This window comes from Lates calcarifer, linkage group LG23 (genome assembly GCF_001640805.2).
Source record: "Lates calcarifer isolate ASB-BC8 linkage group LG23, TLL_Latcal_v3, whole genome shotgun sequence".
NCBI lineage: Eukaryota > Metazoa > Chordata > Actinopteri > Centropomidae > Lates > Lates calcarifer.
In genome coordinates, this window is record NC_066855.1 from 112,180 (window position 1) to 256,358 (window position 144,179).

Consider the following 144,179-nt stretch of genomic DNA (forward strand, 5'->3'; position numbering starts at 1 on the left):
AAAACCAGGAAGTCAGTTAGCATGTTAGCATGTTAGCACTTCCTGTCTCCTCGTCCCAAAGTCAGTGTGTTTCTGGTTAAATGTCTGAAATAAGGTCTGTGGTTTTAACACAAGCTCAAGACATTTTCAGGTTTTATTCTCCGACATAAAATGGGTCAGTAAATCCCCCACTCCTGATGTCTGAAGCTTTTACGTGTCTTAAAAAAGGCGGTTGCTAACGAGTGTCTAAATGAGACTACAGAGGTTGTCGGGGACGTTAACATGAAAACCCATCTACTCACCAGTCCACCTTTACAGCCTCGTTGTGTTTCTACTCACGCTCTTTCAAACTCTCACTAACTTTCTAAGAAGAAAGGCTTTTGTAGAAGAGCTCAGAGCTAAATGAAATGACCAGTTGGAAGCTTAGTGGTGGAGACGTTGACGTCATGTGACCTGTGGTGTAGTTGGTTTATAGCCTAACATTAGCTTCTTACTTCTGGAGGTTGGATTTAGGCTTCAAACATCAGAACAGTGGTGTTCATCTGAGAAGATTATCTGATCAACTAAACCTGAAGAATCAGAAACTTTAGCTGCTCACTGTTTATTTTCTGGAATAATCCAAAACATTATGAAACAATCCCATTGGCTTTTTGTGGAGGAACCAGGCTGATGCTAACTTCAGGACTCAGATCTGTTCTGAATTTGGACCTGGCCCTATTTTCGTTGGCCGTGATGAGCACATTGGTTTTCGTGTTGTTTCATCAATCATTTGTCCACAAAGAACCTACAGTGAAACTTCCAGAGAGAGAGCTGATACTGTACACCCAGCCCTTGTTTTGTGGGTCAGTTTTTTTCTAGCACAGTGTAAACAGTACCATGCTCATGTAACCCCAGTGTCAGCATCGTTCCTACAATGGTCTTTCACCATTAAAAGGTTGAAATTATTGATTTACATAACCAAAGCTGGCCTGAATGAGCTCAGTTAGAGCGCTGACCTCCTGGTACCTCTTAAGACTCACCACTGCCAGCCAAGACCTATTTTCAAAAAAACAAGCCAATTAATCAGGCCGCTCGTCACAAAGAACTTCGATAAAGGATGTGCATCTGGAATCATTTTGGATTGTCTGTTAAACTCATCATCAATAGGACCTTGTTAAGCAGGCCAATAACTGATGAGCTGTGATCTGTTTGGGCTGAACTCACTAATCCAATCCCAGGCAGAGTTGTTGATGCACTCTGTGACCTTTGAGTTCTCCAGGTTGAATGAAAGAAAAGAGGCTTTACAGGTTGTGTAACTTCTCTAGCTGATTTGGTCATAAACTGTTCAGACACAAGAGAGAGCAGGACGTGAACAGATGATCTCACACCTGCAGCGAAAGCTCCCAATGATCTGTAAACATCTCACCGTCTTTCCCTCAGGACAATTATCACGACTCTTTATCTGAACAATATGAAGATGATGAGTCCCTGATTTAAAACACTCGGAAATATTCTACATGATCCTTCATTTTCATCAAGCACAGGACATGTCTGATGAACTACAGTGTTTCTGCATTTAATTATGTGGTGCATTGTCACAGGGGAATCATTTTGACACATGATTGCATTAGATAGGTTCCTGAATCAGATCTTCACATCTTGTCAGACCTACGCGATACATAACAAAGGCTTCAAGTTCATCTTTTATCAGCAGGTTTGTTGAGGAGATGCAGGGCTTTTATTTTGAAGGACACAACTCACAGGCTCATTTCTGCTGGAAAACCAAAAATATGAATTATATATGAGAAAAATTCAAAACATACAATTAGTCAATTTAATGAGAATGTGAAGGGAAACTGACAAGAAACAAAAAAAACCAGAAACATAACTGTTTATCAATACTACACTCCACTAACAAATATAGGACTTTTATCAAGGAGAACGCAGGGAATTTGACCTTTGACCTTGATCTGTTTGTGTTACTGTGGTACTTATACTTCAGTAAAGTATCTGATTACTTCTTCCACCACTGAAAGTCACACAGTAACACAGACACAGTAACAGATGGAGGCAGTGGTACATCACCAAGAGGTCGGCATGTTGTTGCTCCATCTGAAATGTCTCTAATATTAAAGAAATGTCACAAAGTCACGACTGTAGATGGGGTCTGAACATCCAGTCTGAACAATGCATGCACTCAGGTTTGTGTTTAGGTGTTTATGAGTGTGTGTGTGTGTATTTGTGTGTGTGTGTGTGTGTGATTTCATTAGTGTTTCCAAGCTGCAGCAGACATTTATAGCTGTGCTTGCTAGCGAGAGGGGAAATCAATACTCAGAGCCCCGGGCAGGAGGAATATTGGCTCGGCCCTTCCACCTCCAGCCCTCGCACACACACTATAAATACTACCATTCACATCACACACCAACACACACACATTCACACATTCCAAAAGCTTCAAAAACACTTGCCAGTACTTAATAAATGCTTCCCTGGATGACCTCTTCAGGTACAGTGAGGTAATCTCATTATTACAGACTTTTATTTTGTTACTTTTGAAGGCAGACGTCAGCGACAGAACAAAACAAAACAGAGAGGAGCTGCTGTAAAATCCCACATGAAATGGAAAGACTCTATATTGATCCACCTCTGTGACATAACACATGTTGCAGTCCAATAATAACACTGATATGTGGTACAGTACGACTTCTGAGGACAGGCAGGCGGCAGATCATTATAGGGATTTTACTCACTTCCATTTCAGCTGATCTTAAATGTGGTCTGGGTGGAGGACTGACCAGGTGCAGACACTTAGACTAATACAGTCTCCACCCACCATGAGAGGCAAACCCACAGGTCGTCCCAGCTGCAACTGGTTTCCAAATCACTGTAGATCTAAGCTCATAATTCACAATAAGTACACATGCAGCTCTGACTGATCCATGACTCACCTGAGGTTTTATAGAATTCATCTTAATGTTTATCACACCTGTTTATTTCTGATTTATTTTCTGTAATAATGTAACATATATATACATATATAACAATAATGAGTTTCTAGAAATGGAAGATGTTTTAAATCTGACTATTACACTGACAGGTTTACAGACTATTAAAATCAAATAATTAGTTTTATATCACTTCATAAACACCAAGTTACTGTTGCTGTAAATATAAAGATGAGAGAGCTGACATGTTGCTGCAGGGAAGAAAAACACATCTTGTTAGTTTGTACAAGTCTGTGGCAGCAAACTTCAGGCTCCATTGTGGCTCTTAAGAACAATTCAGAGCGAGGAATGTCGACCTTCTCAGAATAGCTTCATGCACTGAAACAGCCTTCCTGTCTCTGGGAATAAAAACACTCTGACTGGTCTGTGTACCGGCGGACTGCGAGGCTGTCGACGGTCCTGAGCAGAGGCTGAGGACTGAGGAGAGACAAAGAGAGGAGGCAGAGCAATGCTGAGAGAGTCCAGACAGACTGAAGAGGTACTCAAGACCTAAAAGGAACATCTTTACTCCAGGGTTTCTGTTGCATGAAGATGTGACAGAAATGGTGTGTTTGATTATGTAACGTCCATACAACACAATAAAGAGCCCAAGGTGTTGACCTGGCCTCCAAGCTACCAAGATCCCAGCCTGAACAGATAAACCTGCAGTCCGGACTCAGGGCTGAACGGATAAACTTGCAGACCGGATTCAGGGCTGAACAGATAACGCATCTGCTTTGTTTTCCAGGTGATACTTACACAGCATTTGCAGTTAATATTTTCTAAAAAGGATCTGAACATCTTTCAAAGACAAGACATAAAAGCACAGCAGGAAACTCAAGATCGACTAAATGATCAAACACTCTGTGATGCTGACTTTCCCACTCATTAATGAATAAATTCAGATGCACGTTTATAAAGGATCAATAATTCAGTTTAATAAATCACATGAACATGTTATTTTTGAAGGTTATGTCACACTTTACATGATGCTACAGTAACTTCCTCTCTACATACAGTGATTGATTAAGTGAAGTTTTAACTATTAAAGTAATTTCTTACGTTTTGCTGCAGCAACCGGATTTAGTGAAACTAGAACTCCAGGATTTTAGAAAGAAACATAAACTTGGAAAGATGTTGTGGGACAACTGGAAAACCTGTACAGATAAATACATATTACTACAGAGAGGACAGGAGGGAGAATCTGGTCTCTGCTGGTCTACATCTCCGTCTCTATGGACGGGCTAGGTCTTCTGGTCTGTCGCCTCTCCATCCTGCTCTCCCTCTGGCTCAGAGGTCTCCTGAGGTGACGGAGGCCCCATGGTGCTGCTGATGCTCGTCACAGGGAGGCTCCACGATGTGGTCTGGGTCACGTGACTGTCATGGGTTAGAACAAGAAGCACAAGACAAATACGCTGGCTGAGTGTTAGACGACAGGTTCCTGATCCTCTGTGGAGGTTGAGCTCAGAGTTTCTGTGGTCAACGGCGTCATGGGTGAAAGTTTATGAAAAGATCTCCTTCGAGGCAGGTCATGACCGTCAATCAGCTGACTGCTCTCTCTTCTATTTCACAATCATTCCTTCAGTTTAGCCTCATTTTGCTTTATTCAATAATTTGTTCTGTCAAATCACCACATTTTCCACTCAAATCTCTCACAGCACTGTAGCATGTTGGAAACAGGAGAGTTTTGGTGGAGTTGGACCCAGAAACAGTATCTATATCGCTCATGATATTCATATATTAACAATGGATCCAACCATTAAAGAGCAACTTGCAGGTCGGAGATCCCAGTGAATCATTGTGTACGGAAATGTATAAGCTAGTTTTTCAAAAAAATATCTGCATATGTACACCACAGTGACTTCTGTTTTTGTAAGAGAATTTTGGTTCAACAACTGAAAACGATTAACAGGAAGTGGCATAACATCGGAGAGATGAGCCAAGTTAGAGCAAGTTTGATATGGTTCCTTCAATCCTCAGATCCTCAGATGAAGTTTCCTAACTAAGTTCGGGAACAAAGACCATGCCTAAAACTTATCCCATTTCCGCACCAAAATCAGTTAAGCACACCTCATCCTTCCTTTGACTTAGTTTTCTCCATACTCCTTTTTCTTTTTGTTCCTTTCTCTCTCTTGTCTGATCACAGGAACTGGAGGCTCTATTCATCCGAGCATGAAGCAATGGCTCTCCCACTCTGAGGCTCAACTCCCAGGTTCCTACCAGTCTCCATCAAACATGATCCATCAACCTCCACTCATTCCTCACCCTTTATCCCCTTCATCCCTCAACCCTCCCTTCAGACCCTCAATGCATCCTACTTCATCTTCTCACTTCCATTCATATCAAGCAATAAATTATGCTATGGTCTTTGTTAGTGAACCCATCTTAAACAATCATCTCCGCATGACCACGTTTTTAGTCACAGATGTAGCAGTGAAGTCCTGTCTTTTTTCCTGCTAGGAAAATGTTGAACTCGAGGCTGGAATTTCTACAACCTGCTCACATACAATCATTTGGCATAATGACAGAGGGAGATCACGATCTAAAACTACCAAGAAAACACCAACTTACTAAGAAATGGCTGCTCAAACAATTTTCAGACAATGTTAAGTATACATTTAAAGAAAAAAAAGGGGAACCTGCAAGTTGCTCTTTTAGCCCCTGACAGGTTGATCTCCCCTTGAGTCCTCTTACTTGATGTAGTATTTCACTCCGTCTGCAGTGTAGGCCTCCTCCCAGCCATAAGGAAGACCTGCAGGGGGGTGGAGAGAACCATTCAGTAGATGTCAGGTTTAATGTGTTAATTATTGTAGCTTTGCTTTTCCACATTGTTCCTGGTTTGAAACATCCAGACGTAATCAGGCCAAGGGATCAACACAAATATCACGTTTCCATCCAGCCTGAGAAGTTTCCACCACTGACTCCGTCACCCTGAGAGTAACTCTACTGTACTTTTCCACTCTGATCTCTCACTTACTGTACAAACTGGAAGACGAAAAGTCTCTTGACCCTGTTTCAGTGAACAAAAGGAGGCCAAGTTTCAAATGCTGTCCTGTGGGGAAACAGCCTGTAAACTGAAACCAAACACTTCACGTGTTCAGAGAAAAGAGTGATTCTGAATCAGTGCTCAGAGGCCCCCATGAGGGGTTTGACATGATATATGACAAACATGTTACGACATGTGCTAGATCCAAGAACAAGAAATCCAGAGATGTGGCCCACAGAGCTGCTGATACTGAGGGCACAGATGAAGAAGTCCAGACATAAAATCTACTCTTTGTGTTTGTCTGCAGCCTGAACCTCTCGCTCGTCTGCTCACATTATAAAATGATGGGAAATGGAGATTGTCAGGGTGTCTGGGCTCAGCCTAAGAGACAGGGTGAGAAGCCAGTTGAGGTGGTTCGAGCCTCATGGGTGCCACCTCCCTTTAGAGGTGTTCCTCCTAGACCCAGATCTCACTGGGGGATTACATATCCCATCTGGCCTGAAAAGCTGTAACTCACTGAGGAAAGGTGGATTTGCACCAAACTTCAGCACAACACTAGTTTTTGTCACTGATGGTGACTGTGTAGGTTGTAGAGGAAGTTGAAAAAACTTGTTCTGCAAAACATGAGATGGTCTTATGATAAACCTCAGATTGAACTGTATCCTCTGATTCCACGCTGAGATCCTCTTTCATCATCTACGACACCGATCTTGTCTCTCCTATAAGAAGTCGAACTCTCTGCTCATCATCATCATAATCTCCATGTATGAACATGGAAATGACAATGTGGGTCTCACTGCTGGAACAAAGACATCTGATAGGAGGCGGGTAGCCTCTTTGTCCACCCATGAATACAAACTGTGAAGCTCTGAGATAGATTTCACAGGCCTGGGTTTCACTCTGTCAGTCTGAGTGTTGACAGGAGGACAGAGGGGACAAGATGCAGGTGTCAGGTGGTGAAAACACTCGTCTGTCAAAGAGGAAGACGATGCTGAACCGTACAGTAAAGACCAGGTCACCAAGAGGACTCTCAAGGTTCCTGGAAAACCTGGAAATCTATCTTTAATGATTCAGCAGTGGTGAAACTGTGTAGATTCATGACTAAAACCCACAAAAACAAACCCATCAGTGTATTGAATCTGTGCTACACACACACCTCATGTCCACATCAACAGGTTCCTGTTAATGGATGGAAACAGGATCTTAAGTCATCTATTATATATCAATATTCAAATGTTCTCCATCACCAGTGACCGTTACACACAGCTGTGGTTATTTATAACATCTGGATAACTCACCCACAACTTTTCACAATAAAGGTTGAGGTGAGAGTTCACCTGAGAAATCCTCCCAAACCACTGTTAAAGGGAAATTATTTGCTTTCAGGCAAATGCAAGCAGAAGAATTCATGTCTTATTCCATTTCTGTACAATTTGGTCTAAATTCAATCTCACAGCAGTTTGTGTCCAGGTACACAAAATCTAATCTATTGATTTCATGTACGTGGACGTTCAGCACAACCTGCAGTTTATCAAACACTCACAACATTTAATGTGTTGATTCATTTCTCCTGCGTTGACAGGAACTGTGACTGCAGTGTTGTGTTTAGACTCTCTCAGCTCTTTGGTGAAGGTTAGTTTCAGTTCAGTTAGTTACAGAGACCCTCTGCTGACATTTGAAGGAAAAAAAAAATCTGTGGCCATGACATGTCTCTTGCTAATAATTATTCCATACCCAACAAGTGACTGATGTCACAGGGTTAAACTAAAATGAAATCAAGTCTGAATTGTCCATGTTTGCAAGTGGCTACTGATGACACCCCTGCCAGTCAATAATCAACTTATTTTTCTTCCTTCAGATGTCAGTAGAGGATTCTCTGTACAGGTCCGAGTTCTGGACTCCAAAGAGAAGTGATCTACTTCCTGCCAGCACCAAAATCTTTTCCTCCTGTGCACGAGTGTTTAACAACAACAAACCCACAGACTTCTGAAACATGATGCTGACTACAGGCGGCTGAAAGATGCCATCTTAAAAGTGACTGAAGCTGTCAAATAAAGGTAGTGGATTGACTTATAAAGTAGCATAGAATGGAAGTTTTACTAAAGTACAGTACTTTAGTAAATGTACTTAGTTACTTTCTACCACTGCCCATTTACTCACACACACACACACACACACACACACACACAGAGTTGTAAACCCACGTGTGTAGACATGCTCCAGCACGGATACACACTCAGCGACTCAGCGAGATTAACATCACACACACGCGTCCACCTGCACGGACAGAAGCACATGATGAAAATGTGATGATCTCCCTCTGCAGCAGAGTCACGCGCCCACTGCCTGCAGGACACACACACACACACACACACACACACACACACACACCACACACACGCTCCCTGCCTGAGTTTCCGTTTCCATTTTCAGGACTTGTTTCTGCTCCATCATTTCACTCGTTTCTTCTGCCTGAACTGAGTCTGTGATGGAGTCAGATACAGAGACATACAGAGCGATGACTGAAGATTACCAACAATCTACCTACCAAGACAGACACGTTTACACAGATCACATTTTCATACCAGGTGTAAACAATCATACACACAACACACACAAATAGCTGCAAAGCATTTTCTTCTTTCAGCTTGTATTTGCTTATATCAGCTGCTTAGAACAGAACCTGTGCAGTGTGTGATGCTTGGCATTCTCAAAGAAATGAGTCAGTCAGACGTTCTCTCTCCTTCCTGACCCATACTTTAATAACTTCTGATCTACCTGGATTGATTACAGAACACTCTGGTTCTTCTTTAAAATGACCTGACATACTAATTTACTTTTTAGGGGCAGTTTTGATATTTTACTGGATCTTAAAGAGGCAAATGAGACGTAGTTAAAGACTGATTAAACACCACCAGGACCAAAACTGGTCTGGAGCTTTTTAGATTTGCTTTGGTCAAATGGTCACAGGCCAGTGTTTTTCTATATTTTCCTTATTGTCAACAAAACTTTTACTTCCTGATTCCCCTCCTGTCTGTGGCTCTCAGCTGCTCACTGTGGTTTTTATCAAACAGTACATTTCTTGGGGACTATTTCCAGCGGCGGATTAATTCACATTTGGTGCTGTAGTGAAGACAGTTTTCTCTAATGAGGCTCCAGTGAAGCAGTGTTTGTGGTGTGGGTGTGTGTTGTGATGCAGCTCTCTGGTTTTTAATGATCCAGATACGTCGTTCAGGTTCCAGGACACCTTTGTCAGTTTGGTTGCCATGGCAACACAGACGCAGTAATGAGAGTCTAACTGTCGGTCCTCGTCCACAAACAGTGAGAGACTAAATCCAAATTTCATTCCTCAGTGAACAACAGCTTCTTCACATCAGTAACTGAATGCTGTAAACTCTCTAATCTTTGACTCCACATGCAAATGGACTCGATCTGTTGGGTCAAAGTCAAACTCACTGCAGGTGTTCTCCTTCTCCTGGAGTTCAGACAGTTATCTCATCAGAAACATCACAAACACATCTAAAAACATTAAACTGCTTTTCATAGTAAAGTTAAAAATAAACTCACTGGTTTTATTTGGGGCTGTGAAAACTCTAAATATAAATTCCCATGATGCCTTCCAGCCTGAGAAATGTTCATAAAGGCAGATATCATGTATATTTATGCTGACATCAGGTAACAGGCCTCCATCAGATGTTACTTCTTCTTTGGTCATAATGCTGCATCAGTTTTTCTGCAGCTCTGCTCAATTAGAATCCTTTATTATAACTAATAAAATGAATATTGGATCATGTTTCTGTGGGACTGTGGGACACAGTTAATGACCAGATGATGATTCTGTTTTTAATATCCAGGTGCCAGAGGCTCATTTCTTTCACCGTGTTTTGTCTTCATTAAGTTCAGTCTCAGATGACTCTGTTCATCTGCAGATTTTCTGCATTATTAATGTTCAGAGTTCACCTGGTTCAGACAGGTTACAGCCGAGGAGGAGTTTTATTATTTAGCTTCTGCTTTTTTCTCTGATATTATCCAAAATGTCAGGATCCATCCTTCCTGCTGACACCAAAAAGGACCTGTTCCCATTTTCTTAACAAAGGAAAAAAACAAGTTCTAGAAATTCAACTTAAAATACATCCTCTGTCCCTGAGCTTTGTAATGCTAATAGATGTGTTTTGTGATGGGACAGCCCAGTCAGCTGACGCCTGTTTCTCCTGCTGTGTGAATCTGAGCTGACTGCCTGATGGAGATAACGAATTGGAGGAGCTGATTCTCCGTTCACTGCCATTAAACCACAGAAGAAGAGGAGGACGCAGTGAGATGAGGTCATTAAACGAGACCTGATGGGTTTTTTTTGTGGAAGTGGAAACACATTTCGTCTCCAAAACTGTTAAAAATCACAGTCCACATGTGACAGGTTTGGGTTAAATAAGGTTGACGGACCTTCGTCATCATGGTTACAATAATAACGTGGTGAGGGTCAGCTGTTACCTGGACTTTGTGTCTCTATGATGTCAATTAATGTTCTTTTCTTGTTAGGAGGAGGCAGAATGTGTTTGTTTCCTCCTGACAGTTTCTTTTCATCTTTACTAAATCACTTCTCTGTCTAAACCTAAACCTCGGAGGAGTTGGAGCAGACTTTTATTTTTATGTTGTTGTGTCATTTCTCATTGGACAGCAACAACAAAGACAGACTTTGTCATTTAGTCTGAAGGACTGTTTGTTTTACAGGGACAAAAGCTTTTTCCACTTCTCCCCAACAGATGGTGAGAACAGATTCAGTTTGACTCTGGTCCATCTGCTCTCTGAGGTTTAAGGTTCAGATCTGAGGACAGCCTCAAGCTTTCACTTCACCTCATGCTCTTCCTCAATCAGCAGCTCGTTGTAACTGAGCTCAAACACCTGATGTCAATGACCTGTCGTCACTCAGCACCTCAGCCAAACGCTGCACTCACCCGTTCGAAACGTCCGTGAACCTTCCTCTGTTATTGTGTCTGTTCTTGGCTGCAGTGTTTATCATGTGTCAGTGTTAAATAGATCATTTATTTTTGTATAAACTTGATCTATGCATAAATTTGATTATTATTCTTGGTTTGTTTTTTAATTCACAGATTTAAAGGAGTTTTAATTAAGAGATGTTGAGTTTTATATATTTTTAAAGGAGTTTTAGCGCTTATCATCTAAAAACAGATTTTTCCAGGTAAAATTCAGCTTTGCTTTCCTGGTTTTGTTTGAATCTCTGTGGTCATGCACTCTGCAGCTTGATCCTAGTCTTCTTCTCTACATCTTACTCACACATGCAGACAGAAACAGCTCTGTTTCTACTTGGCGTAAAAACTTTTTAAAGGTCACGCTCTGCAGGTTTTACCTGCTTATTTCTAAATGTTACGTGCGATGAGTCATTCATCATAAATTATGTAAAGCTGTGACTTCAGAGGTTTTTGTTAAAAAATTATTGTGTAACATGAAGCAGCATCAGGTTGAAAAATGTTGGCAGTGAACGTGTTTTATGGAGATTAAAAAAAATAAACACACACAACTCAGATACTCTGAAATGTATTTTTGGTATTTGGATAGTCGCATATGAATGTAATTCATAGGAGGCATGGTTGTCATGGTAACGGTGTCAGAGCTGCTGCCTGCAAACAACGGATGAATGAACCGAGTGACTGCTCAGTCTGAAGCCTTCATACTGGTTATCATGCAGTGTGTGTGTGTGTGTGTGTGAGTGATTGTCCAGATGACATAAAAACTGTGTTACAACCTTTACAGTTTTAAAGCAGGACGTGCATGTACGAGTCCACGATGACAACGGGGGCAACAGGTGATTGTAACACAAACATACTCAAGCTGTGAGACCTGGATCTGGACTGACCTACTTTCCCTTCCCATCGCTGTGACTGTGGTTTTTGTTCCTCCCTCCTCATTATCTCTAACAGGACATTGTGAATGATGGAGGACGTCTCCGCTCGCTGCCTGTGATCCTGAATCACGGCTGTTAATTATGTAACTGTGCCCACATTCCTCCCACTGATGCTCTGATGGAGGGAAATTAGGTGACTGTGTCAAAAACCCACATCCTGCCTGCTGAATACAAACGGCTCTGGACAAGCTTCAACATGAAAAATAAATCTAATCAGTCGCGGCTCTTTGCACAAATTAACTAAAATACATGCGTGTCACAGACTACATCCTGGCTCTGAGTGTTTGCATTGAACTTCATCCTACCAAGGCCCCCAGGATTACCAACCGGCACAGTCTAATTTCTGGGGATACTCCCAAGACCCCTGCCTTGGATATTTATTGGAAACAGTATATACTTCTTGACCCATTGCTAAAAACCTCCAGAGCCCCAAAAACTAATAAAGAACTTCACAGGCTTACCCCTGGCTCTATGTATTTTCTGGAGAACTCCACTTTTTCCCCACACATTCTCATGGGACTTTGTGTATAGCCAAGTGTTGGCGAATAGAGGTTTCACAAATGTCCTTAAAGACATCCCAGGTCACTTAGCAGTTAGCTAATTAACTGTATAACTTTACATCACCTCTGCTAATTCTCCTGAACATGCTGAAAGCTGACATACTGATATGCTAACATGTATGCTCTTGAAGGGGCTACACTCACTTTAAAATCTCCTCCTGCTGGTGAATTCAAAGACAAAAGTTCTGAGAGTCAGCTGAACAGGAGGGTTTTTAATACAATAACTGACAAAATATCTGTTTCACAGTGTAAATATCATTTGTCTTCTGGATTTGATTCTTCGATCAACATTTGACATAAATGCAGTTTGGTTTGGGAAACACTGTGGCAGTTGTTTTCCTAACCAAAATAAATACATTTTTCATTTCATTATTTCGGTTACAACCCAAACTGGTCAAACAGACGATGTGACACAGTTTGCGCTGGGAATGGCTGCTCCTCTTAACAAAGAAGAACTCGTGATATGTCGACAGTTTGTTTCAGAATATTTACTCCAAAAAAGACAAAGGATTTACAACAAACAACTCCAAACGTGATAAAAGCATCTAAAGCGTCCAGTCAGGCTGGAACTGCCCTTTAATCACTAGCTGGCATCAGAACTCGAATGGCTGTAATTTCCTCTTAAACGTCACAGCTCCTCTACTGCATGCCTTCATCCCTCCTGACCTTGTCTTTGTAGGTTGTGAGGTTGTCGGGATTTCTCCTCCTGTACTGTCTGGTGATATTTCTAGGCTTTGTTTTGCTGGCTAATCTACTGCACAAACACAAGTATTCAGCCACTCAAACACAAAGCTACACATTGATCAGAAAACTGAGACGTGAGATAGAGAGGTACAGAAAGGTCTTTTCTAACTGTATTAACTCGCACTGGAAGAGAGTGTCTGCTACTGTATGATATTGTAACGTTTAAGTGTTTCATATTGCTTCTTAAATGAAGGTATTTACTAATGCTAGAGAGACAATTTACAGGTAGGTAAAGTAAGTCATATTTAAAAGACTACACCAACGTTTTGAGTTTTGTCCATTGCTCGTTTTACCCACAATGTGACGAGTGTTTATTATTGGTCCCCAAAACTGAATGAAGGTCCCTCCATGAATCAAATGATGATCCTGCGCCTAATTTGGCCAAATGAGCTTCATGAGATAAAGTTTCCTGTTTTTTGTTATTGTGTGGAGTTTGTGTTGGAGTATTTCTTGTGCTGGGGGCTGGTCATTTTGTAACGGTAGCAGACTCCATCCTGAAGCTAACAATAGTACACTGCTGGTGCTGTAGCAACGCAGAAGAGAGACTTTTATTGCGGCAAGGCACCCGGGAACAAGCATCCTGAAAACTCGACCTGAGTCCTTTACATAGACATCAGTCTACAGGGTGTTACAGGCAACGGAGAAAGTTGTGGAATTAAACAGACTTATTTTGACCACCTGGGGCAGATGGCTCAGCCAAACAGCAGCCTAAGGCCCTGGTCTTGCCAAAAAGCGACAAAGTGAATTTTATCTGTGAATGTGGTGCTAGAAGGCTCTTGACAGTGACTGAGGACTAGCTGGTGAACTAATGTAAAAGACAAAAGAAAAACTGTCTTAATCTTATGAGAATAAGAAGTTGTGGTGTTGGGAGAGAATTTTAAGAAACAGCAATATTAAGAACATCCTGAAAGCTGAGGATTTAGCAGGGGGATCTGATGGTTTTGGTGCCGTTACTCTGTTATTCTCATCACATTAAATACAATGTTCAATGGGCCAAACTCTAAAACGTTCATGTAGTCCATCAACATCACAGTGGTCTCCTTCCAGTGTATCAACCTCAAGAAAAGTATTGCAACTTTTACACATCATAAACACAGGACTGCTTTGGTGACAACGTGCAGATTTCTTCTCTATATGCAGGTTAAAACACTGGAGTTAAAGCCACAGCTGAGTGCGAATTGACTACTCAGCACATGTGCAGTGATAAATGCTGCTTCACAGAAACAAAACAGTGCTTCATGCAGAGTTAAGACATGAGTCCATTGCTAGCAGAGGTACGGAGGAGATGAGGAGTTGTCAGGGAGGAGAGTGTTCAGATTCACGGTTGGCTGTTGGTTTCCTGCTGACATCTCAGAGCATCGCTGACTTTGTTCTCCTACAGTCGGGTCGTCTAGAAGGTCAGCACTGAAACGGGGAGGACAGTCACTCACAGCGGCAGGTTGGCAGGATCAGTTTTGGTTTTTAGCTTCATCCCTTGGGAGTCACATGCAGGGCAGCACAGAGACAGAGGAGGAGGAGGAGGAGGAGGACATGCAGACCTGCATGCATGGAGGTGATCACTTACAGTCGACCTCCAGGATGGCTCTGACAGTCCGTGTGAGCTCCTTCGCCTCCTGGGCCAGCGTGGCCGCCGTCCAGGGACTCTTCTTGTAGCGAGGAGGGAGGCCTTGAGATGACACCCCGACTTTAACGTCTCCAGAACTGCAAAAAGACACAAGATGAGTCAGCAGTGAAAATCTACAAACAAGAGGAGCCTCACAGAGGAGAGTCAGTGGACCTACATGATGACCATGCAAGAGAAACAGAAGTTTGTTCTGGTTATGGGCGATATAAAATGCCCCGTTACTCCATGTCTCGTAGAATACTAATATATATTTGTTTACATACCTCTAATAAAAACTAGCAGTAATACAGTAATCTGTTTTTAAGTCCAACCATGAGATTTTCTTCTCAAGTAAAATATAAGCCCATAAGTTTTCTGTTTAGCAGCTTATTAAGTTTCAGTTGGAGTTATTGTTAGGCGACCTCTTGTGGCCAAAGTAATTATGACGAGATCAAAGGAGGAAGTCAGGTGACATTATCTAGTGACGAAGGAGGACGGGTTGATAAAGCACAGGATTTTCACGCTGAACCATACAATCACTTCTTTCAGCTCTCGATTTAGAACAGAATTTGTACGAAGTCGCACACTATTAACAGGTACATGGTTGAATCATCTGCATTAACTGAAACATATATGCATAACATATAAGCCTCCTTTTGTACAACTGGCCCCAGACAATTTTAATACGTTATTTTTTTTTGAAGATGCCTGACCAAGATCTTTGTTAAAGCTCTGAAAAATGATATCTGTTGGGAGTTATTGACTTTTTCCTTCAGCGTGTCTTTTGATCTGGCTCTTTTTGAAGTTTTCTAAATGTGCAACCTTGGGGTAACTTGTGATTTAAACTTTTTACCTGAATAACTTTGGTTGGCTTTTGCCTTTCTAAATAAATTTAGTTGTGTGTGTGTTTGAGAAAAACACATTCATCATTTTAACTACACTTACCGCCTGTCCACAAGAGCCTCTCCTGACAGTTTAGTGGTTTGGGGGAGCGACCCAACACTCTTGGAACCGAACGCTTAAAATAACACTTATGAAGTTGCTCGTTGATGTTGGTTTGTCACACCCTGTTGAATAAACTCACACCTCCAGTTGTTTGAATGGTCAAGCGAGTTAAAAACACCTTGTGAAGCTGCTGAAATGAAATCACCATGGTTGCAGCTGTTATTCAGAGATCTGAACCCGTTCACATTCATGACGCTCACTTGGAGTAAACACTGCGGTCGTTTGAAAAACACAGTCAGGATGAACAGAGCTTATTACCCCGACAATAAAGTTTCCCGCTCTTTTTCTCCTGATGGAAATTTTCTTTTCTCTGAACCTCTTTCTTTATTATGAAATGAGTTTAAAGAGAGTAATCATGAAAGAAGTCATTATCTGGGAGTGAAATGGCAGCAAAGAGACATTTATGCCTAACAAAGAAGAAGGTCACTTCATGCCTCCTACCCTCAATGAGCTGGTTGACTGGCCAGCCCACACTTCAGCTAAGTGGCCTAGATACACATGGTCAGGTGAATAAAAAGAAACAACGTGGCTGTGGTGGTCCTGTGGTTTTGAAAGATAAGTTGAGGTGTCCCACTGACCTGGACTGAAATAAAAGGAAGCGTGGCAGGAGGTGTCATAGCTGGGTGACTTAATAACATGACCAATTGACCTGATTCAGTCAGACTTACACAACTGGCCAGAAGGTGCTGATAACTCTGTGTCACCGTTCATAAGCTGCAGGATCAGAATTCAATACAGCAGGAGAATAGAGGAGGGAAGATGTTACAGGCAGAGGATCTGCTCCATTTAAGATGTACATTATAAATCAATGTCCTGCTTTATAGATATCTAACAATTATTCAGTTGGTAAATGTTTTCAAAAAAGGTACTGATGAAAGAAGAAGAAAAAACAAGAAGAATCTTCATTTCCTCTGGTTTTCAGATCCACTGAAAAATAAACTCATGGATAAAGGAAGGATATAGAGAATGGAAGGACAGAAGGAAGATAGGAAAGAAGAAATGACAGGAAGGAAAGAAGGATGGGAGGATGCAAAGAAAGAAAGAAGGATATGTAGTACGGGGAAGGAACAAGAAATGAAGAAAACAGAGAGAACGATAAAAGGAAAGAAAGAAAAGAATGGCATGAGACCAACATTAGAAAGAACTGAAAGAATAAAAAAGAAAGATAAAGGGAAAGAACAATGGAACAATAAAGAGCAAAGGAAGGAAAAGACAGAGGGAAGGAAAGATATAATGAAGAAAAAGGGAGCAAAAAAGAAAAATAAAGACATGAGGAACTGATAGAAAACAGAGGGAATAAACATAAAAAGAAAGGAGCCGGGAGCGACCGCTCGCTCCAGTGATGCTGAACATTAATATTCCAAGTAAAAGTCTCAGGACACTTGATTCTCTTCTCTTCTTCTTCTGTGGTGTCGAGGTCTGACCTCACACTCTCTCAGCAGGTCGAGATGTTTCATAACACCGCACGCTGCGGGCGGCCATTAACAGGAGCTAACTGCTGTCCTACCTGGGCTGAAGTGGGCCAACCTGGACCACTAAGTGTGTGTGTGTGTGTGTGTGTGTGTGTGTAATCCGGGCTAATGGGCTCTGCTCTCTGCAGGATCTCTCATTATGTGACTAACAAAGGTGTCGGGGTGGTGGAGGTTTCGACTCCTTCCTTTAGGTTCTGTCCAAAGGAAAAGTTGATACCACCTTTGTCAGGTCACGTTGAAAGGCACCGCAGTCAGAACCATTTCATCCTCAGGAAACTTCCCAGAGAAAAGACATGAAGACTTTATGAAGGAGAGTAAGCGCTGCTGGTGTTATAGCTCAGGGTTAGAGGACTGTTTGAGGTTGTGGGTTCGACCACTGTGAGGTGAAATCAAGCACAGAGAGTAAACTCTCAAAGGCTCTGGAGAGAAAGGGTCGAATGTCTGACCACAGAGCTCATGGTGTCAGATGACTGCCTGGAAGGTTTGAGGTTGCGAGTTTGAAAACCCAAAGTGAAGACTGAAAAGGACTCGGTGCAGACCCCCCCCACCCCACACACACACACACTGACACAGAGATGGAAGATGACAAACATTATGCTGCTACACGGACGAGAGAAGTGTGAGGTACTCTGTATGTAAAGTATAAATTACACTCAGATAAAGACACACACACAGACACACACACACACACACACACACACATTCACATACATAATATAACGTGAGATACAGAGCTGGTCGTTGCTAACGGCAACCAGTTTAGCAGCTCATATTCACCAATCTGACTCATTAACATAGCCACTGTGTTGCTAATGAACAGCAGGCTGTCAATTGAACACACACACTTTCTCTCTCTCTACCTGTAGCTCTTCGTTGGTCCGTGGCTTTCAAGCAGGAACTCCTGAACGTTCTGCAGAGACAGACAGAAATAAAACTCGACTGAAGTTTCTTTATTGTCACGTCTCTCTACTGTTTTTCTTTGATTGTTTTGAGAAAAGTGGAATCCAGCTGCACCAACAATCATTACACAATCCAGAATCATGCAGGAGGCGCCCTCTCAGGAAAAGTGTCTCTTCAACTGAAGGTAAAATTGGCTCTTTAAGTTCACATTTTCTATATTTTCAGGCAAAAAAAAGGTTCATGGCGAAGGAACAATGTGAATCACTGATGTGATTACTGGAAACAGAAGAGCTCTACAGAGTAAAGTTACCAGTTTACCTCAACAAAACTCAGCAGTTTTCCTGTCGACATCTCAAAGCCCTTTTTGGCCGCTTCGCTCTTCCGTAGCTGACACTCCAGGACGGCCACTCTCTTCTTCAGCTCGTCCATCTCCTCCTGCCGACAGAAAAAGAACAAGGACATTTTACTCTGTTAGTAGACAACCCTCTTCACCGGTGCACAACCAGTGATGAGTGGTTCCTGTCTCTGTGGTTTGAGAGTCACATAACTGCATGTGTTTTATAGCTAAAGCGACAACAGACAACGTTTTAAACCTATGGTGATGAAGTCAATGTTGACAGCACAGTGTAATGGCTGTGGAATGATGACACCATTGTTACTGGGACAGAAATCAGGATTAGTCTGGGGGAAAGAGGCGTCTCGTGATTTATTTACAGTGCAGCAGAGTGAGACTCTTTTCTTTCTACAGATTCAGAAAATCTCGTTCCTGCAGAGTCGACTCAGCTCGTCTGCTCGCCATCGACAGCCGCCCCCCACGAGCCTCTCGCTGCTGACCCGCAGGTTGCTAGCCAGATTTCTATAAAAATAACCTGTTGGAGAGCGGCGACGTCAGAGAGGAAGCAGTGCTGTCACTGAATAAGACTGACCCAGATTCACTGCTGGTGATGGAGGAGGGGGAGAGGAGCTGATGGAGTCAGAAGGGGATGCTGAGAAATCATGAGGGAGATAACAGAGACGGGCACTGCAAAAAATCTAAACTAGAGAAATTTGCTTGTGTCAGACAAAAAAATATCTGCCTGTGGAGGAAAAATGACTTTGCATTAGAGGGGAAGATTCTCTCTGTTTCTCTGCACTCCCTCTTGTACTGGAGTGCTTTCTGTAAAAATCCTGTCACGTTCGATCAGAGCTACATTATCATAAAAATCTCTCATAAAAAGTTTGAATGACAACAAAACATAACTTCAAGAGACATCAGTGTTATGTAACCTGAACAGGCCTTTAGAGACTAACTGGTGAAGGAAGTGGAACATGTAGCAGCTGAAGAGTTGGTGGAGACCAAACCAGAGCGCAGAGTCATTGAACCTGTCTCAATGTGTCTTTTTGCTGTGGAAGAAGAGGTGGTCAAGATATTGTAGCTTCATTATGTCGTCTCTCTTTATAAACAGTCACCTTGCCTCCTCCTTTTAACTGTATTTACACAAATGTGCATGATTCACATTATTTTTTACGAATACGTTTTTCCTGACCACAAGAGGGAGCATGTCAGCCTTGGTTCCGGCCGTGGATCTGACTGCATCTACCAGACAATCACGTCCATCACCTTATTGGTCGGTGCTGGCTGCTCCACTCTCTGGGCCTTCAGCTCGGCGATCTCGGCCTCCAGCAGGTGGATCACCTCCTCGTAGTCCATCTCCATCCCCCTCGCCTGCTTCTGGGCTGCCTCAGCCAGCTGGATCCGAGTCCTCAGAGCCCGACTCTCCTCGGCTCCGAGTTTTACTTCCTGCCGGGAGGTCGCAGAGGAAGGAGAGGAAGTGAGGGAGACAGACAGAGGAGGAAAAGAAGAAGAAGGATTCATCATCAGGACTCAACAAGTGAAGAGATTACTCAGCAGGGCCTCTGTGATGTCTTCAGGGCCGCCTCAAAGCTTCTATACCCTCATAAATCTTTCCAGGTGCAGGAGTCGTGATTTTGAATTCTTGACGTCAGGGTGAGTTAGTGTGATGAAGCTCTCTGCTTCGGCCTCAGGGACATTTGACTGAGTCAGCAGGACTCACCAAGACCTGCCACCTCTCAGCATATTTCTATCTTTGATAAGGTTACCAACACTGGGAAAGTCGCATCTACTGGGAAACCAAAACACGACTCAGTGATATGTTTCATCCTGTTGATCCCGCACAGTGAAAACTGTTCACCATGTTCACCATCTTAGTTTAGTGTGTTAGCATGTTAACAATTGCTAATTAGCGATAAACAAAGTGAAGCTGAGTCTGATGGGAACGTCATTAGTTCTGCAGGTATTTGGTCATAAACTAAAGTATCAGACTGAAGTGTCGACCTGATGAAAGGTCAGAGGATTAGTAAAGTTATGAAACAAATCCAATCACAATCCATCCAACAACATCTTTGGAAATGTTTGGATCTTTACCACCATCCTCAGTAAAAAGGTTATGTGCAAGTCATGAGTCCTTGTGCTCAGGTTATTGTTGTTTTCACCTCTGCAGACCACAGTGTGTCAGAGTAATGACCCACATACTCACAGCCATCACAACTGTATCTTTGTACTTTAAATCTTCTGTCAGGGCTGTGACTAACATTTATTTTCATTTCATCATCAGCTAATTTTGTTCCTGATATGAATTTTAATCAGTATAGACTCCAGATAACTGTGTTTAAGGAAATGTTTGGTCGGTCCATCTGGTTTCCACAGAGCTCCAGTTCATATATAGTCAGTGTGTTTGAGGCCAGGAGGGAAAACCAGCCTTCAGTGTGGACGTTACATAACTCTCAGGGCGGTGAAACAGACACCCACAACAATTAAGACGCTGTAACCCCTCTTGACTGGGAAGCAACCACTCCCAGTACTGTTGGCACACTGGCAGCCAGTAACTCTAATCCTCCAGCCCTGAAATAAACACTGGAGCTCCTGCCGAGCTGCTCTCACCAGACAGTAAAGTGATCCTCAGAGGCAGCAAAAGATAATCAGGCTTTACAAACAGAGTGAGTCGTGAATTTTGTCTCGGTGCCTCAGGCAACATGAACCCAGGAGGAAACGCTGAAGGAGAATGACTCGGCACTATTACACCACTGAAGACTCTGAGACACTACTTAGTCCTGTTACTTAGGATCCTTATTTCCAATATTTTAGACACAACACTTTGTCTCTGCTGTTTCCACATCAGTGTCTTTGTGCATAAAGAGATGATTTTCCCAGTTTGCTGTGGAAGAACCTGACAGGTCTGCTCAGAGTCCTGACGTCAGGACTCATTATTGTCCACTGACAATTAGCGTCACACATCACAACACAACAGAGTTCTGTATCTTGATGTTTCTTGCCCAAATGCACTTTGGGATTTGTAGTTAACTTCTCCCTCACAAGCTTGTTTATGTTCATGTCAAGTCACAGAGGTTCTTCAGCTTTCAGTCAGCAACACTGTCTACGAGGAAAATGACCACGACAGCTGCGAAACGCCATCTGCTGATGATGACCATAGAATACAACAGAAAGTTCTAAGTAGACCCTGTGGTGAGATTGTTCTCTTGACAGTAGATTACAGTTAGACTGTCGACTACTGTGTCCAAATATCTTCTGTAAAGTAGCAGATTGAGAGGATTGTTCAGCTCTGGTGGAGGTGGTTTGTATTGTTTATGCTGCTTTTAGAAACACAGAGAAGACGACAACGCAGAGAGGGAAGCAGACAGGAGGGATGCTGGCAGCCTGGACTCTCCTCCTGTGGTGCTGTCATATGTACTGAGAGCTAACAGGACACACACACACACACACAGTGAAATCCGTCCATCTGTCACCTTTACTTTTCTCAGCAGGTCTACATGCAGTTCTAAAATTCTGCAAATCACTATAACAGGAAAAAAGAAAAGTGTGTTTGTGTGTGTGAGCATGTTGGGTTGAACGTTGCTGTTGCTCTTAGCGAATAAAGGAAGTTTGATGCAGAAACAGCGTTTCCTCTAGACTGGTGAGTAAATAGCTTCTAATGCTAATGTTAGCTACACAGCAACAGCAAAAACTTACACATAACACCTTTAAGGGGGTGCATTACGTCAGCGGGTATACTATAGTAAGACCAGAGTGTGTGTGTGGCCAGGGTCTGGTGGTTGGGTAACTAATGGATCCCAGCGTGAGCTTTCTTCCCTCCAGCTGTGGCCTTGGGGGGGGGGGGGGGGACTGTCTTGAAGCCTGACCTCCAGCTCTAACGAGGGAGCATGTCAACCAGCCTCTCCTCTCCTCTCACCCTCCAGCTCTGCAGAAAAAGAGATGACTTAATGGAAGGAAAAAAGGCCCGGCTATGTACGAGCTGCATGACCCAACAGTCTGAACCAAAGCTCTTTCTGCTCATGATCTCACTGAGGAATGACAATCATGTTGTCATTTATGGCAGCTTCATGCTTTATTTGGTCGTTATGTAACAATAATGCAGTGTCTCCATCTCTAAGCAACTGATTTCACTGAAAGCCACGATGGCTGTGGTAAAATACCACCCTCAGAGGAAGGAATATTAAATGCACTTTAGGTTATTCAGCAGCGCGTATGAGGCCTCAGCTGCTTCTGACTAAAAGCATCAGAGGTCTTTCTGAAAACAGCTGTACCCTGACTGTGCAGAAATCAAAAAGTCTTACAGACAAGCAAGAACTCTGTTAAAGAGTTGACTTGTACTCACTTTAATTTATAATAATGAGAATGAGAGTTGGAGACCGTCCTCTTTTCAGCTGGAAAACAGCAAAACTGCTCATCACAGTCAACATCAAGTAAAGTTACACTGTCCACTTCATTAGGTACGCCTTGTTAGTACAGGGTTGGACCCCTTCTTGGTGGCATACATTCAACAAGGAGCTGGAAACAGTCCTCAGACATTTTAGTCCATGATAGAATCACACAGCTGCACATCCATGATGTGAATCTCCTGTTCCACCACATCCCAAACATGCAGATCTACTGGACTGAGATCTGGTGACCGTGGAGGCCGTTTGAGTACAGTGAACTCACTGTCATGTTAAAGAAACCAGTTTGAGATGCTTTGAGCTTTGTGACGTGGAGCGTTATCCTGCTGGAAGCAGCCATGGAGGAGGAGCAGTAACAACACTCAGGTGGACTGTGGTGTTTAAACGATGCTCAGTTGGTACTAAGGAGCCTAAAGTGAGCTACATACTGGAGTCTTTACTCTTTATACCTTTACTCGCCCTCTCCAACACTCCAGAGCCACAGATTTCAAAGTCGATCTTCAGCTGCTGAATTATTGGCCGTGAGACTTTACCTGGAGCAACTGTAGCCCGGCAGCCTGTAGAAATCCCTCTCAGAAGATTAAAGGTTGTCGGCTTAACTCGTCTGCACACACTCATTAAATATGCAGAGACTGAAGAACACTCAACACCACAGAGAGCGTCGAACCCAACAGTCAGGGAGCTGTAATCTGTGTCGTGATGTGTCGGCAGCCTGGCTGGTTTTGAGTGGTTAAAAGTCACTGTTCCTGTTCAGCTTCTGCAGTTTTATTTGTCTCTAACTTTTGTTAATCTCATGGTCCAAAGTGTCTTATTTAACCAGAGAACAGAAAAACTGAAATGAGTTCATTTGTAAATTTGTCCGTAGGTTTAGTTGTCAACTAAGGAGTTTTCTTCCCGTATCATTTCATTTAAATATTATTTACAGACCTGAGGAGGTCACCTATCCAGATTAGAGAAAACTTAATCCTAACCCATTGAGGAATTTTAAAACAGTTCATTAAAGTTGTTTGTACAAATGTTGCAGAGGAAACAGAGGATAGGTGTATCAAAGACTTCAACTCTTGCTGCTGCTGCTGCTGCCTGCAGGACGTGACAGTAAGAGCAGGAAATATATGAAATCAAAATAAAAGCCTGAATCCACAGCTCTGAATCCTCTCCACTCCTGCTCCTCAGGCCTGAATCACAGATGGGAAATGTCCTGGCGCAGTCTTTTGTTTTTGCAGTACCTCTGTTAGCTGCGTCTAAATGTAGGATATCGATCGGTTTATGCAACGGAATAAAAGTTAAGAGGCAGGAGAGTGGGAGCTAGAGAGGCTGAGACCCTTCAGCTATGAATCACAACAAATAAACACAGGGAGGAGGAAACTGTTTTACAGCCCGAAAAAAGACTCGATAGTGGCCTTACACTCCTCCCACTGTATGAGCCTGCCTCTGTGTGAGTCCACCTCAACCTCCCACACACACACACACACACACACACACACACACACACACACGATGACGGGAATAGAGCTGAGCTCAGAGTGAGTTTGGTTTGAAGCCCTTCAACGTAAAAACTGCAGGTTAAAGTGTGTGTGTGTGTGTGTGTGTGTGTGTGTGTGTGCAGGGCTCGACCTGCTGATCTATTTTAAAAGAAGCACCCCTTCAGAAGCCCACACACACACTCCCACCAGATAAAACCAACTATAGAAACACAACAGAGGAGCTACAGACTCACAACAGACGCACATGAATCACACTTTTTCAATGTTGTTGTTGTAAACTCCACGTTGGTTCTTAAGAAGGTGTTCTGTTCTTCAGCAGAGATTTAAATGTTGTACTCTTTTTTTCTGCAGAGTTGAGAGTCAGCCAGAAAATCTTTGACACATCTTGTTTAAGATTTAACCAATATAAAAAACTGAAATTAGTCCAGGTGTTGTGTTACATGTCCGTCACCACTGAGGACAACGTAAGACAGTCAGTGATCAAACACTGTAAAAACTACTACTGATATTCTTTAGCATAAATAACAGTTAGGAGCTGTTTGGTCTTAGAAACGTCAATCTTCAGCATTTAAAGTAAAACTTAAAATTAAGACAATGCAAACCATGAAGAAGACAGGATGTACTTCAGACACTTCCTTCTTCCTTGTTTTATAAAATTTCAAATGGGTGAAAAAATTAGAATAACCTCAACTTAAAGTAAATTAACAGAAGAAAAAAACTGAGTTGTGATCACCTGGACTTTTACATTTTCTGAACATTTTCAAAAATCTTTTGCAGTTCGACTTTTCTGAACATTTTTTCAGTGAATGAGCCGAACAGAAAACTCAAGGAACGCGACACCTGGCCTCCAAAATCCCTAGATCCCAGTCTGATCCAGCAACACGCCAGATCCATGGAGACCCCCCACCCCCACCAAGAGGTTCCATGTCCTCACTCACCTGTTTGACTTTACTGAGCTCATCCTCCATCTGATGGTGAACTCTCTGAGACTCGACCAGCTGCTCCTGAAGAAAAAAAATCAACAGACACGTCATCAGGAAACAGGTGATGGTCAAGTCAAGCAGACCTGTGTATGTGTGTGTGTGTGTGTGTGTGTGTGTGTGCATCATGTGTTTACCTGCAGCCTCTTGATCTCCCTCAGAGCCTCAATGTGCTCCTTCCTCAGCCTCTCCATCTCCTCCAGGTCCTCTGAGTCTGACAGTGATGGCTGAAGACAAAACAGGAAGACTGTATTACACTGGCCTTTCTCCTCATCTTATTTACTTCACTTTAATAATGTAGCATTTATTTATTTACTCCTTTAATTTTTTTTAATTATTGATGTTTCCTGCTGTATTATTTGTTCATTAGACTGTTAAATTACATCCTTTGTGTCTTCGTAGTACAGGCCTCTGGTTTTGGTGCAGACAAATGAAAACATTAAAGATAAACAGGAGGAAACTGTGCATTAGTTGGGGACTATTTTCAGCTGTGGATTAATCCACATTTGGTGCTGTAGTGAGTATGTGGGGCAGAAGGACGGTGTGTGGGTCTGAATGAAAACATTTAGAAAGAAAGGAGCTCTATGACTCAGAGGAATCAGATCAGGCTGTAGACACTCAGCAGATATTAGGGGTTGTGGAGCATAAACATGATGTTATGTTTTCAGTATATTCTGCAGTTCGCTGCTCTCAGGCTGTGATTGATTATTGCTCTGACACTGTGTGACCACAGCATGCAGGAAATCTTTGCACCCTGTTGAAAGGACAGTTAACACGCCCCCCCCTCCAACCAAGCGTCAACAGATCAAAGTCGGGAGCGTCCACGTCAATACGACTCTGGGCGGCGGCTCAGCGGTCAGGACCAGCGTACTAGCACATGAAACCAGCTGATCACCCAACACGACGATGACAGGGATCTGATGAGGCTCATGGTGTCGTCTCTAACCACCTGTTGCATGGACATACTCTACATACAGTTCTAATTACTGAATCCGTTTTTTTCTGAATCTTGAATCTGATTAAAAAGGCTTATGATTCTCTTTCAGCGTGATATCTGGAGACAGTCGGTCTGTGTGGTCTGTCCACAGTCTCTGCAGATAAATGGGGATCAGATCATCAGGATCAATACACCCAGCCTCACCCATTAAAGCACTTCACCACTGGGAAACAACATGTGCATTCGTGCATGTGTAACCTGCACTCAGCAGGTTCGTGTTCCACCACTGAAGAGTTATTTTCAGGAACTGAATGGAAAGTATGCCGTATCAATGCATATATGATCTATGTGTATCTACAGTCTGCTGAGGTTTATCAGCCCGCGGCCATGTTGCAGTGTGCTCCTACCCGCTGGTTGGTGGGTGACTCCAACAAACTGGACAGGTCATCGGAAGTGAACCTCGACCCCGGCTGAGTGACGGCCAGCTCCTCCAGCTGAGGCTTGAACAGCTCCCTGATCAGGCTCTCAAAATCTAGAAACACAGACACAGTGTTTGTCACACAATGCAGATCCTCACTTAGAAAACAAGGCATTTAAAGTCAAATTTGATGGAGAAATAGAAATAGAATAGAAAGTTAGTGATAGTTTGAAAGAGCGTGAGTAGAAACACAACGAGGCTGTAAAGGTGGACTGGTGAGTAGATGGGTTTTCATGTTAACGTCCCTGACAACCTCTGTAGTCTCATTTAGACACTCGTTAGCAACCGCCTTTTTTAAGACACATAAAAGCTTCAAACATCAGGAGTGGGGGATTTACTGACCCATTTTATGTCGGAGAATAAAACCTGAAAATGTCTTGAGCTTGTGTTAAAACCACAGACCTTATTTCAGACATTTAACCAGAAACACACTGACTCTGGGACGAGGGAACAGGAAGTGCTAACAAGCTAACTGACTTCCTGGTTTCAGACTTGTTCCTGCAGCTCTCTATTAATCAAATATTAATCTCCATCACAATTTTGGCTTCCCACAATTAAATGAACAGCCCAGCCAAATTCAATCAGTAACAGCTCCACAGCTGAACAACCATGAGAACACTTTGGAGAATTTTGAAATACAGTAAGTCTTTTGCTGTCCTACCTGTGAAGGCCACGGTTCCAGCTGGATCAGCTCGTAGTCTGGACCTGAGCGACTGCCTGCTGAGCTTCTGTGGGCTTCAGACCAATCAGATCTAGAGCCTGGACACACACACACACACACACACACACACAGATCAATACACACTCAGTGGTGACGCCCCTGAAACAAACACTGACAAACAACCACATGCATGTTGCTCTAAAATGAAAACCCTGTATCTCCTGATTTTCAGAACCTGCATTAAACTCAGTTTGTTTGTTGTGGATAGAAAACTCCTAGAGGAAGTTTCACATTTTCATGGTGAGTTTTAGAGCTGCCATGAATAAATATAGAGTCAGTGGAAAGATGTGAATTTGCCTTGAAGACAAAATGAAAAAGAGGAAGAGACTGGAGGGAAAACAGCAGAACGAACAGGTGGTGTAAAGTGTGACAGAAGCTAACCTGGCTGTGGGGCAGGACTTTGGCTCTTTGTTCGTGTGACAAAAAAATTTGAATAAATCACAAAAACAAGCACGTACCTGCTCCAACCTCTCCAGTTTGAGGCGACAGCTGGTGCTGAGGGAGCATTTCCTCTGAGGAGGCTGACTGCTGGAAGGTTCTGGAGACAAAGAGAAAGACAGCAAACAACAATAAGGTCACCTCGATCTGTTGGCTTGTTTGTGGTGTTGTGTGACTTTCAGTGGTGGAAGAAGTATTCAGATACTTTTCTGAAGTAAAAATACCACACAGTAACACAACTAACGAACAGATCGAGCTATAATTACTGTTTTTGTCAATGTGGTCTGGTAGTGATATAAGGCAAGTTTTTGACTTGGGAGTTCCTGATCCTGTCAATAAGACTTTATCGTTTACAAGAACTCCTTTGCAGTTGTGACCCTCTTCCCCTTCCCACGATGACTTTATGAATCCCAGACTTTGTTTAAATATTACACAGTCCTACAAACTGGTTTACTGGTTCCCTTTGCTCTGAACACTTCCATCTCCTGCCCTCAATGGATGGAACCACGTCAGTCTATAGTTGTGTATAATGTTTTAGATGTCAAACACAACAGTCCACAGAAACACACGTGGAGAAAGATCTCAGGATTCCTTTCACACACACAGAGATGGGATGATGCTCCACACCTCCTCAGCCAATTGTAAGCCAGACCACCTGCCCGCCTCACTTCCTCCGCGGATGGGCAGCCAACCACACGCCATCTGTCTCCCACTCAGCCTCCTCCCTCACCCGTCTCCATTAGAACTGCTGCCTGTCTGTCATTTACTATTGTTGTTACACTACATGTTTGTATATAAATCTGCATTTACAATCTTTACATACATGCAAACACACATACTCCATAGACGTAAATATGATTATAGAAACCTACCAGGGTTTGTATCTGGGATGCTGTCACTCTCCGGTGGAGAGGAGACACGTGTTGGCTCGTTTCTGGCTGGAGACACTCGCACCTGCAAATATTAACACAACATATTCATGATGGTTTGATAAGAGCATGTTCTCGTGTGTGTGTGTGTGTGTGTGGGTATGTGTGTGTGTGTGTGTGTCCTGACCTCAGTTCAGTGAGAGTGACGACTGATCATCATCATCATCATCACTCCTGGTCTGATGTTACACATTACAGAAGGTGCTTGTACAACACAAGACCTTTGTGGTCTTGGTGGGTTTTTTAGCCATGTTAGCATCATGGTTCTAACGATGGCTCATTATCTGTTACATGGATGTTTCACGAACTCTTGAACAGACTCTAATTCATAGTCTTCAGAGGATGATTTCTACTAATTTTGGTGATCCTGACTTTTAGTAAAGCACCAACATGAGTTTGATATTTGTGGTCTGGAGTGAAATATCTCTTCACCTACTGGATGGACTGCCATGAAATGTGGTTCAGATGCTCATGTTCCCCTCAGGATGAACTGTGAACTGCGCCATCATCAGGCCAACATTTTAATATGTCAAACACTTTGGTTTATGATGAAATACCAGCAGAACTAACAACGTTCCCATCAGCCTCAGCTGGACTTTGTGTTTACTGCTAATCAGCTAATGTTAGCATGCTAACATGCTAAACTACTACAGGTTTTATTCCAGGTGAAAGTTAATCCCAACCAGCATGACCCAGTCTAAAGCGTGTGTGTTGAATCTCACACCTGGCTGCTTGCTCATGGTGGATCTGTTGGGTCTCTCTCTGTAAATACCTATTTTAAAGAGTACGGTCTAGACCTGCTCTATATGAAAAGTGCCTTGAGATGACTTTTGTTGTGATATGGCGCTATATAAATAAAACTGAATTGAATTGAATTGAACCTGGCTGACGTTGACCGCTGGCAGGGTTTCACTGGCAGGGTTTGGGCTGGAGGTGATCTTGGTGACCATGCCCGACTGAGGAGGCGCGGCACCGAAGGACAGGTGCCCTCGCCTGGGGTCCACCTCCACCTCCGGGCCCCTGGAGGGAGATGGGGCTGTGAGGTCCGCTGCTGGAGCTGGAAGACGATCCTCCGCCTGATGAAGGCAATTTCCACCGTGGGGTCCGGTCTAAAACAAACAAGTAGCATTTTTTTATGTGATCAATGTAGAGCTTTACTAGCCAAGAACCTCATGCTGGATTCATGCAACCTGAATTAGTAAACTGCTAGAAAATAATCAGGAATGACTTAGAACTAAGATAAGATAATCCTTTATTAGTCCCTTACTAGCGGGGAAAGTTACAACTTGCAACACACATATTAAAGCTATCGTCACATTTATCCTAGTGGTATCTTATTTTGGGGCTAAACTCTTCTGTTCTTGTTTTCTTGTGCAAGATGTTGTCTTTTGAATAACTGATGTCCTTGAAAAAGTCCCCAGGTGCCAGGTGTGTTGGACCTGAGTTTTGTGCGTGTCAGGATGCTGCGAGCCTCCTCATACGTCACTCCGATCAGGGACTCTTTGTTAATGGACACCAGCTGGTCCCCGACCTGCAGCCTGCCGTCCTGAAACAGCACAAACACACAGAAACATTCACACCCTGGTGTTCAAAGGGCAAAATGGAGCAGCAGGAAAACACTTTCAATTTCACATATCAGAACACCTTGGATTTTGGATTTTGCTTTAATTCAAAGCATGTGGAGTTACAACAATGTGAACATGATGAAATCATGAGAGGTCTGTGGAACAGATACAAACATTGGATGAGAAATTGATTTTATTTCTGTTAAGTGGAGGATCACTTTCACTACATCTCAAATGGCAGATTAAATGTTAAATAATGCAAGTCATGTAACAGTGGTGGTAAGTTTAGTGTTTAAAGAAGACATTCTGTTGTGGAAGCATGTAGACAGAAACTAGAAGGGACCGAGGATGGAGCCCTGAGGAACACCACAAATTCATTTTTCAACAAAATCCAAAACAAATGTTAAATGTTTCCCACTTGTGGGTATTTCTACTGAAGAGTGACTTCTGGCAGTAACATAAACTTCTTCAAGAACTTCTTATCAGTGTCGACTTAAAAGAGACTAGAAGTCCGTTCTTGAACCTGGAACCAGCAGTTTAAAAAACAGTATCATCACAGGGTCTGTTTAGTAGCTGCTCTTGAGTTTTTTATGTACATTGAGTTATTAGAAATATGGAAAACTGAATCTACAGTTTCATGATATACTGAAAAAGACCAGGAGCTACGACGAACCACGGACCATGTACTGAGATGGATTTGTCAGGTGCTCTTTCCGAAGTCATCAATGAGTTGAACTTTTTAATCACACAAAAACACCTCCGTGTGTTGTGTGTTATTGTTATGGTGTTGTATAAAGTCTGGATGTTTAAAGCAGTTGTTATCTACACGTCATGCCTGAGTTAAGTCTAACCACTGTCATGAGGCTTTTGTTGTTTGGTTTTAATCCTGACCTCCACTTTGCTGTGGCAGTGGTTTCTATTCTGAATGGTTTTAAGACCAGTTTCACTTTGTTAATTGTTGTTTCCATGACATAAAATGATAAATAATCAACCTGCAAAGGTCCTGGGTTGGAATCAACAGAGAATCACAGACCCTGACCTTCTGGCAGTCTCCTCCAGGCACTATTTCCTGAATGAACACCATTGGTCCTTCGGCACGATTGGCTCCCCCCTTGATGACGATCCCCAGGCCTGTTCCCTTGGCAACGCATATCAACTGAATGACACTGTCACTGAGAAGAGAGAGAGAGAGAGAGAGTCGGGTCGACACTAAGCGTGATTAAAAACCACAAAGCCACGCTGCTGCTGCCTGCTGACAATCCCACCACCACATCATCTTCAGACCCCCCCCCCCCATCCTCCTCCTCTTCCTCTCTGGTCTTCCTACACTCCTCTGTGAAAATGCTGAAGATGCTTTTCACTATTTTTAGTCATTGCTGGTGTTCCCATCCTGCAAAATCACAAGTTAACAGTTTACGTAACGAAAAAGTAGAACCTACTGTATTTATCAACTGCTGAATATCATATATGACAAATGACACTACACTGCATGTGCAGATGCATGATTGTATTGTATGATTTGAGTAACTTTCACTTTTATTTCAATGTCCTTTTGTTGTGTTTTTGGACGAATGCAAAAGTATCCAGGAGTGTAGTTTACTCATGTTGTTGTTTGCAGTTTTAAAGTTATTTTTTTAGTCTAACATGAAGCTTTATAGGAGAGAGTCACGTATTATAACAGAGCAGTTCAATCAACACTTTTAATACATAAATCCATACGACGATATTCTGTCTTCACTTTTCCTGTCGGCGCTGAAACTGAATCAGGATTTTGCCTTTCTTGAGCTGATAACTGAGGTTTGCTCTGCCTGCATTTGTAGATGTAAGAATCATAAATATAATAAATTCATGAATATGTATATTTAACATTTGCATTTAAATGATGCATTTATGACCTCATGGTAAAAGATAATTAAATGCAGTGCAGGCCTCGCTTGTGAATCCACATTGACTGAGAGGAGATCTGCCGCCACCTGATTCTTACCTGAAGGCGTGCGTAGGCGTGTGCACGGTGTAGGGGGGGTTGGCAGCATAAGGGGGGGCGTGGGTGTAGGCGGTGACCCCCTCTTTAGGACTGAGGAGCTGGGGGCTCTCCGATCTGGAGGAGGAGGAAGAGGAGGCTGTGTCTGTCAGCTTCCCTGAACAGAGACAAGAGAAAGAGAAGAAGAAAGAAGAGAGGTGAGCAGGAAGAGGTGGGAGAGAGAGAGAAGAAAGAGGGAGAGAGAAATAGAAAGAGAGTGGGAGGGAGGTAAAGGGAGGAGGAGGGTGAGTGGGGAAGGATGGGACGAGGATAGTGATGTTAGAGAACAATGAGAACACAGGTTCAATCAGTTCAGTGTGATTATATTAGTGACCAGAAGGATTTATCACTGTGGCATTAAAAGTAGAATCAGGAGGTGCTGGACTCAGATCTGAGGAAATTAAACATATTCACAACAGTTTGTGTTGGAAGGGCAGAAATGTTTGGAAAGTCTGGGAATTTTAAGGAGAGTGAGATTTTTTTTAAAAGTTTTCATTTATGCAGAAAACATTTGCAGTGGGGTTTTTTTGGTCTTTGTAATGAAAATATTTTTTTTAGAAAGTGAGAAGAGAATAACTGAGAGAACTGAGAATAACAATCTGAGTCTGTCAGTGGTAAAAACAAGAACTTTAGTGGACGGACTTTGATGTGGACAACATCGCAGCAGCTGTTCGGGATAGCTGGGTACATTGTTGCTGCTTAAGGGTCATGGTCAGAATCAGGTTAGGGCGAGGGGCAGTGAATGTCCCAGGTCAACAGGTGTCCTCACACCTGTGGCACAGTAAATTTTACCTGTGGAGAGTTGAGTAGGAGAGATTCGTCCTGAGGCTGTGATGTTATTGGAGCCATATTTCTCCATCAGCTCAGCAAACTCCCTCCTGAGGAACAAACAAACACACACACACACACACACACACACACACAGAGAGAGAGCGAGAGAGAGTAAACTGGAGTAACTCTGGACAATCATATTTTACATTCAAAATTAGACAAATGAAAAACTGTAAACTCCCTGTATTCCATTGTTTACTTAATTTTATTCTTGATCTGAAAACATGAGAATCCATAAATCTGAGAGCAGGGCTGTTTTTCCAGGGTGGTGTTTGTGCTGAGGAGAGCAGGCAGATCTGTGAGTGTTTGTCTCCCTCACATGGACACAGAGGAAAAAAAAAATCCTGAGGTCACTGTTCACTTAGACCTTCAGGGTTTGATTGGATTGGCTGTTAATGCCTTTTAAACAGGATCTGGACGGCCATTGAGACAAACTGTGCAGAGATCAGAGGTCTCAGACTCTGATCACCTGTCTGACCTTTGCACCTGTCCAATGTAATGCAACATCAGCAACAGAAAGAACATCACTGAGATCAAAACATGATTTTATATTGTACTGAACTCACCTCCAAAGAAAATGGTTCAGAGCTTTCCCTGCTGAGACACAAATAATGTTTCTACACCTGTAGACCAGGAGAATGACTGCGACTGACTGGTCAAAATAACGGTAGAAAAACAAGAACGGAACAAAAAAAATGAATTTTCCTGTGTTATTATGGGATGTGGTCACTCATTTTATATTGATTAGCTTCACATATATATCAAAGGTTTAACTCCTTTTCACTTTCTGGTGTATCAGGTAGGACGACACATGGCGACACAGTTTTCTTGGCTACACATCATTTAATAAATAGAGATAATATATTTAATATTGGTTTCTTTAGGACGTCTTTTGAATTAGGGCTGAACCATTTTTCTGACAGATATTGCAATTTGATTTGCAATATAATTTTTGAAAGTTAAGCTTCAGTTAGCTTCAGCTTCATTATTCACTATATACATGTAACGAGTATTACTTTAACTGACTGAAAAAAAGCGGATCTTTTTTTCAGACTTTCGGGCATGTGGGGTCGACGTTGCTTGTAGGAGCTTTTCTTGCACTTAACATAGCAGGCTAACGTAAGCTAACGTCAGCTTCCTTTCACACTTTTTTGTTAGTGGGTGTTTACACAGTCCCTTTGACTTGGGCCACTTCTGATTGGTGAGCATGACTGTCTGTCACACAGAGACAATGATGAGACCTGATTAACCACTGGGTCAGTCAGGAGCTGGAAAAATAATCACAGCCTGTGTGATTTGCTAATCGTATTGGTTCAAGTCGTAATTATGTTTAAAATTCAATAAATTCTTCAGCCCAATTTTGAATTTATGCAAATTACATATCCCATATCCAGTGCTGTAGTACTCCAGTCCAGGACTCCAGGAGTCTGATTCGAGTCCTGAACTTGTAACTCAACTTGGACTCAACTGACCGCATTCAAACTCAACCTTGCAGCCACCTGAGCGTCTCTGTGAGGCTGTTATGTTTGTCACACACCAGAAAACTAAACTGCTGGATGAATAAAGAGTGACTGCTTTTCTCAGACGTCACCAGAGGAAAGATCACGCCACTTATTCTTAATGTTTTGTTTTTATCAAACAGACAAAACTTTTAATGAAAAGACACCAGTGAATTTAAACAGTTATTTCTACACACTCCTGAACAGGGATCCATTTATAACTGACTGTCCCTGAATTACCCCAGAGAATTCACCAAACTCCCTGACTTTTTATGTCTGGACAACAGCTTAAAAATAATCTTCTAGCCTCGATCCAATTCAGTCTCCTGAACTCACCAAACTCCATCAATAAGCTTAGGTCCCACATTTGTTTTTCTGTTTTTTATCCACTGAACCTGTGAGGACAGCGGAGTGAAATCCCTGCTGCATGATTGCATCATGGTGTCCTTGCCGTGACCTGCTGTACCGCTCAGGGAGCCAGCTGCAGATAATAATCATAATTTGTTTTAAGTGTGAAACAAATCACTGCAACAATCGAGGTCGAGCATTGAGGTGAGTATCTGACGTGTTGCCACAAAGCTGCTTTTACAAACACACACGCAAGCGCTCACTGCTGGTTTGGTTGCGTAATAATAAAAATGAAAGACTTCTCTCTCTGCCAGGGGTGGGATGACCTTTCCTCTGCAGTCACAACAACACGGTCACTTCCTATCAACCGCTGAAAGCTTTTATTTTTACCAGGCTACACCTCATATCACCTTCTGTCCTTCACTAAATCACCTCGCACCTCCACCTCCTCTGAGACAAAATCATAATCATTTATCTTTCTTAAATTATTAATGATGTAATGAACAAACAAACAGAGATCACACATGTACAGGTGTTTATCTCAGTTCACCAAACCAGGATTTTTTCATTGGGTTTTGACCAACTAAAGTTTCTGATTCTTCCAGGTTTAGTTCATCAGATCATCTTCACAGATGAACACCACTGTTCTGATGTTTGAAGTAAGAAGCTAATGTTAGGCTATAAACCAACTACACCACGGTCACATGACGTCAACGTCTCCACCACTAAGCTTCCAACTGGTCATTTCATTTAGCTCTGAGCTCTTCTACAAAAGCCTTTCTTCTTAGAAAGTTAGTGAGAGTTTGAAAGAGCGTGAGTAGAAACACAACGAGGCTGTAAAGGTGGACTGGTGAGTAGATGGGTTTTCATGTTAACGTCCCCGACAACCTCTGTAGTCTCATTTAGACACTCGTTAGCAACCGCCTTTTTTAAGACACGTAAAAGCTTCAAACATCAGGAGTGGGGGATTTACTGACCAATATTGTGCATCATGTATTTTGTGTCATTTGGTGGCAGGGTATTAACCAGCGAGTGATCAGTCACAGGTCAGAATATGAATAAATGAAAGGACTAGTTCCATTTGACGATTGGGACACAGACTTCCTGAACCTGAGTCACAACCTCAAATCAGAGATGAAAGCTGCAGCCTGGAAACAGAGCCTGCCTGCTGTTATTTCTGCTGATCTCTGTGCTGCTTTGCATCTGTGATCAGCTGGAGCTCGCTCTCCCCCGAGCAGAGACCCCATGGATAGACAGCGGAGCGTCCCTATTGTGTCAAGCCATGTTTGTGTCGACTTCGGCAGGCTGATGTAGAAAAGCACAGGGGACAGCAGAGTGCCAGGTCGGTTTGCCTCCTTCTGGCTGCCTGTCAGCAGCACACATTCGCTTCAGAGTTTACAGCAAGGACAGATCACACTACTGACGCACTTCATTTCTACAGGACAGTCAAAGCTTTAGGTCACATGTTCCTCCTCTGTAAAAACGTCAGTTGGTGTCAGGGAAGCATCTCACTGGAAATAAAAGGAGATTCCATCTTTACAAAGAACCTCACAATCTCTAAGTTTTTTCCCACAGAGAAACTCAAAAATCAAGAGAACAATGCCTTGCTGTGGTGGAAAAGTTGGTGTTTCGATAGACGTGATAAGAGACAACAAGTGATTAGGGGCAAAAAAAAGTATGGTTTTAGTGGTACAAAGCAACTTACAGACTAATATAAATCTGGATAAAGTTCTGTCTGCTGCTGTTATTTGTCATTGGTCAACAGCTGAAGCTCAAAGTCTGATGGAAGAGTTTTGTGAATGAAAACAGCAACACACACGGACAGTCAGAAAGTCTGTGCCACCAGCCACTGGATATTATTGCTAACCAAACCTCTGTTAAAAATAATCCGATTTAAGGTGGAGTGGTTCTCCAGGAAAACATGGCTGACTGCTGTCATGTCAAAGAAGTGTGTTAGTATCTGTTCAGTATCTCAGAATCAGCAGACTTGACAGCACCAGGAGTCTAAAGACCACAAGGTAAACTGCTCTCTGCAGAGCAAACACAGCGACACAAACTGACCTGAGATCACCTGGATTACAGTGTGTGGAAAATGTGAAACAGTGCATCATGTCAAACTGCAAAGTTACAAAGTTGTTGTTATCAGTATCTTTGTCCACCTAAAAACACCACTGAATGTGATGGATATGAATGAATGAGGCTGACTGGTATTTTGACTGAGCAGCTTTCCCTCAAACACCTTAATGTTCTTACTGTATCAGGACTAATTTTAGATTCATCAAAATACAGATAGTGACCGCCAGACAACAAGGCGTGTCCTCGATTCACCTTAGTTAAACATACACATCAGCACAAAGACAACAACACAACACAGCATGCAAATAAGGATAATTCTTTTTGATCTGCTGTAAAAATGCTGAGTTAAGCAGAACCCCCAGAAAGACAAAATGTTTTATGGACAAAAATAAATGATTAATTAATAAATGATTATTTCACAGTGATAGTGATACTTTTCTTTACCTGGATTCTTCATCTCTGGCGATTAGCAGGGACATGTGATTAGAGAGCGAGGCTGTCCTCAAGATCTCCACCGCCCTGTCAGGACACAGGACAGAGATGTAACCAGCTGTCACGTGACCTCTGATCAAATGTGAAAAAAATGAACAAATCACAACACTTCTTACCTTAAATTACTGTTGACACATCACACACAGTCGAACTCACCTCTCATTGGTCACCCCCATCAGACTGATGTTATTGACATCCAAAATCAGGTCACCTGACTTAAGCCGACCTGGAACAGAGAGTGACAATCAGACAGAGAGACAGACAGGTTAGGGAGGATAATAATAACTATTGGAGTCTTTAACCCTGTGCAGAACAAAATACCAAAAAACTACCGACCGTCCAGCGCTGCCAAACCACCGGCTATCACCCGCTTGATGTAGATACCAAACTCTTCTCCTGTCAGCTCTCGGTAACCTCCGATTATTTTCACACCTGTGAGCACGCGCAGATGAGCTCAGGTTAGGAAACATGAAAAAAACCAAACGGTCTGCTGTCCACTGCTACATTTTCACACACTGAGCTGCAGTTTAGAGAAAGGTTAGACAGTGACAATGAATCAGAGGTCAGAGAGGTCAGAGGAGGAAGAAGCTCACCCAGTCCCTTCTTGCAGTCACAGAACTCCAGCCTCTGTACAGCTCGGTTGATGCCGTGTGGGCCCATGATCATCCTGGCAACAAGCAAAAACACATCAGATTCAAAAACATATCAACATCCTGCCTCATCCAAAGCCCCTCTCGCTCTCTCTCTCCTCTGTGCTCTGCTGCGCAAAATAATCAAATCATCACAGGATTTTGTCATTGTCTCCCTCAATCCATCCTGCCTCCCTCACTCCCTCCTCCAGCAAGCCACATCCAAACCAATAAAATCTGTCGCTTCTTAAATGGCACAGCATTTGAACCATATTGTGACCTGGGCGTTAGGAAGCTCCAACAGACACAAAAAATGATTAAAAACAGTCAAAGGAACATTACAAAGAAATTATTACGTCCTCTACAGTCTGAGTCGAACCCAGTGTGTGTGTGTGCAGAGAGATTTGTGGATGAGAAGGTTCAGATTAAAGCTGAAGAGATTCCTTAGATGTGGTTAACATGATCCTGCTGTCTGCTGGTCCGCTCCCAAGGCTCAGCTCGACGACAGAGCAGAGTCGCTGCGAACAGAGGTTGTCTCGGCTGCTTACGTGTGAATGTGTGTGTGTCAACGTTTGTGTTTGTGTGAGATAGCAGCTGAATGACTTCACAGGGCCGGACCAAGAGGCTTTTGGTGCGTTTATTAAAATCTGATTCAACTATAAATGATGCTGGAAAACAAGTGGTAACACAGCTAACTACAGGAAACTTTTAAGGGTCCCTTCCAACCAGAGAAGTCAGGTGTGGGAGCTCACAGCTGCTCCCACAACAATCAATATGTGGACTCAATTCTGGTCTGCTACTTCTCTCACACTGAGGCTTCAGGCTGTTATTAGCTGCTGGAAGGCGTGGCAAGCCCCTGATTCCTGCATTAGCGGAGACAGCAATGGATGTAGGTAGAGGTCTGTCGGAACATTTCCAGATTTCCAGAACTTGCCTTTTGAAGCTTTACTGATATACACACAGGCATGATAAACATATTACTAGACATACTGCAGACGTGTTTGGTTTAATGCGAAGATGTTTTACGATCTTCTCTGTGGAGACTTTCCACTATTTGAGATTTGAAATCTGACTGAAATTTGACATTCTTTTTCATTATCATTCAGAGGGAAGCTGTGAGGCAGCACTGCTGCCACGAAACCAGGTTACATATACTGTGTGTTATGTAAGGGATAATATACAGTGAAGTCTGGGAATGAAGATTTTAAGGTGAAGTGAAGGTCGCTCTGATCCTCCTGGAGGCTTATTTTGAAATAATAACATTATCCATCTTAACACAGCCACCAACCAGGTATATTGTGAACATATATCATGACAAAACTGACAAACGGTTAAGCCAAGACATCCAGTGAACTGAGGCTGCAGCTTTCTGGATCAAATCAGAACACTGACTATTATCCACGTACGTCCTATCACATTTCATCCCTCTGTACGATGGGTTAGTCTGACTGTTCACAGCAGCTATAAACACCTCTGCCTTTAGACATGGTTGAACGCCACATTGTACAAATTAGCAACTACAACCTCGACCACTGCCATGGTAATCGATGTTCCACTCTGCATTCGAAGGCTTCATTTTGGTTTTTTTTTTAATTAGAAATACATTTCAACAAAAATTCCAAAGAACCCATGAAACAAGAGTCACATGTCTGGAATAATGTCCAAATTAGAGAAGAGAAGACAAACTCCAAGAAGTCAAGTTTCAGATATGATGAAGGAAACTGGCAAAGCAACTGAGAATTGTCAATAACAGCTGAACCATCTGCAACTGATAAAGTGTCAATGTTAGTGTGACCTGCAGGCTAATAAAGCTGCAAACTGTTCAATTCTCGCTGATGCTTCAAAACCTCAGAAATGACATTCAGGAAAGTCCTAACATACTGAGACCTTAAGAGATCACAAACCTCAACCTTTCAATTCATTACCATTTTATTATCTACATTGTTTATAACAACCCTGTAAAATATGCACAGTGGACATCAAAAAAGTCAAATACTGTGCCTCAGTTCAGAGAGTAAATATGAAACATTATAGGATCCAGACAAAATGCTCCAAACATGCTTTGAGCTTTGAGCTGGATTCAACCCTTTGATATAATAAGTACAGAAAATCTGTGATAAGTTGTTTCCTGACATAAAAATCTTGTTAAGTGCAGCTTTACATGTTTAAGCACTTTAAAGCTGTAATGCTCATTACCCCAATCTAATCTGAACGACAGACAACAAAACTGTTGACTAGACAAAAAACGTGGAGACACAACTTTGCTATTCCTTGCAAAAAGTATGAAGTTTGCTCTGGGGGTGATTATTTTATTTAAAATGAAAAGGAGTTATCATCTGTATGTGGACCATTTTAGGACATCTCAGAATCTCAGGTTCAGCTTTATAGTATCAGCCTGTGCAGCAATAAAACCCTACCAGACCTGATCAGTCTGAATATAACTTAGAACCAGCCCAACACAGGTCTCAGGTCTAGGGACTGAGTGGACCCATTAAGACTGATTAACTTGACTTGGTTTGAAGTCCAATAAAGTAACTGGCTTCAGCCTGATTCAAATTCCTCAGTGTCCTTTGTGATTTGATTCCCTGTCGTACCATAACCAAAACAAACAGATCTTTCCACATGAACAACCCGACAGCAGCAGCAGCTCCCTCAGCCTCACGAACAGATGACAACAGCGAACCCAACTGTTGGGACACGAGGGAGCAATTAAACTGATCACTTAATACCTGGTAATCGGCATTACCTGCTGCAAGTGATTACCATCAGACATGGGCCGGCTGCCAGGGGGAACACACAGTAACACCACCACAGAGCCACCAGGACAGAGTGAACCACCGCCCACTGCTTTCTGTGCTTTGTTTTCCATTAAAAGGCTCTAAATGACACATAAATACAGCTTATTACACAGACTGAAGTGATGAGTCCCAAAAATCATGATGTGGATGTGAATCAAATAAACACTTCATTATTTAGACAGAGCTGATGCTCTGACACAGGAACGCATGGCTAAAGTGGAAACTACCAAAGTTATGGTGAGTTAACACTGACTGACAACACTGTCAGCAGCCCGGCAGGAGAGACATTTTCAGTCCACCCATGTACTCGGTTTTTCTTTGTCTTGTTTGTGTTTCAGTTTCAGTTTTAGAGTCCTGAGCTTTGTATATGAGCTGCCTTCATACAGACAGACAGACAGACAGACAGACAGATACACTTTATATGTTTATATAAACACAATTAGTTTAAGTTACCTGGAGCTTTTACCTGCATCTCACTGTCTTCATCAGGGAATGCAGATGGTTCAGTGGCCTTGTGTGTCCAGAAAGTAAAATGTTTAGCTTAATGTGCAGGTTTTTTAAGGTCTTTACTCCACCTAACTGTTAATGATGAGGTTGTGTTCTGAGGTTTCCACCAAACTGTCACTTGCTGTCTGTAATTTCACTTTAAAATGTGTCTTTGTTAGGAGACAGTGAACAGCGTTTGGGTTGGGTATTTACATATTTAATCTTCCTCCTGTGTGTTTGCTGTCTCCTCCCGTATGTTCAAGTGTCATAAAAATGAAACAGGGAAGGAAAATAAAAGAGAGGAGACTCCCTGCGGTAAAGCACAGCAGATGTTTCCACAGAGATGAGTGATGCAGACAGATCCATATGCTGACAGGTTATTACCCGTCACAGGACGCTGTGCGGTAAACAGAAGCTGCCCCGGCTTCGGGTTAAACGGGATCACTCTGCGATCAGATCAGAAAAGATCAATCGTCAATGAGCTGATTCAGGTGTGGCTCACAGCTAAAGCTTGTTCATGTCGAATCTGCACAGTCACTGTATAGATCACATGCTACAAAATGCACATGTGCTCAGTATATAAGCAAAACTTAGTCGGTGTATCCACTTTAATGTTGCCATGGTATCTGAGGTGAAAACCTCCATTTTGGGAGAAATACAAGTATCTCAAAGTTGTACTGAAGTACTGAACTAACAAATGTACTTAGTTACTTTAACTACTTTTTAAAATGATGTATCCAATGGTTATTTTCTCAAATTAGTGGTTGATTGTTCAACAAAAATTCCTGTCGCAGTTTCTGACAGTCCAGGTTTACTTCTTCAAATGACTTGTTTTATTGGATTGGCAGTAAAGATGGTTTATTTAAAGCTTTAAACTACTATTTTGATAAGTGACTGATAGTTTTGAGAAAAAATAATAAAAATTTTTGGTTTCCATTGTGATTATTTGCATGTAAATATATAAATATTAGATATACTTTGGTTTGTAGGTTGGATAAAACGAGACATTTGAAGACTTTCTGAAATTGTGATGAACATTTAGACAAGACAATCTGTTTATCAAGAAATTAAACAGCAGATTGATCAACAGTGAAGGTACCATATAATCCAGGTCAGTGTCTCTGTATGTTGCCTTATAAGGTTTTAAATCTGGTGTCTGTGGCGACATTCCCGCGCTGCTGCACTGTTAGCGTTGCTTTTTACGTCAACCACCAATTATTGGTTTGCTAGAGCTGACGTGGAGCAAGCGTAGTGACGGAGACAGCGGCTACGAGCATGACGGAAATGTTCAAGAAGCGTCAAAGGAAAGTTTCTGATGCTCCAGATTTTTAAAAAGGCAATGGTGATGGAGGAAAGACTGACGGACTGAAAAAAGAAAGCGATTGGCGGCATTATGGACGCGTCGTCTGTGTTTGTGTAAAAACTGTCACGGCCAGAAGGGGGAGACAAAAGGTCCGCACTGCTAGTTCAAATTAAAATGACACGAGCAACAACTCCTCACCTGAAACCAGAGAACGACTAAATGTTTCAGCATTAACTGTGTGAGGTGAAACATTCACATTTTCACAAGTTTGTGAAAAGTTAACATTTTTGTCCTATTGATTTCATGTTGACTGTCAAACAGCCAGTAACTAAATATAAATGTAGGAGTCATCTAATGAAGAAAAACAGAAAGTCTCCAAAATGGACAGAAACCGGAGCTGCACTGGATCTGAAATGGTGCAAATGTTTTGTTGGTGTTGAAAATGTTGGTACGGTCCTTTAAACCATCTCTTACATACATGACCCAGAACAGCGTGCGAGCACGTGGACTTAACCTCCGAGACATCTGCCGGTAAACAGGCTGTAAACCTGTTTGACCTCTGAAGTCTGTGACCCACATGAACTACTGCAGCAGTCAGCGAAGAGAAAAACAAAAGCTGTAAACCACGTTAGGAGACAAGTTTCCCTCTTTTCAAAAAGAACGAAAGAAAGAAAGAAGGAAGGTAGGAAGGAGGGGAGGAGTGGAGGGGAATGAGCTTACCAGTAGAGTAGAGACAGCCCATCGAATCTCTCAGCGTCCTGAGGGAGTAATGGCATCGCACGACTGTCCAACACCAAAACAATTCACACACACACTCTCACACACAAACACGAGCCGCCATGAGACAGCAGCGGCAGCAGCGGGTGGTTCAGAGGGGGAGACGGGATGAGAAGAGACGGCGGCGGCGGCGGTTCAAACCAGGTCGGTGTGTGTGACCGGAGAGAGAGGAGGAGGAGGAGAGGGACGGAAATCCGCCTCGACAGGGAGAGACACACGCTTACCTTTACTCACTAATCCATGCTGATACCCGTCCGTCTCTCTCTCTCTCACACACACACACACACACACACACACACACACACACACTGCAGAGGATGAAACTTTAAAGCAAAGAAGTGCACTCACTGAAGACGCGTCCTTTCTCCAGCTGAAAGATTAGAGTTTTACAGTTAAAAACACTGGAAGGAGCTTAAACGCCTCATTCTGTCGCCTCTTTGCGTTTTAGTGAAGATAAGTCACCTGTAAACATCACAACCAGACAGTTCAGCTCAGTGCACAGAGGGACATTTACATTTTATTTGTCTGAGAACACAGCAGAGGATGACTCATCACTGGAAAATGTTTGTGGGATTAAAAAGACAGATGGAAAGAAAGGCAGGGAAAGAGGAGGAGAGGGAGAGCTGTGTCAGCTTCAGTAGTTAGAGACCCAGTGGTGAGGATCTGTATCAGGGCCGAACAGATACCATGGGACGGGGTATGAATAGCACAACACTGCAGCGCAATTCACATCTCACATCTATGTTTTTTAATCTTAATGTAAGTGTAGCTGAGCAGCAGCGCCCTCTGCTGACACCTCATCAATTCACAGGGTCCATATCTTAAAACAGCTAACGACTTCCTGTTTACATCTCCCAGAGCCCCCAGTACATAACCATCCATCCATTATCTGTACCCATTATATATAAATAAAGCACCAAGTCCCTGCTTTAATTTGAGTAGATTTACATCAGTACAGAGATACAGCCTTTAACACACAGTGTTCTGTTCTGCTGAACGTTTGATGAGCAGCTGTGTGTCGTTTCATCGTTGGTTCATCCACAGACGAGGCTCAGAGCTAAGCACAGCTGAGAGATAGGGTTTAGACTCAGGCAGAGTTTTCTGTGTAACTGTCTACATACTGTGTTCAGTGGTGGAAAATAACTGAGTACATTTCCTCAAGCACTTTACTTAAGTACAGTTTTGTGTAATTTGGGGTGTATAATGATCAATTATGTAAGAATGTATCATATTTTAAATTAGTTGTTGTTGAACTGTTTATATATCAGTACTATTAGAAATCTTGACAGTTAAAGCAACAGAACGTAACTTCAGTGAGCAGCAGCGCCCTCTGCAGCCTCCAGTGGAAATTCATTCTGTCTGGGATTTTTATGTACAGTAAGCAAAGACCGGAGTTCTGACTGTGTAGTCCCACCCACTGCACTGAAACACGGCCCAAGGCTTATATTACCCATGACCCCCTTGTCCTTCAGGAGCAGGAAGTGCTGTGGCTGTAACAAACACACCAAACTCTGTTTCTAATTCTTGATATTTTCAAAGTTAAACACTGGTTTTTAATGACTTCTAAGTGCACCATTACAATGATTCTGAAGCTGCTACTTTAAGGTCAGACAGTAGCATAGTTACTAAACCTTTTTGCTTTTCCCATCAAGATTTTCCTGTAACTGCTCATTAGGCCTTTTCTCCAGCCAGATTAGACTTTTCTAGACTTCGTATCCCTGCATTTTCTTTTTTCCTCTTTGTTAAGTCGCACACATTTTAACCTATGGTTGAAACAAGCCTCTGTTTGGAGTTCAGTACCAAAACGGATGAGCCTCAGTTTTCATATTTGATTTGTTCTTCAGGAAGTCTCATTTGAAGTTTCGCCATCCAAAAAATTACTTTCAAACTGATTTTTAAATAGTCTGCACTATATAAAGCCTAATATTCATCCAATTGTGAGTCAGAGGAATTCAGAAACTCAAGAAAAAGCAATGACTCATACAGAGATACATCAGTGTGACTTACAAAGAAAAATCCACCATCAGCTCTGGAAAATGGCAATATGTGTCACAGCAGCAACAACGTTAATCCTGTGATTTCAAAACTTCCTCAGTCAGACAAGCAACACATTTCAAAATCCTCCTGTCAGTCACAGTTTGTCCTGTACTAGCACAACACATGATGCATCAAAGAGGCCAGAAAAACAGGAAATGTGACTGCCTTTGACCCAGAGACACATATTGCACGGAGAAGAAGCAACGTAATTATTTTTGGAAGGATCTGCTGACCGTCCCCCCAACATCCTAACAGTATGTCCACAACTGGCTGTGGTGGGGCTTCAGCTTCTGGATATTCATGGCCAAGTATTTCGCACTTTTTCATTCTTTATTTCCATCTGCGACTGACTAAGTTACAGTGAATGCTGAATGTCACCGCTTTTTGTATGGGTTTCAAATTAAAAGCCGTCGAGCACACATTTCCTGGATTAACACAATGGTTTAATTTTTTTCTAGACTGCACCCTCCAAAGGTTCACACACACACATACACACACACACACACACACACACACCTCAGTTTTTTGTCAATCATTAACAGTAACAGGGGAAGCAATTAATAAAAAAGATCCAGGTTGACTATTAGTGAAATAACAACATCAGCAAACTCTTGTGTATTTATTTTCCTGTGTGATTGTATAACATCATGTTCTGTGAAAAAAGGAGAAGGAAAAAATTTGTAAGTAATGTAATCACAAAGTTAACCATGTGACAAACTCAACAATAAAATGTTGTTACTAGTCAAAACCATTGAAACCATTCAAAATCTCAATTAATTCCAGTGCTGCTGTTATTTTCCAGTACTGTGGTCATCTGAAGCTCATTTCATGTATTCATGTATTTTACCTTTTATTCTAAAAATAGCACTACACCACTTGTGAAATGTCTTGAGAAATTGGCTTTGTACAGGACTTCTGATCTTACACGTCACTTTATGTACCAGTAGTACCAGTAGTAGTGTGGTAACTATGTGACCAACAGACATCATGGCACCAACCCAGGGACATCCTCCTGTAAGAGACATAAATACAGGAAGGAAGGCCATACATCCCTCCAGTCCTTCCTCCAGCCGTTTATGAATGAAATCCTTTCATGCGTCTGACTGGTGAGTACTCAGTATTACTCTAATAGTATTACTCTAATTTACTGTACTAAGTTTAGAAAGTTACTTGTATGGATTTTTTTAATGTATCAGAAATGGATTGAAGTGATTATTTCTTCAATAAGAAACTGTTTAATGTACATGTCAAATAACAAATTTCAAAGAACATGTTTAGTAAAGTATTATTTTGTTGATTGGTTTTCTAATGTCAACTTTAAAATGGTTTCATTTGTTTGCTAAGGGTCGCTGTGAGGCATTTATATAACAAATAAATCAGTTTAAATAAAAATAAATTGATCTGTGTGTCATCATTAACCACTTTTATCATAACTTTATCCACCAATTTTATAGTTTAATTTCTCATTCTTAACATATTGGATATTACTGTGTTAATGTGTCAAGCCACTAATGCATGTTTTTCTTTTTATAAAATACATTATTATCTGTTCTCTTTGTTTCTTTTACACAGATTTCAAATCACAGAAAAAAGGGAAGGTGAAAAGGGGAAGTAATAAATTTCCTCAAACTTGAAACTTTCCTTGGTGTGGTCATCCAGCTTCTTCCTTCCGTTTCTTATCAACCACCAAACCCACAACAGTTTTTTATAGCTGCATATAAAAATAAAATATATCAAAAATGGTATTAGATCAAAATGAGAACTTCACCACCATAATTTCAAACCTCACAACCCCGGTCCCTGGTGGTGGGGGAGGTGGCGGCTGCCCACCGGTCGGTATCCAGCTGGAGGGTGTGATCCTGCCCCCAGTCCTCACCATTGATGTGATACTGGGACTGCTTGGAAACATCGTTGCCTTGTGGATCTTCTGCTTCAAACTGAAGACCTGGAACCCCAACAACCTGTTCCTCTTCAACCTGGTTATTGCTGACTTCTTTGCTCTGGTGAGTCTCCCACTGAGAATCGATGCCTTGCTCAGGGGCCACTGGGTATTTGGAGATGGCTTGTGTCGGATCAACCTCTTCCTGATGTTTTCCAACCGTTCAGCCAGCATTGCATTAATGACTGTGGTGGCAATTTACCGCTACTTCAAGGTGAGGCATTGTATATTATATCATTAGTTAAGGTTTATTGTTTTTGGGCACTCTCAGGGATTCAACGATTATTCCTGTCCTTTTGTTTCAGGTGGTCCACCCTCACCATCGGTTCAACCGTATGACCAAGCGCCAGGCTGTGTATGTGTCGCTGTTTGTCTGGCTGCTGGTTATCAGTCCTCGGGTTCCAATGCTGGCTTATAACCACATCAAAGGCAGTGGCAACAGAACCCAGTGCTTCTTCTTCACCTCTTACAAAGAGGCATCCCGCGCCATCATCATCCTGGTCGGCATGCACCGAATCCTGACAGTGCTGGAGTTCATCATCCCGCTGGCCATGCTGCTGTTCTGCTCCATCCGGATCTCCAGCTTCCTGAAGGAGCGGCAGATGGGCAAACCTGACAAGGTGCGCAAGGCGATGCGAGTGTGCGCCGCCATTGTCGCAGTGTTCATGGTGTGCTTCTTGCCCACCACTGTGACGACTGTCGGGGTGTGGGCGGTCCGCTCATACCGCCCGTGGGACTGCAACGCCTTCTACACCTTCACCCAGCTCACCATTGTATCTTTGGGGCTGAACTTCCTGAACTCGGCCCTGGACCCCATCGTCTACATCTTCTCCAGTTCCATGTTCAGGAAGGCCCTCTGCAGCTCGCTGCCCCGTGCCCTTCGCTGTTGTCAGGACACAGGTGACGCGGAGAACATGGCGTCCTCGTCAGGAACTCAGTCAACCAGCCAGCACGAACTGAAATCCCTAAGGGCTGACAGAGGGAGTGAAGCCATGTGATGAGCTTTTCCTCCAGAACAGTGACTGGATCAAGTGTTTATACCTAAACCTAAATTCTAATTTCCTTGGTTTTTGTCATATTTTACTGAGTTAGTTTATATGAGTTATGCCTTTTGTGTTTTTTATTTCTTTTGTGATGCTGGTAAAGTTTTGATTGTATCAGTCGGCTATATTTTCAAGTATGATCATTTGTTGCACGTCCATGTAAATATTCTTAAGACTCTCTGTAAAGCAGATCCAGAGATTATTATCATTATTTATGTTTGAAAATAGTTCCAGAAAACTGATGTAAAGTCTGTAAACTCTGTATCACTGTGGAGTCAGTTCATTTAAGTTTTCCATCAGTTTCATTCTCAGGATTTTATGGGCGGGTCTAAAACGGTGGCTTGATGACGCACTGGAGCCACTGCTCAGCATAACTCCGCCCACCACTCAGCATAACTCCGCCCCTAAAACCGTGACCATTATAAAGAGCAGCGCTGTGTTAGCATCAGTGTTTCTCCCATTCTGTTGCAAGTTACTATAGGTTCTGCTAGCTAGCTGTGCCGTCGTCCGGCAAATGTATCTTCTCTGGATGCCAGAGTTTGCAGAACAGCTCGGTCGTCGCCCTTATTTAAATTTTCACAGGCAACAAGAGGAGGTGGATTCATTTAGTGAAGAGCCACAGTGATGGAGAGCTGAGGAACACCAACAAACAAACCCCCGTCTCTGCCCTGACCGTTTAACTCCGGTTAGTTTACACACTTTCATCTGAGACAACGGGAATTCACCCCCACCGTCCCGTGCTCACTGGCTGTGTGTGTGTGTGTGTCCTAAACATGAACGTCTGCACAACTCCAAGGCTTTTCAGGTCGTGGTGCTAACCGGTTGCTAGCAGGACGCTAACAGGGTGCTAACAGTCACTGTGCTGCACCGTTGAGTTGGGACGGCTTCAGTATTGTTAGCGGACACACCTCCAGCGTCTCCGGGAGAGAGCTCCTTATTGTTTCCATAACTTTCAATAATAACTGTTCAAATTTAGCTGGGTGGTTAATAGCACATTTTCCTGTGGTGTGACTGTCTCAGAACGCCATTAGTATTACTGCTTTAAACAGACTTAAAAAATTATGTGGCTTAACAAATTACAAATATGGGTTTTAACTTTATGCATTTCGTCTTCAACTCTGGACTTGTCACTGAGATTTTTCTCATATTGAGGACCTTAGAAAACTCCACCCTGTATGAAAGTAGAGTATGTATATTGTAAATCAGCTTATTCCTGCTCTTCACTGAAGCCACATGAGTAAAATATTCAAACTCCACCTCATTCCTTTTCAGAGGCCACAGTGACCTTCTATCATGCCCCTGAACATCTAGTCCTTGTAATGGACCACAAAACCTTTCAAGGCTACATGTGGAGCTTTCTCAGTGAGAAGACCTATAGAAACTCCTAGTGCACCATCTAGTGGACAGATCATAAACTATGTCCTCAGGTTAGGTGTAGAGACAATGAAGGGAACAAAGACAAAGATCGTTCTAGATCAGTCAGAGTTGGACAGACAGGTTCTTACTCCAGGTGTAGAGAATGTTCTCTGCTTTGTTTTCACCTCTGTGGAAACTTCTGACCCATATCTTCAAGAAATGGCCGACTACCTGGCTTCATTTAAAGTACAAAGTGCTGTGAGTGTGAATCCATCTCAACAGGACAAGTGGTTCTTCTCAGATGAAGTGATCACCAGCGTGAGAGAAAAGGCCAAAGCTTTCCATCATCTTGCTGAAGCCTCGGAGAACGACAGCAGATACAGCTTCCTTGTGGCAGCCATTGCAAACAAGAAATACAAAGGAGCAACAATCTACCATTACAAGAACAGCATCCTGGTCTCTGAGGTGACCTCCAAGCCTGACATCACTGATGTGGAAGCACTAACAGACAGAAAAGAATTAATGTGGTGTAAGTCATTTTCCATGCATTTGCTTTTATTTCTGGCAAATAATAACAAATGATTCTCCTTCTGGCTTTAACATTGCAGTTTTAGTTGGGAACATGTTTTGAATAAAGTGCTATATTCCTTAACAGAAGCCTGTGCCTAAACAGAACCAGAAATAAATGTAATATTGCTGTATCAGACTCAGAATCAGAAATACTTTATTTATCCTTTGCAGGGAATTGTTGAGTTACAGTGCTTCAATTCACAACAATAAAAAAATAGTAATAATAATGGTATCACCCCAATCCTAAACTATAAAGATATAGAAAAATAAAAAAAATACCCCATCAGTAACAAAACAATATGTACATATTTAGTATTTATATGCTATTTACATTTTGTCCAGCATAGTTAAGCAGTTATTGCTCATGGGTGGAGAAAAGTGTCCAGGGATCAATTGACAGATTGATTCTCAGAGAGAGGAGTTGAACTGTAGTGACACGAAGTCCATATTTTCCTTAATGTTAAACTAATTCCCACCTCATGGTTGTCCACCTCCACCAACCAGCCCAGTTGCAGTTAATTAGCATGTGAATTATTAAGTTATGGCCTCACTCACACCTCACTCTGTCTGAGGGAAACAAGAAGGCAACATGTGGAGCAGAGCAGTCGTATCCTGACCTCCCTCAAAGATTTAGTGATATTCCTCAGGTTCTGTGCAGAGAGGGGCTGACTGGATGCTGTTACTGGGAGGTAGAGTGGAGCCCTGAGGGCCTTCAGTTTGTTTCTGTTGGTGTATGCTACAGTGGAATGTGTAGGAAAGGAAAAGAACGTGTTGCTTGGGTGGAATGGCATGTCCTGGTGTTTAAACCATGTGTGGGGCTCAGCACAATCTGGGCTCCATGCAGTGCATGATAAGCAGTCCATACTTTTGTCTCTTTTCTGCACTGGCTGCACCCGACTGGGAGTGTATCTGGACTGGTCTGCAGGCACTCTGTCCTACTACAATGCCTCATCCGACACACTGAGTCACATTCACACCTTCCACACCAAATTCTCTGAGCCTGTTTACCCAGCCTTCACGACTGATAAATATAAAAACTACGTCTTCCTGTCTCTGTAAACTTGGTGCCAAACATGTAAAGATTGTGCAACACATTTAGCATTGCTGATATCATTGTTAGCATTCTTTAGCATGTTGATCATGGTACAGTTCGTTAGGATTGATCAGTATTACTACTCATTACTAGTTCCATCCAATACCCATGTTGTCTTGAATCCAGGCTGTGGTCTGTCTGCTGCCACCTGCTGGAATAAAGCAGCACTGCAGGTGTGTGGACGTCACTCTACATTAACACTGATGAAATAATTGAGAGTGGGAGCTGAGAGGAACAGGAGACTGATCACATTTCTGCTTCTCCCAACAGACTGAAGACTCAGGTCGAGGCCAGAACAGTCAGAGGAAAAGTCTTCAAGCAACAAACTGGAAGTTTTGGGGTATGGAATGAGGGGAGATGTCAGAGCGGCAGACCTTGAATTGACTTGCTCTAGGACCAAAACAAAAATCAGAATCTATTTGGAGAAAAAAACAGGGATAATATACTAACTCTGTTCAGACTTGCAAATTTAAATTGGAGAGAGAGAAGAAAAGACAGACAAAGTTGTGACACTCATGTTAGTTTTACCAGTTTGAGTAAAAGAAGACTGATTAGAATATTCAAACCCAAACTCCACTTCATTCCTCTGCTCAGTATCTCACTGTAGATGGTGATGGATAATGTGCACCATCTAGTGGACAGATCATAAACTACATCAGATGATCTGTGACTTCTTTCTCTGTCTTGGATCAGGTTTTTTCCCTAGTTTCTCAGTTTTCTATGATAGTAGAACTGATCAGACAGACTTACATCTCTCTGCCTCTGGTTTTCTGTGTAATAATTACTTGGCACACAGAAGAAATTAAAGTAATATGGTAGTAACATGTCTGAGGACATCTAGTGGCCGGAGTGGAGTATGACAGTTCTCAGTGACTGACTGCTGTACCTCCCTCTGTAAACCTCTCTGTCTCTCTTTCTCCTTCCTGTGGATTATAACAGATGTAATGCATCCAAAACGTTGATCTGATGTGACATATAGTGACCTTAGATCTGTTTTATATGTTATCATTTTTTAAAATATACTGATAGAAGAATACGTGGTCAGTTACAGAGGATGTGGTTCCACTTGTTTTGATCTCCAACTACCAGATTCTGGTGTTCTGGCAAACTCTCACCAGTACCACATATTCCTAACTTTCTATTACTTTCTATGTAAATAAGTAGGCATTGGTTATCAAGCAGAGAATATGATAACAGTATGGTTTATATTAGAATAGAGAAGAATGAAGAATGAAAGCATCTTATTATGTGACAGCAGGAGCAGCAGCCAGCTCATTAGAGTGCAGGAGATCCCTTACACCAGGCAGGTGATGATATACACAACTGTATGAGCGCCTGGCACTCGGATGGCGAGGAGGGCCCTGCATGATCACACACTAAACCAAATGAAAGCACACAGGAGTAGTTAGTATTCACAGCAGTCTATGTCCTTGTAACAGCATGGAATTTTGGTTTTTATCTCATTGGAGGATCTCATCCATTATTTAGGATGCAGGCACAAACCAACAGACGCTTCTCAATAATTCCTGGGGAGCTCGACTGCCTCTGCTGCTGCTCATTCTCTCCCACACTTTCTCTCTTCCTCTTCCTCTTATTTTCTTTTTTATCACTGTTTTCTATTTCCTCAGCTGCCTGCTCTCTAATAATTCTCAACAAGCATGTGTTTGGTTGACCTCAAAGGGCTTTGGCATATACAGCAGTGGGTATACAGTGCACATATATACAGTATATTCACTTAAAACCTGAGAGGTGCTAGAAGAAAGGGAGTGATAGAATCAGAGAGGTGTTAAGTTGCCTCAGATGAATATGTAATGCAGAAGCTGGAGTGCGTTCCTGTCGTTCATTAATTTCCTGTCAGGCAGCTGTATTATTCATTATTCATATTATTCATTTACCTCTTCATGACACTTACTCCAAATGTGTGATGTTTGCATGCAGCTGCAGAGGCCGTACACTCAGACTGACCCCCTGTTGACTTGCACACATGCAGCCTCCTAAACTCCCCTGTGGCTGCCTGCAGCCTGCAGCCTGCTGCACATTGACATTCTGTAGAGCTGCTGAGCCTTTCACCCATCTGACACCCAGATGAAGATTATCTGTGATCCAAATGTTAATCAGTGTATTTATGAGAGAGGATTGTCTCTATAAAACGTGCAACATGGCCATCCTTAACACTTTGTGGCTAAAGGTATTACAGTGTTGTATAATTTATATTTCTTGCATTTCAACTCTGAGTCTGGGTATTTACAGGAGGTGACCAGCAGGTGGCAGTGTTGGTTTGGTGAGAGAGCCTCAGAGCACAGAGGCCTTTCTCTTATAGACAGACCTGATTTGTCACATTGATCCTAGAAATAAACACATGATTAACAGTGACAGGCTGTTTGATTATATCAATCATGTATTGTCAGTTTGGAGGCAGAGCCTGGAAAATATGTCAGGGCTGGTGTGAAGTAGGTGAGGTATGAATGGAACAGTTGGAGGAAATGATCCAGTCTGTTTTCACTGTATACACTCTATTTGTCCTTTAGCTCATTGACTCTTTACACTTAGAACAATTAAAGAGGAGAGCGTCACACAGTGAGAGATAACCAACACAAAGCTGAGTGTAGTTTTTACGCCCCCCCCCCCCAGCTTTTTTAAAGGGAGTTTCAAATGTGCACTATCTTGTTGTCAAAGCATGAGACTTCAAGGAAACGGTGGCAGAGGAGATGTAGAGCAGTTTTTTAAAAACCTGAGTGTTGTCTGCCCTTGAATGAGCTCAGCTGTACTTTGAGATTTTGTTGTGATGCGGAGAAGAGGAAGGTCAAATCAAAATAAAGTCTTTCTTTAAAACTAATTTGCTGCCTTTCTTTACCCTCCATGTTAATGCTTCTCAGCCTGAGTCCACACCACGCTCTCCTCCTGTATGATGACGACACAAAGGTTGATGTCGTGACGTTCTCAGACAGTCAATAATTTAGTGAGCAGTGGGCTTGTGTGTCTCTGACATGAAGATGTAGGTCACAGTCTGATGAATGTAAACACACTCAGCTCTTATTTTTGTCTTGAAATGCAGCAGAATGCAGTGTTCATAACGAGTGCTGAATGTGAGAGTTGTGAATGTAACTATGGGTCTATGAATTGGATGATTGAATCAGTATCATATAATGAACTGTGTGATCGCCTGCTCAGATTCAGAATGCTGCTCAGTGATCACATATTAAGACACAGGATGTACATTTCATACAATACAGGTACAGAAGAGGCCAAGCCATAAGAATGTTTTTATATTTTACGTGAGGTAAAACGTAGAGGTTAGCACTGCCTGTAGGTCACTCTTAACACCTCACTTCAAAAGCACAAGTGTGTATAATTGTGGAAAGTAGGACAGAGTTGAATCAGGAGGTCAGGCTGTGAGGTTGGTGGGTTGTTTCTAACATCTGTGATCACTGAGCTTGTTGCTCCATCAGACTTCTATTTAATGATGTCAGGCTGCATTCAATGATTTTTCTTGGTCCCTGAATGTTCATCTTATAAAACTGACAAACCTGGTGACAAACAGTTTCCTCTCCACACGTTCAGCAGGCATCCACTCGCTCTAATAAATCCCTTATTAGAATAAAACACACTCTGAGGCTGAGATGAAACTACTTGTGATGTTTGGTTGAAATTCTCTTTATCTTCAAACTCTGTACATTTACTGAGAGAGCCTGAACTCCTTCTCTAAATGAATCCAATAACACTACAGGGATAATACACACTGACACTTCTGTAAATGAATTTCACAACAGTCCCTGTTGGTTGTTGTCTGGCTTTCAAAAGCTGCTGTTGTTGGGAAATAATCATGGAGGTCATAAATTGTTCAGGAGGGGGAAGAGAAGTTAAACTACTGTTGGTATTTATCACTGAGGAGAACGTGTGGGATTAAAGGGAGTTCCCCCAGGGAAAGCAAACCGCAAAACAAGCAGTTTATGAATGGAAACATAAAAATGGATGGTAGATGTAGAGTTTCATTGGCGACACTACAAACATTTGGTTTTATCTGTAACTTCTAAAGTACAAAGTCATCATCATCGTCATCATCATCATTATCATCATCATTGAAGTTTCCGTGACTATTTTCATCGTTTGCATGAACAGTGCACTGACAGTTACATGAAGGTGAACTGCTCTCTATCACCATCACTCACCTACCATCCACCTGCCTCTTTGGCTCCATCCACTGAGTTCTCCCTGAGCCAATGAAATGTTCACAGTCTTCAGATCAGCTGTTTGTAGAATCTGAACCTCAGAGTGCTCCTCCCTCCTCAGCTGTTGCTGTGGGTACTATATAATAAGCATGACTCACCTGTTGCGTCAAAAACCTGAACCTCTGAGGAGGCAGCACCTGTACCTGTACCTGTGTGTGTGTGTGAGGAAGAAGAAGAAGAAGCAAAAGTTAATCGGTCAAAAACAAAATGGAATGAACGTTTGCCTGAGGACAGGAAGCCACTCAGGACAAACCCTTCACAGCAGAGTTCCAAACAGGAAGCCAGCTCTCACACCTTAATATACAGAACTTTTACAAATACAACCATCAAAGGTTTTTATTTATCAATGAACGTCAAACAAAGCATAATGAAAACCTCATCAGTATTTGGTCTGACTCTTTGCCTCTCAGTTTTCATGGTACTTGGCAGGTTGGTTGTTCCAGGTTTCTTTGAGGTCAGGACTCAGTGGAGGCCATGGGACTCCTTCTTCCTCTTACCTCTGAAGAACTGGGCAGAACTTGCTGTACTTCAATAACAGCCTGTAATATGTACATGTGTTGTAGTGGTTGGTTTGGTTGTGCAGGCAGATTTACCATGAAAGCAGGCGATGAGTGGCTGTGTTGAATGTTGCTAACAGTTAGCCTTCTGCTAACCATAGCTGAAAGCTCACGGCTGTGTTGCTGTGTGTTGTGTTGCTTGTCTCCTGTCTGCTCCAGGACTGAGTCCAAACCAGAGGGGGAAAAGAGAACATGTCCTGCAGTCATGACTGTCATACTTAGAATCTATTTTCTGTCACAAACTTCAAGTGTTCAAAAGCAGCTTAACACTCCCTGTGATTGTAAACCCATCAGTGCTTTGGAAGGGTTACACATTAATTTCCGTGGCTGTGTGAGCACGATACACAAAAGCCCTAAATCATCTAGAGTGTAAACAGTGTAATGGAGAGAGATGTGATGCAGAAAAACACAGCTCGAGAGAAAAGGAGAAACCATTCAGGATGCCCTGAGATGAACAACGCACTGGTTATGAAAGGAAGCGAGACCAATTAGATTAGCGAGAGAGTATAGAGATACATGGATATAGGTTGGTGGTGGGAGGGTGTTAGCTACAGGAGCTGCAGAGAAGGACCAGCAGTCATGGCCACAGTGAATCAAAGACTCCAAGGAGGCAAAGAGAGACAAAGACAAGGAGGGAGTTAGAGTACTGTAGGCGATGAAAAAAACCTAGAGGAAGAGAAAAGAGAGAGGGAGGAGAGGAGAGGAGATGTTGGTGATGAGATGGGAAGGGCTGGTGAGCTGCACTGACTGCCAATATAACAGGAAGAGAGTCTATGAGGGCACAGTGACCCAAAGTGAACTGAAGATCTTTGATAACTCCTCAGCCTGATGTTTGAACCAACACATGCTGTGCCTGGAATGCCTGAGGAAGTGTCTGCACTTATAATGAAAGATTCTTCAGAGGATTGGGAGACGGGTGACGGGACTTGAATCAAACCTCTCGTAGCCACTGTGCTTCACGGTGTTCACAGGCTGTACACTGTAAATAATGAAGGAAAGCTCGGTATCTCTGAGGGTTCAGGATTGCAGACTTCAAACAGGACAAAGTTAAACCCCTTCCCATGTAGGTCAAAGGCTCTGTTCATGCTTCTACATGTGGAAGAAAACCAGCTGAAATCATGATGTTCAGGTGATACACCTTCCTGATAATTCAGTGCTGCACCTGCCAAAACACTCGTCCACATGTATGATGTCTTTACTGAAACTAATTTCAGTGAATGATGGACGTGTACAGTCAGTGCCTCCATAATGTCTCATTAACCAGGTGAGAAAGGACCTGTCTGTGTCACAAGGTTTAACAAGTTGGTTCAGGTTCAGATGTAAAGTTATAAATATTCTGTTTTATTGTGAAGCGCTCATAACTGTAAGAGGAAGTGCTATTTCAGAATAAGAGCATTACTGGTCGAGGGAACAGAGAAACAGGAAGTGAGAGTGTGTGAATAGAATTTTGGAGTCTTGACTGAGTCGGGACGGAGAAGTGTGTGAACTTTGTGCAAACAGTGTGTATGTGTAACACATACACACTGTTTTAGCTAGCTCAGCTAGCTCTTCAGTTTACTGAGTGTATTTTATTAGCAGTCATTAGCAAAGTAAGTGGACTTTTAGCCTCTGTGTAGCAAAACCAGTTCATGCTCTAGGTTTTAGTTCACTGTTTTTCGACGTGGAAACTCTGAGGATTTATAAGTCAACGGACTACGAGGGAGAAACCACACAGCTGTTCCTCACCTGGGACCAGAGACTGGGAACACCCGCAGGACTCACAACTCAGAACGAAGGTACCACACTTTGATTTTGTTGCTGTTTGTTTCTGTGGAGCGCAGAGGTTCCTCTTTCCTCCTCAGTGAAGATTTCATCAGGTTCATGTTTCTGTGGTGAGACATGGAGCTGGATAAAGTGCCTCTATGGTCTGTTGTTTTTGTTGTTGTTGGTTTCACACTGGTTGTTTTAGGGGGACCAGCAGAACCTGCTCAGGTCTTACAGAGGTGGATTTGTTAGAGGTTAATTTTAGTGGTGTTACAGTTTGTCAGATGTGATTTAAGTGACCCTGACTGAAACAGGAGCCATTCATGGCAGTAAAACACTGTATTGTAGATTGTATCATTTGTCATGTGTTACAGCTACAGCAGCAGCTGCTGTCTGCTGGTTTAGAGGCTGGTGTTAGTAGCAGCACTGCCCCCTCTCTTTTAAGAGCTCTCCTCACCATATTTACTGTCTGTGCTTTGCAGAGATACGTCTTTGTGAACTGCTTTTGCTTACTGAGTACTGCTTTCTATGTTTTCTAATGATAGCCCCCATCTCAGTTTTACACATAAAAATGTTGCATTTATGTGCTGTTATGTGACTAAAACTGAACTGAAACGTTTTCAGATTCCATTCAATATAACTAACTGTCAAATTAAGACACATTTTGATAACATTAATGTTCATTAATTATTTGCATTCCCTGTTGAGTTCACAGTCACCAGGGAGGATTCACAGATCACTCTGCCATTTTAACACAAACTTCAAAATTAAGTAACTTTGTAGAAAGCCAGTATGGATGTGTGTTTCATTATGATGCAGTATCTACATTGATTAAGTTTCAAGCCTCTGTGAGTTGATCGTAACTGCATACCAAAATGAACTGAAACCAGTGGGCCTGTTGAAGGTAGAAAAATCACATTTAGAAATGATAGTGGCTCTTGCATCGATTGGAAAATGGTTGCCAGTACTGTAAGGTGAAAGCGCATAGGATTCATTGGGCTGATTGTGTAAAACCACTGGTATGGTCATTTACAAAAAATATTGGATCCAAATGTTCTAAGGGCCAAAATGAAAGTAACTGAATCAATACATGTGAGAACCATTTCCCAGCCTGCATCTCTTTTCTGTGCGCTGCTTTTTGCTAAATATGCATCTGCATAAAGACATTGGTTAAACATCACTTAGATCTGGGCACAGGGCAAGAAGGGGTGAGGTGAACAAATCAGTGAAAGACAGTGAGCACACACCAGTATCTTTAGAAGAAGCTAGTGTTGGAGTGGAGAGACAGGACTGTAATTGTTTTTAAATGATCCATCATATAGCTTCACTGTGTGTCCATTTAGTGTTCTTTTATGATGCAGCCTATCAGGGAATAGTCTGTCAGTCTGCAACCAAGAAGGGACCATTACAGCTCATTCCCAGCCTCTCTCCTCCTCCCTCTCTTGCCCCATCTTTTATCCTTTCATTCATTCTTTCATTCTTTTGCCTGTTTGTGCTGTTATATATCCGATTTCATGCTGTAAAGATCTGACGGGCAATTAGTTGGGGATTTGACCAATTAAGAGGATAAAGATGGGGTTGAATCGCTTTGTGGTGAGATGTTTCAGTGTAGACAGAAATGTCACGTTTACGGTGCTGTAACTTTTGTCTTGGGATGATAAAAGCAAAATATGATTTATTAACATGGATCTGGGTCCAAGCCTCATGCATCTAACCCTCCACTGGGGTGTGTTCAGTGTGTTGTCCCTGTGTTTTAATTGGGAATTCAGTGTTGTGGTTTTGCTATAATGTTCAGTTATGCTTAGTGGGGTAAAAATTCATCATTGTTGACCAGGAATGGTGACCTATTATTCACAGGAAACAGAGCAACATGCCATTTTGTTCACTCCATTGGCTCCCTGTTGCAGCTCCAACCATACAGGCACTTGTCTGTTTGGGGTCTCCCTCCATTTGGGCATGCCCAGAAAACCTCCAGAGGACAGCACCCAGATGGCACGACCAAATCACCTCAAATGCCTTGCTGCCGAGGAGCTCGGCTGACTAACTCAATCATCTCTGCCAGGGATACGAGGCTTTCCTTGAATTTTCAGATTCTGCTCTTTGTAGGGTTCAGAGTACAGGAGCTCTTCAAAGACTCCTGGGCCGACCAAGCACGGCCAATGGCCAATCCATGACTAGTACAGGAATCCAATAACAATACATCCAGGTTCAGATCAGGCAGGCCACTCCTCTGAATCTTGGCACTCCATAGTTATTGAAGTCCCATGGTAGAACTAGAGTCCCTGGGCAGAACCTTCTTCAGGGAACCAACCAGAGACTCCAAGAAGGCCAGGCACTCTGAGCTGCTGTATGGTGGATAAGTACACATAATAGCCAGAGCACCTTCTCCTCAGTGACGTACAGTTGTATAGAGGTGACTCTCTCATTATCAGGGGAGCACTCCAACACAGCAGTGCTGGGCTGGAGAGTGTTCCCAGACCTGTCCGACTGACAGGTGCTAGATGTTTGCTTCCAGAGTCTGTACTTTGTGTAGTGATGAGATGATCACACTCCATGTTCTGAGGACCAGTCTGTGATGTCAGTAGTCAGCATGCCTAAGTCTCCATCTTTGCCTGCTGCCCAGCTTGCAAAGCACCCAACCCTGATGCCTATCCTTATGGGTCTTGGGTCAATGGGGTGGTGGCTTCATGTCATTATTTCAGGCTGTGCCCAACCTCCAAAGCTCTTTGTCATATAGTGATTCCTGTTTAATTCAGTTCCTCTGTAGAGTCGCAATTGTGAGTCATTCATGTCTCTTTTAATATACCAGCTATTAGTGTACTCATTCCTCTGAACAACAGTTATCTGCAGGCCAGATTGAAGAGTACACACCATGTCTCTCTAAATCTCTCTCTCTCTCTTTAAACACCGTCTTGACAGCACTCTGTCCTTCATGCTAATCTGTGACAGTTGTGTTTGAGCAGAGAGGCAGTTATTCCTCCTGAACACACACACTTGGACTGACGGCGGCATTTGTTAGACTGACAACGGCATTAGACTGCTCATGTCCTTGTGGGCTTTACTGACGTTGGTTACACCCATGTGTGTTAGCTTAGAGGCGTAACTCAACCAGGCTGATGCACGTACACACACGCACACACAAAACCATGCTGCTGTAAGCCTCAGAAAGCCTCCCTGCAGGGCCCGTCACCAGAGTAGTGACAGGTTGACCTGCCTGGATGCTAATGTGGCGGGCGGCAGTGGAAAGGTAATGATGTAAATCTCAGCGGGTCACAGCATGGACACACACAAATCAAGCTTTGTTGTCCATTATCACCCCCCTGCCTGCACTGCACTGTTGTAATAAGCAGTTTTTGGGCTCCAGTTTTCATTGCATGTGTGTCTTTTAATGTATGTGTGATTATTTTTCTCCCAGAGCATTGCAACACTCCCAGCAACAGGGCTATGCTCATACATAATAAATACTATGGACCAAGGTGTATGCAGCAACTGCATAAATACTTGATATGCATATTTGAGGTTGTACAGACTACAGTGTGCTCTGAGCCATGTTAATGAATATGTTGCGTGGGCCACGGTGATGTTGTTTATTTATATAATTTCACATGAGCAGAGGGAAACTGAGGGCTGTTTAGAAGCATGGAAAGTAGAATAAATCCTCCTAACCTTTTAGAAATGTACAGTGTGTAGTGTAGGTTTACAGAACGTTTTCTTTGCTCTAACAAACAGAGGAAGACGAACCTCTTCTAGCAGCAGGTAGGCAGAAAAACATCCAGATAAACTATAAAGAAAGGTGGTGATGAATGCAAAGCAGATGCATTTTACTCTCACTCACTTGGCACTGCAACCACTCCATTAGTGTTATCTGCAGATATATAGGGTGTAGTCAGGAAGACTTACCAATACTTTCCCAAGCAAACATATCCAAGTGACTGCAGGCTAAACTGTCCTCTTCCTGGTTTGCTACACTCTCATTTTATGTCTCTCTTGGCCTGCCTCCACCTGCCTCCACCTGCAGCACCTGTCACATTCAACACTGGCAGCTGATTTAGATTTACTTTCATTTAACTGTTGTCAGTTTTAGTCTAGTTTAAGACTGAAGCTGTCCCACTACACACTAGTATCCTATTTTAGCAGTTAGAACTGTTTCACCATCACTCACAACTTATTTTACATTTTATTTAAGCTGCTCCTCCATTTCCACACTGAGAAATCTACTAATCATAATTAGTACATTCTGTCTGCTTTGAGTAGTACACTGTATTTGTCACATTTCCAGCCTTATCCACAGTGTTTGTTCATTAATTCATCAGGTAGCTTCTGTATAAATGTGTGCTGGCCTGCATGTTGTTGTAGTTTGGCCAGTAGAAGTTTTGTTGCTGCTTCTTATTTAATTTTCAGTTACATCTCAGGTATGTTTGTAACATTTGTTAACATGTTAATGAAAGGAAAGATGCACTTATTGGTGCAGTCAAGCAGCTGAATGAACCTCTGAAGATGATGAATTAGAATGAAACAATATTCATTTTCATTTTCATTGTTTGTTGTTAATAGGACGCAGCCTGATCTGCCAGTCAGTCAGTCAGTCAGTCAGTCAGTCCATCAGACTTTCAGTACGCTAAATCCTACCTCCTTTGCTACCTCTGGACTTACAGGGAATATATGACAGATGTAAGCCTAAATGAGTGTTTTGCAGATATAAAGATGGTCAAACGGTAGCAGACAGCCTCTCGGACACACATAACACGGAGAGAGAAGAGAAAAAAATCCACATATCTCAGTAGGAGTTCAAAGTGTTAGGTCTTTTCTGAATACATTATTGAAAAGGCAGTGGCTCCAACCCAGGGAGGATTCTCTGGTTCATGAGCTGATTCCAAGCATCAAACATCACACTTCGTAATGGAAAATTCTAATGAGGTGCAGGTATTTAGAATACAGTCCCTCATTAGATTGGGCACAGTAATGAAGAAAAAAAAACAATTTGAAACATTAAATTATGGATATCAGCCCCCAAACAACTTTTTAATAGCCCCCCCCTTGAATGTTAAATATTTACATCTATGTGTGCATCGCTGAATGTTTTTCAGCAACATCTGATGCACTTTAAATGAGCTCATTTAAATGACTATTTTCTTAAAGACACTGGTTTGTTTACATTTAGATTTTGGTATTTCACAGTAAAATCTCTAAAGCTGGCCTGTCCTCTGTCAGATCATTTTTCCATCTGAACAGACTGATATCCATTTTCTTTCTTTCCTGAGCTGAGGATTTCAACTGGTGACCCTCAGACCACATTCACGACCCGACCTTTAGGAACAAACTTTGTCAAGGAGTGCTTAATAATTTGACATTTTCATATGCAGCTAGACTTGATATGTTGGGATGTGCAGCCAAAATACTGCTACTAAAAGGGCTTTTTAATATTTTCTAACCAGCTAAGGCTGTTGTTCAGAGTGTGCAGCATGCATTCAGCTTAGCTTTCAATGTTTACAGACTCCTGTCCAGCTCCATCAAATATCCCAGTTGTTGTCAGTCTGAGGCCGTAATCCATCACTGCACAGACTGGGTGTGTTATTGTCCTTAAGAAATACTGTTAGCATGATACATAACAGCACATATCAGTATGGAAGTACGCAAATTCACACACAACATTGTTGTGGCTGGAGTGTTTTGAAACCCTGGGGTCAGGGCTCATAATCATAACAGCCAATAAGACGTGCTAGGACTGACGTGATGCTCACGTACGTCTAATCCCTCCTGAGTGAGTAGAACTGATGCCCCACTGTGTTTATCCATTCATTTATTATCTATACTGCTTATTCTTAAGGGTGGTGGGAGGTGGAGCCAATCCCAGCAGACATTGGGAAGGAGGTGGGGTTCACTGTCATGTGATGGTGGAGGTATACCAGTTAGCTATAGATGAGATTCAGAGAACACAGGTGTAGATGTTACACACACAACATCTTAATAAAAATAATACTTGGAAATAATCTTGAAAACTGTGAGATATTAAACAAAATCTGCTGTGTGTGTGTGTGTGTGTGTGTGTGTGTGTGTGTGTGAGGCCCATGAATTGTGTTTTCTAATTAAAGCTTTATGTTGTTGACTTTCAGGGAGTCACGGATAATTACATACCAACGCCTCTGCCTGATTTATAAATTCATTTGTAGAACAGAGATGTAGATTTGACTTTTTCCTTTTTGTGGATAAATACAGCTAACACTGTCAAAGCTTAATAAGCTAACAACTTACTGCTGCTTCTTCCTCTGAGAGCAGTGGTGAATACACACACTTCCTCACTCACACTGAAAATATTCATTTTCTATACAACTGCCTGGGGGGGGGGCAGAAAGTAGAATCTGTCTGTTTCAGCTGACCACTGTTAGTAATGAACTGCTACTTTACTGATCTCTAAATCAACTGAAAAAGTTCAAATGGTCACTGGACATCAAATACCAAGAGAGAGAGAAGAGAAGGAAAAAATACCAGACGTGTTCACAGAATTTAAAAAAAATTAAAACGTCTAGATTTGATTGCTGCAAAAAAATCTATTTACAGTTTACATAAACTATTAACATGAACCTAGATATTGCAGATTATCCTTTGGGTGGATGTTCAGAACACATTTCAACCCAATCCAGTAAAAAACTCAGCAAACTTCAAAATTTCACAGCTAAAGAAGTATTTGGATTAGAGCTATAGGATTTTGCAGGATCCAAAGAATTGATTAAGTTTTTATGTGTTTTTTTCTCTGAAGACCTGAACAGGGATAAGTTCTGAAATCTGGGTGAGTTGGCGTCAAATGACCCAATATGGTAACTTTCCTAACCATACTGCAAGCTGAACTCAGACACTGAAACTAAAACAACATGTGGAATACCTGTCAGCTTTGGAAGAACTAACCACCCTGCACATTCAGAGCAGTGTGGCTGCATGTCTGCAGCTCAGCAGGTGGGAGTGGCACTGTTTCAAATCAAGTCAGAAAGTCAGTTTAACTCTACCAATGAGATTATTTGATCCTTCAGAGCAGCTCTCTGTCTTAGCAATGTTGCACTGTTCCAGTTTTTAATTGCAACCTTTAAGTTCTAAATGCCACTGTATCTTCATTTACTAGGATTACAGCTTGAAGCTAAGTAGCTGGTGAGCTCGCATGACACTTACGCTCGTTATTCGAACGTGTTCTCCAGTTTCTCTGTGTATATTTGTTTTAGTTTAACCAGGATGCGCTCCACAAGTTCCAAGTGCTCCCTGAGTCAACATGGGTGATTGTTGAGGGGTTTAAACAATCCTCCAAGCAATTTGTTGCCAGGGATGAATTAATCTAATGAATTGCCTTGAGTCAATTAGATCGAAGGCTGCGTTTCTTTGGGTCTGTCTTATTCGGTATGTCAGGCAAAACCATTACACTGCTGTTGTCAGGGGAGACACAGGGAATAAATAACACCTAGCCCCCCCCCCCCGGTCACTTTCCTCCATCCTGTTTGTGTCAAGCTCCACAACCTGTATAATATTCTGCTGTTTGTTTTTGTGTGTGTGTGATATATGGTAATATGTGGTGCATCAGGGTTAGGGCCGAGGGATAATTAGCAGCAGTATGGCTGTAGCCGGGCAGAGTGATGGTCAGAGAATCATCAGCAGAGAATTTACTGACTCATGCACAGGAGCTCAGCTTTTTATGCAAATAACCATCATTCACTTGTACATAATGTCTGTCTGTCTGTCTGTAGGGCTGTCTGTATGGATGGAACTGTGTGTTGGACACATTCACTTTCACTCTTCTTCCAGACAGGGAACACTGAGATGAAGGAGATGGGACCTTCACTGTGTTATTTCATCTTCTGGGGACCATGAATCTGTAGAGAACCACTCTATAGCAGTTTAAATATTTCCCTCCACACCAAGGGTCGGTGTGGACTTTGCAGGCTAGCTAACAGTTTACATCAACGTTTGTACGATAGAGAGGATCATTTTCCCCTCAGGGTGTGTGTGTGTGTGTGTGATGTGTGATGTCCCTGAAGTGACTGATGTGTAATAATAATAACCATAAGACATTAAGCCTGGTTCTGACTGATACCACAGTACCAATGTGGGAAGGCTAGCTGCCGTGTTAAGACTGATAAGGTCTACAAATATGAATGTTTTTCTGTATTATTTTCTTTCCATCACACTCAGGCTCAGCCACAGATTGCCTGGGGCACTTCTGTATGTTGATAAGGATGGTGGGAAATTCAATTCTCTGTGTTTGTACTGTATGTGTGTGTGCAGTGGAAACACAGGGTAGTTACTGTCAGATGTGTGTGGCGAGTGATCAGTTTTCACTCTAGGAAGTTCTTGTCGTGGACTTTTGGAGTTAAACCCACCAACTGAGCTGCATTGATTACAATACAGTGCATTATACAGAATCAACAATTACATACCCTTTGTTTTTTCATGGTCCTCTCATTTTCCCTCTTTTCTGTTTTTAGCCCCATCTCTTAAATATTATGATCTTGTCTAATTTACACTAATAAAAAAACAACATCTGTTCAAATATATGTATGTAATGAATCTCGTGAGTTGCATTACATGTAGTGGGTTAATAATGGGGTTCAGGGTAAGGTTTTATTTTTTAGTTTTTTTGCATGTAGCTTCTTTAATCACTGATCCATCAGTTTATAATGGGAAGTTGATCCTGAGCAGCAGTGTTGTTGAGCTGCAGCTCACCACCTGCTTGACGTGTAAATCCAGTGTTTAACAGGTGTTTTGGGGCCATGCCACCTCTGGTTACAAGAAATTCACAGAACATTGTCTTAAGGATTGTGTCTTCCTCTCTTTTGAACACGGAAGCTAAACGTGCTGCTTTTGATTCCAGTGATGTACTGACTAGAAAGCTGTTGGGCTGAGAAGAATCACCTTGAAGTGTTCATCCTGGCCCAATCCAATCCAATCTTTTAACCATGGTTTGCGTTCAGCCCATGGGCTTGTCGGAAATACAAACATGCTTGGCTCATGGTGGTTCTTTGTTAAGATTTTATTCTCTCTTCCACTTTATGATCTAAAATTGATGCTAAAGCCCCAGTGGCGCTTCTGGTGGATGCTGAGAGACTTTGAAGTGGGAGAAGTTTGACAAAACACCCTGAGGCGAGTGTTTCACGGGGCCATGGGGAGGCAGCTTCCACCCGCATTACACCAACATGGAGGGGGCAACACAGCTTTCACACGGGAAGAACATTAGCAAAACTTTTGCTAAATGCTGGAGCACTTTTAGCTTTTGTATGTGTGTTTGTGCATGTGTGTTTCTCGTTTATTAAAGCTGCTGCTAAAGACAAATACATATTTTCTACATTTTGAAACCCAGTTTTCTATTCAACCTGTTTTACCTCATTAATCAATCTTCTTTTAATTTACAGTCATTCTATAGTGGTCCACTAAGAGCACAGGGGCACTGCTGCTCCTGCAGCTCCAATTGTGAAATATGTATTTTAAGGAAAATTAGTTTTTGTCATAGTTGTGGTTTGTCATAGCTTGGACATATCATTTTTCCATGTCAATATTCATATTCTTTTCATGCTAATAATGATGTTTTGAACCAACCTGTCAACACTGTAAAAGGTAGACGGCTGCATCTGATTGGCCAAACTCATCGACTGACCAGACACACACACACCAGTTTTTCAGATGAGCTAAGCTGATATACATGAACATTCATCCATCCATCCAATGTCTATACTGCTTGTTCATTAAGGGTCACAGGGGAGCTGGAGCTGGAGCTTTGCCGTGAGGCGACAGTGCAGAAATCTGGGACCAGACGAAGAACTTGAATAATAAACAGCCTCCTTGACGTGATCGAGGGAAGTGCTACTTTCAGCGATAGGCTGATCAAAAAATAACAACATTTAATGTTATGAACACTTCATTATAGATAACCCTTTTAACTAATCCAGATGGTTTCACTTATTGTTGAGATTGCCCACTGAGGCCTGGGTTTTGTACCATGCTGCTGGGGGTGGGGGTGAGGTACATTTGCAGATACAGAAGTTCTTAAAAATATAAACAGGGAATTGTAGCTGATAGCTGCCTGGGTGAAGCATTCTGACAGAGAATAATGTGCATTTTCCATTTTCAAGTTTCCATTGTCCAAATTAATAATTGCTTCCAGCAAATTGCTAAGGATAGTGTTTCATTTAAATTCTATTTGCTGGGTTAGTCATTTAGAAATAATTGCTTGTTTGGACATTCAGTATGTTTGGAAGCATGGACCCCTGAAGGCAACGACCTGCTGCGATCACGGTTTCAGCAAATTGTATTTTTTTTGTCCCAGGATTAGCAGCAGCAAACACAAGTTGCTCTGCAGGCTTGTGTTGACGGGACATGTTGAATAGAAGCAGGATATTGTTCTATTAATTACATAATATAGGCCTTGGAGCTTGGAAAGAAATTTCTGCCTGCGGCTTAACACTAATATATCGTCCCATATTTAAGCTCACATGTATAATTTGGGTTATGTTTTTCTTCCTCTCGGTGGAACTGTATCAACCCTGCCTGGTGGATAATCAGTGATTGTACTGCTATGAAACACGAATGCTCCTAATTTAATTTGCTATCACAGGCTCAGTCTGACCGTCAGCCTTGTAATGTTGATGTCAGCTGAGGATAAGAGATGCTGTTCCCTAGATGACCGGGTGATCAGTGCTAATACAAACTTTATTCATCACAGAGATCATTCAAGAAGCCATTAAAAAGCAATGTCCATATAGTTCATTTCAGTAGTTAGTGTACGTTGTATCTCTCTGGTTTGTCCACAGGACCACTTTAATACCATCCTCAGAGAGTCCTCATGACCGGTAGACAACCTAGCTTATATATCTCAGTATCTTAGAACATTTCTTAGAACATTTCCTTCCATCTGTGTTCCCCTGGAAATGCTTGACAATGGGACATGATTATGCACTTAAAGGAATTCCCAGATCCTCGACCAAAGCGCCTTGTTGTTCAGAGTTTTCTTAAGTTTTGATGTGAAACCACAGCTGCCATTTCAAGGTTCAGTGAGATGTGATCCTTTTTTAAATGTTAACATGATTGGATGATAAAGGTCAATAAAATCAGCTTTACAGCAGCTTTAAGGTTTAGACGAACATCTCACCTCTGACGAATTCATCACATCGTCATCAGCTTCGCTGCACTGCAGATCATTAATGTTGCATCATGTTACATTACGCTACATGGTGGCTTTGGACTGCAGTATCATCTCCAGTGAATATTAGTCACAGTGATGACAGAACATTGAAAGCCTTTCTGCCACAACTTAGGGAAAACACCTGAATTACATTTTGTTCAATCCAGAAACTGTGACATCAGACATGTTGTTAACTGGGCGACTACAACACTTGGATGAAGTAAGGGAAGGATTGTGGTTTGGCAGATTCTGAGGAAAAAATGTCTCGTCACATGACACGTCTGAAGCTTTAATGCAGAGGACACGCTGCCTGCCTTCAGTATTTAAGCTTTTAAGCTCATATAGTGAACTCCTGAGAGAAAAACATCAGACTTCTTAGCTGCTCTGCTGTGTTTACTGTGTCTGCCTGCTGTTTGTGGTTTGGCCAAAAACAACACTATGAGAGCAGTGAGGGTGAACAGTGGTGGGCTAGATAGTTAAACAATGAGCTGAAATCAGTGTAAAGCTCCATGATGGATGGACAGAGGTGAACAGTTTGTGGATGTTTGAGGAGAACCTATAATGCATCTTTAGCTCTATATTTTTATTTATTCTGGGACTCCACTGTAGTACTTTTACAAACTTCACAGTTCAAATAAAGTTCTTATTTGTCTCAAACTGTCTGTTGTGCAGCTCCTCAGAGTCTTTGACTGAAACCAGTAATATTAGCTCAGACCTTCTTAAGAGGCCTCCTTAAAAGCCCACTGTCTTCTGACTGATCAAACTTGTGAGCACCGTCTCACCCTCTCACAGGAAAGCAAACTGTAAACAGTCACTTGTGAGTAAACCTATCTGTACAGGTCTGAAGAGTCCAGTCTGAAAATGAATCTGATTTATACAAATCACTGAATACATGACATTTTCTGGAGATCCACTGGGTTAATGTGTCTCTATTTTATACCACTGTTGCTTGATGGAGGAGGTCAGCTTTGGGGTGTGATGTAAAAAGAGTTGACATGCAATATGTTGGAGGTTACAGGCAGAGAAGAGTGGGGTGGAGGTGGGTGGGGAGGTACTGTCAGTTCTGCATGGCTGGCTCCTGTGGCAGCTCCCTCTCCTGTGGGTGCAGGCACCTCCTCACCCTGCTCTCCCTCTGTATCCTCTGTCTCACCACAGTCGTGTTGTAGCGCAGCCATCTCTGCTCTGCAGCGCCTGCCGGACATCAGCAGTGTCATTCTGCTCCCCCCACCTCACTGAAGGCACCACCCACCACAAAAAACAGAGTTTTAAGCAGCCTTTCACTTCCTCCTCTGAACAGCACCCCCTGCAGATAGGTCTTATCAAGTCTGACCTGGTGGCTCATATTCAAATACAGATGCAGCTGGACATATAAATGAAATATATATATATGAAATCTATGAAAAACCTGACAATGACTTCATGTTATAAGAACTGAGGATTGTCAGCATCACTGTATTTGTATGAACTGATCTAATCAGAATCAGCTGTCCTGGTAACACGCTAGAATTAGTTCAGATTGTGGAAAATAATCGTTCCCTCTGCAAAGTAAACTCAGATTTTCTCACCGCTAACAGCAGCAGTGTCCCTTTTCCTGGAAGAAGACGTGTGTGAAAATATGCCTCCTCTCTTCCTTGTTGCCCTGCGAACTCTCAGTAACTATGCTGTTGCCATAGTGAAGTAAAATTATTCCCCACGCTGTCTGAGGTGGGAATGAACTGGAGGACTAACAGAGTCCCACCTGGTTCCTAACCTGCCTCTGTATATTGTAAACAAGGATACTAGTAGTGCGAGAATGAATGCAAAGAGTTCTGGAATAAATATGGAATAGGTTGTGTGATAAGTATATCATCACGTTGACCTGCCCTGTGCAGACCTGAGCAGACCATTGCCTCTGAACTGATCTGTTCTGCTACACTGCACCTTACAAGTGAGACCAAGATCCAGTTCTTAGAGCTCCACCTCTGGCAGTCAGGGGGGATGAAATAGAGTTGCCTTTTTGTTGGGTTTCACTTGTTCATTTTCCATTTGTGACACTAAATTAAAGTTATGATTAAGTAAGCTAATGTGTGGAGTATGACTCTGGGGAAGTGCAGAGCCTGAGGATAGACCAGTAGTGTGTTCACTCTCAGGGTGTAGTTAAAGGAACACTATGCTGATTGTTAACCTTATTTCCATGTATTTTATGTATGTAATGTATGCATGTCTGTCACTTGCACACCTGCACATATTCAGAGTATATTCTAGCCAGAAGGTTTGGCTGAAATAAATTCTATTTTGTCATTTCTGCCCAACTGCCATCCAATAGCACTGAGAGAGGAGAACTGCATCTTTTTCATCTGAAATGACTTCCCGCTCTGTGTGCACAGAGAACACTTAACATTTTGTAACAAACGTCACTTTATGTTTTTGTCAACATTAAACTTTTAGCAAGTATTACTTACATATTATTCTCTCAAATTAAAGGCTACTGGTCCCTGCTGCATTTTTTTCTCTAAGTTGAGATGACTGACATTCAGCTCTCACCGCCCACTCTGCCCTGCTTCAGTACATAATGATATGATAGAAGAGCAGAGAATGGTAATAGAGCACCAGTCAGTTGTTGTCAGTCATGTAGACATGAGTGTGGGCAGCCACTTGGATATTTTTATTAAACATTGGATACTTAATATCTGGTCAGCTGACCGTGTAGCATGAAGCTTCATAAGATGATAACATGTCAGTATTCTGTCCTCTGATTTAAACATAAGGAGGCTGGAAACTGGTCTCCTTCTTTTCCACCATCATGTCCAATGTCGCTGATTAGAATAACCTCAAAACATCACTGCTAAATTGGATGAGTCATTACTTGTCCAGCCTCAGTTATGTAGCCTCAGGTGTTTGTTGAGTGAAGGACTTTCTGGAATAGCAGGCCCGTATATTCAGAGGCAGACTGGGCAAAATCTCCTTTTCTTCTTTTCATAGATAATACAGTGTAGCCACAGGGTGCATATTGATACATGGTGTGTGTTGGCAGGAACCTGGTGAGAGAAATGAAAGGATGGACTTGGAAAAAAAAAATTGTTTTATATTTTATATTTTTTCTCTATTCCTTTGACACCAAGTTGTTGCTGATGCAACTGTGAGCAGGAAGGACCTCATGTGTCTAAAAAGAGTAAAGTTAGCACAAATGTAAATGGATGGAATATTTATGATTGACTGATTTGTGCAGTTGTTTGCTGTATACAGAGCTGTGTCAGGCTATGCAATATTTACAAGAAGACTTTGTTTTCAGGTAAAGATACACAGAATGCAGTTCCAGCCCTCTTTGGATGTCTGCGTGCTTTCAATACCACTGACAGCCTGAGGATATGAAGAAGCTCTGTGGAACTCATGCCACTTAGTTGTTGCAGAGAAAAAAACAGCTATGAGCAGAGATCTGAATTGTACAGGTTTGCTAAGGTAGCTCTTCAACATGCATTAAATGACCCCTGGCTTTAAAACAGAATTACACACGTTTGTAATACATGAGTATGGCTGAGGCTGAATCAGTGTTGCTGCTATTGATTGGGTGTTTTCCATCCAATTGGTCCAATGTCGCTCTTAATACAGCGGGTAGTAGTTTATTTGGGTGGGTTGTTAGAATCTGGGCAACTTTTTGTACCAGAAGGACACCTGAATTTAGATCTAATGAAACGACATTAGTGAATAGGGTTGGAAATTGTTTTAGACAGCACACATTTAATGGCTGTCATGCTCAAGCATTAGTGCGATATGTAATTCATTCTTGACAAGTGGGTGAGTATGTGTTGCAAACACTAGTACAGGCCTGAATGCTTGACCTGCAGAGGCGGGAGCCGGTGGCTCTGCTACGCTGTGGGGAAAGGTCACTGCAAATTAGCCGGCCTAACTGTACAACTGAACAGGATTCTGATCTTAAAACATAGTTTGAGGCAAAGAAGATTTGTTAAAATACAACAGTTGTTTCAGTAATCAAGTTATCTGTCAATTTCATATCTACTGTGATTCTCCTACTCACAACTTCCTTGGATTTTGAGTGGTAAGCCTGAAGCAAGAAAAGTATAAAGTCTAAAAATCTAATAGTTGTTGAGATACTTCAGGCTTTGACTAAATAAACACATGACACAGATAATGAAACCGAAATCCCATTTCATCTCCGTTACACAGTTGTGTTAGATTCCTTGTTGGGAGGATGGGTTGATTTTTTTTTTGTGAGTAGAAAGTGATATATCTGTTCTGCTAACATCATTTTACAACCATCTGTAAAACTGTACTGATCTCATCTATGCTCATTGCAACTTTTCTGTCACAGTTTTTCCTGAATGGAATATGCAGCTGGCTAGTTATGTAAGATGACCCATCTTTAATCTTGCAGACTAAGCTTTGATTGGTTCACTGCTGTCAGTAACTGTGTATAAGCACAACACCAGATCCATTTGAGTCTCTGACCTGTACTCTTTGACTCAGAGGAACCAAGCTAGTTCCAGTGACACTGTACTCAAACTAGAGGGATTACATTTTTGGAGAGAAACATTGGTGTAGCCAGACTAGTTGTGTGGCTTTGTGGATGGTTGGCCCACCACTCTGGCACAGACTGAAATGTCTCTGCTATCTTTGAATGGATTACCACAAAATTTTGTACAGAGATTTATGGATCCGGGGGTCTTTGACTCCAGGATCCCCTGACTGACCCTTGATCCCCAGACATTCTTGGGTTCTAGTGTAATGTCTCAACAACTGTTGGATAGATTGCCAGACTATAGTCAGATTTATCCTTTAAGCCAAAGAGAAAAATTGCAGTAGGTCTTTGGTATACCTCAAAACAGCTCAACAATCCATCATACGAGGCATTTCACCCAGGTATGTACATTATTATTTAAAGTTTTTGGAATGAAACAATCCACTTCAATCCAGCAACAGTCAGCACCTTGAAAACCTAGAGTGGTTGAAGGCTGTAAGGCTTAGAAGGCCTTGTGTATCAGTGAAACATGCATCTCTAGTGCCTACAATCAGTACTGTGTACAAAGAACCAACCAAAATAGAATTTAATACTCATTTAGGTGAATGAATCACATCCTCTATTGAAGCTGCTGCCTGCAGACATGAGATCAAACACGGCTGTGTTCCAGTGATCCTCTGAGTCGGCATCACAGATTTTCCAAATTTAAGATTGATGGTGATGATGTTGGCTGCTTCAGCTCTGCTTTGAGTTAATGTAGCACAAGAGAGGGCAAAAAGATGGAGATGGAGAAAAAGGTGGTGCAGTTTGGATGTGTGTTGTATTCTGAAGCGTGTGTTTCCACAGTCAGCCAGTATTAACTGGTGCTGACGACCTGCTGATCCCCGGCGCTGCTCCCAACTCACAGGGTGTCATCTGGAGGAGCTGTTCACCACCACTCGCCCATATTGACTTTTGACTCGGCGGGTTTTATGTTCCTGCTGAAATCAGCGCAGTCTCTGAAGAGAGCCCCCGGCACCCCACCCCACCCCTTTGTTTTCAGTGCAAATGAAATATTGATGAGAAGCCCTGGCCCCTTTTATTCATTTATTCCTTCACTCATTCCTGCTCTGGCTTTTTTCTCTGCCTTGCTATTTTGCCTCTATTTTCTAGGTCCCTCTATCTTGTTTATTATCACTTCCTCTATTATTGTGTTTCTGGTGCAAACTTCAAGCAGATAGTGGAGAAAAAGACAGTAAAAAAGGGTTTGTAAGAGCTCCCTCTCAGACGATATACATAAGAATGAACACATTTAACATGGTGCCACTTGATTTGTTTTTGATTTGCTATGGCCCATACATTTGGTTAAATATTTAGCTGATTTGCTGTGATTAATTGACTTGAACAGGGAGGAGCACAGCGGGTAGTAGTATTTGATGGATTGGTACTTGGATTAGGAATCCTCCAGTTAATCTGAGCAGTGCATCAAGATCTTACTAGACTAAATGCAAACCAAGGTAAGTGGTAAGTTTTCAAATGGTTACTCTGCATTATGCAGATGTATGAATGAGTATGAAACAAATCAAAGACGCACAAAATATACACGAGGTTCATACAGCAGTGCAGCCAGAGAGACGGAGCAGGTCCAACAGAATGTAGCAGGTGGAGATGGTGTTGATATTGATGGTGAGGTACTCAGGTACATTTTAAACAAAACAAAGAAAATGTAAATTTCATTGTGTAGTGATTTTACATCAATATTTGATCAACACAAACCACAATGGCCCTACCACTGTTCTTTGCATTACAGTAGTCATATACTGTGGCATCTGGGGGACCTACCTGTTGTTGCGTAGGTCCCCCTCATGTCACGAGCAGCTCTGACCCATCGTACATGGACATGGGACCTCTGAGGATGTCCTGTGGTGTCTGGAACTGGGACATTGGCAGCAGACCCATTGGATCCTATGGTTGTGGGTTGGGGCATCCATGGATCAGGCTTGTTTCAGGGCATCCCACAGATCCAAGGGAGGAAAGACTGACAACATCTGAAAAGATAGGTGAAAAGAGAATGGGGAGATGAGGGGTGGAACATGTTGGAAATGAATTCTTCTCCAGTAACATCCCCTGTACACCATTATTCTTATCCCCCTAGACCATGGCATTCTAATTAACATTTATAAAATACAATTTGTTTTCAGAGAGCGTGAGAGCAGAGAGAATGAAGGGAAAGGGGATGAGAGCAGGATGCTTCATGATTTGATGGAACAAGTTGACAGGAATTACAAAGGAGTGCGGGCCGAATTCAAGAAGGCAGTGCACTGCAGAACTGAGACAGAGGCAATTAACCAGCATACACAAGTAAGATAAAGAGAGTGGCATATGATGCGAGCAGCCCTGAAAATAAGCCAGAAGCCGTTTCACAGAGGGGAGGGCTGGAGTCAGGACCCTGGAAAGACACTTTAAACAGCCTTTCCAGACATAACATGTCAGCAGCATAATGCTTGTTCCTGCTTGTTAAATTCTACTGGACCAGTGTAGTCCATTTGTCTCTCTTTATCTGTGTTTGCCACTGCCTGTCGTATAAACCAAATAATTACTCATTTCTTACACTGAATTGTAACTTTTTTGTCTTCTGTATTTCTTATTTTTTGACTCACTGATAAGTTTCATCCAGCTTTATAGATAAGTACAGCTGAGTGATAACTGTGTAGTAATGGGAATTTATATGGAGCCTCCTGATAATACTGCCTAAAGGAACCCTGTGGAACTCCATCACTAACCTTTGTATGCATGGAAGAGTCATTGTTAACATGAAAAACTCGACTCTGTTAAGTATGACTTAAACCATCAGTAGGTTCTAGCAGGACAAGTGTAGAGAGAAGTCCATTGTGTGAGGAAGTCCACGAGAAGATCATTGGTAACTCTCACCAGTGCTGTTTCTGTGCTACAGTGCATTTTACTGAGAAGGTCTTGTAGTGCACAGTCAGCCAAAGCAGCACTGCTGGCTGCTGTATTCCTCTGCTTCTTCAAGAAATCAGAGAAAGACTCAGAACCACAGAACAAATAACCAGAGCCCTAAGAAGTGAGTAAGATCAAACAGACACAGTAGGAGGCTTGAAATTAAATAACAGGAGGGAAGGAGTCTGATTGTAATGCTTGCATCTGAGTGGAAAATCAGTCATCAGATGACAAAAAGCTTTTACAGCCACTTACTTGGGAACACTCATCCACTCAGGAGTAATTAGTGCTTTATGAAAGGACACTTGATCTGGCTACTTATTGATTCTGTGTAACTTGGCAACTCCTCACAGAGACCGGTTTTAGACTGGATGTTTATGTAGACGTGAAAGTTGGGACAATAGTGTTTGTCTGGTAACAGTTCTATATTTTTATTCGTTAGAGCCACGAGGCAGGTGAAGACAGACCTGCTGAGAGTCCAAGCAGTGTCAGAGTGGCTCATATTTCTTTGCATCTCACAGTGTTCCTCTGTAATAGTTTGGTTGCAGTCTTTGTGGGATGGTTTGTGGTTTGTGTGTTTCCTCTCATCACTCTGATTCTGTCAACAAAGTCAGGATCCTTGTCCCATTTCCATCCTAACTGCAGCTTTCCATTTTCAGCACTTCCATGGGCTCCCCCACCTCTCACTCCATACTCACTCCTGTGAGGGGATGTGCCCTCATTTCTTACTTTCTTTATTCCTCCTCCCTCTCTCCATCCCTGACTTACTTTATCTGGGTGTCACTGTGTCAAAATGTATTTGGAGCTAAATTATTATTAGAGAACTGGAGGCAATCAAGAGACTGGTACGGCAGACGGGCAGCTCGACAGAATGTGTAAATGCATATGTGCTGGGTTATATGTGTGTGTTTATGTGTGTGAGAGCTGATATAGGAGAGAGTATAGCAAGCTGGAAGAAAGAGATTACTCAGAAACCCAGGGGGAGCCCAGCACAGAGCCCTGCAGCTCTCCTTACAGCCTGGAGAATGCTAATTTAATAGTGCTGTGTTGTATGTGAATGTGTGTGTTGGAGCACAGAGGACACGTAGCTGTTAGTTAATGATTTCTAATATAATCAATCAATGCTGGTGTTGAAGCATGAAGTCTGCTGTTACCTCACCTTTCTGCTGGAAGCAGTTCATTTCATGCTGGAAAACATCCTCAGCGCAGAGTGATGCTGCTCATGTTTTTCTCTGTGTTTCCTACACTCCCCGACAACAGTTAGGTCTGTTCTGCAGAGCTGACAGGACACAGCGAGTCCCAACGAGTCCCAACTGCAGCGACGACTTACTCTGCTGAACACATCACCAAAACACCAAAGGAGCAGATGAACAGATGCTGTTGGTCCCTCAGGTGGGCTCTACACATTTGAAGGTCTACATCACTGAAGATGAATGTTGGTAACATTCAGACTGAATGAAAGACCGTCCACCACAGGTTCAGTTCCATTTGTTGGCATTGGGCCTTATGAAAATGGCTAACGCGGCTCCATCTCATGCGTCGCTAACAGAAGGTGATTTTGAACTTTAGAACTTTATTGTCCAACGAGGCCAGAAAATCAACAAACAACGTCAGGAGGCTGTAATCAATGATGTTGTGTCACTGCATCGATGGTGAATCGTCCATGTCGGCATCGCGATGCATCGTAGAAATTATCATTTTCAACACCACTGCCAGGAGTGAGACATAAAAATGATCAGATTAATAAACCAAACAAACAGAACACCTGTCCATCTTCATGAATCATGACTGTGGCTCTGATGTGAGCAGGACCGAGCTAAAAGAAGGAGTCACAGCGCAGTTTCACAGAACAACTGTCACTGTGTTTGACAGATGCAGTGACAGGTCCAGGCGGTCAGTCTGTCTCTGAGCAGACCGTCCAATCCCACAAACACACACACACACATTCAACATATTCCATTTCACAGTCTGCTGGAGTCTGGTGATCTCTCCAATCTGTGAAGCTCATACCCTGACTCCCAGTGACCCCCAAACAATTTTAGAGTGATATCTATGAATACATTACACAGCAGTCAAACACCCTGGGACAGAGGCGGGGGGAGGGTCAGGATTTTCAGTCAGGCTTTGCTGGTCGCTGTCGTTCTGCTCGTGGAGGCCTGTCTGAGGTCCGCTGCAAAAAATACTCCTCGTACACGTCCTTTAGTTTTAAAGAGAAATCCCAGATTCATCATAAAACCCAGGACTTATTGTTTGTGGTCTTCACCATTACACAGTGAGAACAGAGTTTAATTTCTGCAGACCAAGCAGTCAGACGGTCAGACAGGTCGTAAACAATTTCCTCGTCGGTGAAAATATTCAGTGTTTTACAGACTCCTCCAGAGAAAGTGGATAAACTGTTAGCTTGTTTAAAACCTGTTTAACTCTGACCGTTACCTGACGTATGAATCGGCCCAGTGCTGCTGTTCGAGACGATTATCTCCTCTCACATCGCACACAGTCTGTTGATAGAAATAATTAGTCCAACTATAAGTCTGTAGTTTTTTGTGTAGGATGTTGAAACATTGGGCAGCAGAGGTCAACTTTCTCCAGAACAAACCAGCTTACATCAATATAAATGAACCAAATGTCATTTTCTTGATGTTAAGAGTGGAAAGTCTCTGCTGTGTTTTCATTCCACTGATAATAAAGAGAAATTGGATTGTTAAGGCTGAAGAGTTTGTAGTGAGGTCAGTTTTGTCGATGAGTCGACCTCTGAACGAACAGTTCAACAGCTGTGGAACAATGTGGGTTTGAATTTGAAATGTTTCAGTCACCTGCTGTTCATGTCGATTACCTTAAAGTACCTGTTCCTGTGAATTAATTACCTTAAAGTGCAGAGTCAGTGTGTAATGATGCTGCTGTTTTCCTGCTGTCCATTTGTGAAAACATCTACGAGAATAAAGTTCGTCGTCGTGTGTCTGCGCTGCCCGGCCCTCCCATTCTGACATTTAACTGCTGTTTTCCTTTCCTTATGCTAATGAGGTTTGTTAAAAGAACAGCGGGTACCCTTCTCAGTGCCCAGCTGCACCTCACACTGATCATGGTGTTACATCAGTGTCTAACGGAGGCGCTGGGTGCTCGTCTCTCTCTGCAGGTGCTCAGGTTATTTGGATTATAGCTGCTTCACTGAGCAGAGAGCGCCGATAGATCACACATTAGCAGTGGATGAATTATGAACGTTCCTTCACATTTACACACACACGTGTTATAAACTAACAAAGTCAGAGTTATTTTTGACTCCAGGGTTCTGAGAACTAAAAGCTCTGTTTATTCTCCGAACACACAGAGACAATAACATGCAGTCGACCAGGAGAAGCACTGATGCTAACGCAGCGCTGCTCTTTACAACGGTCATGGTTTTAGGGGCGGAGTTATACTGAGCAGTGGCTCCAGTGCGTCACCAAGCCACCGTTTTAGACCCGCCCATAAAATCCTGAGAATGAAAGTGATGACTCCAGATACCAGAGGTTACACTTGTTTTCAGGAACTATTTTCAAACATATATAATGTGTTCAGAGACAAATCTCTTTTCCCTTACAGTCGTCCCAGTATGTGAAGCTGTGTGATACTTTATGATCTGTTGCCTGAGTGACTCCTGTTTCATAGTTTCTGGTGTGTTCAGGATGGAGTTTCAGCTCTAGGTTTGAAGTGGATTCTGTCTCTCGTTTCTGGTTTCCTGGTTATATTTTGATATCCCTGTCCCTGGTGCTCCTTGTGTAGCACTTCCTGTTTTATTCTGAAGTCTCCCTGACCAGCCAGTGAGTTTTTGTTGTACTTTTGGTTTTGGTTTAAATAAATTCCCTGACCAAACCTTGACGTCTGCACTGTGTGTACTGGTCCCTGTGTCACCCTGATCACAGCCTCTAGAAACTTATCCTGTTGAAAAATGCAACAAGCATCTGTGCTGGACGTCTGGTCAGAGTTTGGTTTGAGCGGTTAACAGCTCACTGACAACCCATCTCATTCTCTTTGAGTGTAACACACTAACACTGGTGTTAGAGCAGAGAGGACTGGACGTTAGCTCAGGCTCTGAAACCAGTGAAACGCCAGTTCAGGGAAATAATAACCCAGGTGATGAAGCAGGTCATTGTGGAAGCTGCTGCACAGAGAGCGGTCAGACTGCTGACGAATGAACGGCTGTCAGCACACAGCCTGGTCCTGTGCCTCGTCAGCGGTGAGAAATACATACGAGGAACCCACAGCTCATTAGTCTGCACACACAACACACACACACACACACACACACACACACACACACACACAGATAGATGTAGATGTGGATAGATGAGTGAACAGGTCTGTCAGAGCTCAGGTAAAACCAGGTCTGTGTCCTGATCCTGATCAGTCTGATAATCCTGAGGATCTACCAACCAAAGTACGACTGCAGCTCTGCTTTAAGATAACATGACCTGCTCCTCAGCTTAATCTGGATTTACCCAAAACCAACGTCTATACACAAGCACACAACAGGAGGTATATGACAGAGACGTAGCTTTGAGCACAGCTGTGCAACATTTATTAAAAGATAATCAAATCTAAAATGAATCATTTAAAAAGTTTGGTAAGAGACTCATGTAAATACTTTGTTGTTTTAAAGTTAGGGCTGGTTGAAATGCTAAAATGAGCAGGAACAGGTGCTCAGTAATTTTAATGCAGTGTGTAAAATATTTAAATGATTTCTAAACAAATCTAAAAGGTTAAAATGAAATGGGACCAACTGTTCGGGTGAGAGAGGTGTTCAGCTCCACTATCAACTAATACAACAAATACCAAACTGCATTCAAAGAGACAGAACGACAAACAGACTGCTGACCTCAGCCAAACACACAGAGATGCTGCTTGAGGACCTAAAGCATCATGCATTATCTTATCAGCTTGTTGTCACAGGCTGCCAGTGGATGAAGTGGTGATGTTAATGCTGCATCCTCCTCACTGTGACTGAGACTGACCATCATGAGAGGGAGAAGTAAAACAGAAGGTGACCTGAGCACCAGTAGGTGTCCTCATTCAACAGTGAGAGGAATCAGCCTGCAGATATTACATGACCACATCAGTTACAACACCTTGCAGCCTTAAATCCTGATCCACCAAATCCACTCACTACAGAAGGTCCAGTTACAGTTAGATCATCCCACTCAGCTCCAGTCCGACAGGTAGAATTCATCAATCACTCGTCCCATGATCTCATTCAAAGTATCAGTTTCTCTGAGACATTGTCTGCACAGCCAGTCCTGAAGCAGCTGCACTCAAGTCAAAGTATTTTCACTTTATAATCAAAAGTCTTCAAGAAGTCAATATACCACAAACCAATGTAACACTGAGTACTGTTGGTATGCATGTATTAAACAGAAAGCAAAGCATCATGGGGCATGGAGATGATCTGAACCTCATCCTCTCCTTTAAAACCCTCCATGTTCTTTGAAAAACAGATAGGAATCAGATGTTAGATGTGGAAGTCTGACAGACGTATCAGATCCGACTTCATCAGGAATAAACCTCACATATTTATTTTCCTTGCTTCTGTTCTGATGCACACAGCGACCGGCGGATGAAAGATGACGACGGAGAGATAATGTTCAGTTTGTATTACATGGAAATATGTCCAGTGTATTCTGTTCTTGAAACAGAGACGGGATTATTATCCACTTTATGAAACATACCATCAGAAACATCAGGTACATGCACAGCAGACCCTGGGAAACTAAAAGGAAAGGAAGTGATAGCACTCTACAGTAAACAAGCAGCGACAGGGTCCATAAGCTCGCAGTAACAGGAATGTTCATTTCCACACGTGTGATTCAGAGCAGCTGTCATGAGCTGCGTTACAGGAAATAACAGCTGCACACGTTGTGGAGTCGTTTCAGCTCCAGCTTCACCTCGGGAGCCTTTTGTCAGGGAGAGGAGAGCGAGAGACAGAAGGAGGGAATTTGTGTTGGTGTGTGTGATATTTACCTTCCACTTCCCACTGTATACAGTGTATGAAGCCCTCTGTGTCATGTATGTACACATTTAAACAAACACACGGTCTCTTAGTGCAGACTCAAAGTGTGTTCTGATGTGGGGGAGCAGCAGCAGACAGATCGATAGCGACAGTCGGTAATGACTGCTGTGATTCTGCTGGACCTTTGGGGGCTGACCCGGCACCTCCCCTCAAACTCACCACGGCCTCTGCAGCTCCTCCGTTCATTACCTCTGCTGGGGGGGGTTCTTCTTTCCTTCTTTCCTTTTCTGTGTAGAAGCAGTGAAGAAAGGTTTCAGAATCACACACAATGAGGTCATGACACTGTGCAGCTTATACACCCGCAAAGACATTTTCATCAGCCTTACCAAGTTCTTTTCCTCCATTACATTCGACTTTACACACCACAGCTCTGAGGATGATATTTTTCCTCCACTCTACTTTTACAATTTCTAGTTACTTCACTGTTTAAGAGATGATGAGTTGATGAAAAATCTTGCTCTGTCGTAGGATTTAGTATCCTGGTCCAGCCTCCATAACATGAATGAGTGAGCCACAGCTCACATTATCTCCTCTCTGCTGATATGCAGATAAGAGGCAGCATGAACCCTCTGGCATGAAACCACACAGCATTTGAGGAAGTGAAAGGTGAGAGAGGCTGGTTAATGTGGCCCTGAGAGGGCACCAAGTAGAACTTTCAGACCTGTTAAAGACCTCAGAGGTGTGGCCCAAACGTCTCCCTGTGGTCACGATAAAAATACCCGACAGAGTGTGCTCTGAGAGGGAAACATCGGCAGCCTCTGACCCCACTGAAGCATATTCCTCCTCTGACAGGACGAGTGTTCACTGAGTCAGGATGTGATGTGAGATTAATCCCAGCTGTAGCCCCGGGAGTCCAGGACCTCGCAACTATGATCCAATCACCCCAAGGCCAGGACGTTTTCTCACATCATGATCACTCCTCTGTCACCACGATCTCTCCATCCTCAGGTGGAAGGTGATGGAGGAGGAGGAGCGGAGGGAAGTTTTGTGTCATTATTCCGCCACAGTAAACTTTAGTGACGGTCCGACAGGCTCAAACACAGAAGTTACCTCGGTGATCTGTCATGTCTGAGCTGAGGAGAACTTATGTGTGAGCTCCTCAGGGAGAGAGGAGGCAGCTCGGAGTCCAGGTCTCTGCTCTCAAAATGTACTGAGACCACAAAGTGACACTTTTATAAAAGGTCAAGTGAAAGTCGCGATGAACCCAATGCAGCCTGTGGTGAGACACAGATGCAGTGGTTATTTAATAACCATAAACTACTGAGGTGCAGTGTGTTCAGAAAGTATTCAGACCCTTTGCTATCACACTTGAAATGTAGCTCAGGTTCAGGTGGAAAAGGAGGGGCTTTTGTGTGGGGGGCCAACAGGAAGTGAGGAACTGGCTCGGCTGGAGCCTCATGGTGGCGCCACAGGAACGACCGGGGTATCACTAAACTCAGGAGATTTCATCCTGTGACAATTTGATGACAATCAAACATGTAGCTGCTGAGATATGTACCTCAGGGTCAAAGAGGTGGACTGACTGATGGACATATTTCCAGAGCAGATATCATGGCTGAAAAGCATTTGTATTAGTTCCAAATTTACAACAGACTTAATAAAAGAGAGGGCAGGCAGACTCTGACTACATTCTTGACTGTCACTGAGTTGGAGACCAAATTGTAAAATAATTGTGTTTCTGTCTCCAGTTAAGTTTTATCAGATGTATGAACGCAGTTTTTCTTTAGGACTGTCTCTGTCACTTGGTGCTTGTCCAATCTAAGAAACAATGTGTGGTGGTATTTTGTGGCTTCACAGCTCCTTTAGAATATTGATGTGTCCACTGGCCATATTCCCATTTCACAGTGAGGGAGTAGACAGCCTTCATTAGAGCGTGTATCAGACGGGTTTTTGTGTCTCCATCAGTCACCGGGGATCCAGCAGTGGGACGTTCTCTGCTGGGCCACTTAATAACCCCTGCAGGGACAGTAAGTCCTGCCCATCCCTCACCCTGACACCTTAACAGCAGCCTAAAGTGGGACGGCATGATCTGTTAACTCATAATACTTTGTCCAGAGGAAGGCAGGCACCTCCGCCATCATCTCATAAATTACATCGTGATCAGGATGGAAGTAGGGCAGCGTGGCTGGAGCATCCTGTCATAACACTGCCTGATCGCAGGGCTGACACAACTGTAAGTGTGTCATGGTGACTGGTGTTAGCGCTCACCTAGAGGTGCTGTGATTGTTGGTCTAGATAACAGGCTGCAGTGTTTATAATGTGCAACACTCATCATCTACCTCATCTGTTGGATTATAGTGAATATTATTTCCAGTGGCTCTGTGACTTGATGCATTGGATGTGTCATTACCAATGTGTGTAGTTCTACATTTTGGACCGATTCACTTTCTCTGTAATGATTGGATCAGAAGGCAGATATCAGTCTCATGTTTCATCACCTGAAGCTGATTAGAACAATGTGCCCTCAGCCTCACCTGTTCTCATGAGATCTGGGTTGTGACTGAAAGATTGAGATTGTGGATTCAGGCGGCTGAGATGAGTTTCCTCTGCTGGGCTCAGCCTTAGAGTCAGGGTGAGGAGCTCAGAGTAGAGTCGCTGCTCCTTGTATCTGGTCAGGATCCTCCCGGGCGGCTTCCTTTGAAAGTTTTCTGGGAACGCCCAGCGGGGAGGAGACCCGGGGTAGACCCAGAGCTCACTGGAGAGATTATAAATCTCATCTGTTCTGAGAACGCCTCAGAATCCTCCAGGAGGAGCTGGAAAACGTTGCTAAGGAAAAGGACGTCTGGAATACTCCGGATAAGAGGAGGAAAATGATGATGATGATGATGGCTAGCCTAGCTAACACAGCTAAAGACACTGAGGACGCTCTAGCCAAACAGATGTAAAGAAACAAATGAGATAATCCCACCTCAGCACTCTGTAGGTCTGGACCTGGGTGTAATCCCATTCCTACATTCATCATCATCATTTCTGTTTCAGCTTTCAGTGTCCACACGTCATCCTCAGTGCAGCCACTGCTGTTCTCAGTGTTCATCTCATTATTCCACAGCCTTCATGAGATCCTATGACAGAGCACACTCATCTCTCTGAGAACAAACCTGAGTCATTCACCCCAGCTGCTCCCACTTAAAAGCTCTTTTCAGTTCCATGTATATGATCTTCAGACAGAGCTGCGTGTGTTGCGTTGCTCGCCGTGTCATGTAATCCTCTCGTCTTCTCTTAACCACACTGATCAGAAGCTCTAACTTGTGGTCTGTGTCAGTGTTGCGTCAGATTTGTCTGCATTAAGGAGGTTAGAGGGCGTCTGCTGGCTGAATGGAGATATCACACTCTGTCAGAGTTAAAACAGAATATCATATCACTGCTTCAGCCTCCATCCTCTGCTCTGTTTATCTGCCTTTTCCTTACTTTATCATACAAGTTTTTTAAATAGAATTTAGTCTTCTTGTTGGACTCTCATGTTTACTTGTTAAACACTTTGTAAACTCTGCATTTCTTATGATTTAGTCAGCACATTACAGGGATGGATTCATAAATAAAATAAGAAACCTTTGAAGATTTGAAGTGTGTGAATCAGTTGTGACTGCTGTTAGCCACTTACACTATGTACTGTATGTTTACATGAAAGAGTACGCTCTTTATAATGGGTTCCAGTGAGGGGGAATCTTAAAGCTGCAGCTGATAACATTTTAGAAAACATGGTGCTTCCAGCTTTGTTGTCACTGACACATCATAAAGACCCTTCTGTTTTTGCACACTGCACTGAGTTGTAGATTTAATTGTAAAAGGATAGAAGTTCAATTTTTCATGACCTTTAATTCATTACTTTGTAGAAGCAGTTACAGCTTTGAGTCTTAATGAGTAAATCTCTACAAGCACCTATCTTTGGGCAGTTTATTCCATCCTTCCTGGCAGATCCTTTCAGGCTCTGTCAGATTGGATGGGAATGTCTCTGAACTGACTTCTTCAGGTCTCTCCACAGATGTTCTGTGGGGTTTAAGTTGGAGACTTGTTCTGAAGCTGTTTTCTTGGCTGGATGCTTTGGGTCATTGTTGTGCTGAGAGGTGAACTGTTGTGTGAACTGTGAAGCAGATCTGTAATTCCAGAGCCAGTAGAGTGTTTAAATGCATCGTTAATACAGTATCCATGAGCTGAACCAACAACACCCAAATAATCAACCAAAAGTAAATAATCAATCAAAACTAAATCACAGTACGAGTCGTTGTATAGTTAAATTGAAATCAGGGGTGAGTGATAATCAGTCAATATGCAAATATGAGCATTATTATTCAATCAGCCAATCAGGAGTAAGCTAAAAACGTCAAAACATTCAATCATAAGCAGATTAAAAATATCACAGCCCAAGGTGTGACATAAGAACAGTGAAGACACTCACAGTGAAACACAACAACAGCACTGCTGGAGTTAAACTCAGTGTTAAACTCAGGGTGGTTGTGGTCGGCTTTGTTCTTTTGCTAAAAGCCGACAAAGCAGAAATACTTAAGATCAGATGAGAGGAGCGTTGGTTGCTTGGTAACAGGCAGACAAGTCGATTAGCGTTTTACTGAGATACAGGGATGAAGGAAGATTAGAGAGGTTTCGTACAGTTACACACAGCTGGTTTTAACAAACTCTGAACCTAAACCTGAGCTCTGAGTAGACCACACCTGCAGAGCAGCTGATCAGAGTTAGTCGACTCTGTGTGTTCACTCTGAGTTAAGGAAGTGTATGGTGACTGAACAAAAGCCATCATCAATGGATCTCTGATTGTGTGATTCACCTCAGCAATGGGTGAATAACAGCAGCAGCAGAGAGGAAGCCTGGGCAGGAATGTTTATTTCAGCGTAGTTCTCTCATTCATTATTTAGCAGAGTTGAATTTCCTTAATGGATGATAAAGCTGGAGTCCTGCTGTTTGTTGCACCCATCCATTATCTATACCACTCCATCCTGGAGCTAAGCCTGCTGTCTAACAACCCACACAGGCACAGGGAGAACATGTTAACTCCACAGAGAGGAACCACGGGTGAACCGGGGTCTGAACCTTCTTGCTGTGAGGCGACAGGAGTTACCCACTGCACAGTGACACCACCCTGTTTGTTTAAACCTTTTCCATCTTCCACATCTTGATCCTGCACATTTTAAAAAGCTTAACTGGATGATGGTGGAAAAAAGCAGCATTTCTAAGAATAATATTTGAGTCAACGCAACAAATTTCAAACCTTTTCGTTTCAGTAGCGTAATGGGTAAAAACATTTCTCTACAGTGCAGCAGTGGAGTGTAATAATCTGAGTGTTTCACCGAGCTGATTTAAAGCAGCTTTAAAGAAATGAAAGAAATGTCCTTTCATCACATCCTGTCATCTCTGCATCCTTTCCTCCTCCCTTCCCTCACACTGGTCACTGTGAGGATTCAAACACTGCAGCTGACAATACAACACTTCTCTGCTTAGTTTGGGCTTAATTACATTACATTTTCCAAAGGAGTGAATTCTTATCTCGTAATATTTGAACACACTGTGCAGTGTCTGATAATTCTTCAGACTAATGGATGTATTACTTCAACTAGAATTTCTGGAGAGCATTTTTTCTTTTCACTTGTACACACCCACACATCTCCCTGTGTTTCTGTACATGGGAGAAAATCTTACTTGCTCTCCATGAAACACCTTCCAGCAGCTTAATGTGTTAAACCCAGGCACAGTAAGAGGGTTTCCATCTGGTTCCCCTCCTGGTTTCTGTGCATTTTCTCACACTGTCAACAAAGAAAGAGCGAAAATATCAGAGAGAAAAGGTTTTACAGCTGAGATGATGAAGGTGGTGAATCGATAAAAGCAAAATGCCACAAAGTGCGATGGAAGCAGACTCTGTGAATAAATCATCATCAGGTTTAGTATAATGTCCACACATATACATGACAGACTGTGTGTTCAGTGTCCCAGTGTGAACTGAACAGATCTTACAGATGAGTGAAGATAGAAACTATCAGCTCTCTCTACATCTGTTGAGGCGTCTGTGGGTTCTCACCAAATGAAAGACCAAGACAACTCGAACTGCCTCGGATCAATGAAGATCCCAATCTCCAGCTCGACACGCCGATGACAAGAGTGATAAGTATCACGTTTAAAGCACACCTGCAGTCTTCACAGAGCCAACAGCATGAAAATTGATAAGGCCTGCAGGCTGTTCTCCTTGAATTAACCCTCCAGTTCTACACTCTGTGGTCTTTAAGGATTTCTCTCAGTGTCTGAAATGAGAGGAACATTTCCTTCATTTCCCCTCTGCTCAGTTTGGAGAGTAATCGCTCTCATGAAACGAAAACAAGCAAACAGATCTGTTTCCTGTGTCTGACGGTGCAGACACACCTGTCGGCTCTGCTGACAACCACATGATTAGACGCTGCAGAGGAGCTCATTTTCAAAACAACACCTTTGTGCTTCGCAAAATATCCTTGAGCACAGGAGCGGAGCTGACATCCCTGCGCTTAGCTAACGGACTTTTAACAACAGCATTCAGGGGAGATCTTAGTCAAGTTGTGCAGTCACACTCACAGGAAGGATTTTGTTGTTTCTGATTGTGTAAGAAAGATGAGTCACTGATTTTTATTTTACCATCTGTAGTCTCTTCATGTTTTAAAATTCAGCTGTGATGACAGTTGATCTAAATTTCCCAAAGTCTGCGACAGAATTTTAGTAAGTAGCCAAAAGAAACTGTTTCTGTGTTGTGTGATGATCCATTTTTCTGTTGATGCCACAGCCTGTTACAGCCTGTTATGGCTGGTTACAGCCTGTTACAGCCTGTTACATGTCAGTCTGTGACAGCCAACATGTGTTGAGCAGTGCAGTGACAGTCTGAGCTGGTTAAACCTCCACTCAATCCCCGTCTGGACTCCTCCTGTTTAACTGCTCTCATTTAAATATTTTCTGTTTCTACTGAAACAAAGGTTTCATTGTGGCCTATAATACAGAAGTAGGAAAACTGGAGCACTTTGTATTGCCAGTAACAGTTAATCCCAGCTGTACTGTATCCACTAACGCAGGATTCTTCTTCACCTCAAACCAGAACTTGTCCAAACTACATTCAAAGCATGTATGAAATACAATAGTAAGCATAGACAGTTCTGTCGGTGTTAATGCCTGAGGTGAGCTCATACAGAACAAATCAACTTCATGACACACAACTTTGTTAGCTGACGTTTCCTCTCTTTTTCGAACCAGTGCTCCGTCCTCTGAGGCTGCAGTCGACACACACCAAGAAAACTTCATCCTGGTCTAATAAAATCACTCTGTATGTGTGGATGTATGAATCAGTACCATGAGAAGCTTATGAGACAGGAGAAACAGGAGGACTGAGACGAAACCACCTTCATACCGTTTTCACAAAGTCAAACAGCAGTGAGGGTCAGCAGCTACGGAAAGAAAAGAAATAAAAATTCTTAAGTCAAGAGAAGGACACGCAGAGAGATGAACAGGAAGTCGAAAGGTCAAAGGAAACCTCAAAAGAAAATGGATGAAGGGACTTAAAGAAGTGAAAGTAGAGGGAAAAGAGAGGGGAAGGAGGTGGCATAGCATGGCAGGAGATGACAGGATGAATTAGGTGCAGAGACAGAATAATAAGAGGTCACATCTCAAACCTATTCACCCACAAGACATGTGGCACGTAGCTGTGCCAAACTGCCTCAGCTACTCACAGTAATTGGCCACTGTACAGCAACTCAGCAACGGTGGACACAATAAACATTTTAGACTGAAGTGATGAGACTAAACTCTGTCTCTCCTGATCCCTTATTCTGGTGTTACAGTAGATCTGAGTTCAATAAAAGTTCTTTGTTCTTTCACAGGCTGCATCACTGATGGAACCTTGTATTATTATTTTGCAGTTAGAAGCCGAGTGTAGCGTGGATACGCACGCACTTCTTATACAAAACATTCAAGTACTCTCAGAACGTTTCTGATGACCTGAATGGCCCCTTCACAATAACCAAGAAATCTTACTGTGTTGTGATGTACCAAGGTAATGTCCACTGAGCAACGATTAGTAAAGTGTTGTCTGTCTTTATGTAGTGGACAGTACACACTGTTTTTCCTAAGGAGTTTCTGTAGCATGATCATCAGTCTAATTGACACAAATCAGAGCAGGAGAATCTAAGTGCACCTCATCCTCAAAAACTGACACTTGTTCTACAAATCAAGTGTGTGCATATGTGATGTGTACAGTTAATACAGCATTGACAAAGCTGTGTGTAGAAAGCAGCCGGGGTTGGTTTGTGTTTGGCCACACAGGGTGGCGTCTGTGGGCTGATCGTGCCTCTACCTTTTCCCTCTTTATTTTGTTTGATGCCTGAATGGGCACACCTGCAGGTCTGCCAAGCTCCACTGCTGAGAGCTGTTTCACTTCAGCTGCCCAGGGTGTGTGTGTGTGTGTCTGTGTGTGTACAGTGTGTGTACTGTGTGTGTGTTCATTGTGTCCACTGTCAGTCTTATTTTCAGCTCAGCTTCAACAGAACTCGCCAGCTCAGTGCAACATTGTGTACTGGTGCAATAATTTGGCTCAGGTGATATTTGTATGCAGTACTTTTAGTACTATTGTGTGTGTGTGTGTGTGTGTGTGTGTGTGTGTGTGTGTTAAGTGACCACAGATCACAGAGACAGAATATCGGTTATTGCAGTTGACAGAGCATAAACTGGGGAGGAATCTATGTATGCAAGTACAGTGCATTCAGAAAGTATTCAGACCCCTTCACTTATTTGTTATGTTGCAGCCTTTTGCTAAAATCATTTAAAGGGGACAAGATATTTGCATCTTAACATCTTAGAAAAACTACTTTGCCTAAAATCTGATTTGATAAAATTGTACACTAATATCTCCAGCAGTACTAGTGTTAAATGATTTTAGCATAAAGAAAGGGAAGGAGTCTGAATACTTTCTGAATGCACTGTACATGTAAACACAAACACAGTCGCCCACAGCCACTAATCCAGGACAGCATCTCTGCAGTCAGGTGGTCTTCCTTCTCTGTTGTCTATAAAGTTTCCTTGTACAAGCAGCAGCAGCATCTCTACCTCCTCCTCTGTCACTTCTCCTCCTCTGTCAGCCTCTCTTCAACACTCATGAGTCAAAGGGGAGCATCAGAAATTCTGACAGCTGACAAATAGGCTCTGACATCAATTTACAGCATTGTTGACAGTGGCTGTTGATGCTGGACCGTCCTTTCACAGAGACATGTTTCTGATTGTCAGTGGGGGCCTCTCACTGTGGTTGGTGTTTGGGCTACATGAACAGTTGAAGTGAACACAGCGTTCTCAGTAAGAACTTTATTAAATTAGCAGTGGGAAAAGTTTGGTCAGGTTAGAGCTATTAGAGATTCATCAGAGGTGGCTGAGCGTGAAATGATTACATGGTGCCAGGATGTAAAGTGGATCAGTAGTAAACACAGGCTCTAAGTCCACGTCAGGGTGAACTGCACAAAGAGCATGTTAAACCTCAGCTCCAGCACCAGACAGCGTTTACTGGTGAGATATCAACTGACCAAACCTGTAGTTAAGCACAGTATTCCACAGTGTTTCAGCACTTCTCTGATCTACCACAGGAGGTCACAGATTTATAGAGCGGTGCCAGGTAGATCTTTGTGCTATTGATCCATCTCTAGATAAGATGGAAACGTGGCAGCTGTAAATGGAATAGTAAAAGCTTTAAGCTTTAGTGAAGCTGGGGGGTACCGGGGTATACGAGCATGTTCAGCCATGGAGCAGCGACACAGTATATCCTCACCATGTGACAGCTAGATTATCCACAGCCGCAGGGGATGCCTCTTACTGTATACACACAAACACACCCCCCTCCCTAAAGCAGCCATATTAGCATTGATTCCACATGTTTGCAGGTCATATTTATCAGGAAAACTGGCCCCAGACCCACTTTCCTCTCCTCATATGTGGAACCTATTTCCAGCAAGACCCATTTAAGAGAGACAAGAGGCCCCAGAGGGAATGCTAACACTTGTGCTGACACCATGGTACCATGTGACTTCTGGTTCTGTTACTGAAGCCACTTACTCTGTCTTGGCACCAGGCGCTATTTATACACCTTTCATCTGTAATGAAAAAAGAGACAGTGTAGAAAATGGATATTCTCCCTGTTGCATGTGGAATTCTCCGATGTCTGGGTGGTCTGTTCCTGGAAGGCCTGTGGATAACGGTGACACCAGAATCAGAACTCCAGACAGAGAGAATGTGTTTAAACTCAACTCATTATTATTGCCAATCACACACCCCCAACCTCTCTTATTCTAGCAACATAAAGCGTTAGCTTCTCTTACCTGGAGCAACAACTTAACTTCTAAGCTTAATCTCTGTGTTTAATCAATTATCAATTCACATTTAGAAGATGGATTTTTGACCTTTGTGGATTGATTCAGAATCTCCATATAGTTTGTCAGACCAGCTCTACCCTGCAAGTGAACACCTCTTATTAATGCAGCAGACAGAGACGACAGTTTCATGTGTGATGTTTGAAAATACAGTGACGATATTTTCTGTACGTGATGTTTTAGAGGATTGGGAACACGACATCGTGACTCTCGCTGCAGAACAACAAACTCTTTTTCTATTAGAGAAACCCTTTGGTGAAACTGCTCGTCTTGTGTCGTGGTCTGTAAATCCAAATGTTTTGTGTTCTGCTCTGAAGGTTAATACACTATGAGAGGGCTGAGATGGACAGAGGGGACAGAGAGCAGCCAGTCTTTCTTTGTTCTTTCATTTATTTTGGTATTTTCCTGGCGCTGTAGACATATTGCCTTTTCTTGATTGCATTGTCACAAACACCTGAGGGGAGTTGTTAACTCCTCACAGAGAGAATGAGCTCCCCAGGCCTGTGGGGTTTGGGATGGGTGGGGTCGTGGTGCAACAAGAAATGCTGAGGCAGGCAGAAACGTTCAAGGACTGAAAACAGAAGAGAAGAAACCGAGGCTCTGACTGTGTGTGTGACCATGAATATTCAAGTGTGATTATGAGGAGAAAAAGTGTTTCTGTTACATTTTTACAGTGTATATGTGTAAGATTGTGCGACTGATTTTAACCCCAGTTTAGTCCCCTAATTGTAGACAGTCAGATATCCTCAGTGGTGGAAAATACTAAGTATGTTCACTCGAGTACTGTACTTAAATGCAGTTTTGACTATTTCCATTTAATGCTCCTTTAAGGCCTTTTCACTGAGGACGCACGTCACTTTATTTTTTCAAGCTGTTGATTTTGTCATGAACGTGAACACTGTGCAATGAAAAAGATGGCTGATTTTTCTGAGCTTTCGCTCTGTGAATAAAGGCATCACTGTGTGACTGTAGTTGGTCTCCTGCCTCCTCAGATGTGGCAGTCGCCTCTCCAGAGGCGACTCAGACCTCAGACTGTCCCACAAACATCCTGAAGAAGATGTCCGCAGTCGGCCATGCTGCAGCTTCAGCTTCTGTATATTTGAGGGAAAGTATCTCACATTTTCACGCTCTATATTTACGTCATGTAGTTTGTGAAAAGGCCTTTTTACTTCCACTTCACTGCACAATAAAGGCCTACTATAAGTTTTAAGAATTTTGAGCAGCCAGCGTCGCTCAGAGGAGCTGAATGATAAACACATGCACGCACATGTTCAGTGCCTGCAGCTGTCTGTCCTCACAGGGGACGTTCTCAGGGACAGTATCCAGGCTTAGAAGCTCTCTGCTGGTCTGGTCTGGGACGGTGTGGCTGGTGTCTGGTAATGGTGGCAGTGGTAGTGGTGAGCGCGGCAGCTACAGCTACAAAACTGTGAACACACACACGTTGCACTCACACTCACACACCGGTTGTGTCCAGTCATGCAGTGCTAATGCGGTCCTGCAGGATGCTGTAATCAGTGTCGGGGCTGCGGTGCATGACAGAACACTGAGGAGTGAAATCTCAGTTGCAGGATGGGTCCTGACAGAGAGGATGAGAGGATGAGAGGATGAGGATGAGAGGACGAGAGGACGGAGGAGAGGAGCTGATGTGAAAACAAGAAAAGAGGCCAGGGGTTTGAAGTCGAGTGTGATATTCAAATGTTCCAGCTAGGTGAAGGGTCGGCCATGATTGAACAGCAGCAGATGTTTCCTGTACTGTTCAGCCGCGGTGGAAATCCAAAGAGAAAAAGTCTTTTCTCTCAGTGGATATAAAAGGGAGGATAAAACAACAGGAGTATTGGATAACAATAAATATCTGTTCTTTACTGTCTCTGTCTGTTCCCTCTGGTCCGGGTCAATAACAGCATTTAGTATCAGTGACCTGGCTCCATTATCCTGCCTGGGCCATGGTGAATGTGGCCCTGAGATGTAAAGTATTGCTCCTCTCTGTCTGTTTCATCTCCCACCACACTCTCCTGCGGGCAGCGGTGGAGGTCGTCCTGCGGGCAGCAGTGCAGCAGTGGAGGTCGTCCTATGGCTGCAGTCTGCTGAGTGTGAAGTGCAGGGTTAGACTGTGGACCTCAGTCGGTCTCCGGTGTCTCTCTCTGTTAGGGCCGATGCAGATGTGGGTGATTACAGCCTCCTGACGTCGCTTGTTGGTTTTCCGGCCCATTTTTTTGATGGAGTGATTTTGTACTTAATTTATAAGTAATATGTCAGTAACTATAACTATTTAAAGTGAGACTGTGTAACTAATGGGAAACACAAATACTACACCCTCCTGCTCAGTTCAGGATTTTTGCTGCCTCAGCTGTATGTGGTCTCTTCATTAACTTTATGCCCCCACTTGCGTTACTGTTACACTGCTACACTGATGTGCTACACTGTGGTTTAACAGACACTGTGGGAGCTGGACGAACAAATAAGTTCATTTCTTTAGGCCTGATTCTCCTGTTGTTGTCGAATATTTCTTGTTTGTCACAGGTGTGTCTCTTGTGGTTCTGTAGGTTGTTCTAACTTTGCTCGTGTCACCTCTGTTGCAGAGATGTGGGGGGGAGCTGTGGTAAATCTACACACTCACTCACTCAGTTCAGGAGGTTAACACACAACTGCCTCTGAAATCCTCCAGACCTGCTGGAGGATGTTGTTTTATAACTGATCTGAAGTCAGTGTCTCGGGGCAACAGTCCTCCCACCACCTCTCTGTCCTGAGCCTCCTACACTGTGCTGCCATCAGACGCCTGGTCAGAGCGAGGCCGCTGCCTCCACCTACCACTCTGAGACAGCAGACTGCAGTCAGGCCAGGACAGAGAGGATGATGGGAGAGAGAGATGGAGATATGAAGGAGCTCAGTATATTTACAGTAGTCCTCACCTCGGCCAAGTGCTGAGTGACTGCACGTGGTGACATGTAGGGAGGTGTAAGAATGCTGACAAATCACTGAAGTCACATTTTATCAATAACCACAAATTAAGGGTTTAAGACTCCACAGCATCTCATCACTGGACACTTGTCTTATCTACTCACATCAACTCATCAGTACAAGCAGGGAAAGTTACTTTTTTATGTTTTTAGCTCTTTAAAATTTCAAGAGTTGAGCTTCACTGAGACTCCATCATTGACTTAATCACAGGTTTTAATGAGCACTACGCTTTCATCTCAGGCTACAACTGTTACCTTCATCATTTATTAATCTGGTACTATTTCGTTTGACTGATTAACAGCTTATTATATTAAATGCTTAGAAACAAGAACAAATGCTTTTCAGAATTTCTTGAATCTTCACAGTGCTTATGTTGTCTGCCAGTGGCTGTGTGAGACTGTACTTGTTAGCTAAATGCTAATTGAATTTTACCTGATGATGACGCTGGAGAAGTTGGAGGATCACCACAGACAGACAGGGACATGCATGTCTGTAAGAAAGTCAGATACATCGTGTGGAAGACGTGTGTCTGTTATTTCACAGGACAAGTGAAAACTTGTGCTGCTGCTGCTGGTGAGTCTGATGACAGAGCAGGCTTCCTGACTGACATGAGCTCTCAGCAGTGATTGTGTACAGCAGACTTTACCACTCTTCTCTGCAGTGAGCTTGTACAGGCGACAGACTTTCTGTTTGATTAAATATCATCATGACTTGATTTTGACTCTTACATGTATGGACAGTCAGATGTGGATCTTATGCAAGGAAGCTCACATGCAATGGATGGTCCTGCTGGTGTCTTTGTGGATATGAGTAATTGACATTTAATGATTCTGTACAACATCACAGTCGACAAGAGTCTGCTGTTTGTTATCTGTGATTGGATGTGGTCAGTGTGGGATGAGGACGTGTTCTGATCTGAATAGGACAGCTGTTTGTGTTGTGGCAGGGTGAGGGGATGAGGCCTCAGTATGCAACACTGAAATATGTGTCAATCCAGAAAACAGCCTTTTTCCAACAGTATGAATTAATGTATCTCCTCAACCAATAACCATTTTCATAGTGAGAGGATCACTCAGAACCGTCTCTGCACTGTGACAGTATCAACATGCCTGTGGGCGATTAAAGTGTTTATGAGGCTCTGTCACCACAGTCGTCTCTGTCGGGATGGGTCGGCATCCATATGTAAATGCCGCGCTCTCCCCGGCTGTAAACGTGATTAAACTTCTGTACCAGGCCTCTACTGAGCGATTGCCCAAGTTCAATGCAATTTTACGTAGCAGCAGATGAACGATGTCACTCACTGCCAGAGTTACACAGCTCTGGCTAATTCATCACACCGGCTGAATACAGACATCCATACCAAGAGCAGGGAGCAGCAGGGTTACAGTTACCAGCGCACTCAATCACATGGAGGGAGCAGACCCCGTCTCTGTTTTTCTTCATCACTCAGATGCAAATAAAAGACATCCATCAAGTGTGTGACAGCCCTCAGCAGATACCTAACTGCTAGCATAATCATTAGCTTGCAGTGCTCACACTGACTGGGGGCTTTTTAAAGACTGACTGCTGGTTAGCCACCTGGTCGCTCTGGCATGCAGGTGTATGTGTGTGTGGTGTGTTCACCTCGTGCACTCATGGATGTGAAGCAGCTTTTCATGCTGCAGGTTGAAGAGAAGTATTTCTTCTTCTCTTTGTTGGGTTTCAGGTGCTCCAACCCGTGGGGTTAGTACAGGGTTAGTACTGAAAGGAGAACAGAAGTCTGGTCCCTCTGCTGCATAGATAATGTTAGATGACTGGAGGTCTGAGCACAGTGTTACAGAGAGATGCTTACAGTATGACCACACTCAATACTCAGAAACTCAATATTACACTCTGTAGAAACCTCAACTTTAAAGGTAGCGTGAAAGAAAACGTTCAGAGGCGTCTTGTGCAGTGACAGCTGATCACGCTACGACTGCTGACGACAAACTGTGCAGAGGTCGAGAGACTGAGTAAAAAGGGAATAATTAAATTAAAGACGAACCTCAGGAGAGAAAACTCCTTTTTGACCAATCTTGAAAACGTTCTGATTGTCAGGAGCCAGTGGTGATATTTCATCATGTAAAAACATTAAGCATGTTTTTTCTCTCCTGAGCCTTGCACCATACGATGCAGCTGAAGGTTTTTTTTAATCATAGGAATATTTCTCACAAAACACTCTTCACCAAATGTGGCTGTAGATGCATGGATTTATGTTGTTTATGAAATGAAATGATTCTCTGCTGTATCTGCTCCCTCTCTCTCCTGCACCTCCAGCCTCGGGCTATTGCTCATCCCTTGACATTATCATTGAGTTTACAGGGAGAAATCTAGAAATCTAGAAGTTTCTCTGTGCTCTCCATCTCCCTGGGAAATCTCTGAGGGACCAATCAGTGGCTCAGTAATCCTGGCGTCTAACGTTAGCCTCTGTCTTCTCACAGCCATTCCATAATTCCACATCTCCCACAGACTATTCAGAAGCATTTACAAGGATGGAAATCCATTGTTGTTTTCCTCACTCTGTTTCCAAGGCTTGAAATATTCAGATTGTGTCTCAGTAGAGACAAACAGCTCCCTGTCTGACAATCTCAAACATCTCTCACGCTGTTCTTTTAAATGAAAAACATGGCATGGCATAACAAATTAAAGTCTAGGTACTAGTGTGCACTAGTGTGGTGGATTATTAAAACAAATTAATTGATTAATTGAATGTAATAAATATGATAAATGGACTTGTACATCATAAAAATATACACATGCAACAGTCTAAGTCATCAGGGGCAGTTTTAACAGAGGATTCATTAAATACTTTAAAGTCTTTGGATGGTACACTGGACTGTTTGGACTTGGAGCCCAACAGAGCCGGTGACTGCAGAGGCTACTGACAACATGTATACAACACAGAGAGACAAACACGAGCTCATGAGTGTGAACAAAGAACAACTCACAATATCCAGCTCCATATTAATATCACGTGTGATGAAGTGCTAAGAGAGAGCCTCAGGCAGCAGAAGACAGAAGGTGATGAGGAGGACGGGAAAATCTCTGAGAAGACCAAAACCCTCCACAGGATGTATCATCAGCAGATAGAGGAAGTGCTGATATCAGGAAATCCTGCCAGTGGCTAGAAAAGGCCGGGCTACTGTCATCAGAGCAGGCTGCTGTACTGATGGAAGGCTAAGGAATGTATTCTGTATTCCTCTCAGTGTAAGGCCTTATGGTCTCACTGCAGAGTAATGGAAATTATTTTAAAATCAGTTCTAAAAGAAGCCTGGAACCAGAGTGCTGATGTTAAAATCAATGTAGTGTGAGTACAGAATCTGGTTTGTAAGAGAGGAATTTCATACAAAATTGAATTCAACTGGAAGAGTGTGGAATTTACATTATTAAAACACTACAGCAGAATCCTTCCCTTCGTCCCATCGGACTCTCAGGGATGGGAAGGTGGTGACGATGCTTTGTGCTGTAGTCAGCTCATCCAGTCTGGAGCTGGCCCAGTTTGTAAAAAATGGATCTGTGCTGGTATTGGCCACTAGCACCAAAGGTCACTGGCCCAAGTCCGTTGTGCAGATCTGGCCCGGAGCCTTCATAAGTTCTGGGCCAAATAATATCTGGGACACCTGCAGTCTCACACCTCTTTAAGTAGTGACTGTGGGGGCTGAGTGTGTTTTTCTGTGTTAATGGGAGGCTGTGTAGAGGGACAGATTATTCATCTTACTGCAGTTATTTTGCGAATGTTTCTCATTGTTTTGAAATGCTAAGTCATTATTTATTATGTACATATACTATAGCTGTAGAAATTCAGTAGGTAGCAGCACAAACCTTTGATGGTTCAGCCTATATTGACCTTCGTCCAGCAACCGCAAAGATTTAGGCGAGGAATAATGCTTTTTAAACATGGCGTCCCAAATAAGATGTTTGTGAGAGTGTAAAACTTCAAGGGCCAAAAACATATGAGTCTGATCCATCTGATCTGACATGGACTGACCCTGTGTCTCCTGCTGACTAACCCAGCATCAAGTATTACATCTATAAACATCCCTCTGAAGTGTGAACATGACTGCATGACGCTAAGAATCTGGCGGTTTCCTGGTGTAGTTCCCAGTCCTGGCCTCCAGGACCTGGAATTTCTTGTCTGGGAATAGTTTACTGTATGAGCCAGTCTGAAGACACAAACATGTACCCACAACTTGAGCTGGTTCCAGATGATGTAGTGGTAGTCTGGCCTGATGCTGCTGTCTCTTACTGTTTGCCCACTGATCTCCAATGTGTATTTCAGCTTCTTGTAGCACAGCAGACAGCTGGATTACTCCATGCCTCCTCAGTGAAGGGGAAACAAATGTTGTGGTTAAATAAGCATGGCTAAACCTCACACACCAGCAGGAAGACGCAGAGACCCGAACCTGAACCCTGCAAAATAAATGTAAACTGTAACTGAAACGTACAAGCACACAATTGAGATGTTTGTATCACTTTGCCTGCATTAGGGCCGACTGGAACAGGAACCAGGAAACGCTTCATGCTTCTCTGCAAGTCTATTATCCATTGTGGGGCCAAAGTAGATGGGGTGTTGCAGCTGGCGCGACAAAATGAGATTTATCTCTTTGGAATAGAAAAAGACAGTCATTTTCCCACCACTTGCTTCAGTTAGTCGGGGAAGGGGTGTGTGTGGAAGGAGTGAATTAGCTTGCGTGGAGATGCGGGACAGAATAGAAAAGAAGCGAAAAAGAGATGCACACTGGGGAAATTACTTTCTCCTAATTGTGGGTTGGACAATTTAATCCTGTCATAAAAAGAGCCCTGGAGAACTGGTGAGGAGACAGAACATTTTTATTGACTAAAGCCATCTGATATCTGAGTAAATTAAACTGGACAAATACACACAAACTGCTGCTGGAGAGCTCACTGCTGATTGCTTTATACACACAGATTGAATTGAAATATTTGGGGGCTCAGGCCTACAGGTGCTGCTGTCGAGAATATGAGAGATATTCATTTTGAAGGAAACCTCTAAGTCAAGTCATTACCGGAACATCAGCAGAATAAATACTCTGAGATGTTTAATAATAATAATCTGCCAACATCTCTGCTTCACACTGATGTTGACTCATCATTTTTAGGTACAAGCCCACTGGGATTTCCAAGCAGATAAACCTTAATGCGTGTGATCACAACTTAGTCACTTTCTATCCATGTTAAAATAAAAATATCTGCAGAGGGAGGAGGTCATCAGAGAGAGTTGTGTGTGATGGTAAACTCACTCAAGTGACAGGCTCCTTCCAAAGTCTGGTTACTGGGCAGGCTGTTGTAGTGGCAGTGCCAGAGCTGTGGAAAGCTCTGAACAGATGGTTTCTCTATGAGCTGAACTGTACAGAGCATCTACCCTCAGGCATCTACATGTGATTTCATCACAGGCTGAGCAGAAATGACAACAGGCCCTACAAAGGCAGGTGCTTTGGATTAAGCTTTCATTATCAGGGTGTGATTAATGAGCTTCACATCATTCCCAGAGTCAGACTTAACAAGAGACAGACAACAACCCGTTTCTACACAGATACACAGAGAGAAATGTGTGTCTCATTTCTGAATTGTTTTGTTGTAATGTTATACCTTATATTAACAAAGTGTTGAAGCCTTGAGCATCTGTGATGATGTCCATGACACTGGTTGACTGACAGCTGGGAGGTGGTGCTGCTGAATGGAGAATGTATTTTATTAAGGAGCGATTCATCCACAAAGCTTCAAGTCTCCACCATTATCTGCTTCTTTTATGTCACTCAGTTTTTCAGGCTGTTCGAGTTTATATTCCACTTGGAAAAAGGAATGAATCCCACTAGATGTTACTTTTACTTTATGGTATTTCAACATCTGCTGATTCACTGGCAGCTCCTGTGTGTTTTTCTGTTATCCATCTCAAATGTGTCAGAGCAGATATGCTTGTTTTTCAGTCAGTCCAGCTGTCTACACAGGACCTATAACAGCTACACACTCGTAAATAGTTTTAGAGCTTCAAGTCTGTTTTCTTTGACCAAGGATTTTAAATATATCAATAGATTAATACAGTAAATCCAGTCTAAAATCGGAGGTTTCTGCAGGTCCAAGTACAGATGATTGTTACATGTGATGAGTACATCATCTTTACGTTTTTAGTATCAGTCATTACGGATAGAAAAAATGTAAAGGTGATCAAATTAGCAAGGTTTAGTAACAGCTGGTAAAATGAGGTGAAAAGGCTGTGAACTGCAGTGACTAATGAATCCTGACATGTCTATGAATGAAATGTAAAGATTTATCTCGCATCAACCCAGTCATGAGCAGGTAATGAAATGTCTTTGCCTAGTTGAGCTGTGTTGTCTTTGTTTCAGGCGTCCATCAGAGATGAGACAGACCCCATACTGCTACTCAAAGCACACAGCTGTTTCATCTGACTGTGTGTCAGACAATGTTTATAGTACACTCTACTTGGCTTCATTAAATATCAGGTCTCTGGCTGACAAGTCACGATCAATTAATGATGTTATTATCGAGAAAACCCTTGATTTTATGTCTTTAACTGAAACCTGGTTAAATGTAATCAATAGTGCATATTAGCCCTTATTGAATCAGCTCCCCCACAGCCTCACTGAGGTCAGAGTACACTTTATTTAATATCATCAGTGCAAACAGTCATATAGGAGAGATTGACACCTGTGAATATGTTGAGCTTCAGTTGAGATCATCTCATCAGGCAATCTCAGTGCAAACTGTTTTGATGGCTCTGTTAGACGACTGTCTGCACGTACGCCTTCACTTCCTGTCACTGATCTTATAGACTGCTTCAGTTCTAAAGCTCTGTGTATGTTATTGATGCTGTTGACTCTGGTAAGAAAAAAGCAAGGTGGAGGAATGCCACCATAGGAAAAGCTCAAAGAAGATAATACAGGCAGAACGCAGGTGGTGAAGAACCAAACTGGTACAGGAACTAAAAAGGACACAGCAGACCTTTTTCTCTGAGATCATTCATGACAATATCAATAATACAGACATTTATTTGACAGACTGACAAACTCCTGAGCATCACTGGCTCTGAACTGTTATTCACCAACTCATAATGATTCTGGATCTTTTTTTTCACAGATAAAGCTCTGACAGTTTCTAACTCCATCTCAGGCTAAACAGCTCTGTTGTCTGTGCCTCCACAGAAGACCTCGTCAGTTCATTTCATAGATAATGCAACCTGAGACAGAAACTGTTCAACACCTTAGGCATAGCACCTGCTGCCTTGATACTACAAACTTTTTAAAAGGTGTTTTTAACTACATGTACTACAGAAAGTCAATAGTTCTCTTACGTCAGGTCTCGTGTGGATGCCTCAGTAATAAATGGCTACAGGCCTGTATCAAACCTACCATTTTAAGGCAGGATCACTGAGAAGGTTGTTTTTCAGCCTCAATTCTTTGTTCAGGCAAAACAACTTCATGACTGTTTTTCAATCTGGATTTCATTTAATTATATCTTGTATTACATATCCCAGCTTTGAAAAGGCAAAGTGATGTCAAATTAAAACTGAGCTGATGTGTGGTCTCTTGTGTCTTGCATTAATATTCAGTGGCTGATGTAAACAAAACCAGTTTTAGATTGAGTCAGAGCACAGGCTGCTTCACAGGTTGAGTTGAAGTGCAAACATCTAAATGTGTGTACTTCAGAGACTCATTTCAAAACAACAGGGGTTGATGACAACAGTTTATATGCTGAGGCAAAATGGGTTTTTCTAAAGACGGTAAGAAACGACCTGTTTCCTCTCACAATAACTGACTGATGATTAATGAGAACAGCAGTTTATTCTCTGAGCTGCTCATTGGCTTCCACCGGTGTGAGGAGTCTCTGGATCTTCACCTCCTGCCTGGTGTTTGAGTTTCCTGTTAGCTGAGCACACAAGAGAAGAGTTTGTGTTTAATGCCTCAGCAGTCTCTCTCAGCTAATTAAACATCATCCTTGACCCCTCCCCTCACAGGTAGCTGAGCTAGAGCTCCTCACAACTGGAGACACCTGAATATGTAGCGTTTACCCAGACAGAAAAAAAGAAGAAGAATATTATAAGAGAAAAGAATATCAGAATATCAGCACAACTCAAACACCCCTAGATTGTTATTTGTTCTGTCTTCAACAAACCAGTAGTTTTTTGCACAAGTTTATTTTTGTCTAGAAACCAGTTTTCCATTTCCTTTTCATATGTGTGGAACTACGAAAAGACCACCATTAAGAAAAATAATATTTCAATCTTTAATACTTGTCTAGTCTGGTTTATTTCATAATGTACTTTTTCAGACATCTTTTTAACAGGACGTTGAGTCTCCTCATCTATTAGCCATCACATATCTGTGTGAGTAAAATGCAGTGTCAGTGAAAATGGGACACCAGGAGTTACTAATGTAGCTGGTATTGAGAGCATAAGAGTCATGTCAAACGTATGTCCAAAATAGCCAAGATTTATAATTTAAATATGCTCATAAAATGCATTATTTGTATTTCTTACTTTTATTGTAGCAGTGTAATGGAATTCATTTAAAATATATATATATATATCTTGTTTAATTTTAAAATGACCTTTTTAAGAAGTGTTTTCATTTCATCCTGGAACATTTCCCCCAGAAAAATGGTACAGTAAAATCAGATGTAATGGGCAAAAACAACATGAACATAATATGAAATTATATTTTTAATGCAGATGTTGAAGTTCCATGTGTATGTAGCACACTTAGCATCCATTTCATACCAGCAAACTAGATTTCATTCATCACTGCTACATTTCTCATATCTCAGTCAGCTGCTATGTTCATGTATGGTGACCAAATCCCAGTAATGAGACTCTGATGTACTTCATCCCCATCCATGACCCAGTAGATTGATTGACATCTGCCCTGTTCAGCTCTCCTGCAGAGATGGATCTGCTTTGTTCTCCCTGTGGGAGCTGAGGAGAGATTCCTGCAGCCGGTGTAGCTCTGAATGTGCTTTCAGGGAGCTTTGGGCTTAGGCTTTGAAGCAAACTGTGAGGGCCTGACTGCTGCAGCCCTCTGAATGTGAGGGTGTGTGTGTCTGTGTGAGACAGCCTGACAGAATTACAAACATGATTCTGCATGACAATCCACCCACAAACCCCTAAATGTTTGTCAAGAGTCTTTTTTTCAGTGTTGTGTCATATGTTCTTGTCAGAGATGGAGTGCTTTTCAACATGAGGGTGCCTCACATTTATCTGTGTGATAGGTGATTTTCCTGTGAGGATGGGGTAGATACTTATCTGAAGGAATACCTGTCAGCAGCAACATGCTTAATTCTCCTGAGATTGATGTATAAGAATCTGATTCAGTCCATCCTGCTATACAGACTTTTCCCTTATTTTTCTTCATCCACCATTTTAAACAATGAATACAGAAAACACAATGTGCCTCAGTTCTTTTATCCACACTTTACTTTTCTTCACTCGGGCTTGTCTAGTTTTCGCTGGTTTGCCGTTGACAGGCATGCATCTCATGCATCTCATCAGTGAAAGAACAGCTGTGTTATTGGTGGATCCCTCCCTCTGTGTAGCTGACTGTACTCGGCCAGATCCTCTATGAGATAATAAAAGTCTCCAGATACATTCTCTCTAGGAGAAGATCATGTACTGTTCCACATGATTAATAAAAATCACTTGCAAACTTTCATCTCACAACTGAGCCCTGCATTTGAACAGGGGAAATAAATCCTCCTGACTAATGAGAGCTTTAACTTTGGCTATTTTCTGGGCCAGACACTTCTAAAGCTCCTGAAACTACATTTAGACTGGGATTCCTCTAAAATCTTTACCAATTAACATACTGTGGTTGCTTACTTTGCAGCTTGTTAAAGGGAAATGCAGGTATTTGTCGAGCTGTGTGCTATTCACATATTTTTGTCTTTTGGTCATGATAAAATTTTACTCATCACCTCCGCCGTAGAAATTTGGGAAATACAGACGTCAAGGAAGCAGAGTAAGATGTCTGTTATCTATAATGGATCTATGTTGGTAACTATGGTAATACATCAGTACAATGGGCTTATGTCCAGGCAGTGACAGGGCAGTTAATGTTGTGTTTGTTGTTATGCTGTCCCCTTTAACCCATGTTGGCAGTCAGCGATTAAAGCAAGTTGAGCTCACAAGACTCTGGTCTTTATTTGACGTGGTGTCAGAGGTTGAGCTTTGACAGGCCAGGGAAGACTGACCTGCGGGCAGCAGCTTCTGCATTACCACACTGAAACTTTCTGAGACTCCTACTGGCAGTTAACCTTCAGTCTAGACCAGTAGAACATCCCCTCTATCATGTTGCTAAAAAAGCAAAAGAAATCAAATCTCTTTCTTTGATTCCACGTGTGAAGAAGACCAAATGGTTGATCTCTGAAAGGACTCTCCTGCTCCTATAGCTAACATCACACCAACATGTGTTGGAAAACTAGAAAGAAAGTCTAATGGGAAGTAATTTAACTTACTAGTCTGAATTAGCCATCGCAAACATTAGCAAATAGGACAAAAACAATACCATCCTACTGGCTCTTTGGAATGTAGCAGAACTAATGTTACCCACCTGTTGACCAGAAACAGAGCAGTGTTCGTAACCATCTTCATGCCATTCAATGCTTGGAGGTATCTCTCCTCTAGGTGTTTGTAGTCTCTCTCTCTCCCAGGAGAGGAGGAGGAAGGGATGGATAGGAGCACTGGACACCCCAACAGGTGGTGAAGAGTTTTCTTTTTCCTCCCCAGACTGTGTTTGGTGTCTGGGTTTTGTTCTTTCAGTTTGAGCTGGAGACCTCTGCTAGTTCAGTTATCCGTCTTTTTGTTTGATTGAGGTTAGTTCCTCAATCAGTTTGGTTAACTTTGGTAAATAAAGTTTTGGGGATTAAGCATTGAATTCTTGTCTGGCATTTTCTTCACACAAACCTTTGTTTTCTTTCTTCAGGGAGGCCGTAACAGTTAGACTGACCATTATGACTACTGGGACATATCCCAGTGGGTGGATCAGGTGGACCAGTCTCTTAACCAGCCCTCTCTGTGAGCCTGTCATCTGGGGGTAAGTCCAGAGCTTAGCTTCTCCTCCAGTCCGACTGTGTAGTTTACATTGTTGGGAAGCCTCACCAGTGTTGATGCTGCTCCTCGCTCTTGTCTGATCATAGCACTTTTGTTCTTCTGTCCTTCTGCTCTTTGGCTGTTACTCTGCCTCTACTCTACCGTCGTCACACTGCCGCCAGTCGATGTTCCCTCCATGCTCTTGCCTTAATGTCAGTGTTGGTTTCCCATCTGCAGTCCCAATCGATCCCATTCAAAGTGATGGAGGGCAGGCTTCTCCTTCTCCTATCTGTTAGCATGTGCCAGATTTACTGTCTCTTGCTGTCCCCTCTTCAGTTCTTCTTTCCCTTGTCTTATGCACGAACACGAATGCCCCCTGTTCCTGATTGGCTGGAATGGTGTTGCGAAGCTCAGTCCAAGTCACTTTGTTTTTTTTCCCAGTAACAGAGCCAGAGCCGTGTAGGAACTCCAGATTTTTCTTATTTTTTCAGTGCTCACACAGACCAGACAGCTTGCAGACCGTGAAGAGATATTCACTGAATTTGACAAAAAGTGTACTGGATTAGAATCGCTTACTCCACCTTCAAAGTTTCATCAACAAACACACTTTCGTAACCTTAAAAGCCTACACATAAAAGAAGGTTGCACACCTTATAATGAAAAAATTCTTTCGAGGAAAAGTGCAATGCCAGACATGACTCTTGCTGTAGCTGCTGATGGAGTTAGTGCTGTGAAGATGGACATTACAAAGTTGTATAAACATATGAATAGACGACTTGTGACATTCATTCCTCGGCTGCTGAAATCTCTGGGTTAATTAGACCCCCCCCCCCCTCCACTGCATCAACTGTTTTGATGCCTGGCATCAGAACACATTTAGAGCCTCCACTCTGTGTGTGAGTTACAGAATGAAAAACATTCCAAAGGCTTGTCATATCAAACACTGAGCTGGACACTGTGCAGGAAAATCCACTGCCTGAAATTGAAAATAGCCAAACAAAGACATCCATAATTTACACATTAGATAGCCTCCCATTTCACGAAGCCCCATTTCCACAATTGAATTATACATTTGCTGCATTATTCAACAAAGCTTTATTTATCCTTTCCTTGGGTTTTTAATCATTGCCAGCTATGACTTTGTTCCAATATTAATGAAACCTGCTCTTTAACAAAGACATAATCATTGGCTGAGGTTATGGGCACGGGCGTCAAACAACACTGAATGAACATTGACACTGTCACAACAGTTCACTGCTGCACGGCTTACCTGTCTGCACGCCTCAGGAGACACACACACACACACACACACACACACACACACACCTGACAGACTTGATTAGCTGTGTGTCAGTCCAGTATTTTTAAGTGTATGTTAAATAATAAATAACACTTCTTTAATGTTGTGCATAATGCTAGTATTACCTTTCATAGGGTTAGTAAATAATCCATTCTGAGCCTCTCATATACATAGAGTCTCCTTTCACATACATATACTGTCACAGTCACATATGTGTATATTCACTGATCAGCCTTAACATGACCACTGGTGGATGAAGTGAATAACATCGATCCTCTCGTTATAACACAACCACAAAAACTGCTCAGAAAGGTCTTGAGGAACATGACAAAGAGCCCAAGGTATGGACCTGGGCTCCAGACTCCCCAGATCCCAGTCTGATTCAGTACCTGTGGGACCTGCCTAATATTGCATAGGTCCCCCTCATACTGGCAAAACAGCTCTGACCTGTTGGGGCTTGGACATGGGATCTCTGAAGATCTCCTGTAGTGTCTGGCACCGGGACATTGGCAGCAGATCCTTTGGGTCCTGTGGGTTGCAGCATGGGGCCTCGATGGATCTGACTTGTTCTGGATCATCCCACAGATGCTGGGTCAGATTGGGATCTGGGGAGTCTGGAGCCCAGGTCCACACCTTGTCACACCAGGTCACCATCAATCCAGGAAACACCTGTAGATATTTTATCATCCCCTGCAAGAGTCACAGCTCCAGAGGCGACATGGAGGTCGCCAGGTGACCAGTGAAGTACTTTCAAGTACTCACTCATATATGAGTGATCAAATCAGATTGGTTGACTTGATTTAATAGAATATCTGAGAACATTTGTCTGCACTGAGGGAACCAGGGAAGATCCCCTCCAATATCCACTCTCTTACACTCTCCAGCTGACACGTGCATGAGGAGTGATTTATGTGTTGAAGAGGTCTGATGCACTGTGATTATTTGCTGCTGTTATGGAAGTGGGTGACCCAGTTCTCTAAATCTGTTTCACATCTAGGTTGAATTTTGCATCGAGACACCGTGAGTTCCACCTACATGACATGTAGATCAGACCTGAATAAGGACAGGATGTGAGAGTGCATGAGTAGAGGCTCTTCATGTTGAGCTGCCATAATGAAGAGTTTTGAAGAGCAAACACCACCATGAGGCTGACACCTGAGTGAAATGACCTGAGACTATGAATTGGTTCATCAGTTCATGTCCACCCTCAGGATGAATTGTAATAACTTTGCTGGTCCCCTGAAGTTAAGACACATATTTCATCTGATAACAAAAATGATCATGAGATACATCAGTATCTGATTGAGCTCAGTGACTGTGATTGATCAGTCACTCTGTGTTTGCTTCAGGGTAATGAACATCACGTTTTTAAAAAGTGGGAAAAGTCTAAACAGATGGTTTAATTACTTCAGATGAGGATGTGAGAGAAGAAATTGTACAAGCAGAGGAGAACATTCAGCACTGCACCACACACCAGGCCAGAATCATTTTTATAGTCAGTAACCGAACACGTCTCATCCAAAACATGATTTTCTATTGATCTGTTCTCATACGCATTTTCAGTTTGCTCATAGAAAAACCTTGAATAGTTGAAAAAGTGAAATTTAAAAAAAAAAAAAGTTTTGAAACATTACCAAAAAAAATAAAAATCCTTCATCCTACAGTTTAATTCCACTGCCACACAGCCCGTTTGTTTTCACTGGCCAACCGTTCTTTTGAAACAGAGTCATTCTCCTGAAGAGGAGCTTGTCCATATATAGTATGGTATACTGAGCTGTAGTTTTCAGGTTGAACGCTGCAGTTTGTACACTGAGGTGTATTTTGTAATGTAGGTCCTCTGTAGGGTTACAACATGACGCAAATGACCAGAAGATGAAAAACATCAACTCCTCCAGCGCTGTGTGCACTTTGATGACAGCCATTTGTAGAAAGCAGTGTTGAGGCCACACTGTGTGGAACTCAATCACTACTCTTTGCTGATGTGGCTTTTTGAAAGCAATACAGAGAGTAAGAAACAGAGGTCATTTTATGGCTGGTACAAAATGCATCAGAGTAGAGACTAAATAAATGTGCTCCCGCCTGAGCAACACAGCTCAAGTCCCTGAATACAAATTGAGAGGGAGGGTGGAGGAGAATGCTGCTCCAGCTCTCCTGATTCCTCCAGGATTGGATGTGCCTTATTTCCAAGTGAAGTGCTCACTGCTGCCGTTCTCTGGCCTTTGGTCCTCCTCTGCTATCTCACTTTCAATTATTAGTTTTCTTCCTCTTTTTCCTCCGTGGGGGTGGAGGGACTGTGAAGAGGGAAGAGGTGACGTGACCCGATTTATATCAAATCAGGCCTAACAGAGGACAACTCATCGTCACATTTCCTTTTGATTAGACTCTGGTGTTGGAGCAACGGAAGAGAAGAGCATCAGGGGGCCGGAGGAGCACGCAGGCCTGATAACAGGCAATCAGAGCGAGCCACAGGTCAGCCTCTATGTGCCTCTGTCGGGGTAATAGTGTTGAGACTGTACCATGCATCCATTTAAGTAGTTGTCTTGGTAATGAGGCTGCACATACACACAGTTTGTACATCACAGCTCTGGCTGGAGACTCCCACAGTGTCTTGCCATGCAGCTCCTCCATTGTTGAGCCCAGACAGCTCACACTAAACCAGCCCCCCCCACTTTCCAATTAAGACACTGCAGGGAAAAAAGATGATGACCTGTCACAGACGCCTTCAAGATCCTGGATATTTACGAAGCGAAATCAAGATCTGAAGGAATTTAGTATTAAAGTGCTAAATCACAAATCCTTTCCTCTGGGGTGTTAATATTCTTCTTAGCCCCCCCCCGCAGAGAGAATGAAAGAACTTCCTAATTGAATGTCTCCTTACGGCCTGATTCTGTGATTATAGTGATGTTTCTGTCACTTCTCACTTACACACTTTGCTGTGTGTTTACATTTTTAGCTCTTACAGGTGTGGAGCCTCAGTTCATGTTGTTACAGGTAAATCAAAGTGAGGGTGAAGATCATATCCTCACTAATCTGCAGATCGTCTTATTTTGAGATGACTGGAGATATTCTGATGCCAGAGCAGTTATCACTTTAATCACCATGAATTAATTATCACAGGCTTTTATATAATTAAACTGTAGAGAGACCTACATGCTTTTATTTCTAAATGAACCTGTTTCATAAATATATGCATCATATTTGAATAAGAACTGTCCCTGTAGCACACACAGGAGGTGAACTTAAAGACAGGTGGACTCAGGAAAGCAGTCTTTATTTAGTGAAGATTGAATTCTTAAAGTCAGCACAGATCAGATAAACAGAACTCAAAGGAAAAGATCCAAAAAACAGTCTGAGGTCAAGAAACAAAGACATATCCCGCCCCTCACCCAGTGTCAGCTGGGATTGGCTCCTGCCCTCTGCAGGACAAGTGGCACAGGTAATAAATGGATGAATTAGCTGTTAGCACTTTTTATGTGCAGCAGACAAAACGCGACCTCTGAGGTGACTGAGTTATGAGGAGCTTCTTTGTCTGTGGATTTCTGAAAGTTTACTTGCAGTGCACATCAGAGATAACAACATCTCACTGAATCTAAAACTACTCGTGTCACGTCTGTGTGTTCAGATCTGAGTTCTGACTCTGAGAGAACCAGGATGTTTGATGCAGACTGAGGGTGTTAAAGTTCATTCTCTGCCTCCATGGTCTGTGTGTCCCAGGCTGAGGCTGAACTACAGTAATAATTCTGTTGGTGTCAGGACACCAGCGTACCGCCGTCACACCGAGTGTCTGCTTCACGTCTCTCCCTCGGGCTCTTCTCTGAATAATGGTTTTCATTTGAGCATATACTGTAAGTAGTTTAGTGTGATCCTGCAGGGTTGAATTAATAACTCACCTTGTCCTCAGTCGTGTGCTCGTCTGCAGAAGACGGCCGGTGGGCTCGGTCTGGATGCATCCAGCAGTTGTTTACTTCCTTCTCAGTTTCCTTGGCAACCAACCCATTAGCACTCATTATCATAACCCCAGTGGTAAAGGGAGGGGAGCTGGAATAGAGACCTCATCATGTTACACACACTTACCAGACAGGAGAATAGAAAATAATGACGTCTAATCTCAGCACACACCTGTCAGAGGGAGGTCATGTGTTACTGTGGAGGGATAATCGCTCTGCTGCTGTAATGGACGTGGCAGGGTGGGATATGGACGATGTGGATCTACATCCTGTTTATTCTGCTGGACGCTTTATGTTGTGACGTCATGTTTTAGTTTCACACATTTTCACAAATAATAATAAGCTGTGTGAACTCTTCATGTGCAGCAGAGATGAAACCCTGACATCTCAGTGACATTACAGACAAACACAGGTTTAACCTTCTGTGTCTCTATCAGTCATATTCCCCGTCTGCACTGAAGTTGTATTTGAGCATATACTCCAGCTCAGTGTGAATTTAAAAGCCCCCTGGAACAGTGTAGACACTAATGAGCTTTTAATATTTAATGACACATATTAGTCCAGATCCAGCTGATAGGAAATGATCAGCAGTGTTTCTGATTACTGCGACCATTAACACAGTAAAGAGTTAGTGAGTGATTTCACACTACTATTTAGAGACTACATAAGTAAACAGAAGTCACACTCACACAGTTAAACTCATTCACACCTGTTAGCTGCCCAGCGCAGCGACACTCTGACCTGCTGGCTGAGATGAAGGACTTAATATGTGCATAATGCTGCTTTTTCACCTGTATTTTTTGATCCCTGCCTTGTTCAGTCCCAGCAGTTTAAAAAGGCTGAACAGGTCCTTTAACTGTGGGAGTGTCCTGCTGATGGCTGATGTAAAGCTAAGAGGAGGCTCTGTGTCTGCTGACGGTGGAAATGTGAATCCCATCAGGTCTTGTGATGGTTTTCACGAGGTCAGAGTGGAAGTGTTTTCAGTCTGCTGTAGCAAAGAGCAGCACAGTTCATCATGTCTCCTACATACAGTATGGAGTTGGTTCCCTCCCTGTGTGCCTGCATCAGTGCCTGTTTCTCCCTGATAACCAGCACTCCAGTTTCCAGCTGTCTGGCATGCCACTTGTGTCCATTAAGTCTTTTTTAATACAATATGCATTCTCTCATTTAAAAGTAATAGATGGAATCAGCAGGGAGCCACCATCTGCTGATAACAAGGAAGAAGTCTGTGATTTAATACAATTTCACTGCAGAGCACTTCCATCTGAAGTCATCTGTTTTCAGTTCTGAAAATAAAGATTAATTACAGCACACTGATTATTCTTCTACTTCTTCTCTGCTGTTTGCAAACAAGTGAATTTAGTTCATGTTTCAATCAGTGAATTCCAACCAGTTGCCTTTATCTGTACAAAGATGATGTACAGATATACAGTAATGGTTAATGGCTTGTGTATACATATAGTAAATGATGGAGGTGTACCCTGTAAACTCGACATTCCTTCCTGTCTCTGAAACCAAAAACCAGGAAATAAGGAGCCATAGGAAGAAAACTCAGGGAAGGTTCCTGTTTCCATAAGAACTGAAGATTAAGCAAAAGAATCTGGTAATGGATTGAGAAACAATGACAGGGGTTTCTGATTGTGTTTGATGATTGGACGCACAGAGGAAACACAGCTGCAGATTTTTTATTTGTTTTATTATTATTATTATTATTGTTACCTTTATTACCTTTTCTGACCTTTTCTTACCTTTCCTTCTTGGGTTCCTGGAAAAGTTCCTGCAGTGGAAACAGAGGAGTACTGTATATGAGAAAGATGAGGTGTGTGCATCATCAACACACAGCTAATGGAGGCAGTGAGGGTACTTTAAAACCATTAGCCCCCCATTAGCACTTCTCTCAATCATAACTCAATCAAAATCAACAGACAGACAGAAAATGTGACAGATATTTTCAGACTCAGTGGAACTTTCTGAGGACACCACTTCATAGACCTTCACTGCAAATAAACATCCCCATCATAAGATCAGAAACAACTTGACTTGAACTCCTGAACTTGTCTCGGAGTCGTTCTGTGTTTGTGTTTTTCAGTGTCAGTGACACTGAGTATTAAAATGTGGGATCTGTTCCAGAGTGTCAGTGTTCCTTGGTTTAGAATGAAGACACACACACACACACACACACACACACACACACACACACACCGTCATGGCAGATGTGTGTGTAAGTGTGTGACAGAGTGACTTTATGCCTAAAGCTGTGAAGCAGTTTCACAAATTAGCAAGAGAGAAAATAAAGAGCTGAGTATGGAACAACTTCACATTATCAACACACACAGCTGATGATACAGATGTTTCTCTTTCAGAATAAAAGCACCTCGCTCCTCTGCTCTCACAACATCATCTGTCTCCCTCAAGACAAAAAATAAACAAAAACAAAAACAAAACTAGAGCCAATCAATGTATTTGCACTCACTGGAGGAATTTAAATTTCCTGTACAAACATACACAGGGATTCAAGCGTGTAGTGAACGTGATGTGAAATTAAATATGCAAAAGAGCAGAATGCATTTATTTTAAGTTGAATTTGATTCATGTATTTTTATTGTGCATATTATTTCCCCTTTCTTTTCTTGCAACAACAGATAAAGGAGTGTAATTTAAAACTAGAATATCTCTCCTATGAATGTAAAGTTGAATTCATGAACAACACACACACACACACACACACACACACACACACACACATTATGGGGTTTTGCATTTTTAAGACCAAATCACAGTGTGAATTAAAATGGACTGTGTACGGTTCAGTCAGAGCTTTGGGCGCTAACAGTCACACTCTGAATGGTTTTAAAATTTAACAACAGAGATAACAGCTCACTGCTGGTGTTTGGACACACACACACACACACACACACAGGAGAAATGACTTGATAGAGTCAATCTAAATTTGATTCAGATGCTGAAAGTGGTTGATTAGTCAGCAGGATTTATGTGGCAGAAAAGAGCTAAGTGCCACCTACATGCAGACCTTGGGAGACTGCATTGATATGCAGCGACTGGTTCGGAACCCAAATTAAAAAAGAATGTATTACACAGGATTTTACACTTGGCCGACCAGGCTGAAGAAAACTCATCACTCCACAGAGGAAGAGATAAGTCCACAGGGAGAGATGGTGGGGGGGGGACACACACAAACACATCCAATGATACGCAGACCTCTTCTTTATTTCAGCATCAGTTTGACCCTGAAATGCTCAATAAATGTTTTACACAACATTCTCCTTTACGTACGTTAGTGGTGTTCTGTTGGTTTCTTCCTCCCTGTTGTTCTCTAAAACGAGTCCAAACATGATGATGACGTACTCTGCTTTATTAGTCAGTCACATGACTCCTACATTCATTTTCCAAGGATGGGCCCCGTCCATTTACAGACTAGTCTAACCGTGGCCGAGTGTCCGATCGATTGACAGACTAGAAGACATCGTTGAAAGTTCGGGTCTTGCTCCCCGTGGTTTTTGAAGGTTAAATATTTTGTGCTGTAGCTGCTATAAATCAATTTCCTCCATGTGCCCTGAATTCTATCTCCCATTAATTAAAAAGGATTAGTGAGAATTAATTGGTGGGCCTTGTAAGCCACCTCATCACATGTAAATTGCTTATTGAGGCAAAGTAATTAAAAGGAAACCCACACCCCAGGAGCTCCATCTGTTGTGTTAAGGACCTCTATGCACTCAGACAACAGGTTAGGGGCGATGCACACTGCTAGATTTCTGATATAATGTGGACTCAATTAAGACGAGGAAATCAGGGACGAAGGCTCAGCCTCACTGTTTTTCTTTAGGGTCGCCTCCCAGCTCCCTGATCTACACAAAGATGCTACAACAGCAGCTTAATTAGCTGAAGAAAATCTTGCCGTCAATCAGCCCTGAGGGACGACAGCTAACACACAAACACACTGTTCTTCCACCAGTCACTGTTCTTACAGAGTACACACCTCATCATGCAGATGTGAATACAGCGCCACATGTCCACATGTTCTGTAGAGCTCCGCTCACATTTCCCCTGCAGCCTCAGACTCACACACTCAGAGTTTTAGTGGCCATAGTGTAACACAGTTTGGCTCGGTGTTTAGCTCGTATTTAACATCCTGCTCATGCTGCTGTTCCAGCTGTGTGTGAACTGACTGGTTTCCCCACCTGCATTAGCTAATGGCATCACTTACCTGATGCATGATGTGTGCTGCATGACTCAGTGATCTAAGTGTGCTGGTGTTTGGTTAGAGTTAGGGTTAGGTTTGTTTCTCTTGTAACTGGTCAAAGGGTTTCTGTGCAGATTATCTGTGAATAGACCGGGTCCACAGATGACGGCTCTTAGCCACTGGTCTAAACTCTGAACTTAACATTCCAGCAACTGTTACAGTCAGGAGGGAGCTGTCATTAATTAAAGTGTCTTCACAGAGAACCAGTGAAAGTGGGGCCGCTGGATGAATCAACCTCAGCCTGGTCAGCAGGTTAGTCCTGACATCTGCCACCGGCTCAGTGTGGATAATCACTGATCCCTGCTCTGCCTCTCTCAGCCCTCCAGCTTTGTTAGGCTGCACCAAAGAAAAACACACGACAGGCTCTCATGGGATGAGCACATCAGCAGGTGTGACGGATCCTTCACCGATGAAAAAAATTAGATTAATGATTGTTCAAATCAAAAGTAATTAAGAGAAGGTCGTGTATTTCTGTGGTCTTCATTAGAACTGCAGTGATGCCCCCCCCCCCCCGGTACCAACAGAGCTCATCATGGGGCCGCTCCCTCTCCCAGGGCCCAGGGGTAATTAGTTACAATGGCTGCAGGCAGCTTTTAGGAACTGCACACTGCATTTCCCACAGGCTTCTGTGTGTCCTATATGTGCCATGATGCAGGAGTGGACACACAGCAGAACTCCAGACTGAGACTGGGTCAGATGCTTCCCTTTGTACACCTGTAGTTTTCTGTCCTGTAACCTAACCCTGCTGCTCTCAGATCAGTGTCCTCTTGAGGGCAGCGTATATTAGACAGTATGGTGAATACTGTTGGTGTCTACCTGATGAATGTACTGTTGTCTTCACCCATGGCTGCATCACATATTTAATTAAGTGAAAAGAATAAATACAAGCCAAACTGCTGCATACAGTGATTGTTGGTACAGTGTTAATTGTCTGGGTTCACCACCCTCTCACACTGACGCTGTCCACTGATCAGAATATTGATCATAGCTGCTTTAACATCACTGTTGTCATTATATTTACCTGAGGCTCCAAAGCAGTGGCACAGGAATGAATGTGATTTCAGCAGTGTGAACTGCTTTTATAGAGCATGGAGCATGTTGTGCATTAACAACAAAACCTTGGTCGTTTTGTTTGTTGGATGTTTGTGCGTGGGCAGGAAAAGACTCAAACAATCACCACCAACAAGACCAACAGAGTGCTGTGCCTTTCTGCTCTATCTCGCCTCTGCAACAAGGACCTACAGCCCACACAGCATATTGTTCATGTATAAGTCAGCGGCAGCGGTGACAATTATGGCGACGGCTGCAGATGTCCTTGGCTGGGGGTTCTGTTTGATCTGCCGTCCTGTCAGGAGGAAACTTCTTTCTCTTCAATTGCTTTGTGAAAAATGAGTCAATTACCACGTTTCTTTGAGAGGATTCCCATTTTAGGTGAGTGGACGGTCATTTATCATCAGAGGTTTTGAGGCACAAGCCTGCTGACCCTGCAAGAAATCAAAAACCTAACCGATTTAAAGTTTTGGTCCTTTCCTTTAAAGCGTTAGTGTGTCCATGAGAGTGTGTGAGATGCATAGCTCCCAGGTAACGTATGGTCTGAAGGCAATCTGCCATGAACTATGTGCCCTTTCTCTATCAGCATATGAATATGTCCTGATGACTTACCTGTTTCATCAGTCAGACTGCAGCTGCAGTGAAAGCTCCTGTCCTCCAGCACATCCTCTGTTCTGTTTCTGTTCACTGATCCCTCCTCAAGCAGGCATCATATTCTGAGATCTAATGTTGGAGTGGCCTGGTCACTGGAGACAATGCATTATGTGTCTTTGTCATCTGTGTATATGAGGGTGACACAGAGTGGATTTTCACTCCCACAGAAATAATCCTGTCCTGTTCCGACTCAGCATCTTCAGCCACACATTAAAATAGGGTTCATTCATTCATTCATTCAAAACCTGACTATTATGATTGATGGTTATTCCCGTCTCATCACAGTCACATTACCACAATAATGACCAGAAAATATGGTGATAAAGTCCATATGTCTAGTCTCATGTGATGTCCAGATACGTGCACAGCTCAGTCTGTGGATAAAGGATGGGTTCTGTGATGCAGGTCAGAGTGTCTCTGAGGATGCAGCACTGATCCTTCACAGAACTGAGTCTGGATCTTAGTCCTGCACCAAGTGGCTGGTCTTGTTTTGGGCCGGTCGGCTGGTTCTCACCTCCATTCTGCTGTTTTTATTTGTCCTAACACATCGTCTGTCCTCACACTGTCACTCACTCGCTCTCACTCTCGTGGTGTAACGGTGTATTGTCATTGGCTGAGGGAGAAGACAGGAGCTGGTGTCCCTGATGAGAACACAGCAGAATCTCTCTCGTATAGAAATGAGCTCTGAATCGAGATAGTGGATAATTGGATTAATGTGCAGCCCTACTCGCTCTCTTGGGGTTGTCTGGCTTCACTGAGCAGAACAGTTGTTATCCAGGGTCAGTGTTTACAGCACCTGTCCAGCTACACGTGTTCACATGAAGCAGAACAAACGACACTGTCAAAAGCATGAATGAAGAGTTCAATATGAATGTAGATGAAACAAAGATAATTCAGTTACAGTGAGAGCAGGAAGTGATGCTCACCAGCTGCTTTAAACAATATGTCACATAACTAGAACAGAGCAAGAACCTGATCAAATATTAAAGTAAGGAAGTCTTTTCTGTCTGTGTTGAAGAGTGTTAGTCACAGGAAGTGTTTCTGCTGCTGAAGCAGAGGGTGGAGAGAGGAGGAGGAGGAGGAGGAGGAGGAGGAGCTCACCCTGTCTGATGAGCTCCATCAGACTGAAATGTTGCTGAAGATGTTTGATTATCTTTCTAATAACCGATGACAGAGAGTTCTCATCATAATGTCTCCTCGTGTTATTCTGAGCTGGAGAGCGTGGAGGAGAGACAGTGCAGTGTGACTGTGTTACACACACTTAAATGATGAATGCACAGTAAGTAACAGGTCAGTGTGATGATCAGTGTGATGATCAGTGTGAGCAGCTGTCAGTCAGCAGCAGTGATCTCTCTGTTACTGTTCCTGTATTCCATGAAGCTCCAGGTTGTGTTTAGGTGTGTGTTGATGCTGTGTGTGTCTTTGCTCTGAGGTATGAACAGTTAGCCTCATGGCCAACAGCAATGTGACACCACAACACCAGAATATTCCATCACTCAGGGTGAGAGAACATGTTTAATGTTTAATGTTGAGCTAAATGTTCCTGCAGCAGCATGTGTCTGTTAAACCTCCTCAGCTGCTCTGAGATCAGTGTAAACCTGTGTTCTTTACATACACGTGGCAACTTCTGATAAAATAAACAGTTTCTTGATGACAGATAATTATTCATCCTCGGTGACGTTTAGCAGAGTGGTTGCCAGGCAACACAGAGACGTAGTGGAAAGCATATTTAAAGACTGAGGTGATTATTAACATTTATCTGGATAGGGACATTAATTGTGCAGCTGTTGAGGTAGTGCTGAGTTGTGTCAGCTCTCCTCTGACTCAGGAGCTTCACTCGGGAAAGGTGCAGGTTTTAATCGAACAGGAACAGGAACGGTTCTCCAGCATCCAGCGGTTCACTGCCTCGTTCCTGACGTGATCTCACATCGTTAAAGCACCGCACATCGATTGTGTGCATTTGCTGAAGGAGTGAATGATGCAGTTTTTGATCCATGGAATCTGTAACATGATACGTTAATGTGCTCTTCACTTGGATAATGTCTGTACTGTGTACAGTATGGTCTCCATTAGCAGAGCTAAGAAGGTATCCAGAGCCTGAGGGCACCTTCCTTGTTGCTCTCACACCATCTCTTCCCTCTTTAACCCTAATTGGCTCATTGTCAAAGGAGTTTGGCAGGAAAGAAAATCAATGTTTCCCCAGGACATGATGAGAACCATCGATCCTGTCCAGCCTGTGAGCCTGAATGTCTTGTACTGTACCTACCATACAAACATGTACACACACACACAGAGAGTGTAAACCTTTCTCCTGACAGTCCAGATATACCTGTGAGAGCGCTCAGCTTCAGCAACCCAATACAAGCAGCAGGCCTTCACTAAAGATTGGTATGATGGCTATCAGGGGAGAAGCAGATGAATGGAACACAATGAATAATTGAACAGAGTGGTAAAGAGTAAGGGGAAGCATAGCAAATTAGTCGATGTGTTCTTTTTCTTCATGAACTTGTTTTCACTTCATTATGCATAGCATCCTGTAGCTTGGCACTAAGGCCCCAGAAGCAGGCTACGTTTAATGAATGGAGAGCCTGGTTTTCAAAAGCATGCAGAGCATGGCTTCTCTACAAAAACCTATCATTAATACACTCTAACTCTATGGCAGTATAAAGTGAGAGTCAGCTGGGAGGAGGAGATGTGTGAGTATCAGCACCTGAGGTCAGATACAAATGTAAACACACTCTCCATAAATGATAGAAATAAATGATAATAGACGACTTTAAATCATACGTTAATACCAGCAAATGTTTAGTTGTGTTTTTCCTACATCTGATCTGCATTTGTTAAACAGTAGTGAACAAATAAATCCACACGTTTGATTTCTATCATCAGCTGTGTGCTAACACGTCAGTGGTATTTCAGTTTGTTGCACTGCACAGAGTCAGTTCCTCAGAGTCAGAGTCTGTCATTCTGTCTGTGTCTAGTCCATGGCTACACCCTGGACCCCCAACAGACAGTGTTTGATAATGACCCTCGTGCTCACCCCCCCACCTCCATCAACCCATTTCATGTGCAGAGATGAAATGCTTTAATCAAGATTAAATCAACCAGGCAACCATGGCACTGTAACAGCCCAGCACACACGGCCACAGGGTGTGCAGAGGGATCTCTCCTGGGACCGTCCTAATTAGGCCATAAATACCAGGGAAGTGAACGAATAAAAGAGAACCACCTCATCATTTCATCCTGCTTTAGCACCTTGTGGGGCTACATACCAGGGATAATTATGGCAAATGAATGAGATTAAAGCAGAGAGATGTATATGGTATATAAAGTATGCACAATTAGTGTTGGGGGGCCAGTATATGGCAGCCATATTTACAAAGTCAGAACGTGCTGAATGCTTCAAAACGCAGCTTGTTTTTACAGACTCTGCTCTTTAGGTTCATCTGCTCAGATGTGAGATTCTGCAACAAACAGTCACTTCTGTTTGCTTTAAGCCATCACTACCACAATCCATTAGCTACCAGCATACACTGTAAAAAAAGAAATGAAGGGTGAATCTGAGGTGAGTGCAACTAACAAATATGCTGCTTTGTTTTTTCTCAGAGCGAGATGTGAGAACATTGATATTAATATCATGTCTGTGTGTGTTTAGTGCTGAGCAGGAGCTGTGGGGCTATTAGCCTGGGTTAGCTATCTCCAGAGTTCAAAACTACAACACCTCCAAACACCTCCAAATTAAACATGTTTTAGAAACAAACAACAAACAAACAAGAATCCATCAGTGTCTGTGGGAGCACAGGTTTCAGGATAGGTCTCTGTGGAGGCGCATGCATAGACAAATCTCTACTAAAACGTTGTGTACTTGTTTGAGCATTGATTTAATCAGGTAGAGCATGTTCATTTTTAACCTTTAGGGGTTTAGTAAGCACACATTTGAACTTTGGACAGAGAAAGGTTCAGCTGCACTGTGGATGCTATTATGCTATTATTAATCACTGACAGGACAAGTTAGGAAGGGTGATATGGGATGAAAGAGTTTTAGAATGTGTCAGTGTTGGCTAATGGGACTCTGAGATTTGTAACTCTGTATTTAAGGGATGGAAACTCTCACACTGAAGTGACCTTGGTTTTCTTCAACAAGCTGAAGAAACCGAGGAACAGACTGACTCTTTTGTTGAGTGCTGCAGACATTGACTACACAGTGCAGACTTTCACATCAGCTCACACATGATAATGCAGCACTGACTGTAGTATCAATCAGTATCAATCTTCTCATCTAACTCTTGAAGGAGAAAGCATATCAGTATAGTTCCCAAAATGCTGAACTATTCCCTTTAAGTTAAAGAAAATGACTGTTAATTACAAGCTGGGTCTAATTTCTGTAGTTTCATAATAACATACTCTTCAAGTTAATTGCTGGGATCTGAGAACACAACAGTGTTCAGCAGGTTAAGAGATGAATTAGCCTAATCTCTCTGCTGTGCACCTGGAGACAATCCACTGCCTTTTCAGCCGTTCATTCAGCGCATCGAGTTCCTTTGTTTGGTGTGTTATCTGTATTTGCTGTCATTTTTGTCACTTTTGCAACACAACATTGCCGTGTTAACAAATCTCAGCAGTTACTCATTGTGTATGATGTAGTCATTCATTGAATATTAGAAATGATGGACAAAACCAAGGTCCTAATGAACCAGGCTGGTGCTTTCATTGTTTACTTGGACTGGCTCCTGTAAATGAAGCCCTCTCTGTGAAGTGTGACTTCTATTTGCCTTTTCTCAGCAGAGCTTTAGTCTTTGCTCTCTAACCAGCCCCTGCTGCCCTAATTACTGTTATAAAATATTAATCTAATAATCGGAGTTAGTCTCACAGCTTTTAGGGCTGTGATGAATCACTGCATGCGCATTAACGGCCTATGATCATAAATCATCATTAGTGACTATCAACAAAGAGAAAGTGTTTGACTAAATCTGTCAGCTCAATTTATAATTCGGGTAATTATTCTACACAGACATCCTCAGAACTGGCTATGGAACTCAGACCCTTTCTCCTGCTTTTTGTTGTGCAAGTGTTTGCACAAGGTTAAGACAGCTGTGTGTTGTATTTGTTAGAGTTGAGAGATGTGTCTGTCCACACTCAGCTTTGAACTGCTCCCACCGCTGAGCTGAAGGGTCAGCTGTGTGCAGGAGTGCCCAGGGGCCATGGTTACTAAGGCCACTGCATCTGAGACCTGTGATTGAAAATGCCTGCTCTTTGTAGTTTGCAGCTGAGGTGGCTCAGGGTGGGAGGAACCTTTGAAAACAGTCTCGGCAGTTGATATGCACCTATAGAGAATATTGCATCCCTTGGCTGGAGGGCCTCCGTACTGTGGTGAAGGTCAAGAGCAAGGCCGAGCAGGGAGAGGAAACGTCTGCTGCTTTTATCTGATGGCTGACTGACAGGCAGAGGTTCAACAATACTGTCGCCTCTGACAGGTTTTTTTATTTGCACAACTTAAGTTGGAGGGCTGTGGTGAGTGTTCTGGGATTTCTCAATGTATGTGTCTGTGAAATACATGACTAGAAAAAGGATGAATGACAGTGTCACAGAGTGAAATCTGAAAGTGCCAAATACCAACTATTTCTGACAGTTTAAATCTAATCCATTGTAGTTGGTAGGTCTTTGCTGCTGCTCAACTCTAATATCAGTTTCCTTCTTGAATGGAAGACGATGAAGCCCTGAGGCTCTGTATCTCTTTATCTCATTTCATGGGATTTCTTAAAGAAGCTGTAATTATCACCTCAAGGTTTTTAACACAGAGAGAAGGAGCATCAGAGGAAACTTTCCTTTGCTTGGACCACTTGGATCCTAATTCAGATTTGACCTTTACTCTCAGACTTTTCATTTGATCTTGGAGTTGGAACTCCTTGACAAAAAAAGTCTCACATAAATTAAACTGTCAGCATGCATGCACATTCACAGGTTATATAAAGTCTAACTACTCTACATGCTCATCTGCTTTTAATGTTATGTTGATTAGATTTATAGTATTAGTGCCTCTGATCTGTCCTCAGAATTACCTGTGGTCTTATCACATTAAGTGAACATGCCGAAATGCCAAAGAAAAAGCAGAAACACTGGCGAAAGTATCCTTGTAGAAATGAGTTTAGACTGACTGTTGTCAGATGCTTGAATAGCCTCAGAAGCCTCCACCTTCTCCACACCTTTCGGATGTCATAATTGGGGAGCTGATGTCTGATACTTGGTGTAACTTCTGTAAATGAATAACACCCACTTCTCACCTGTCTGGCCAGCTGTGCAGAGATAATAAAAGAGCCGGTGTATCCAGGTGTATCCAGAAGGACTAAGTCAAAGGTAATGGGAGTTTTTGAGAAGTGTCTATTGTACCACTTTGACCATTTTAAGTTTTAAGTGCACCATCCAGGTCCTTGGAGTACACTGCATGTTGCTGTACTTTATATACTCAAAATATCAAGTGTGGGTATAGAAGTGTACAAATTTAGATGCCACAAACGTTAACATGCCGATGTTTAAAATGTTTAACATGTTTTAGCATGCTAACATGTGCTAAGTAGCACTGAACACAAAATACACCTGATGCCACTCAACCAACATCTATTGGATCCAGTCAACAGTTGTTCAGATATTTCAATCTGGACCGATATAGTGGACTGACAGACAACCAACAGACTTTACATTGCCATCCATTCATTTGTTGTACTAGTCATTCTGTCCTAAGCATTCTATACTGTCCTTTGTACTACTTCCTATGATCTTGATGAAGTAGCCTGCTGTTGTAGAGCCGACACAGCTAACTGGTTTACTGGGTTAATTGGTTCGTCAGAGTCATATGACAAGCAAAGGAGGCCATGGTGATTCATCACATCTAAATTACCCAGCTCATGGCTGGTTACTGTAGCCTTCTACACTACAGTAATTGATCAGTCACCACTGCCTCTCTTACACTGACTTACCTTGACGCAGGCTATAAGTATAATTAATGAAGCAGACAGTAAGTGTTTCTGTATTAAAGCTGTTGGTTGAGGGAAGCTGTGGGAAATGTTTTATCTGCTATATCAGTCTGAAAAGAATCTGTTAACAGCAGTTGTTGTTATCCACCTCTGCTGCAATACAAACCTTAAAAAGCCATTGATCATTAGAAGAGCTTTTAATGTTTACTGTCATATTATTGTTTATGTAGCTGCTACTTAATAGGATTCTGTGGAAAAACTAAGGATTCTTGTGTATTTCTGTAATTTTTCAACTTAAATCTGGATTGTTTTTTTCTGGTCATTTGGGAGCAGCAGAACAAGATGTAGACACAATACTGGTGTTCACAAGATAGCCATCAACGTTGTCTGCCTGTGTGCTGGAAATCATAGAGAGCTAAAAACAGTAGACTTGTTGATGAGAACATTGAAATGGAACCAAAACAGTACAGTGGTTGTGGGCTGTAAAACCAAAACAAAAGAAACATAAACTGATGCTAAATATGCTAAAACAGAAATCTGTGCTGATGGAACCCAACTGTAAAAGTCTTCATTTTCTACTTCCCCTACTACCTGTCATATCCCAGGATTGAATTCTGCCTTCATTTCCCCTGTAATTGTTAAAAATGTCACAAACTCATAGACTTTGTGGGAGACAACAAAGTGCTATATATAGGATATTTGCTCTTCATATTCTTCATATCTGAACAGAAGATGTAACCAAAGACTGTAGCTGCTTGAAGAAGAAATAAGTAAACTTGAATCTTGTCAAAAGGTCCAGTTCATTCATGACAGACATGAGAGATTTAGCAAATGATAGAGCTGAACTTCTTCATCAGTGTACTAGGCAACAAAGCTATGACAATAATGAGAGGCCAAGCAGACTACTTGCTTTAAGGCTTAGAAAATCTGAGCATTTTACATCTATTATTTCAATTAAGAATGAAAATAGTAATACATATACTGTCCCTTCCCAAATAAATGATGTTTTCTTTAATCACCACAAGCAGCTATACAAGTCTCATCGTAACATAGAATTAATGGTTTCATAGAATCATTAGAACTACCATCTCTCATCTGAATAGGCAGCATAATTAGACCATTCTATTTCTGCAGCAGAGCAAAAGGATGCTCCATTAATCAGAGGGTCAGCGGTTTGATCCCTGGCTCCTCCAGTCCACATGCTGAAATATCCTTGGGCAAGATACTGAACCCCAAATTGCCCTTAATGTAGCATCGGTGTGTGAATGTGTCTCTGTGTGTTTTGTGTTGCGTATATGGAACAACAAGTGCCCTATGTATGTATGAATTTATGTGTGAATGGGTGAATGGAACCTGTAGTGTAAAACACTTTGCGTGGTTGATATGACTAAAAAAGTGCTATATGAATGCAGTCTATTTACCATATACTATTTTGATCTGATGCCTAAAAGTAATTCCCTCAGGCTCCATAGTATCCCCCCTGAACTGCTCTGGGACTCTTTCCACAGAGATCAGAAAATTAGCCCTAATTTTGCTTCCAAAAAGGAATAAAGACACCTTTTGAATAAAGACATGAGGTATAGGTCCTACTCAATCCACCTCTTCATATTTTATTATTTTCCAAAGGGCTTAGACAAATGCATATCATCCAGATCAAGCAGGTTTTATTAAAAGCTGTCAAGCTTAAGATAACATTTGACATTTAGCACATATTGCTGGTTCAGCTTCATCTCAGGCACAAGCTTGTGCAGTTTTTCCTTAGATGTAGAAAAAGCCTCCAGTTGAATTACTTATGCAGTTATGAAACACTTTGGATTTGTGTCTAGCTTCATAAACATGGTCAAAACACTTTAGTCAATTCCCTCTGCACATACTGGTCATCTGACTTTGTATTATCTAGGTCTACCTTAAAACCCTTTGCTCAGGCAGTCCAACAATATTCACACAGTTCTATGTATTGATGAGACTAAACACTGTTTGCTGCTTTACGCTGATGATGCACTGTTGTATTCACCTGACATTTCCATTTCTACCACTCTTACTTATTTGTACCTGCTCCATCATCTTGGGAACTGGAGGGTTTTACCTGCCTGGGGACTGAATGTAAAAGACAGCTGTGTTTCAGTTATTGAAAAAGTGGAGATGTCCATTAATGTCCATTAGACCACTGCTGTAGACACTTTTTTGTCGAGAGGAAAATGTCATAAGACTCGTCTTTCTACCTTAAAAGAGTCAACATATTTGCTGGTTTATTCCTCTGGTTTATTCATTTAAAGTTTTTTCAAACTTTGCTATCTGGCTTTTTGCTTTAGAAACAATCCATACTCATACAGTTGCTTAACAAACCCCTCCATGTCTGTGCTACCTTGTTTCTCATTGGTTCTAGTCCTGCTGGTGCTGATTCTGCCACTCTTGACTTTTGGTCCCATGCTATTAATCTTACCAGGCCTCAATGTAACCATTTTTAGAGTTTTACTGTATGAAACAGAAATATGGTAACAGATAATTGTAATGTTTATCTGCCTGTGCAGTCAGTGGATAATTCAGTGTTGGTGGTCAGCATGAGTGACCTCTTTCATATTCTGACCCATTGTTAATTAGAGGATATTAAGGTCGGCACATCCAATTAAAATGATTTTACCTTACCTATGGTCACCCTGAGGACAAAGCATGTGCAGTCCAGACCGTTAAGTATTTGAACAGTTCCACATTTTTTTGTTCTTCAGGCTCTGGACTGCTGCACATTCAATTTGAAATAAGTTTTAATCAGGTGAAGCTGAAATCAGCTTTGAGGAGAGATTTACATTAGTATTTGGGACAGAGGGAAAGTAAATACAGTACTGTAACTCCTAGACACTAGGTGTAACTTTTCTAGATGTCCAGAATCATTTTACCACAGTGTCTATTCAGTAAAACATCTGCAAATTTACAGTTTGAGATATGAGTTTCTAATACATGAGCCGACTGCTGAGTCCTAAGTCAACTTGGAATGTTAACAGAAAATCACATTTATTATAAGTTCACCGAGTCAAACTCTGAATCAAAACAAAGTCAGACAAAGGTTCAAAAGTGGACGGATGTTGTGATCAGCATTAAAGATTGATTTTATTTGAGTGCAGGTTTTCCAAAGAATTGCCTCAGTTGAAGAAATTCAAAGCATGAATGAAAGAGGGCAGAAATTATTTAACACTTCTCCTGGTAAAGCTTTGGACTTCTTCACTTTTAACTTCAGCCACATCTCTAATGACAGAATTCACTGTGTGCAGGTCAATACAGCTCCATCATGTGCATTTCCGATGCATGGCAAATGACCCTGAAGCACCTTTTCTCTTTTAAGCTCTACTGCAGGGTCATACTTTTTCTTTCAATTTCCTTTGTATAATAGATAAGCATGGGTCTGGGGTTCATCCTTGTGCGGCAGAGTATGATGGGAAGACTGAGGAAGGTCCTTTTGAAAAAGCAGCAGATAGAGAGCTGGAAAAACACGCAAAATATTCCCAGTGCAGAGTTTTACAGCTCCCCTGCCGAACTCTTCTAAATGCTCAGACACACAAACAGGAATCTTCCTCTTTCATAGTGATTGTGCCATGTTTTCTTTATTATGCGTCTATGCCTCCAAGGTAAGGTGAAAAATTAATGCATTGACTAGTGAAGTAACACATTTTCAAATTGAGGACATAGAAATGCTGTCATATCCAAACTAGTTTTCCAGTGTAACTTTGAGGATGGAAATGTAGTGAAAAAGATTCAGCTGTGCTTCAAATGTGTCACAGCTCAACCCCTTTCTCAGTTGGCTAAAATGACCCCGAACCAAATTAATTACTATTACTTCCTGTTAAAGGTTGAAGGTAAATATGTTTCATGCAGCCATTTCTGCTTGCAGTTTCTGTGGTTTGAGGTACATGAGCATTGGACTGTAAGCTGCCATTTTAGCATGAACAGTAAATGGAAGAAACCGTTGCAGCTAAAAAGTTGATCCAGTTCTATGAATGGAATAGTACTGACATCAGCAGCCAGTTTGATTTTTGAGCATTGCAGACTGGAGATCTAGTGCGGTGGCTCAGTTAACTTTGATAACAGAATATAGCTTTCATTTGTACCCAGCATACATAAAAGATGTGACATTTATCTGATCACAGTCCAGTCATATCTACATTTAATTACAAAATAGGGTTACTAGATGGATGTTCTGACACAACTGAGAACAAATCTGATGGAATTTATAAATGCACCTCGGTCCCTTGCCTATCCTGAGCTGCTCTGGTCTCACATCGCCTCAGACTTCATCACTGGTCTCCCACCTTCTGAAAGTAATACCATGATCCTCACTATAGTCAGCTGATTTTGGAGAGCTTTCTGCTGAGCCTCTCCCTCGGTTACCACCCCCAGACCAATGGGCAGACAGAGCAGGCCAACCAGGATCAGGATGCAGCTCTCCCCTGCTATGATGCTGCCACACCACTTCCCCGTTCATCACCATTCCCTGGTTTCCATTCCCCAACAGAGAGTCCTGTTTTACCATCTAAACCAGTTACCTTCTCTCAGCTGGTGTCCTTGTGTGTGTGTCTGCTCTGGGCTCCTTAACTAAACAGTTTTGGCTGATGATGGCTACATAACAATATGTATTCATATGGTTTTATCCGCACAGTGCTCTACCCTGTGTATAAGTTTCCCCTGAATGTCTGATGAAAAAAGGACGAACCAGACTGGAGCTCTAGCACAGCCAGTGGCCTTTAAAATCAAATCTGGATTCAAATCTGTGCTCCAAATTGGAGCCTACTCTGTGAATGTGAAACTGGGTAGAGGAGGCATGCCGGGTCAGTTCCCTGGATCCTGTTTCCATCAGTGAAGTGCTGCCAACTAGGCTACCCTCCAGAGCCGAAGCAGTGAAAGAAACTTTGAGGCAAACAGCTGGGACCTAACCCGGCTTCTGACGTTCCTCCAGTGGAATCACTAAAAAGAATTTGCTCTATATACAGCATAGCATGCCAGCTTCTAATCAATGATTTACATCAGACCTGCTGCCCTACTCATTTGACGAGGCAGCAGATCATTTAAGGTAAAATTACTATAAACTCTGGCCTGATTTTCAATTGCTCACAATATTTGTTTACACCAGGGTTAGACTGATATACCAGTACAGTGACAAACCATCTATTGCACCAACAAGTCAAGAATTAAATGACAGACATGTCATTTGATGCTTCCCTGTAGGATGAATAATTCTCTGATGTGACAGTGCTGTTGTCAGTCTTGTCTTGGTTCAGGGAAAGATCATGGTTCAGCTTTGTTGCCATGGTTTTATAGAGTGATCATAGTCTTAAAAAAAAAACAAAAAAAGAAACAGTGCTCTCCTGTGCTCTGTAGTAACGTCACTGGACTTTGCTCACACCATAATAACTGCAGCCACCAGAACATGTTGTTTAAGGGCCACTAGTGAAGCAACTTATTCTGTCATGTTTCTTGAGAAAGCAGTCTCTCTTTACAGACCGAACACTTCTGGGAACTCCCTGAGAGCAGCTTCTCACTGGGGAGCTCCGTAGAGAAATCCACACCTTCATGGGCCTCTTTTCTGTTTGCATTTGCACCATCAATAGGAATACTGAAGTAAGCCAGCAACTGGAACAGCAACATCAAAATCACGTTGTATTTCCTATGTTGCATGTACACTCAATAAAACCTGGACTGCACCGTCAGTGTGTAGAGTTGTCAGATGTTTGACCTCAGCAGAGTGCTGACTGATCCAGGTAAAATGTTTAAAATGCTATGTGCTATGCTATTAAAAGTTATGGTTTTACAGAGGCCACAATTTAAATCACACACAGCTCTGTACAGAGTAAAATCTCATCAATAAAAAATCAACTGAGTAAAACATGAGACAGTTATATTTCAACACAGAGCTGAGTAAAAATCAACCTGAAAATAAACTCTTAATACACCGCTCTTGTTTCACATTGAAAGTCTTGCACAGGTAAGTCACATGGAGGGCTACTGTTGGAAATCAATTACAGGCAGTATGTTGCATTCATCACTAAGGTCACTGTTGCTACAACTTCATACAGAGAACAGTGCATTGGTTTTGAGTGGATTCATTATTAGAGTGGATGGAGAGCTGCAGGCTGTCACTGTGGTTTGTGTGAACCAGCAGGTACACAATGTCTTTTACCTGCGGTTCTGATCAGAAAGCCACGCTGGTCTGAGCAGAGTCTGACCACAGCTGCTCATGACTTAGGAAATGAGGGTCATCCTTTCCATGCTGTGTCATAGTTTCCCCTTGACAAAACATGGAAAAAGACATGTTTGGACCAATGTACATCATTAAAATGTTATTACGATGGTATGGTACAGTGTTATTAAAAAGTTGGAGAGTAAGTAGAACAGAGCAGACTGAAAACCCAAACCATGAGCGAAGAGAAGCTAAAGGACACAGTTATTTTACATTTTACAAAATCTTCTACTGGCCTCACTGTCATTTTCAAAAGTACACTTTGGGCAGGGACTCTCTGAATATAAGATGCTAGTAATCTGACTACTGAGCTACTACAGCATCACAGGTGATAAAATCAAGACATGGATGAAGACCTGTTGGAGTCAGTGGGAGAGGAAGTGCAGGGACAATCAAGTGTGCAGAGTTAATGGTGCCCTCAGTAGAGCTCTTTGCTGCAGATAAATGCTTCCTCTCTCCTCTCCGTACTGATGAGATATCTTTGGTTGCCAGTGGTGTGTCATGAAGCTCCCCATCTGTGCTCTTAGCACTCTAATGAAGAGAGTGACAAGAAGCGGTCTAGATGAAGGCTGTGTTTTTGATTTTAATGAGCAATGAGTGTTCTTCACAAAGGAGGTGGGTGTGCTGATATCCTCCTTCTCTCTTCCTCTTCACAAGAGAGAGAAGAGAATCTATGAACTGATCCACAGGATGAAGCCATAAAACTGTTAACTGTTTTACTCATGCATGCCAAGCCATGTACATGATTCCATCCATAGCTCAGATCAAGGTCATTAATCACTGAGTTTCTCTATAATATTTGGAGAGGGGTGGGTTGTGTAGAGATCAAAATAGGTCGGCAAAAAAGAAGATGAACCAAAAATACTTATGGTCTTACTGTACCTCAAACACAATGCTTGTCAGCTCAGTCAGCAGCGTCTGAAACCACTTACTGGATGGCAGAACTCTTGGACTTTCTGAAACAGACAATCCATCAGTCCCATTTCATGCAGTAGTTAGCCAGGTTGCATGGAGTTTAAAACTTAGAATTTTAACTTCTCAGTTTAACCTCATACAAAATGTAATAATCAGAAAAAAATAAACTTTTTTCAAGGTACTTGGAAGGTTGTTCTAAGCGTCTTGGAGAACTTGACTCTGTCTCTTCATGTAATACCAGACTGTCTCTGCCATATCATCTGATGGAGGACTCTTGTTTTTCTTGTCTCTGAAGACAGTTTCTTATGACTCCTGCTGTATGTGTGGAAAATGATCTGTTTGTAGTCACATTGATCGTACCAGCAACAATACACCTCTCACTGCAGCTTCAGTGTCTGTATCTGTAGAACGTGTCACAGATATGAAAACAAGACGAGGTGAAAACCTAGTATACAGCTGGACTGTGTATGGGTGTGTGAAATCCTACTGCATCATTTAGTGTCTCTCCTGCTGGGCTGCTGACAGTGCTGACAGCCTGTGTTAACTCGGCACTCGTAGCTTCTGCTTTATCTGTGTGTGTTCCTGTGATGAGCACGCAGCTCTCAGAAGGCAGAAGTCTTCACACCTGACACCAGAGCTGAGAGTACTGGAGCAGGCAAACAGATATTGTGAGTTGCACTCCCTGAAGACAGAGCAAGGGCCAATGAGAGAAGTCCAACACCTGGTCAACCAGTGATGTAACTTCATTGCAGCTGGCCAGCCGACTCACTCACAGACAGTTTAGAAGGACAAAAACAAAACGTATCGTCTCAGCCCTCTGAAACTACCAGCATCACTTGGTTATTGATGTTATACACTGCCCCCCTCCCTGACTCTCATTAAAACTGAGGGAGGAAAGGAAAACTGCTTTCCAGGAATAGGAAGAGGCAAGAAGTTGCCTGTGACAGAATGTGTAGCAACATGCTGGTGTCAGTGCTGAGATTCTTTAAGGACCAGTGTGCAGGATTTAGTGGCATCTAGCGGTGAAGTTGCAGATTGCAGCCACCCCTCGCCCCTCCCTCTCCGAGCACGAAGGAGAACCCACAGGTGACGAAAAACATTAAAGGAGTTTGGTTTGTCTGTTCTGGATTACTGTAGAAACATGGCGGCTCTGTGGAGGAGGAGCTGCTCTCCAGATGTGAAGGGCTCATTCTAAAGCTAATGAACGGTTCAGGTGATTATACACCAACCTGAACAGGTGTACCAGACACAGGCCCAGGGGCCCAAAGGGTCAGTCCTGGTCTTCACCTGTTAAATATCCCAGAGAGAAACACAAAGAGACACAAAACTGCTACAAGGAAATGCAAAATGATATCAGATCAGAAAAAGTTCAAATGAAACAGCCCCTGTATCTAACCACAGCAACCACCTGCTTTATATACATGAACACGTGTCACATGTTAGAATATTCAGTCACAGGCTGATGGACCAAAGTAATTACAGTTGTCCTGTTGGTGTCAGATCAGAACAGTTCCTATGCTTGGTTCTGGGACTCAATAAGAAAAGACATATTTTGTTGTGTTTGAAAGACTTTGACCTGGAGCAGAGAGGGTTAGAGAAGAACAGTGAAAGCACCGGCTCAGAGAACAGAACACAGTCATTCTAATGGTGATAGAGGCATAACAAAAACAGCAGCGATCCCTGGAGGTGAAGTGTTGGTGGACAGGGAGAGACAGGAGGGATCTGGCTAATAAGATCACTGAGCAGGAAGAAATAAGAGGATCAATAGGTGTTATTCAGGGAAGATGGAAAGAGTGCTGCAAATGGCACCAAGGTACTGCATGTCTCTAATCTTTGATTCTTTATAATGAGAGTCTCACAGAGATAGGCTCACAGGTAGGATTAAGCCTTCTCAAGTTTATGACTTACAGTATCGGCACTCGGTCCTGCATCGCTGCCTGAATTTTAAAAACATCATCCTGGAAAGTGAAGGAAGTAATCTCATTAAAATACAGCGCCTCACACACACACACACACACACACAGAGTTGTAAACCCTGGTCGTACACAGTATTACCTGAAACCTGCAGCAGTGTGTCAGGTTCTGTTGGTCATCAGGGATTCTTTACAGACTGTTTGAGGCTTATACAGTCTGTGTTCGTGACGTAAAGTGACGTAGCTGTAAACAGTGATTACAGTCATTATAGCAGCCTATTGTCTAATCTGTGCGTGCTCATTATAACCAAGGTGTCAATCAGTCTGCCAGTGATAAAGTGATAATTGGAAATGTGAATCAGGGTTATTATTATCACTTCAGGGAAATTGTGCCTCATACGTGAGACTGTCTATGAGACGTGGTGTTAGTACAGGTCACTGCCATCAGCAGACCTCAGGCTGATGGAACTGAGGATTCTCTGTTTAGTTGTTTCTCTGTTCTGTTTGATTGTGTGCTCGTGTGTTTTACTTCATCTCTGTGTCCACACACCTTCAGTATTTCCATGTGTGGGTGCGGTTTAATCAGAGAGGAGATCTGTATGTGTGTGTATGAAGCCGCAGAATAAAACTGAATAATAATTTAGCCAAAAAACACGTCCACAGACTGCATCAGGGACTTATTGGCCCACAGTGGACTTACATTTGAATACAATGGAAGACAAATGACTCATATGCAGAACAGCTAACGTGATGAAGTGTTTCCCAAAGCTTGAGGTAAGACGTTCTGACCTCTCATGGCCAGGTAGGTACAGAGCTGGTTAGCCTAGCTTAGCATAAAGACTAAAAGCAATGAAAACGATGTTTGTGTACAGATTAAAGCAACATGTTGACTTGGGAACTTTGGAGGTATTGATAAGTTTATTGTCAGCTCTCGACAGAGCCAGGCTCCCTGTCTTTGCCTGCTTTCAGGCTTTAGGCTGAGTGAGGCTCATCATATCCTGACTGCAGCTCTGTGCTAAACACACAGATATGACCGCTCTACCAATATTCACATCTGACTCTTGGGATGGTTTTCAGAACCCTGGATTGTGACATGATGTTAAGGTCACACACCTTACAGATTACAGTACCATAATACATCTGGTACTGTGTCATCGTGAGCCTGTAGTACATGTACATGCTGGCTAAACACATGAGGAGAGCTTTGCAGTAGTCCCTGTTTTCTATAAAGCGTGCTAGCTGGATGGACAGGAAACAGATTAGGTATGTCATCTACAATCAGTGTTCCTGACTGAAGGTCCAGTCAGTGTTGTGGCTCCAATGTCCCCTCCATTTTAAAGACACACTGCTCTCCATATCATCAGAGCAGATACACAGTGCAGTCATGAGAACATGTTGTCTTGTCAGCGCTCACTTTAAGTGTGGAGACTGAGGATGTCGGAGCCTTTTTTAGATGTGAAACAATCAAACTGTGTTTGTCCTTTTTTTACTGAAGGGTCACAACAAGGTTCTCTGCTGCCAAATCAAAAGGAAAGTGGTCCTGTTGAAACTTTGTTTTTTTAATCTGTTCCTGTTCAAAGCTGCAAATGATGAGAAGGAGGAATGTAAATCTGTACAAATACTCCCAGCAGCGACTTATCACATCAGACTGACCACTGCAGCAGGAAACAGTCTGAAATCGAATGTCTGTGAAAAGCAGTTAGTCTTTACATTTCTTTTTTCCACAGCAGCCTCCTACTTCTTCTTCCTGAGTAGAAAGTTGTGAGAAAAGTCATTCAGTCTTTTCGTTGACTTGAACGACATATTTCCTCTCATACAGCCTTCCTCTCTCAGGACGAGTGCAGCCCTGCACTGTATCGCCTTTAAGCTTTTCGAGTTTAGTTTCGTGCTCTGTTATTCTCCAGAGATGAGTGGCGCTGTGACGTCATCCACAGCGACGCTGGGAATGATGATGAGACGTTTGAGGCCAGATGAGGCTCCACTCTGAGGCCTGAAAACCAGACGACGTCTGACAAACGAAGCCTCTGTTTGCCTGGTTTGTTTAGAGTGCCTGGTGTTTGTAGGTAGGCTGTTAGTCTGGTTTGTGCACTGAGGCTGGCAGAGTATTTATCATCATTAAGGGACAAATAACCGACATGTGACCTGTATTCAGAATGGAGGATGAGAGGTTGAGTGCAGAAAACAAGAGAAAGACCTGTTTGATTTAAAGCTGTGTGTGTGTGTGTGTGTGTGTGTGTGTACAGCATGTCTATGTGGAGATGGTTTTTGCATCAGAGTCATGAAGCACAAACACACAAAGAGCAGCTGCACAGTGCAGCCATGCAGAGTGAGTGATCATGTTGTGTGTCTGATAACACGCTGTCGTCTCATGGTTTCCTCTCTAGTTCAAATATTGGACTGGTCTAATTAGCAGGCTCATCACACTCTATTGATCTATGGATTAGTGTCTGATGAGAGTTCAGAAGCAACAATGATGCAACAAGGGGCAACATGAATTTAGACCTGGATATAAGCAGTGCTCAGCACAGACTGCAGCCTAAACATTTTGTATTACAGAAGCTTTCTACAGCGTTTATCTGTAAGTGGAATTTTACTGAGTGGAAATCTCGACTTTACACAGTTTTCTCTCCACAATTTGCCTTGTAGATTACTCTGGGTTGTATTTTATTCTCCATTCAGAATCACATCATCAGGCAGGGGTGAGATTGGATTTGTCCTCTGAGAAGGTGAATGTATGTTTATGAATATCCCACTGCCACATCAGCAAATAAGCAGAGCTGTTCTGCATAATGATCTGTAAATTACAGTGTAGTGATGGAGTGCAGAGAAGAGAAGCTGAGGAGAGGTTAGGTTAGATCAGGTGACTGAGTAAACACCAGCAAAGGTGAGAGTTTACAGATGACTGATGGCTGAGTGTCTGTCAGTCAAGGTGTGCTTCATCAGGCCAACAGGTGACTAAAACATTAGGTGTATGTCAGTAACCATGTAGAGTTAGAGAACAGGCTCAGCATCAGCAGGTCCAGGAACAGATTTGGTCTGTGTTGGGTTCAGAGTGTGATGAGCTGGGATCAGCACAGGGACCTCACTGTAATTAATGATCCTGCTATTTCAGACACCAACAAAATGAACATTACCCATCTGCCACAGGGAGTCTGTCCCACAAACCCTTCAAGCTGCTTCTTTAGATCTTTAGTTAACACAAGGAAAAGACGTCCCCTCTTCTTCTTTAATGACGCTGCTTGTGTAAAGTAACACGCTGATAAACAGGAAATGCAACAAAAAGTTTGTTTTCTCTCCTCTGATGCCACAGTGAATGAAAAGACCTACTGATCCTCACAGTTCAGGTCCTAATGTAAAAGAAAGTCAGTGCAGCTCAAACTGAAGTGTAAGGTGCTATGTTTTCCCTTTGACCTGCTTCACATTTGAATTACTGAGCCATGAATGATCATATGAAGTGTACATGATGTCAGCGTCCTCCTGATTGAGACAGCTGAGCTGAGGAACAGCTGTGAGGTCAGAGCCAGTGAACAGCTCAGCTCATCAGCTGGAGTCTGAGGTCCAGGATGTTTAATCAGCAGGACACGCCGACACATTCCTATCAGCTGTCTGATAACACAGGTGTGTGTATTATCCTTCACCTGTATGTTGGTAGACGCACCGTGATGTACGAGTGTCAAACACGAACCTGATAGTGTTTGTTTACAAAAACAATACAAAGCAACACTAACGCCCGACAACAACAATAGAAGTGACCGTGAAGCAGAGGTCCTCTCAACCCAATTTCCCCGTGAGCGCAGACCGTGCGTCACATGACAGCTCGGCCATAATAGTCCCCGTCTCTGCCATCGCAGAGTTCAGCCTGTGCAGAAATGAGGCCAGCTCTACTTTTAATAACAAACTGTGCGTCTTGGCTGATCCTCCCTCTCCCAGCGGACCGAAGGGAAAATTGGATTTCACTCTTGTTTTTAAGAGGCTGATATTATCTCTTTGGGGCGGAAATCATGTTTTAATAATTAAAACCATTTTTAAAGTGACCAGTTGTGTTTCCTCTCAGCTGTGAATGAATGGTTGTTCTGTTGGAGGGAGCGCCCCCCCCAGAGAGTTTACTGGGAGTAAGTAATCACGTAAGGAGCCCCCCCCCATCTGGTCCTACTGTTTTAAGCTGCTGAAATCATGAAGCTGTGCATTTTTAGCACAATGAAAAGATTCTTGTCTACATGTTAATCAGACTGTGCAGAGGTCAGCCTGGTTACTGAGCTGATGAATGACTCTGTTGAACAGGATGTTGTTCTATGATGTAACTCACCTCAGGTGCTTGGTGTCATATTTACTGCTTTGAATGATCTGAATGTTAAAATGCAAACTACATGTTTCTTTGAGCCTTGAGATCTAACATCTGTATTATTATTAACACTTCACTAACTGTGTGGGACTGTGAACTGTTGGTAAATGTGTCAAATCATCGATGTTCCAGGAAATATTCCTCCTGTATGTTACCTTATGTTACTTCTATAAATTCCAGTAAATGTACCCAGTTCTGAGAATCCTTTGCTTTGTCAGAGATTCGACATCACTGACCTGTTTCCTTTAGCAGATCGAAACAAACCTTTACACACGCTGAGGTCATCTCCCACCGCTGACCTCTGACCTCTGACCTCTGTGCTGCTGCTCTCCCTTCCTGGCTGCCTCAGTAAGAATCTAATCAGAGAGCAGGTCAGAGACTGTGCGCTCCTGCACCTCTGAAAATGAATCTGGGATTTGAACGTATGCTTTCCTCCTTTTCACTTCATTTCTGTAGAAGCAGAGAACAGCTGTCACTCACGCTGCATGTCTCCTCTGTAGTTTGGATCTGTTGAGGCATTCAGCTTCAGTTATAAGGCTTCCTGTCTCTGTGTGATCTGTTTGTGCAACATCCCTGCCTGTAGCGTTCGATAGGAGACACAGCTTCAGTAATCAGAGCGAGGAGTCACTTACCTCATGTTACTCCTCCTGTGTGACCACTGAGTCACCTGCTGGCCCTCAGGACTGCTTCAGTGCTTCAATGGTTTATTATGCTTGAAAATAACCAGTCAGAGTGTTTCTGCCTGCTGTCAGAGGTCACTGCCACATCTCACCTCTCGTCATAACCTCCACCTGAGGATGGAAATGCTTCATTTGCTACCATGTGACCTCAGCCCACCAAACCACAGCTTACTGTTGTTAGACTGATGCGAACAATGTTGTGTTCTATAAAGAAAGTGGTCAAAGACAAATTTCCAATATGGTGAACATTAAAGTTTGATAGTATCATAAAAGCTGTGAGGGAGGCAGTGGCACTAAAGTCACCACAGCACAGACTGTCCACAGGATCCTGCTGCTTTACACTGAGGGAATATTTCTATAATGTGGACTCAGCTGATCATAAATGTCACTTTCATTTGCTTAAATGAGATTTGTCACACGTCCCTATCCACCACTGGTCAGAGAGCTCTTACATATGTATGTTTGCAGTACTGAGGTGATATGAGAGACGAGCTTCACACTTCCTGTCCTGTATATTAAAAATGAAAGCAAACAGATGACATTTTCCCTGCCAGTCCAGATCCAAACATGCAACTGGTGGAGTGCTATTTGGTATTTATCTATCTATCTCCCTAAACAAAGACTATGGCCCACCACACTGATCCAGACTGAAAACTGCATTAGTAGGACCAAACAGGCAAGGTACTGTTACTATATCACTCAGATATCTGTCTGAGGTTGGCTGGAATATGTGGGTCTGAGTAGGCTTCTCAGGTACAGGTTTAATTGGAACCTTAAAAGGCTGCGGTACGTAACCTGTTGATGAAGATGAATTGGTCAGGTCTGATGTGGAGGTGTTAATTAAAGGTAAAACATCCTTGAAGAGCCCAGTTGGAGCAGGAGAGAGCTGATGGTTCAGATGAGGAGAGATGCAGTCTAAAGGCCACTGTGCTGGACACAGCTCTGATCATTCCTCCTCCTCCTCCTTCAAATCCTCGGCGCTGCCATTAGCTGCTCTGTTGTGTTGAGCTGGCAGCGTGCCCCGGTCTGAGGGCCCTGTGGACGTACGAGCAGCCCACACTGAGCGGTGACAGCCCCTGACATCATGTGCCCCCCCACAGGGGAGAGGCCTTACCTCCACCTCTCACGTCAGACCCCTCACCGAGACTATTTCCTGCCTCACTCTCGCAATCTGCGATCGATAACTGACAAAATGTCAAACACATTTGTTTCTGTCCTCCCTCGGCAGGAACTCTATCTGCCGGTTGGAGCGGTGTCAGCGCTGTAATCTGTTCCACCACGCTCCTCATACAAATACTACTGACAGATTTCTGTTCTGGATCGATCACCTTCTCTCACATATTGTCTTCAAAACGATCTTTTCTAATCTAATTGATCTCACTTTGATTACCCAGTGCAAATCATGCATGCAACGATGCCTGCAATATTAATGCTCTCATCAATAAAGAAGGCCAGACAGCGAGTGGTTGATCTAACCACTAATTAAAAAGAACTGATCTTCAAATAACACAGATTGAAATGCCATTTCAGTCTGAGGAATGAAAGGAACCATTTCCCCTTCTCTTCACTTCGTTCCACCGCTGTGTCATTCAGTGACTGAGTTCACGTAAACAGGGAGAATTCAGGATCATCATTTCCTCCTCCAATAACAGATGACAGATGACCTGCAGTATGTCTCAGTGGTCACTGACTGCATGCTATTACATAAACTTTTTCACTGTGGTTGAATGAAATGCTTCAGGTGCCAACAGTGTATAATTTACTTTACCATGGATTTCTTTCTTTCTTTGCTTCCACACTTGTTTTTATAAGATTTGAATAAATACGACCTTCAAAGAAGATAAAGAAACAGTGGAACCGCGGGTCCTTGTTAGTTCACCGTGTTGATGTTAAACTAAACATTAGTACTTTTACTTTCCAGCTTCACAACAGTCTCCATCGTTTTGAAGTTTTACCAGACACCACCTCACTCCTCCCATTAAGTTCCTCCTGCACTCCAACACCGTCCTCTTGTCTCAGCTGTCTCTAATGTACATTGCTCCGTCAAACAAGAGGCATAAAATCAATCCCTTGCTTTCTATTTGTGTGCTGCAGAACCACCCTGCTTCCAATCAATACACATTCAGGCAGGATGACAAAGGTAGGAGGTGTGTGTGTGTTTTCAGCCCGTTGTGCTCTGAAGACAGCTTCTTTTTCCACAGTGTTTCTGTGTGTGTTCATGAGCAGTTCAGCAGTGTTTGGGTTTGTTCAACAAGAAATCTCCCGTCACACTGTGAGCACTTACAAATAGAATCAAATAGTTTCTGACTAAAGACACAAAACACTGTTAATTCCCCAAAATATACAGCCACTCTGTGTCTGCAGTCCACACCTGAGCACTGAATCACACTCAATCAGAAATGATCTTTTATCCACTGTGATAAGGTTTCTGTTGCCTACACCTCACACTGTAACTCTCATTGTAGTGTTAACGGTGAGCTCACCATCCAACGCTGCAACCACCGTGTCACACTGTGACGACCATGACAGACCAGACCAGAGACAGAGAGACAGACAGAGAGACAGACAGAGACAGAGACAGACAGAGAGACAGAGTCAGAGACAGAGTCAGAGTCAGAGACAGACAGAGACAGAGTCAGAGAGAGAGACAGAGACAGAGAGAGAGACAGAGTCAGAGACAGACAGAGACAGAGTCAGAGACAGACCAGTGATAAATCTCTGCTGGTGGCCTGTTCCTGGGCTGGAGGGAAATCCACTTCCTGGGCCTCCCTGAGCCTTCAGGTACCTCGGTCTGTGTGGTCTGCCCAGAGCCTGAACGTGAGCAGGTGTTTCTGGAAGCGCAGCAACATGAGCTGATGTGAGAGTGCTGAAGCAGCGATGTAACGTACTCTGTCTGACACTCCCTATCTTCACTCCTCGCCTTCTTTATTATTTAGCTCCTTTATCAGCGCTGACTGCCGGAAGGCTTTTATCGTGATTCTCAACCAACCGAGCATCACGGACAATTTTCAATATTTGGAGAATATTTTATCTTAGCTGAGGGAAACCATGGCACACGCATAACAAGCTCTTCATGCTCAGTGTAATTCAATAAAGTCCAGAAAAAGCCTGAGGCACTTTCATCAATGTGTCCTGGTGAAGGCATGTTCAAAGCTGCTGGGTGCCATGGAAACAGAGATGCTTTTCTCCTGCTGATCTCAGGTATGGACTCTATTTTAAATTTCATTACCTTAAAATGTTTCCTCAGCACCTGCAGGCTATGACCAGTTCAAGGGCAGGAGTAATTCATTTGACTTCACCAATCAGCTCCATCTAGAGGACGACACACCACCGCTCACGCCCTTTATTAGTCTCAGCTCTTATCGTGTTCGTTTCGAGTCCGGCTTCTCTTTAATGACCACAGTTTATTCTGGTTGAAGGCGTGAACTTTAACTGTCACTTTAAGGCAGCGGTTCCCACCCTGGGATGAGTCTGATAAATGTGTGAGGTCACAGCGAGAGATGGAGGGAGAAGAGAAATGTTTTAAATATATATTACCCTTTACTGGAGATTAAAGAAATTAACAAGAAGGAAAAATGGACCTTTGACTGAACTGCTCTAAAAGATTCCCTTCATTTATATAAATGTAGTAAATAATCTTAGAAATAATAAAGTATAATTAGAGACCTGACACTTTTTTAAAAATTATTATAGAGGCAGCAGCTCAGACACAGACTGAGCTCCAGGAGAAAATGTAGAAAAACAGCAGAGATAAAGTCAGTTCAGTAACGAAGGCTGAGCAGCTGAGAGAGCTGATATCACAGAGCAGGCGGAACAATCTGCTGATGAATGGATGGAAAGTCAGGGTTCTTATACTGCACGTGATGATTAATGGAGAGCAGGAGCTGCACACACACACACACACACACACACACACCGACAGATACACAGGAGAAAACAGACAAAACAAAACTCAGGAAACAGCAGGGAAACTTCAGGTCACAGACGGAGCTGCGACATAAATGTTGACCAAAAGAACAGACCTTTTTCATTCTTTTCATTTCTATCATTTTATAATCGTCTGTTAATAAAAACGAGAACATGTTTTCAGCCCTGAGTCACGGCTGCAGTCCTCTGAGGAAGTTATGTTTATAACTCTGGTCCTCTGAGAGATGAACACTGAGGTTCTCCTCAGGACCAGAGTTCATCAGTGAGTGTTGTGGATCAGTTTCTGTCCCTGCTGTGACCCTGTAGGCTTCAGGACCATTTCTTACTATAATAAAGACCTATAATAAAAACCACTGAGGTGTGAGATGTTTTCTGGCCCTGATCCTGATCTCAGTCCTCTAACACTGGGTATTTGTTGATGCTGAGTTCAGTCTGATCCTGACTCATTGTATAGAACACCATCCTCCCACTGGATGGAGCCTCCCTTTGCTCTCTCTGACAGTAACTGGCAGCTGTGGGTTGTAGTGGTGGAAATGTAAAATACTTGTCTCTAAGACGTAGTGGAGTAGAAGTAAAGAGTGACACACACAGAAATATAAGCAGAGCTCGTCAGAGAGCCTCTGAAACAGACAAATGAAACTTCAGTGATTCGGGTGGTGTTAGTAGTAGAGCTGCAGAGATCTGGGCTCCTCCTCCAGGGCCTTTCTTTCTCATTCATTTTGAAGCATCTCTTTGCATTGTGATTCATGAACTGACTCCTCCAGCAGCCCCCCCTC

At 42.6% G+C, this 144,179-nt stretch overlaps 2 protein-coding genes and 1 long non-coding RNA gene across 3 annotated transcripts; 2 read left to right on the forward strand and 1 right to left on the reverse strand.

Annotated features, from left to right (window-relative positions):
* Positions 1-3,854: 3,854 nt before the first annotated feature.
* LOC108874724 (syntaxin-binding protein 4-like) lies at positions 3,855-44,219 on the reverse strand. Its single transcript, XM_051066295.1, is given in 26 exon segments — positions 3,855-4,319; positions 5,637-5,694; positions 14,717-14,853; positions 18,093-18,142; positions 18,451-18,567; positions 19,733-19,912; positions 25,289-25,354; positions 25,468-25,557; positions 26,675-26,799; positions 27,407-27,464; positions 27,466-27,504; positions 27,925-28,004; positions 28,777-28,858; positions 29,715-29,808; positions 29,810-29,901; positions 29,903-29,942; positions 30,273-30,379; positions 31,438-31,570; positions 32,383-32,536; positions 33,211-33,296; positions 37,617-37,691; positions 37,821-37,890; positions 38,001-38,096; positions 38,258-38,331; positions 44,006-44,027; positions 44,120-44,219. Coding segments are annotated over 26 exon segments (2,268 nt in total). The 5' UTR covers positions 44,130-44,219; the 3' UTR covers positions 3,855-4,186.
* A 2,417-nt stretch (positions 44,220-46,636) lies between these two features.
* Positions 46,637-48,938, forward strand: LOC108874725 (hydroxycarboxylic acid receptor 2). Its single transcript, XM_018663249.2, has 3 exons — positions 46,637-46,800; positions 47,267-47,847; positions 47,939-48,938. The coding sequence occupies exons 2-3, from the start codon at positions 47,434-47,436 to the stop codon at positions 48,629-48,631; spliced, it is 1,107 nt and encodes a 368-aa protein (XP_018518765.1). The 5' UTR covers positions 46,637-46,800; positions 47,267-47,433; the 3' UTR covers positions 48,632-48,938.
* Positions 48,939-57,957: 9,019 nt separating this feature from the next.
* LOC127139192 (uncharacterized) lies at positions 57,958-117,727 on the forward strand. The gene is made up of 3 exons (XR_007809193.1): positions 57,958-58,256; positions 107,111-107,221; positions 116,925-117,727. It is a non-coding gene; the product is annotated as an uncharacterized LOC127139192 (long non-coding RNA).
* Positions 117,728-144,179: the final 26,452 nt, after the last annotated feature.

Coding starts and splice junctions, on each gene's coding strand:
- LOC108874725 (XM_018663249.2), top strand. CDS start 47,434: ATGGTATTAGATCAAAATGAGAACTTCACCACCATAATTTCAAACCTC. Junction 47,848..47,938: donor CAATTTACCGCTACTTCAAG/GTGAGGCATTGT, acceptor CTTTTGTTTCAG/GTGGTCCACCCTCACCATCG.